Consider the following 118820-nt stretch of genomic DNA (forward strand, 5'->3'; position numbering starts at 1 on the left):
TGCTGGCACAGGTATCACCTTCTCACATTTAGACAGGAATCAAAGTCAACAAAACCTTTCCCTGACCTAGATAAAGCTACAGCAATGCTTTTCTCACGTGTAATCATGTCCTACACAAGATGATTATGTTGGCAAAGATGTAAAGTACTTTCAATCTTTATGAACTGGACTTTGATTCACATAAAAACCCTAACAAGTTGACTTGATGAGATATATATTTCATAAACACCTGCTTAGGCTTTATTAAACTTCTATTAAGTGAACTTATATATACAAATATTCAGTTAGTTCTCTGAGATCCACATTGTGTGTGTGAAACATCTCATTGGAGAAACTGGAAAATTTTTAATGTTCAAACCTATTCCTATCAGTGCTAATTGGGAAATATTCAACTAAGTGCCTATATGATTCAAAGTAGAACCACAGTGGTATCTGCTGTTTGACTGGTATTTGTTTAAGAACTGTGGAAAAGTATTTCATCATCCTGCAATCTGCCTGCAACATTTGTCTTTTTCCCCAAGCACAGAATGGAAATATTTAACTACATCAATGTTTTCTCCCTCTCCACTGTCAGCTTCAAAAAAATCACATAATCTCACAGCATTATTTTTAAGGTTCCTTCATTCTAATTGAAAAAAAATATGAATATTCACAGCCACATTTTTACTACACCTCACTGTATGGACCACATGTCCACTGTCCTTCTGTCATTGTATCCTTTTGCCCTCCTTGCAGCATTACAGGTCATTTATTTTTATATTTTTCTCCCACATTGGTTTTTATAAATATGCATAAACCCAACCATCCAGGCCTCAAGGAACACAAGTGGCCCTTCTGCAAGAACTGTGAATATCATAAAATCCCAGACCAACTGGAACTGATTCAGTTCTGAAATCCAGTTCCACCTGTTCCAAAGGCAAACACCATGGTTTGACTTGGACAAAAAATGCTCTTTGATTTCCTCATCGTGAAAGCTACAACCAAGCCTATGGACAGGGAATTGCCAGTACCTCAGACCTGCATTCACACAAACTTTACAGAATCACAGAAGGGTTGAGATTGGAAGGGACATTTAAACATCATCTGGTGCAACCCCCTGCCACAGGCAGGGACACCTTCCACTATTCCAGAGATGATCAGAGCTCCATCCCACCTGTCCTTGGACACATCCACAGGTGGGACATCCACAACTTCCCTGCACAACCTGCTCTGGTACCTTACCCTGCTCACAGCAAAGAGAATCCTCCTAAAACCTAATCTAAACCTACCCTCCCTTGGTTTGGAGCCATTCCTCCTTGTCCTGTCACTGCATGCTCTTGTAAAAAATCCATCTCCATCTTTTCTTGCAGGTGCTAGAAGGGTACAATTAAGTCACCAGAAAGCCTTCTCTTCTGCAGGCTGAGCAATCCAAATTCCCCATGTCTTTTCCTCACAGGAATGGTGCTCCACCTCTCTAATCATCTTGGTGGCCTCCTCTGGATTTGCTCCTACAGGTTCCTGTCCCTCCTGTGCTGAGGACCCCAGAGCTGGGTGCAGCATTGCAGGTGGGCTCTCACCAGTGCAGAGCTGGAAGGAACCTCTGGAAATCATCCAGCCCAGCCTCAGGTCCAACTCCAGGGTCACCTGGAGCAGGTGATGCAGGAACACATCCAGGTGGGTTGTGAGTGTCTCCACAGAGGGAGACTCCACGACATCCCTGAGCAGCCTGTCCCAGTGCTCTGCCACCCTCAATGAAAAGTTCTTCCTCATGTTGCAGCTGTGAAATACAAAGCTGTGTTTTGTGTCAGGTACACACAGGCAAAGTGTGCATTTGTGATTGTGATGTGTGTGGAGACCAACCATGGGACAGTTATAAAGACAAATTCTAATAATAACTGAGGAAAGTACAGCATGGAAGAAGGCCTTTGAACATATCCTTTGTTCACAATTAACCTTAGTTGATTTAGGAGCTTTTGAAATAAAGTGTTAAGGATGTTGCTCTTTGCTTGTAGTTAAGCCTTAAAGAGTTTTGCAATAATAACTTTTTGAAGTATAATTTTAGAATATTGCTTGTATCCTTGAAACTATAGCTTTAGAATATATATAAAGGAATCATGCTTATCTCATGCCTTAACAAAACAGAGAAAAGCAGCTTGAGAAAGGAAGATGAGCATCAACTCAAGGATTTATAGTTTTGACCAAGGGAAGCTGGACATCACTGTTATGAGATTTATAGTCCTTGCAATTAAAAGGGGAGCTGGACTTCACCAGATGGGATTTGTCTTTCTTCTTTCAGAAACTGGACCACCACCATCTGGGGATACACCTTTTGGGATACATCCTGAGAAAAACTAAATCACAGTAGTGTACAGAATTGTGACATAAAAATTGGGAATAGAAGCTGCTGAGTAAAAATTGGAATAGAAACTGCTGAGAAAGCTTATGAGTACCCCTATATATACCTGTAAGCCTCAACTCTAAGTGTGCAGTTGGAGGGAAAACTTCCCCCACTGCACCCAGTGCTGTATTGCTCATACTTTATCATATTAATTAATAAATTGATTGCTGCTTGAATATTGACCTAGTCAAGCTTCTTATTTATAACACGGTGGAACTTTTTGGGTTTTATTTTATGGCCATTGCTCCTAATCCTGTTGCTGGGCACTACTGCAAAGAGTCTGGCACCAACTTCTTGGCACCCACCTTTGAGACATTTATTGCATTCATGAAATCTCCTCCCAGTTTTCTCCAGGCTGGCCAGGCCCAGCTCCCGCAGTCTCTCCTCACAGGAGATGCTCCAGAGGCCGCCTCATCCCTGAGGCTCCGCTGGACCCTCTGCAGCGGCTCCTTGTCTCCCTTGTGCTGAGGCGCCCAGAACCGGGCACATCACTCCAGGCTGCCTCGCCGGAGCCCAGAACATCGTGTACCCCCTCGCTCCGTTCGGCACCGCGGGAGCCCCTGAGGGCCCCGCTGCGGGCGCCGCCCCCGGGGCTCGGGGCGGGTCCGGGGGCGGTGGTGGCGGCGCGGGGGCAGCGCGGCCATGGCCATGGCGGCCGCGGCGGGGGCTCGGGCCGTGCGCTGCGCGCTCTGCCGGGCCGGCCCCAGGCGCTGGTACCGCACCGAGCGCGGCGTCTACGGCTACAAACCGCGCAAGGCGGCGGGAGGGCGGGCGGAGGAGCAGCGCGGCGCCGGCACAGCAGGTCGGACGCGGCCGGGGCCGGGCGGGCAGAGGGAGCGCGGCGGGGGCTGCTCCGAGCGGGGCCCGGGCGCTCTGAGGGGCGGCGTGTGCTGTTCCCGGCGGGGCAGAGCGCGGGGCAGACCCGCTCCGAGAGCTCTCGGCTGTGCCTTCTGCGGGCCTGGGGTGCCTGGCCCCGCTCCAGGGGCTGAAGCGGCTGTGGGAGCCCCGACTGCTGAAGTTCGCTCAGCGATGGGCTCTCGGAGAGTTCGGCTGCTCGTAGAATACTTCTACAACGCGCCTGTCATTTTCCTTTTGTATCATGGGGCTTGAACTAGCCGAACTGAGGATGGTGAGACACTGAACAGGTTGTCCGGGGAGGTTGTGGATGCCCCAACCCTTACGGTGTTCAAATCCAGATGGGATTTGAGAAGCCTGGTGTAGTGGGAGATGTCCCACTACAGGGAGGTTGGGACAGGGTGGTCTATAAGGTCCCTTCCAACCCGTTAACTTTCTAGGATTCCATGATTAACTACAGGTAACTCTCTCCTCTAGCAATCCTGTGTTGCTTCTAGCTCAGTTTTACAGTGCAGAAAAGTGATTTCAAGCAGAAAACTGTTCTGGGTAGGAGTGTGGTCCTTGCATTAACTTTACTCTGGCGACTGGCAGGAATGAAACCCTTTGCCCAGGAGCAGCAGTGAAACCAGTTTGTAGCTCCTGGACAGCGAGGCCCGTCACAAAGTAGCTTCCTTGTTAATGATTAACATGTTTTTATGTAACATTTTACAAATTGTGTTTAAACGGCCTCCTTGCTGAGAGCATTGTGGGCACTGTTAGCCTTATATCTGGGTTCTGTCCCTCTGTTGTAGAACCCAGTAGAGAAAATGGGCTGACAAGTGTCAGAGAAATAACCTTGTGCTATGGTCTGAGAATTCCATTGTTTGGAAAACAAAACCCTTCAGACCTGACTACTGTCAGTGCTGAGTTTTTACCAGGATGAAAAACCCCTCCACACTTTATAAGCAGGTTCATGTCATTAATTTGTAGCAGGTTGTGCTTGCAGTGTGTTTGATTGTTTGCAGCCTGGTCTCTGGCTGTGCTCAGTGAGAGTAACGTGTGTGTGACCTCTCAGCTGGTCAAATTCTGCCCATGTTGATAATTTTTACCATACTTGGCTCAGCACATGCTCTTGGCTACTGCAGACAGACTTTGGTTTTTTTTTTTGAAGTCATGGGACCTGAATTATTGTTAAGACCCAATCCTCATGTCATTCCAGCAAGGAACAAGGAAGCATAAGTGATAGGATTGAGCTGGCTTAGGAAATAAGACTATACACTGGTAATGTGCTGATCTTGACTTGGACATACCTGTTTGTAGTGGTTTTGGTTCACTGCTGTTGTGGAGAGATTCAAAGCAAGATGAAGTAGCTTTGCATATGTTTACAGGAATCTAACCTATGAGGGGAACTGTGGAGGAAATCTAAATTGTACTTGCTTGAAATTTGCTTTGGGGAGCAGATTTAGCAGTTTGCTGTGGGAGCTGTTGTGGGGTGATAAGGTAGAAATAACTGCATAGAAAAGCTCTCTTTGCAACCAGAACCCTGATGGCTGCCAGCACACAAAACATTCCTGTGTTGATGCTGTAAGTGGATTTAATCTGAGCACATGTGTGATGCTGTTCTGCTTTCTGTTTTGTTTTAGTTGACCATGCTCTTGCTCGTTTGATAACTGCCTATGCTGAACATGGCCACAAAGCAGCCAAAATAAACCCACTGTTTGCTGGCCAAGCTGTTATGAACATGGTGCCTGAAATCCAAGAGCTGGCTGAAGTTCTTCAGGGTCCTCTTGTTACTACAGGTGAGTCCACAGCCTCATCACAGCAAATTCTGTTCATGGGTGATTTATTGAGGGCCTGTGGCCTCTGTGAAAGAGTCAGAAAATTGTCAACTTCAGCATCCATATGTCTTTTGCAGAAATCATAGTGCAGTGAGAGGCTGCCGTCTGGCATCTTTGGAAATCATGAAAATTTGTGCTTGCTCTTACAATTGCTGAGGTTAAACATTAATTTCTTGTGTTACTGTAGCATTCTATGATTTACCACAATACTTAACACTGTAGTGAAGGTTTGAAAATACAGGGGCAGAAGTCAAGAATTGTCTTTTCTTATCTCTCTTAGAGCCTTGCTGCAGCCTTAAACAAAGGAGGGGGGTCTCTCTTATTGCTTTATTTTCTCCAAAACAGGCCTCAGTGCTTCTCCTCCTCCCCCAAAGTGACTAATAACATTTATTTCCCACCAGGACTTATCAACATGGGAAAAGAGGAGGCTTCTGTAGAGGATGTGATGGCTTACCTGGACCATATATACTGCGGGCACATTTCCATAGAAACAAGCCAGCTTCCAACTCTGGAGGAGAGAGAATGGTTTGCTAAAAGGTTTGAAGAGCTAAAGCAAGAAGCATTTACACCTGAAGAGAAAAAGCACTTGTGCAAACTGATGCTGGAGTCCCAGGTACTCTGTTCTCTGTTACTGGACTGTAATAGTCATGGAGTCTGTCGTGGATCCTTCACTGTTCTGAACATTGTTCATGCAGAAAAAGAACAATCACTGTCCTGACAGGCTTTCACAGTGTGCAGGAAGAAGAAGTACAAGGCTTTGCCTGGAGCAGTGCAGTGCAGGAATCTCATTGGTTAATTCAGTTTATTGCTGTATTAACTTACCAGCCATTACTGAAATAATGATGCTGTAAACCCATGAATAACCAGTCTTCAAAAGTGAGATACCCTTAGATTAATGATCTCACAGCTCATATTAAATGTTACTGATGGGACCACAAGGTTGAGCAGAGCTCTGTGAAATCTCATGCTCTGGCTTAGCTGTTCTGTGTTTTCCTCTCACCCTCGTGCTGATCTGTTTTACTGTCTAAAGTATGCTGTCCCTCAAGGTTTTGGAACAAATCAGAGTTGGACTGAGGTTCTATCATATAGCACTGGCAGACATGGTGCTTTTCAGCAAGGAACCTTTGTTAATGCCTTCCATAAGGGAGTGAAATATTTATGCACTTTTAAAATGTATAGAGAAAATTTATTCCAATACTTCTGTACTGTGAAAAGTTTTAATTTTTTCCCCTTTTCTTCCCATGTTATCCAGAATGATTGAAAGGTAGAAGAGCAGGATCTGTGAAGGTTGGAAAGGTAGAAGAGCAGGATCTGTGAAAGTGTCCCTGTTTCCAGTTTTCCAAGTGGAAGGAGTGTTAAATGTAATATTTACCAATGACTGAATGGAAGTATATGGCCCACTTTGTATTTTTTGTAGCCTCTTTGGCAGTTAGAGGACTTTGATGGTGACACAGGAGGGTGATATTGGGACCCTGATGTGCTCTACTTTAATTTCAGTATGACCAGAGCTATACTAAGAGTATATAATTTAACTCTGGCAAAAAAAAAATGCTTTTATATGTGACCAGTTTTGTATATATTATTCCTTAGAACTGAATATTGCACAGCTAGCAGTTGGCTCAGATCTTTGTGTGTGGCTTAGTCTTCCCTTCTCAGTTACAGACTTCATTTAGTTTCTGTCTTCAGTTGCAAAAACTAAAGAAATTTCCAGTGCTTTCAAAACTTGGTCACTTATTTGAGCTTTCTAGGAGGTGAATGGAGTGAAGTGAGACGAAAGTGAAGTAAATACAGATTCATTTATTTTTCTTCTCCCAAGCATTCTACCTCCGTAATAAGGACTCTGCCTAATGTAAATCAGAATGAAACACTGCTTTGCTAGCACTTTGTGTCTCAAGATCATTATGGTTTATACTGTAAAAGGACACCATTCCTAAATTTCCACCTAAAACAGGTAAACTACCAAGGAATTTGTAAATTAATGTGGTGTTAGAATTCTTGAAGCACCTTCCATGTGAGACACAGAAAGTTTGATCCTCAATGCAACATTTTTCTGCTTAGAGCTGATTTTTTATAGTCATCATATCTTCTGGTCTCAGACTGTGTGGGTGGAGAGTGAGCTGAGACTTTCCAGGGGTATCTTTAGATTTGTACGCCTCAAGGGTATAAACATAACTTATATTCCAATACTATAAACACAAAGCTGCTGCTTAAAATAGCCTAATCCTGAAGCTGTCCTGTTTTTACCAGGAGTTTGATCACTTCTTGGCCACCAAGTTTGCCACGGTGAAGCGCTACGGTGGCGAAGGAGCAGAGAGCATGATGGGCTTCTTCCACGAGCTGTTCAAGGTGTGCGCGTACAGCGGGGTCACCGACATCATCGTCGGGATGCCTCACAGGGGCAGGCTCAACCTGCTAGCAGGCCTGCTGCAGCTTCCTCCTGAGGTGGGTGCCTTGGTTGAGAACACAGTGTCTGCTAAGGAAAGCAGGAGCCTCTCTTGAAATGGAAAATGTAAACCCTCTCCCTCTTGTTGGTTTCTCGGCTGTTTTAATGACCTGGAAAGGCCCGGGGTGGCCTTGGGCAGCCCGCACTCCAAAGGACGAGAAGAGGCTTCAGGTTTTTTCTCGGTCTTCAGTGTTTATTAGTTTTTTATCTAAAAGATTTTCTCTCGGCCCGACAGAGGTCTGCACAGCAGCCAGCCATGAGCACACTGAGAGCCCCTGGGGTGGTCACCTATCTTTATACTCAAAACTACGGATACAATATTTACCTATTTCCCCCAATACCTTTTACCCTTATTGACCAGTACACCTTTAGTAATAACCAATCCCAAAGTGCCAACATCACCACAGAAGATGGAGGCCAAGAAAAAGAAGAAGAAGGACAGGACACACCCCAATTCCTCCATCTTACTTCTCTAGACCCCCCTGTACAGAAATCTTAAACCCTGTGTTTCACTCTAATTAACTTATCCCTTCACCATTCACCCCAGTGAAATCCTCCCATCCTCATACAGGTGTCGTCTCCCGTGCAGGATCAAAGTCCAGCCCCCAGACACTTCTGGCAACATTCCAGGACCCCCGAGCCCCCCAGGGGTGGTCTCGGTCACTCTGCACATCAGACCTGAGGTGCTGAGATCCCACATCCTCTGAATTATTATAATTTTGAAATTAAGGGGCTCTCAGGCGAAGATGTGGGAATAGGAATAACAGTTCTTTTATTAGAAAAATTAAAAATAAAATGGAGTAATACAAAACAACTCTGACAGTCAGTGACACTGTTAGAGTCACTGACAGACCTGACCCCCTGTGGGTCAGGGTGGTGGCAGCAGTCCCATCCCATGGTGGCTCAGCCCTCCTGCAGTGCCAGCTGTGGCTCTGTTGGAGCAGGGATCCTGTACAAGGCTGGAGTTTTCCTCTGAAGGTTCAGTGGTGGTGTAGATGGGCCTGGTTTTCCTCTGGGAATCCAGTGGAAAAGAAAGCTGCTCCTCTGGGAATGCAGTGGAGAAGAAAGCTGCTCCTCTGGGAATCCAGTGGGAAAAGTCTGCTGTGGTGTTCCAAATCCCAGATTATATCCCGGTAGGAACTCTTGGCTCCTCCCCCTGGGCAGAGCATCTCCCAGTGGGATGGTGGAATTTTATCAGTCATTCAGTGACACTCAATGGCCCATAAACAGAAGAGATCTCCCTGAAGGATTGGTTGTGGAAGAGATAAAGAAAACTGTCCATTTAACAGAAGATAACTGCAATGGCAGTTAGATGGCAATAGAATAGACACCTCCAGCTACATCTTGAAACCTAAGACTGTAAGAGATTTATAATCTCACAGGCAGCTGCCTGGTTTATTTGCAGTAAAATAAACCCCCAAAAGTTTGCCAAAGTTGTAAATGCTGGAGCAATAAAATGTTACCTGTGTGAGAGTGGTCTCCCTTCCTATCAACACTTCAGTGAACTGTTTGCAGGAGACTGTTAAAAGAACTCTAATGAAGGGGTTTGTGTGCTGCTGCTTAGAAGCATCCTTGCAATTTCAGGAGTAGGAGAGAGTTTTCCTTTCAACCTGTCAGTGAATCAAAAAAGGATTTTAACCAGATCTATTTCCCTGCAGCTGATGTTCCGCAAGATGCGTGGTTTGAGCGAGTTCCCAGAGAATTCAGCAGCCATTGGGGACGTTCTCTCCCACCTGACATCCTCTGTAGATCTGGACTTTGGCTCCCACAGACCTGTGCATGTCACCTTGCTCCCCAACCCCTCACACTTGGAAGCCATCAACCCAGTGGCTGTGGGCAAGACACGAGCCAGGCAGCAGGCTCTGCTCGATGGTGATTACTCCCCAGACAGCTCTGCACAGCCTGGGGACAAAGTCATTTGCCTGCAGGTATTTTGCTCACATATTGTAATTTATATTTGTAAGGCTTGCTGGACTAGAATGTGAACAGGAGTGTACATAAAATATCAAACAAAACTGAGTTAATGTATGGTGTCAAGAGCTGGGATCTTCTTTATGGAGAAAGAGGAGTGCTAGGAAGATCTCCAGGTGGTGTTTGTGATGATGCTGGCATTTAAATAATTGCACTTCTAAGATTTCTGAATACTGATTCTGATACCTCCCTTTATTTTAGTAATATTCTGTATTGAGAGCCATGTGTGCCTTTCCTCACTTTGGCATTTAAACTGCCACTGGAAGCTTTCTTTCAAATTAATGGGTTTGGAGAAGAGCTGTCAACAATGCTGCAAAATGTTCAGGAGGATTTAAAATTTTGTAATTTTGTCATGGTACTGTTGAAGACTCTGCTGGAATCAGTTTTTACTCCTTGAACTGACTTGGAATTAGTTTTTACTCCTTGAACTGTATAGCTGTAGAAGCAATCCCAAATAGTTCCTTGATAAATTTTTTTCTCTTGCATTGACTTGAACTTGGAAAAACAAATGAATTGAACTCTTAACATTTTAAAGCCAGGGCTAAAAACAAGTTGGGCAGAAATGTTCTGTAAAGTATAACAAACATGAGAAAGCTACGTGTAGGGGTGAAAACGTATTTCAGTTAAAAAAATGTTTTGCTTTTTTCTGGAAGGGTGGGATATTGTGAAAAAGCAGACATGAGAATGCAAAATTATCTTGGCAAGTTTGGGTTCTTAGTTTTTAATAAAAAGAAAGTCTTTAGAGCTTGCAAGTGCAGCCAACTTTTGCTTCCCAATGTGTCTCCATCTTTCAGTGCAGTTATTTCTTAGTTTGAGAAGATAATATTGTTTCTTTCTCATAATGGTAGGTCTTCACCATGTAGTAATTCAAGTATTATAAATCTTTAAACAATGATTCTTCAGGATAAAAGGACCCTCCCTATCCAAGAAAAATTTCACTTAGGATTTGTAGGGGTAAGTGATAGGGAGGATTGCATAGCAGAGAAGAGATACATTTGATTCTGTGCTAAACACCTCTGTGTTAGTCACCTGATTCAAAGTATTCCTAAAAGGAAGAAAATGCATCATGATTACTTGTGATAGTGTCTTTAAGAGGTACCCAAGTGAGATTGAAAACAGGCAAATTTTTAGTTCCAACTTTTAACTGCTTTCATTCAGCTAATTGAGAAGAAAGAGATGAAAGCAGGCACCTTGTGTTTCAGAATCTTGGTTTGGGAGTTTGACTTTGAATTTTCTGGTTTTACAGGGCTTTCTCTTGAGAAATGTAAGTGTAGACACTCTGAACTCTGAATTGAGTTTTATACTGGCATTTTTTCTCTTGTTCTACAAGCCTCAGTACCACAGCTTGAGGGGAGAATGACTGAAGATCAGTTAAGGTGCCGTTGTCAGTGGTGAGCTTCATGTCCAGGGTCTGAAGGTCTTTTAGCTTTTTGCTAATGCAGCCCAGAGAAAAATGTGCCCTAGCAAAAACTGTTTCCATTTTTTTGGTAGAATGAGTAAATTCCTACCTGCATCAGAAAAACTGAATCCTCTGGGATTTGAGATGCATATGAACAGTCTTGTGTAGATGGATACTGTCCTTAGGCTTTAATGCTTTGGGATGTGCTAAAAGCCATGAAGTTTTCTCAGATGTTTTAGGGTCTTCACTCAAATGCTATCACTGAGATGTGTAGCCTTCTTAGGCAGCAGAAGAAACCAGGAGGGAAAGGTGAAAACCCAACACTTAGGAGCAAGTGTAGCATGGTAAGGGATAGAGTGGGGATCCTGGCTTGTCTCTCTTACAGTAGTTGCCTTTGTTTTGCTCTGATACCTCTTAAAAATCTGTATTGGAATGGTTTAAAAAACCCAGTGCTGCCAGATAACTGGTTGATTGCACCTTTGTTACCTTGGTGTACTTGCAGACCTCTCTTAAGGCTTGAAAGCACCATTCCATAGCTAGAAAGCAGAACTGTCATCTGGTTTCAATAAGGAAGTACATCAGTCTGCATAGTGACTTTAATCTGCACATGACTGAGTCTGCATTCTGAGGAAACTGTCATCATATTCATCAAAGGAGGACTGTCCCCAGTTTCAAAATATTGAAATGTTAGATGATAACTCCAGTTACCTCTAGCCTTTGTTGGAAACCTGGCTTGGCTATCACACTATTCTCCCTTCCCCTTCCAAACTATTTTTTTATTTACAGCATTTATTTGCTATTGCTATTTAGAAATGTAACTAAGAACTTAGGTTTTATTTCCTTTTGAAAGTTTTTGGTTTGGAGTGCTTCCATTTGTGCTATTTTCTGAGTCCCCCATCACGGGGAGGAAATGATGAATCTGACTCCATGTTCTTAGAAGGCTAATTTATTATTTTATAATCTCTATTATATTAAAGAATGCTATACTATGCTATACTAAAGAATACAGAAAGGATTCAGACAGAAGGCTAAAAGATAATAATGAAAAACTTGTGACTCCTTCCAGAGTCCTGACGCAGCCTGACCATGATTGGTCATTAAGTCAAAACAATTCACATGTTGGATAAACAATCTCCAGCCACATTCCAAAGCAGCAAAACACAGGAGAAGCAAATGAGATAATATTGTTTTCCTTTTTCTTTGAGGCTTTTCAGCTTCCCAGGAGAGAAATCCTGGTGAAGGGATTTTTCCAGAAAATATGATGGTGACATCCATTCAGTTCATTTTTCACTTGTTTTTCTGTTCTTGTCTGTTTGGTAAGGTGGAAATGGGCCCAAGTCCCATTTCACCAGCATTCAGCTTCAGCCAAGGTGTAGTGAATGCTGTGGTGAGTGGCTCCCTTTGTTCAGGGGTCAGTGGTTGCCTCTGACTGCTGCACCTTTGCCATGGCCAGGAAGCTTGCAGTCACCTGGACTCTGGTGGGTCAGTTTTAAGAGATTCTAGGTCAGTTCCAGGTAGGGATTACAGCAGGCATTCATGTACATATAGTGGCTGCTATGACTTGTGTTAGTGATAAGGCTGCATAAACTCTCAAATCATGGAAACAGTATTCTGAGAGGGATTAGAAGTGAGTCCAGCTGGAACTGTGTCTGTTCCATGTACCCAATTTAGGAGGTCTTACTTAATGAGTTATGGTTTTGATTTTGCTGCTCCTCCAGTGTTTCCTAATGAGACTTTTCCATCTTCTTCCCTGATGTAGGTTCATGGCGATGCTGCTTTCTCTGGGCAAGGGATTGTTCCTGAAACACTGACCCTCTCTAATCTGCCACATTTCAGAGTTGGTGGGAGCATCCATTTGATTGTTAACAACCAGCTGGGCTACACCACTCCTCCAGAGCGAGGAAGGTCATCTCTGTACTGCAGTGACATTGGTAGGTAGGGCTGAATCCCAAGGAAGATTGCTTGTTGTGTCAGAAGGGATTGTTAACTGCAGTGTAAGCTGTGCAATGGACTTTTTATAGCAACTGCCTGTCAGCTCTAGGGAGAGATTATTGTAACTCCAGTTTCACAGTAGAGTAGGAATTAAAATTATTATTATTATTATTATTATTATTATTCTCTCCTACTAGCAACAATTCAGATGCTAAAAATATGCCTTCCCCTCTCTGCTTTATGGAAAGACTAAATATCAAGGGAGAATCTTGTCCCTTTTTTACAGGATGTGATAAAATAATTGCAGGATTTCTGTGAAGTCTTTATAACTCAGTTTCTGTCATATTATTGACAGCTTTTGAAAAGGTATTACAATGGAGTATAAAACTGATCTACTTTAAGTATATGTTGTTAAATTTCATAAAAATCATCTGTGTGTTTTCTGAGCAAGATTTTTATGTCAGATACTCCTCCATTTTTTTTGTTTTGTTTGTTGTCATGTGAACCTGTTGAGCTTTCAATTTAAAGATGAAGCTCAAGACCTTTCTATGCCTGAACTAGAAGCTTTGTTTTGGACTGATCTTTCTTAGTGATAAACAGATGTATTACCAGTAAGATCAGAGACATAGTAGTTAGTTATCTTGTATATGTCTCCTATAAGTAAAAATATACTTTTGTATGCTTCTGACCTAACATCAAGTGTTTGTCTTAAGGTTTCATCAAGCTAGACAAGTAGATTCATTAGATTTGATAAGGTAGAGAGCATATATTATTACTGTTTTCTCTGGGCTGGTTTTTTGTTATGGATTGGTTTTGTTTGGGTTTGGTTTTTTTGCCTCCAGCCTTAGTTTTCCTTTCTTCTTACCTGTCAGTGAGGAGGGGCTGTTATGCAGCTGAGCTTTAGTATTTTGCTGTGGAGGAAAACTTGGCATGAGCCAGAATAGCTGAAGTATCTTAGTTTCCAGAATTTGGGCAGATAAAGTACAAAAGGAGCACTGTTGCTTGCAGCCAAATTGTCAGATAGGAGAGGGTGTTAAGATATTGAAATTTTACAGTGTTCTCTTTAATGAAGAGATTTTTCTGCCTGGAGGAGCAGTGGACAGAATGATACTCCCTACTAATAAGGGAGAAAGTTGCTTTTGGCTTGTATAAATTCATAATAGAGACAGCTTAGCATAAGAAGGAAATTAAACTCAATTTCTGTTTGAAAGAGAAGCAATCAAGTAGTTGTCTCCCAGTTTTTTTACACTACCAGATTAATATGATGCAGGAACTGTGTGTAAGAAGTCTTCTGGGAACATAGTGCTTGTAAAGAAGTTGTGCTCAAACTGACAAATACAACAGGTTGGGCTAATTGCATATTCTCTCAGGCAAGACTCCTCTCCTTACCCCAACTCTCATCACAAAGAACATCTTTTTTTGATTTGTTTTTAATATACTTACTTCCCGTGGGTTGTGTGTAGTTCCAGCCGAGCAGGTGTGTGTGTGCTGGGTGTGATTGCTGCTGTGTTTTGAATCCCTGGGCAGGTAAAATCGTTGGGTGTGCAGTTGTCCATGTGAATGGGGATGACCCTGAGGAAGTTGTCCGTGCCGCACGTCTGGCTGTGGAGTACCAGCGCCACTTCCGCAGGGACGTCATCGTGGACTTGCTGTGCTACAGGCAGTGGGGCCACAATGAGCTCGATGAGCCCTTCTTCACCAACCCCAGCATGTACAAAATCATCAGGTAAGGGCTGCACTGTTGTGGTGTGCTGTAATGTCCCATTTTAGACTTCCAGGTCACTTCCCCAGGTGTGCCTGTACCTCTCTCCCTTCCCCGTTGCCCCCATGCTGAGTGAGTCCTGTCAATCAGGCTGAACATTCCAGCAAGGCATCGTGTGGTTGGCCAAGTTCAAAGGATGCCCCTCAGGCCCAGGGGTCATTGGCCTGACTGGGTGTCATCTTCCCCTGAGACCCTGCCCCTCTCACCTGGTTGGTGCTCACCTGTACCTCCCCTCCCCCTGTCCCTGAGCTTAAAAGGTGATCAGAGCATGCGGTCTGGTTCTGTTGGAGCAGTTGCTCACGTTCAGACCTCTGGAACCATGGAATAAACCTCTGGACATTAAACCCTCCAGCAGAATCCTTCCTTTTTCTCTTCACCATCGCCTGAAGCCATTCCTCCTGAGGTAAACGGGGTTCCTAACAAGCCTGGACTTGTTCAGTGCCCAGCTGCAACCACCAGCAAGCCAAGGTATCTCTGGGGTGACACACCGCAGCTGCTGCCTTTGGCCCAGCAGTGAGGGTCAGACTGGCCCAGGCACAATCTAACTGGTAATATTGGGAGCCTTTTTTCCAATACTGCACCACCAAAATATCTCTGTGCCACCTCAAGTCTTGCTGCTGCAGCAGAAGTGTTTGTGTGAGATCCTTTGATGTATCCACAGGTGTTTATGTAAGGTGCAGCTGGGCTGCTAGCAGCCCTTGACTTCAGTGGAAGTCTGATAATAAGATATTAATGAGCAATCATTACTGATGGCTCTTGAATGTGTGGCTTGGTGCTTTTTGGTGAAAAATCTTGGACATACCTCTTGGATTTCAAATTTGTGACCACTGGTAATCAGAGGGCAAAGTTGCCTTCTGTGTTTCAAGGGGAAGCGTGCATGCTGTGAGAGAATGGACAGAAAGCCAGTGTGATGCTTGTCTTGTCTTTGCCTGGTCCTGCTGCTTCCAGTGAGGACTCATCTTTATCAGCATTTAAATGTTTACAGATTCCATTCCTTATCCCTGAAGAGAAACACACAAAAACTCACTTGCCAGTGAATTCTGGTATTTTAGGTGAAGAGTATTGCCTTGATTCTCTCCAATGCACAAATCCTACTGTGAATTTCTCTGAAGAAAATATGCATGATAGCACAGAGAGGGTTTTTGACATGTTTTTACCTGTAACTGCCAACTATAGCACTTTTACTTTTGTAATAAAGGACTATAAAACATATCTCTAAGAGAACTGTTATCTTTTTGAAAATGAAAGTGAACTTCAGGAAATAAGGAAAGTGAACTTCATGCAAATAAGCATAATGCACCAGGACACCATTTATAGGAGTTTTCCATGGTACCTGACTGTAGTAAGGTGGTATTGCCTTGTTCTCCTGTGACACTGCTTTTAGGCTTAATATGTGATTTGAAAAAAATAAATAAAACCAAATAAAACTTTGTGGTTGTAAGGTGGTATTTCCTTGTTCTCCTGTGACGCTGCTTTTAGGCTTAATATGTGATTTGAAAAAATAAATAAAACCAAATAAAACTTAGTGGTTTGATTCCCTCCCTGGCAGGTCCCGTAAGAGTATCCCGGACACGTACGCAGAGCAGCTCACGGCTGCTGGGCTCATGACTGAGGCTGAGGTGGCTGAGATAAAAACCTCCTGCTATTCCAAGCTGAATGATCACCTTGCCAACATGACTTCATACAGCCCACCCCCCACCAACCTGCAGGCTCACTGGAAGGGCTTTGTGGAGCCTTCTGCCTCAATCACCACCTGGGACACGGGCATGCCGGTGCCTCTGCTGCAGTTCATTGGGGCCAAGTCTGTGCAGGTGCCTGAGGAGCTCCAGATGCACAGCCATCTCCTGAAGACCTATGCTCAGGTGAGTAGAGCATCATGGCACTTCTCATCCCATGGCTCAAACCTGTTACAGGGCTGCCAGTTACAGAATACAGCATGGTATTCTCCAGGAAAAACAACCCACTCTGTTTCAAGGCTGAGATGATGCCATTTTTCCTCCAGTTTTGAAGAAAGATTTTTTCCCCCGTGTACTTTAGTTTGTTATTTCAACAATATTTTATTGCAATGAAGAAAAATGCTTATAGAAAACACAGTTTATTATTCTTACAAATAGAAACTATTATGATGAGTTACTAACATTTATATGGTTGGTAATTAGAATGAGTACTTGGTAAAGGAATTACTCAGGAACCTGGCAATAGTGTACACAGTTTTTAAAGCCAGTAGTGAGTGTTTTATTACTTATGTATATAAACACTACACAACCTGTGGCCTAGTTTGACAGTCTGGGCTGATAGCTCCTAAGTTGGTGTTTGGTTTGGATCAGTTTGGGGTTTGTGAATGTTTCCCTTTGATGGATGATGAGTGTGTGCAGGTGTCTGCTTGGCAGCCAGAGAGAGGCTGTGAGTTGAATATTTCAAAAGACTGATGGTTTTGTCTTCCCAGCCCAAGGCAAGAGCTCCACAGCTCAGTTTGATCATTTGTCTGCAGTTCTGCAGGCCAGAACAGGGAAGAGTTCTGGAGACTGGAATACTTACACCTGGTATCTTTCATCACTGCTAGCCAGACAGACCAGAAGTCTGTCAAGACTACACTCTGTGCTGTGCTAAGATTTAAATATTTTCTGACTAGGATTACTTAATCAGTGCACAGTTTGTTGACTGGGAGCTGAACACATGGATCACCTATGGTTCTGTGGTCCTCAGGCAACCTTCTTTAGGATGTGCTGAAATAAGACTCTGTATTCTAATGCAGCCTAAGCTGGCTGCAGGAATATTGCATTTCTCTCCATAGTGTGTTGCTTTTTTCCTAGCTTCTAATATTAGTCTGTGCCACCAAAAAAGCTACAGATGCAAAAGGACAAAACAGTAATTTTTTTCTTTTTCTTTATTTGCTTAGTCAAGAATTCAAAAAATGGAGGAAGGAAAAAAGCTGGACTGGGCAACAGCTGAAACTTTAGCATTTGGTTCTCTGCTGAGCCAAGGTAAGAGGCAACTGGACAGCAGACAGTAAAATATTTTTGCTTTAATGTCAATAAAGGATAACATTAGATTTCTTAGGTGTTTCTAAGTCAAAAGATTGCTATGGGGTATAAATTTGACAATTTGCATGGCCTAAGAGAAGGCAAATATGAATCCTATGTGTCACTAATATTTGTAGACTGAGTCTTAAATACCTTCAAAGAACTGTGGCTCCCTCTCACTCCCCAATAACATCTGTGCATAGAGCTGAGCACAAGCAGTGCTGCTGACATCAGTGTGGCTCCCAAGTACTTTGTGTGCTTTATGCTACTATTTCTTCTCCCTCCTCTCTAGCCTGAATTCAAATCTCCATTTACATATGATACAGAATGCACTTGTTTTTGCAGTTTGCTTCAGTAAATGGAACCAATTTACCCAAAATAATGTCAGAGCATCTGTATGCCTGACAGTTGGAACTGTTGCTGGTTAAGAATTGCATCTCAGATTTGATGTTGCTGATGAGGGGAAATCCAAAAAGAGCTACAACAAGAGATAGAATTATGTCCTGCATGTTTTCTTTTTACATAACTTGCTGGTCTGGTGTTGTTTATTGTTTGGCAAGGGTTTAATATCAGACTGAGTGGACAAGATGTTGGCAGAGGAACCTTCAGCCAACGACACGCGATGTTGGTTTGCCAGGAGACAGATGATACCTACATCCCTCTGAATCACATGTCCCCAGACCAGAAGGGTTTCCTAGAGGTAGGTTCTGTAGCCCACAAGACCACCTTCCTCAAATTGTGCTGAAACAAGGCATTTTCAAAAGCTGCTGAGACATATGTAAAAGCCTAGTGTATGTTCTGGCAATACCCAGATACAGGGACATAAAAACTGTCTGGGCATTCCTATTCTTTGTCTTTATAAATTGCAACTTTAACAAGGGGGCTTGCTTTTCCTTGAGAGATCAAATGTTACTCTTTTCCCCTCAGTGCCTTCATTCACAAGCAAAAAATCAGTGCCTATCAATTGCCTTTAGAAGTGTGTGTTGTCAGCACTGTTTGTCTGGTTCCAATGCTTCTTAACCCTTGGTTGTGTTCTTCCTCATCCACCCCTCCCAACAATTTCCATTTGTTAGGTGAGTAACAGTCCCTTGTCTGAAGAAGCTGTGCTTGGTTTTGAATATGGAATGAGTATTGAGAGCCCTAAGTTACTGCCAATTTGGGAAGCTCAATTTGGAGACTTCTTTAATGGAGCCCAGATAATATTTGACACTTTCATCTCTGGAGGTGAGTGTACAAGGAACTAATATATTTAAGAATTAATCACTTTTAGAAAATCCTTCCTCCTTCAAGTGAAAGGACAACATGTTGTGCAAAGAACTCTGTTTTCTCAAGAAGTCCTATGAGCTTGCCTGTGCGGTTGTGACTTCTAAAATGAAAGAGTCCTTGGCAGAGTACAGTCATGACAAAAGGACAATTAATTATACTAATAGCCTTTCTTCCCAACCACATGTATTTTAGTGTGTGTATATATGGTTGGTAGCTTTATAGGCTGTACTTTGTGAAGCATCTGAAAAATTCTTGAAGAAATAGAGAAGGAAAATAGTGATTTTTTGAAAGAAACAAACAAAAAAACCCACACCACCTTACTAAGTTTGACTCTAACATGTTTTCTGAGTGCTCAGATATAAAACCTCTGTAGTCATACATGGAAATTCAGAAATGGAAATTCAGATGGAAATCCCACCCAAATTCTGGATTTGATTGTAATCTCTTGTATAGTGCAGGAGGTTTGGCAGAGCTCAGAGGAACGAGCACTGCTGTGTTACCCAGGACTGGCTCACAGGATGCTGCTGGGATCACACCTGCAAAGATGAAATTTTAGAATTTCTCTGTGTCATGTGCTCCATGTAGAGACTTAAGTCTTCTGGAAGCCCAGAACTACCTGATGATTTCAGAAACTTCAGATCACCTTACATGTGTTCTTTCACTGTAAGGAACCTCAAGGCAAAATGCCAGCAGCATGTTTCAGGCTTGTATTTAATGACATGGAAATTGGTTATTCTTTTTCCTGAGCAGTTTGTGCATAGTAATGTGTTCTGTGGAAGTCATCCTTTCCTTCCTCCTCACTGTGTGTTTCTAGGTGAGGCTAAATGGCTTCTGCAGAGTGGGATTGTGATTCTCCTCACTGTGTGTTTCTAGGTGAGGCTAAATGGCTTCTGCAGAGTGGGATTGTGATTCTCCTCACTGTGTGTTTCTAGGTGAGGCTAAATGGCTTCTGCAGAGTGGGATTGTGATTCTCCTTCCCCATGGCTATGATGGTGCAGGCCCTGAGCACTCATCCTGCCGGATGGAGCGGTTCCTGCAGGTACCACCACAGCTCCCAGGTCACCCATCCCAGCACAGCACTGGCAGTCAGAGCTCTGGGAGCTGGGCTGCAGTGTGCTCCAAGGAGGCACAATGTTACCAGTTCAATGCTAAACCCATTTCTTCTCTTGAGTTGTTCCTCTCTTGAATTTGGATATTTGCTAATCTGTTCCCATACAGATCAGTGTGCCTCGTGTGCCTGGATTCTTTCTTGCATTTCAGTCTGACTGCTTGCATTTGACAAGGTATTGCTGTGTTCCCCCTGCACAGATGTGTGACAGCTCAGAAGAGGGTGTTGATGGTGACCAGGTCAACATGTCAGTTGTGCACCCCACCACCCCAGCACAGTATTTCCATTTACTCCGGAGGCAAATGGTCCGAAACTTCAGGAAACCTCTCATTGTTGCTTCTCCCAAAGTGTTACTCAGGCTTCCAGTAAGCTGAAAATTGTCCTTCCTCTTTACTTTTTTTTCTCTTTATCCTTTTTTGTGTTCTCTTCCCTTTTTTTTTTCCCTTTTTTTTTTTTTTCCTTCTGTGTTCTCTGATTGCTGTTTTGGGCTCAAATCAGTGAAATTTTGCCTGTTTGGGGCCAGACAGATTGAGGATTAAAGCTGGGTGGAGGTGAGCTAGAAGTAGGATTCATTCCTGGCCTGATGGTGTTCTTGGGAAGCTTATCATCCCACCTTTCACTGGGAAAAGGAATATGAGGGAGAGGGAAGGCTGTGTATTTTGTACTTACCAAACCCTGTCTCAGTATTCTTTCTGACTCTGGCCTGAGGGAAAAGCAGCAAGATTTGGTAACTTCCAACTCTTCCCCCATGTAGGCTGCTGTATCAAGTTTTGAAGAAATGGCCCCAGGGACAACATTCAAGCCTGTCATTGGTGACTCCTCAGTAAATCCTAAAAGGTAGCTTTGCTTTCTTAGAGGAGAAGTTCAAAAGAGATATCCTGTCCCTTTCTCCTACCCAACAGCTCAAATTTGAGGTGGTATGAAAGGGGTGACTTTGAGGGGGAAATGTTTTATGGTAGGTGACTGTGGTTAGTTTTACTTCCTCTCCTTTTCCTCTGGTAGCTGTTGGTCGTTACCACATCTGTCTGCAGAGCAGGGAAGTGTTTAGGCTGTCACCCCTTGGCTCACAGGGAGTTTGTGACTGTAGTTACCAACCTGATGGGGCCTATTCTGCACCATGTCCATTAGCTGGCAGTCACTGGAGCAGCTGTGACATGAACCATAGATTTGTTTAGGTTGGAAAAGAAAGACCCTTAAGATTATCAAGTCCATCCTTAGCCCAGCACTGCCAAGTCCACCACTAAACCATGTCCCAAGTGTCACATCTAGACATTTAAATACCTCCAAGATGGTGACTCCACCACTGCCCTGGGAGGCCTGTTTGAGTGCTTGACCCTTTCAGTGAAGAAGTTTTTCCTAACATCCAATCTAAACCTCCTCTGATGCAGCATGAAGATGATTCCTCTTGTCCTATTGTGTGTTACCTGAGAGAAGAGACAAACTCCTACTACTCCTACCTGGCTATGACCTGTCAGGGAGTTGTAGAGAATGAAAAGGCACCTCCTGAGCCTCCTTTTCTCCAGGCTGAGGGCCCCCAGCTCCCTCAGCTGCTTCTCACAGGATTTGTGCTCCAGCTCTGTTCCCTTCTCTGGATGGGCTCCAGCTCCTCAATGTGTTTCTTGTCATGAGGCCCAAAACTGAATCCAGAATTTTTGTTCAGGGGCTGGGACACCTGAGCTGAGGTGGGGCAATAACAAAGTGTGTGTACATCTCTCCACTTTCAGATGTTACAGTGAATCCTATTCACAACAACCAATTCAGCCTTAGTATTTTTCCCCTGATCTGCTGCTTGCCCCAGCAGTACCCAAGTCTGAGCCTCCTTCCTCTTCTCTTCCTGACCCCCAATCAGAAGGCTGGAAGTACCTTGGCATCTTGGGTTTTTTCAGTGGGATGGTGAGGTACAAAGGGTGTAGTTTATCTTGTTGCTATTTCCAGTAAGATTAGGCAGCCAGGACCTCTGTGATTGCAGGAGGGTGTGGTGGCTCCCAGCAGGCAGTCCTGCTTTGGCATGGCAGAGATTTGGCCTCTGCAGGGACTTCTCTCCCTCTGCTTTATTTTCTATAGATGACTAGCTTTGACTGGGTGTTTAATTTTTAATAGTCAGAGCTAAGAGAGATCAATCCCATTGTAAGGTAACTTTCCCAGAATTACTGAAGAAACAGGACCTCTGGCACGCTGTGCTCAAAGGTTAGTTTGCCAACTGTTGGAGGGAGTGGGAAGGAAAGGAAGGCAAGGAAGAGAAAAGATGTCTAGGGAAGCAATTTAGCTGTATGAAGTTGTCTTTGAAGTTTGACTGTTTTTTTTTGGTTGGAAGTGTTCTTCCAAGCTGTTCTGCATCAAGTTTCTGTAAAACACTAAACTTGGAAACATTCTTTTTTTTTTTTTTTTTTTAGTGTCACCCAAGTGGTGCTGTGTTCTGGAAAGCATTACTATGCTCTGGTGAAGCAGAGAGAAACACTGGGAGAGAAGCAGCACAGCACAGCTATTCTGAGACTTGAAGAGCTCTGTCCTTTCCCTCTGGAAGCTCTACAGCAAGAGCTGAGCAAGTACAGCCATGCAAAAGGTCAGCCAAGCTTCTACCTTTGTGTTTCTAGTCTCTTTGAAGTGCTGAACTAAATCTGTTGCCTTTTAAGATGAAGAGCTGTAGTGGCTTTTCCCTCTTTGTTCTCCCCCTCATACACCCAAGTGTTTCTGGAGTGGGATGTTTCAGAAATGTTTATCACTTGTGTTAAAAGAACTCTCTGCTATTGTTAGCTTCCAAGAAGCAGCACTGAAAATCAGAGCAAACCATTTGAGATATATTTTTGCATTGGTCTTTGCAGTCCAGTCCTTTTAGTAGCTTTTGAAAACGGCAGCAGAAAAGCAGAATATACACACAGTATACCCTAATGGTGGACATACTTTGGGTTTGAATTCAGTTCTGAGCTGCAAGGGAATTAAGTCTGGCATGCCTTCATTTCAAAGGTAGTGCCAAGACAAAAAAATTAGAGGTGCTACAAAAACAAAAAACTGTTTTTCTTTCTCTGCTGAAAATATCAATATGTATGTTTGTTATGTTACACCCTTATCCTTTCTTTAGTCTTCATCTGGAGTCAGGAAGAACCACAGAACATGGGTCCATGGTCCTTTGTGTCTCCACGGTTTGAAAAGCAGCTGGGGCTTAAGGTAAGGTGTCCCCAGGGTGTTTTAGTCTTTAAAATGAGATTTGAAGTTCTCCTTGAATGCAAAATTGTATGGTGCTTAACAAAAAACCTAATCTTGATGCCTAAACCAAATGTGTGTTCTAATTTCAGCTGCTTCTGCTCTTTATAGTACCATTGGTGAAGAGCAGGACTGGAGCTTTATTTTACATGGTGTTCAGTCCAAGTAGACAGGATAGTGAAAGATCCCAAGTAGGGGAGTAGGAAGAGAATGCAGAGGTGCCATTTGCTCTGCAGATCATGCACTATAAAGTCCTTGGAGCCATGGAGATGGGGGATAACTTCCTGCACTCCTTCCAGCTGGGACTGCCCAGTTACCTGACAGCAGATCTCACTGTGGCATCAGGAGCTGGAGATGTGATTGTGTCCTCCATTAATCATTTCCCCACAACTCAAATTTCAGCTCCGTCTTGTGAGCAGACCTCCTCTACCAGCCCCAGCAGTTGGCATTGGGACCCTGCACAACAAGCAGCAGGAAGATGTTCTGACCCACACATTTATCTAAGTGTTCAATGGATGCACTGCTCCTGATGTCAGTCATGTTCAGTGCCTCCTCCTGTGAAGAACAAAAGGCAGATCCTGAAGACTGTTAGTTCTCCAAAATGGAAAAAACAAAAAGGTGGAATAAGTTTGGTAATGATGAAGCAATATTTTCATGTTGGGGAATACCTAACAATGAGAAGTGCCTGTTACTCCTGATACTTCTTTTTCTCTTATACAATTTTCTACAAACTGTCTTTATAAAGTTAAAAATCCAGTCCAGAGGACAGTGGTGAGGTGACTGTGGAATACCTTAAATCATGCTGCTTATTTGCACTTGACAGTTTCCTGCGATGGTGCGTGTGTGGAAACAGGTTCTGTTTCTTCTCTTTCTACAGAAATGTTAGTACTGCTTGATCAAATAAATGCTTCCCCATGCCTGGGAATGAGCCATTTCTATAGCAGAATGTTGTGGATTATCTCTTTTTTTTTTCCTTGAGGACCAGGAATGCAATCTATTGTGGCTGTTGGTGCTCTTCTCAGTGTATGAGTTGTTAAAGCAGGATTTCCATTGGGGGGACCATGCAGGATGGCTCCTGAAGGCTTCAGGCACCACTGTTTTTCTCACCCAGAGGGTGAGAAATCCCAAGGAATGGTTTCAGCACAGCTGTCATCTGGAGAAAGAAAAGAAATCAGTCTTTATTGAGAAACAAAGGATAAAGGACCAAAACATTGGGGTTAAGTGGGAGACTAATGAAACCAAATGGAAGACAGGCATCCCAGGCTGACCCACAGAAACATTCCCACCACCACAGGATTTCTGCCAGCATTTTTCCTTTCCTGGTTTCAGGGTGAAGTTGCTCTTCTCAGTTACTTAAGGAAACAATGCTTAAGTAATCCAAGCTCACTGTGAGCCTGAGACATTTCTGAAAAGAAACAAGTGGGGTTTAACCAGACCCAGCACTTGCAGATGGAAAGTCATGGTAGGTGAGAAAAAGCAGATCACAGGCAGGGTGTGCATTCACTTGGGGAGACAGCTCCCAAAATCATCTCTGAAGCCTGCTTTAGTATTTCATCCTAGTTAATTGACATATTCATTCATTAACTCCATATGACCCAGAAGTTACCTCTGCTCTGTGATGTTTCACATCACTGCTTCAGCACATCCATCACATCACATCCTGCTTTGCTCTAGCAAACTGCACAACCTCCTGCACATCCTGAACAGCTTTATCTAATCAAGGCATATTCTGCTTTAAATTTCTGCTGATAACAAGAAAAAGGAGGCTGAAGAGTACCCTTGCTTTGGCTGCAGCTGTAGCCAAGGAAGTTGTGGAGCACAATCACCAGCCTTGACTGCACACTGATGATTACATAAACCCACAGTTTTAGTGCACACAAGGGAAGAACAGAGTTTTGTTTTTTTTTTCAGTTGTGAGTTTCACGTTGCCCTATCCTGACCTTGTTACACACTGTGCTCTCACAGGCTGTGCAGGTCTGGTTATCCTAAAGGATGCTCAAGTGTTGTGGCCCTGTTTGATCCTCTTGGTGGGACACCAAGCTATTTCTGTAGTGCTGCTTGGCTCCATGCCCCCAGCCCCATCAGTGTGCCATGGAGCTCCCCAGGGATCCTGGGGTAGGAAGGGAGAGCTTGAGCATTTCCTCAGTCAGCTGGCACACACTGCCTGCAGAACACTGCTCTTGTGTGGTGGATAGCAGCTCCCAGGAGCAAGGCAAAGTCTGTGCTGACTGAGGGGCTGACACTTTCTCCCAGCAACTGTGGATGCACACAAGGCTGTTTTCCATCTGTGTGCCTTGCTCTTCTCTGGGACATCCTGCACACTGCTGGATTGCTTCTGCTGTGGCGAAAAGAGAAGCAGAAATTAGATTAGAAGGGACCCACAAGGACTGAGTCCAGCTCCTGGCCCTGCACAGGACACCCCAAGAGTCACACCCTGTGCCTGAGCTGCTACACAGGCTGAGTGAGTGGTAACAGAGCAGGAAATTCTGTGGATCATTAACACAAGGAGAAGTGAGCCTTTCTCTGCTGTTAGATAGCAAGGAGCTAACTAGAGAGAGAGAGAGAGTTACAGCATTTGTTTATTGTGGTGTGTCAGGATTTTCAGAGAGAAGTGCAAGACTAGAAGGAAAAAAACAAAGATATGGAGGAATGAGCTTTTAGGTTGAGCAGTTCATTAAAGGCAGCAAAAGCTCTCAGAAAGAAAACACACCAGGAAAAGGCATTAAAACAAGTATTTTAGTACCAGTGATGTGAATTTAGATTTAAAAAATACAGTCTGAACTTTGAAGGTGAAAAGTTCTGAACACAGTGGTATTTTGAATAAGCAAAGAAAACAATACTGCATGTTTATTTTTTTGCTTCTGTCAGTGAAGAAGGTGAAATAGAAACATTTGTTCAGCACACCTGAAGTGGTGTATCTGTGTCAGTATGGACTGAAGAAACCTCCTGGACCTTTTATCAATCACCATAGTGTCCAGTGACTTAGAGACAGGAGCGTTTGCTAACAAAATCTGTAACTTAATAAACTTCTCAAGTAAGTATGGCTAAAAATCTGAACGAAGGGTGATCACAAGAAACTTCCTGAAGCTTTGCTACTAACCCAGCTATTATTTGGAGATTATGATCTACAAGTACACCACCAGGCATGTTAATCATGGACATTTGTCAGACTGTACAAGAACTCTAGGTGAAAGTAATTGCTATAGAGCTACTCATTAGTATTTGTTAAGTTATGAGTATATAAAACTGGGAGAAAAAACTTTTCTAAGTGATTTCAGATAAGGCAAGCTATTGAACAAAGTTGTTTAGGTATTGTAGCAAGGTCCTAGTTAAGAGGATTTCTTAGGGAATGCAGGGTGCAATCCAAAATATAGATTCAAGGTTTTGTAGGAGTTCTAATGCTTCACACACTTTGTGTTCTCTTTTGGTAACTTAGCCTAATACAGGAAGAATTCAAGCTTGTGCAATCAGATCAGGCATTCAGAAAGAATAAATACTGTTTTTAATGGTCATATCTAAATCTTGCAGTAAATTCTGATGATCCTAATTTTATATGCCACTGGCTGTTGTAACTGAGAGCTCTGTAGGTGCTATACCTGTTTTGGTGATTGTGGGATGGTATTGGAGTAGGTTTTCAGGTTTACTTCAGAGAATCACAGAATCACAAAATCAATTAGATTGGAAAAGACCTTCAAAACCATTGAGTCCAACCTATACTGATCACCAACTTGTCAAGTGTCACACCCAGGCTTTCCTTAAGCACCCACAAGGACAGTGACTCCACCAGCTCCCTGGGCAGCCCATTCTAATCTAATCTAGGGTCTAATCACCCCTTCTGTGAAGAAATTCCCACCAATGCCCAACCTAAACCTCCCCTGGTGCACCCTGAGGCTTTGTCCTCTCACCCTGTGGCAGGTCAGCCAGGAGCAGAGCCCAACCTGCACAAGGCTGCACCCTCCTGTCAGGGAGCTGTAGGGCCTGGGCCTCCTTTTCTCCAGGATGAACAATCCCAACTCCCTCAGCTGCTCCTCATGGGACTTGTGCTTCAGACCCTTTCCCAGCTCTGTTTCCTTTTGGACTTTCTCCAACATCCCAATGTCCTTTCACCCCGTGAAATTATCACATCCCTCTCTCAATACGGGTGGATTGGGCTGTTAACCAAACACTTTGGTACCAAACTGCTCAGCCTGTGCTTTCCACCTGTATGAAAAACGCCAATCACTTGGGTTTTTTTTAAATTTTAAAAGTTTAATAGTAATAAAATGGTTATAAAAATATGAATACAATTAGAGTAATAATAATTTGGACAATTTGAATTAGGACAATACAAGACAATAAAGACAAAGAGTTATGGATGGTCCAGGTACCTTTTTCTGGGCAGCATGAGCCCAAAAAAGGACACACGTTAACAAAGGATTAACCCTTAAAAACAACAGCCTGTTGCATATTCATACACTTCATACATGATGCATAAATTCCATTCAAACACAGGATTCTGTCTGGTAATCGTCAGCTTCTTCCTCTGAATCCTACCAGTGCCTTCGAGGCAGGAAGAAGTTTGTTTCTTCTGATAAGAGAGCAATAAATTCTTTTTCTCTGAAAGATTCAGGTGTCCTGTGGCTGCTATCTCAGTGCAAGTCCTCTCTTAAAAAAAGTATCCTACATAGCATAGTTTCTATTTTAACATTTAACATTTTGTTATAACCTAAAACTATATTTAACACGCTACTTAAGAGAATTAATACAGCATTACTTTCTAACACAACACATATAATATTCATTTAGTATTTGCTGTCGGGACACTAGCTTGTCAGAGTGACCTCCAGAAAAGTCAGAAAGTCTCTTTTCCCAGCCCGGAGCTTGAAGAAGGAGTCAGAGTTCTTAATTTCTTGGTCTCAAGGTTGTTTAGTTTATCTTATCTATAAAAAATTTTCTCCTGCCCTGCCAAGGTCTGTCCAGCAGGACAGTTGCAGGCACTCTGCCTGCCCCCGGGGTGGTGTTATGTCTTTATACTAAAAACTACGTATACAATGGTTACAATTACTTTCCAATACCTATCACCTATGTTGGACAGTGAGCTTCTACTCTAAACCAATCTCTAAGTGCCAGTATCACCCAGAAGATGGAGGCCAAGAAGAAGGAGAAAGGCTGGACATGCCCAGATTCCTCTGTCTTGTCCCCCTGAATCCCCATTCTAAAAACCCCAAATCTACTTTTTCACCTTGTGATAAATTCACTATCGTTCTACTTAATTTGTCATGGCTTGCAGATCTTCATCTAAGGCTCGTAACTTGCTCCACGGGTCACAATCAAAACCAGAGGGGCATCTTGGGCTCTGTGTCAGGGTCTCTGAGACCTATGGCAGGGGTCTTGGCTGCTCAGCACAGCCAGAGGGATGTCCTGGGTCTTGACATTTGCGAAAAGCCAAGCATAAAATACTCATTTTTCACAACCTGGTACCGCTGTACCAACACCACAGACACACCACAGCCCCTCACGCTGAGCGAGTGACGGCCGGGCGGCTTCCCGCGCCCGGCGGGGCCGAGCCGTGCCCGAGGGGCCGTGCCCGCCCCCCGCGCCGCGCGGAGCACTCCGGGAGCGCGGTCGGTCCTTCGCCGCCGCGGCTGCCCGGCCTCAGCCTGATCCCGCCACGGCGGCCCTCGCTCCGCGCCCGTCCCGCCGCTGCGGCTGCCCTCGCCTGGGGAAGGGCGCGGGGGGCGCTCCGTGAGGGCGGTACCGCCGTGTCCCCCCCGGGCGGGGAGGGAGGGACGGCCCGTCCGCAGCGCGCGTCACGTGACGGCGGCGACAGCGACGGTGACAGCGCTGGGACCGCGGCCGGGCCGCCACCGCCATGGGCAGTGAGTGCGGACGGAGCCGGGAGGGAGCGGGCCGGGACCCGGGGCGGGGAACAGCGGCCCCGGGCAGCGCGGGGAGGACGTGGCCGGTGATGCGGCCCCGTGCTCCGGGTGCCGCCGCAGGCAGGGCCGGCGGTGCCGAGCAGCCGCTCCCCGCTCAGGGTCGGTGCTGCCGGGCACGGCGTGAGGCCGGGCGCTGCTTCGTGCTGGGGTGACGTGTTCCACTCTAGCCCTACTATATATATATATATCTATATATGCACTATATACACGTATGGAGCATATATACCCTATGTACATATAAATATGTGTGTATAAGTGTCTAAAGGGCGGGTGTCAAAGGATGGATCAGGCTCTGCTCAGTGATGCCACCAGTAAGACAAGAAGCAAAGGGCACAAACTGATGCCCAGGAAGCTCCACCTGAACATGAGGAGGAATTTCTGTCCTGGGCAGTGACCGAGCACTGGAGCAGGTTGCCCAGAGAGGCTGTGGAGTCTCCCTCACCGGAGATGTTCCAGAAGGGTCTGGGCACATCCCTGTGCCCTGGGATGGCCCTGCCTGAGCAGGGAGGCTGGAGCAGCTGAGCCCTGTGCTTCCTTCCAGCCTGACCCATTCCATGATGCTCTGATGGAGCTGTGCCACCCTCTGTGGGCTGAGTGCGCGTTCCAACCAGCTGTGTGAGGGCTTGGGATACGTAGAGGAGACATGTGTCACATCAGAGTGTACATGTAAGCACGGCCCTACAGCCAAAATGTTACTTACAGTGTAATAAATGCCTTCTGCAGTGTAATAAATGCATCCTCTTTGAAAAGGATCCAGTGGTGGTTTTTTGTCTGCCCCAGTGTGTTGGGGCTGGAAATAATGTTCAAGTTTTGAAGGCAAATTCCCTACATACACTTTGATTTTTTTCTGCCCCTAAATTGACTACATTTTTTTGCCCAGTAAAAGAGCTCAAACTGTTGAGCTTTTCTGTGTTTCTAAAGGGGAAACTGTGAAGAGAGATGGATTAAAACTAAATAAAATCCCCTAAAGTTCCAATCAGAATAAGTGTTGCACTCATTAAATTACAATTTGTAAGCATTTTTTAATGATTAACTATTTTTTCAGCTAAATACTTGAATAAACCCACGATTCTTATCTCTGCATGGATACCTTTTGATGTCAGTCTCTTTCTGTGTTTAACTAGCACAGAGTGATACTAGGTCATTTATTTTTAGATGGAATACAATTCAGTTCACTTCTGGTGATACATACAGCACCAATTCTCTAAAATTATTCCAGCTGTGGAAAAAAGAATGGGCCAAATCTGGTTAGAACAAGAATTCTATTTCACAATTTTGCCCTGTTTTCAGCTGTTTTAAGAGGAGGGTATTGGTTTTCAGACAGTTTTGGAAGCTAAATAAAGTTCTGTGAAGTTAATAAGTGTTCATTAATATATTTTTCTGTCTTCTTTTGTGTGTGTGTGTTTGTTTTCCTGGAACAGTAAAATTTTTAGAAGTCATTAAGCCATTCTGTGCAGTGTTACCTGAAATCCAGAAACCGGAAAGAAAAGTGAGTGCCACATTATGTTCTTACTTTTATAGTTCACAGGGGAGGGAATATTGTGATATTCTAGTCCAGGCTCCAATATAAATACAGACAGAAGGCCCTAAAGTAGAACATATTCTTTGGAACAGGGGGGGACACATATTAAGGTAAAACATTACTGTGATGATGAATTTTGAGCACCCTTCTGGTAAGTTGTTCCCTGTGGTAATGATGCTAACTCATTAAAAAAAAAAAAAAATCTCAATTCTAGACTGAGTTTATTTAGTTTTAGCTCCATGTGATCTATTTTAACATATTAGGACACAATCTTCAAGCTTTGTTTTCCTGTTGGCTTTGAGCTGGCTTGTATATTACTTGGAAAAGGATTGTTCTGTAGATCAGGAAGCACAAATTTAATTGTCCCCTTCCAAAAAGTATTTCCTACAGCCACAGCTGTGATTGACCTTGCTGAGGTGGGAGAGTGATCTGTGGTACAGTTCAGGTAATTGCCTTGTTCACCTTCTGGATGTGACATTTCTCTTTGATCTGAAGTCAGTGAACTCAGTTCATTTACAGCTGATCTCTCTCATTCTCTAGCTCTTGAAACTCCTCCCATTTGAAACTGCTCCTCCTCCATTCTTGGCACATTTTCTAGATTAAAAATAGGTAATTTTTATAGATCAGAAAGAGACCTGCCCTGTCCAAAAAACCCTCCAACCAAACACCATTTTTGCTTTCAAAACTCAAGCAAGCACATATTGCCCACGTGACAATCTTAATTAAAATAACAAATTGACTTGTCATGGCTATTGTCATGACTTCCATGAAAATTCCTTAAGAGCTAAATGTTGGGTTTTACATTCTTAAAAGGGAAAGCTTAACTGGGAACATGGCACCATCTCAGAGAATCCTCTTTGGTTAATGAGAGGTTCCCCAAGGTTAGACCTGGATGTAGAGGTGTTTGTGCCAGTCACCATAGCTGAGCCTGCTCAGTTGAATGAAGAAAATACAGTAAAAAATTATGATTATGGCCCTCTGGAATAGATTGTTTCAAAAGACTGGGATTTACCCCCTGGCTCTTGCTCCATCTAGTTGCTTTCCAGCACTCTTCAGCGTTGGGACAGGTTTCTAAACAAATTATTTAGGCCAGACAAAGTTGTTTTCAGAGCAGGAGTCTCCAGAGCCAGGCTTGCATGTACCAGGTCTCGTTGGCAGGTGCCCATCTTTGTTTCTGCAGTGGAGAGCCATGGTGCAATCTTCTGGTGCTGATTTATGGCACATCTGTGATTAGCTGGTTACAGCCATCTCAGTTTTGTTTTCTGAGATGAGTGAGAAGAGAAAGCTGACACAAACCTCCAGGTACTGATGTTTCTGTAAGGCTCAGTGGCTGATGGTATTTGCCAGAGAGGATGAGGGGTTTGATGTGTCCTTGTTGCCCATCATCAGATGAAGGATGCCCAGAGAGGTGCCAAGATTCCTGTCCTGTCTATTTGGGTCACTTTGTCTTTACTGCTATTTTGGTCACTGTCCAGACAATGGCTGCCAGTTGCCAGCTTTGTACAAATTTAAAGTGAAAATGTAATTGGGAACATCTTTCCTAGGCTGAGGAGCCCTTTGACCACTTTCTGTCATGTTCCTTGATTCTGTGTAGTTTATCAACAGATTTAGGTCATTCCATGTAACTCTATTCTCTGTAATTTATTGGTTTCTAGCAAGCTGTCACAGGCAGACATGACCAGTAATGGTTTCAGTGGATTGGTTTAAGGCCAGGACAAGAAATTCAGATAAATAGAAAAATAAATTAATTTTCATTAAGCACATATTGATTGTTAAATGAAGATGATGTTTTGATTCAGTTGGGCTCTCACTGAATCATTTTGCTGTTCTTGTTGATGAGGAAAGTGATTTCTTCTGTCTCTAGGGAGTGTTGCTTTCGTGTTTTGGCCAACTTGATTAGCAAAAGTGGTTGCTGCTTTTGTAGTTAGTAGAATGGGCTCCTATTTCCCTCATGCACAGATTTGTTAAGTAGAACACACTGTTCAGAGCACCAAGATGATAATGCTCAAGCCCCTGCATTTTCACATGATTTAAGAAAAATGTCAGAGGAAGAAAATGTCCAATTGAATCAGATCAGATGGTGAAATTTACTGTCCCTGTGCTTGTTAGCATTTGTGGCTGGAATATTTTGGTATCACACTGTATTTTGCCATTCCTTACATATGGGTTTGGATGACTCCTTTTGCTTTTTTGTCATCTTGACTCATAGAGACTGTTTTCCTTGTGAATAACTGTGATTTGGGTGATGCAGAATTCCTCTAATGCTCATATTCACCACAGTTAGAGAGAACCAGAGCAGTTCTAGACCTTCACTGATGCCTCTGAAGCCAAGTTTAACTGTAAGGCTGTAGAGATAATTTGGCTGAGCATTTTTGGTTCTAGAAGTCTGTGCTTAAAGTCTGAATTGTGGAGTTCAGACCTGGTAAAATGGGTCAGCACTGCATAGTCTAACACAAGGTATTGTTTAGATTTATTTGCTGCTATCACTATTTTTCTTTTTATAACTCTGTGCTGTAAGTATTTTTAGCATCTGTCCTCTTTTAAGAGTGAGGCAGTAGCAGGAAATAAATTAAATTACCTGAATTATTTTGCTTCTAAGTGCGTGGTTTCACTCATAAAGATGTCGACTGCATTCTGGGTTTTCTTTGCTTGAGGACCTGTTCTGCTGCTGCACTGGTTTGTAGTTCCTCATTTGTGGGTGTTCTGTACCTATTAAACCAGGCACTAATCCTTTCTCTTGTGACTTCACAGGCAGATTCAGTGGTTGGAGGCAGAGAGCCCCAACCATTTCTGCTGGATCTCTCTTAGGTGTTGTTCATGTCGTTTTGTAGCTGCTCACACTTGTCTGCAGTGAGCACATTTAACCCTCAGGTTTGCAGTCCTGGAGGAGAGGTGGGAACCTGAACATAACCCTGCACCCCAGTCCTCTCTGCTCTCAAGAGCATTTCTGTCTGTCTCATGCTTTGAGTAATCCTCTGACTCAAACCTAAATCTTGTGATTCTTCTCTTCTTGCACCTGGCACTAATTACAGGCACCTCAAATGTTGTGACTCTGAGATTCTCCTCAATGAATTAATCACTAGTGATCATTGGCCTGGCATTCTTTTTAAAGTAATGTATAACCTACATCAATAAAATTGGAGGAAAACAAGGAATATTTAAAAATCATTTTGTGGTGTGTGTCCATGAACATAATGATGAATTTAAAGCTTCTTCTAACACCCTTTGAAGAACTTAATTCTAAATATTTTGAATTACTGTCAAAAGCTCATGGTTCTTCTGGTTTTAATCACATGTCTTCCCAACAGTTCAATCCCTCTAAAAACTCCATAGTGCTTTAGTTTAAGAATTTCCAGCCTTACAAAACTTCTGTTGGAGCCTAGAGCACTCAGTACTGAAGATAAGTTTTTTGCATTAATCTTTCATGTTTGCTCTGGTAAGTCCATGATTTCAGCCATGCTGTTGCTCTTCTCTAAATGTATTAGAATTCTGTAGATAAAATATATTCTAGTGACTGAATGTCTGCCAGTCCCACATAAGTTACCTTTGTCTCCCTCTCTAAAATCTGAAATCATATTAAAAATACATTCCAATGAGGAGTGATGCTTTCTGGTTTGATATCTTTCCATTGAATTCTGAGTGATAACAGCATTTAGTATTGTTGTGAGAGTGCAGTGGAAGTTCTGCCTACATGAACATGTTTGTGTCTCCACTCTGTCCTGTAGATCCAGTTCAGAGAGAAGGTACTATGGACAGCCATCACCCTCTTCATTTTCTTAGTGTGCTGCCAGGTAGGTATTGATATCATCTGTGGTCAGAAAATGTGTGTGCTGTTCATAAAAATACCCTGAAAGCATGAGATGTTCTTGTTTCATGTTGACCTACCAGTTTCAGCTTTTGTTTTCATGTTAAAGTATTTAAAGTTCAGTTCAAAAAACCTGGTTCTCTGAAATAGTCTGTAGTGTTGATCATAGATGTTTTTAGAAACTAAAGCTTTATATTTAGTCAGAAACACATGATGTTTTTTTCTTGTTACAAAGGTCCTATCAAATGATGGTAGTGGCTGCAGGGTAAACAGCCAAGGTAATTATTTATTGAGCAGCATAAACAAGCCAAGCAATTCAATGCATTGTTTACCCTCTGTTCATAGCTACATTTAAATTTTAGCATTCACAAGGGTGAAAACTAAATCAAAGTGACTCTTTGGCAAATTTCTCTTCAACAAGCTGATGGATTGTAAAGATTGCAGGAAAATGTTTTTGTGAAGGGTTTGAAGTTGACATGTAGAACTTGTTTTTTGTGAATATCTTGGTAAAGTTGAGCTAAAGCCCTTTCAAAGTGCCTGTCTTTGTAAACATTTATGTGATCTTTATTAGTTGTAGCCATTCCTAAAACCTGTGCTTGGCTTGTAAAGAGTGGAGGCTTTTTTTTTCTTTTAAAATGTTTTTTTTTTAAACCTGAACACTGAAGAAAATGAGAATCCATGCATTACTTGTTATACATTTTTAGGGACTTACAGATCTATGTCTTGGAAGAATCAAAACAAACTGTACATTTCAGAAATTTCAGAATCGGGTTTTTAGCTTATGTTTATTAATGCAGCCATTCCAGACTGCAGAGCAGCAGTTTAATAGTTTTTGTTTTCAGCTCTGAAGGACTGTTTAAAGGCTAAAACACAGCTCTTGTACCTATCTGTTTTTTGGAAGGAGGAAGTGGGAATGATACTAGAGCTAGAACATGTAGGTATTTGGGTTTACTGGCAGCTGGATGTATGCATAATTAGAATTTTCATCTGTGTGAGAGATCATAGTAGTTGAATAAGGAAAACAGATGGTTCAGACTAGAGTTTTCAGAAATTGATCCCTAAGATTGCCTGGATTGTTATTCTACTGTTTTGGTGATTAGAAAGAGTTTTAAAGAGGTCAAAATCCCTCAATATTGACATACAGAATATTGTAAGTTTTGTGTGAACATGTTTAGTATTGATAGTTCCATGTGGGATATTTCAAAACCTATTTAAACTTCTTTTTAAGGGTTTCTGCTGTTTCCTGTGGAAGGGTCTTAGTTTAGTCCTCTGAGTTGTGCCCCAGTTGGAGGACTAAAATAAATGGTGTCAATACTTCTGGTTTAATTAAAAAAAAATAAAAAATTAAACAATGTAACAGTTGAATGATTACATGTTAAGATTTTGTATGAATGCCTGCTAATTGTGTGTATCTCTTTCATGCTGTTGTGCACTTTGGCAGATCCCTTTGTTTGGAATCATGTCATCAGATTCTGCAGACCCCTTCTATTGGATGAGAGTCATTCTTGCATCAAACAGAGGTTGGTGCTCACTCCTTTCTCTGTTTTCTCTTGGGATAAACAGCCCAGGAGGAAAACACTTGGCTGGTAAATTCCACAGCACCCAGATGTCAGGTTGGAACACTTTGTCAAGTTCTTAACACAGATGGAATCAGAATTGGTACTTGAGCAGTACTTCATGTTGGGAATGGGATTTCTTTGAGATGCAGATGAGATTAATACTGATTCACAAGTTTTGGGATGATTCCACTCAGGATTTTAGAGCTGTCTCTCTCTAGCTAATATATGAGACAGGGAATCTTCTGACTTTCCAGTTAGGAACTGCACTAATGTGCAGTGGGAGGGTGTTGATTAGGAAATGCCTCACCTGTGCAAGTCAGTTACACTTCATAATGGTTTGGCAATGTTATGGGTGAGTAGTTTTCTAGGTAGGAAAGCTGAAGGCAGAGATGATTAGGCATAAACTTTAGCAAAATTAAACTAACACATCTAGGAAGAGTAAAGTGGAACACAACCAAATGTATAAGATTCAAACTAATGCTAGAAGTCTGAAACTTAAGATGGGTAACCAGTCATGCCTGACTCTAAATGAGGACACTGATCTCATCTGTAGCTTGGAAAATTGGCTGGAAGGAAGAAAATCACTGGAACCCCCTAATGTGAAGGTACTGCTTACTTAGGAATAGCAAATTTTGTTACCAGTGAGGATAGTAAAGTAAAGAAGTTCTCTACTTCAGGTTCTCCTGCAGAATTTGCAGAATTTGATGTGTCCCTAGCAGTGTATGATACTAAATATGCTGTCCACTACCCAAACAGAATGGTAACAGTGGCCAAGAAAAAGGCTAGAGAGATTGAAAGCAATGAAAAACAGGAGTGGGAAAGTTAGTTTTCACTTCAGTCAACTGACTAGAAGTCATTGGAGGATGTGAGGTGAATCCTAAAGATTTTGACATCCTAACTTTCTGGCTGCTGGAGGAGTAGAGATTTCCATGACAGGTGATGTAATATTTTACATGGAAACTCCAGGATACAAGTATGAAAGAACCAAATGATAATAATTAATTTAATGCTTTCCCTCTTTGAATTGGATACATTTGGGAGTTGATACCTCAGTGGCTCAGTGTCAGTGAGTTGGCAGAGTTAATAGCAGCTTAATGATGCTTTTTCTTTTGTTGAGAACTAACCCTAAACTCTCAACTGGAGCCAGTGATTCAAAGGGCAGTGTTCTTAGAAAATGTGGATCTGCAGCATATTTTTGAGGTCTGCAAAATTAAACTGTTGGAAAATGTGACATAGAAGCACTGACAGAGCAAACAACCAGGGACAAGATGCTGTCCAGGGAAAGGTTCCTTGAGGATGTGCCAACAAAGCTGAGCTTCAGCGTGCATTGGCCTTCAGTGTTAGCATAATTCCACAAAAATATTTGTAATTAAAAGCTACGTGGGTTTTCCATGCTGCCTTCAAAATTACAGGTTCTAACACAGCAGCCTTTGTGAGGCCATAACTGTGTTTGCTTTGTCATGCCTGTAGAGGAATATACATATTGGAAACATTATTAGAAATACTTTTTAGAGGTCAGGAACCTTTGAAGAGACATAATGCTTTAGGAGAGGTGCTGGAATGGCAGTTGTTTTCATTTTTCTTCTTTTCTAGGTACTTTGATGGAACTGGGTATCTCACCCATTGTGACATCAGGTTTGATCATGCAGCTGCTGGCAGGAGCAAAGATCATTGAAGTTGGTGATACTCCAAAAGACAGAGCCTTGTTCAATGGAGCTCAGAAATGTGAGCACTGTTCCAATTGAAATTACTGAGTGTATTTTTAATCTTGGGACAGCAGCCTGCCTAAGTGATAATAGATATGAGATTTCTTTGGTAGGTGACTTCAGATTGTTTTAAAGGATTTGCTTTCTCTCTTTTAGTATTTGGGATGATTATTACCATTGGGCAAGCCATTGTGTATGTTATGACTGGAATGTATGGAGATCCTGCTGAAATGGGTGCTGGAATTTGTCTTCTTATTATAATTCAGGTTTGTAAAGAGCTATTTTGTGTGTAACTGAGACTGGTTAGAGACAGTATAGCTGGAAGGAAAAATCTTTCTGTGTCTGGGTGACTTCAGTTTATTTATTTTTAATGCTGCAAAGCATCATTATTTGTGTCTGTTAGAGATATGAGAAAATAATATATGAGAAATTCTAAATATTCCATTAAGGAGGAGAATGCTGGGATAGTTAATATCAAAAGTATTTCAGGTAGGAGTGGTGCTTAATTGAAAATACAGGAATTGGTGGCTATAAAAAATACAGGAATTCCAGTAGCTGCTCTTCAGTGCTGTGGAGGAATTCTCACTAAATGGCAGAGCTGCAGCTTTGAGACATTCTCCTGTAGAACAGAACAGTAAATGCCCGAACTTTAACTATTTTTTTAGAAAAAAAGTTATTACTGAGTAATCTGTTTGCTGTTTCTGCCTTGAAAAAAGGCACAGAGGTCATTGCCAGGTGAGATGTGCAGGCATTGGTACATGAGGGGTCAGAAACACTGCATGAATGACATTTAGATGAAAGACTTAATAATCAGTTTCCAAGATTATGAAAATACTGAAGCAGGGAATTAATACACAACTCTTGACTTGATTTATTCTTGTTTCTGCTCAGTTTTGTTTCTTTTCTCACAGCTGTTTGTGGCTGGTTTGATTGTGTTGCTGCTAGATGAGTTGCTACAGAAGGGTTATGGATTGGGGTCTGGTATTTCCCTGTTTATTGCTACCAACATCTGTGAAACCATTGTCTGGAAAGCTTTCAGTCCCACCACCATCAACACTGGCAGAGGTATGTGTGCTGTTTCATGAAACAGTCATGTTTCAGTGGGTGTATACTACACATAAACCATCAGATTTTTATTGGATGACATTTTAAAAAAGTTCTAATGTGTGGTGATGGGCTTCTGAAGTCAGTTGTCCAATTAACATTGAAGATGAAAATGTCTAATTTACATGGAGATTAATACAAGTTTGCCTTTGCTGATTTGAAGTGCAGTAGTTGAGATGGGACTTCAGGCCCCTTGAAGGAAAATTTTTGGGTTTCCACACCGAAGTCATGTTGTTTTAGCATCACTTAGTCCATGGAAATAGAGAAGAGAGGAAGTGCTGTACACTCAGAGGAGTTGTTTGTGATCCAGCTGATGTTTGTGGCTGTAGGATGCTTTTGTAGTTGGTGCCTCTGAATTACTTTAAGCTGGTTTGATTCTTCAGAGGCTGCAGTCTCTTCATTCCACTGTCAATATCTGGTTGTTCTGAGACCCCTGAAATAGCACCTTAAGACACAGCATCAGGAAATTAACTCATTTACTGCATTCATTTGAAATCCTGAGCCATGTTTTTAGTAGTTCTGTTTTTGTAGTTCTAAAAGCTGTTTTTCACCTTGTTTATTATTTCTTCCTTCTGAACATCCTCCTACTCCCAGAAAAGAAGGGAGGAGAGTATTCTTCCAAGTGTGTGACTTTGATGATTTTGTTTCATTTTGTTTTGTTTTTCTAACCAAGAATAATGGTTTTTTAGATCATTCTACATTCCATAACCTAAAAGAGTCCTATGTTGTGACATATTTGTTATGACAGGATCCGTGTCCTATTGTATCACATTTTTTGTGTGTCATACTTAAAATTTCAAAAAGAAAGGTACTTAATTGTTTTAATTAAGTACATAAAGGTACTTCAATGTTTTTAATTTGGAGATTAACCTTTCTTTCCTTTCTTGCCTCATGCAGGAACAGAGTTTGAGGGTGCTGTGATTGCATTGTTCCATCTCCTGGCCACACGAACTGACAAGGTCCGGGCTCTGCGGGAGGCGTTTTACCGACAGAACCTGCCCAACCTCATGAACCTGATTGCTACAGTGTTTGTGTTTGCTGTAGTCATCTATTTCCAGGTAAAACTCCCCACAGCTGCTCTGCACAGGGGGAGCTGCACCCTGGACACTGCAGTCTTTGGGAAAAGATGGGAGGGTTTAAGCCAGAGTAACTGAAGTACCTTAGCTTTGAGTGATGAACTCTTTCTATTCCAGTGTTGTTATTTCAGTAACAATTACCTCTGTAACAGTAAAGCTGTAAAATTCTACAGCCAGCCCTAGTTGCACTCAGCGTGTAATTTCACATTCCATTGAATGCCATACACACTATGAGAATATTTTTAATAAAATGGATTCTGGTACTGCAGTGGTTGCACCACACCAATAATATTTTTAATATTCATCATTGACTGAAAAGAATACTTTTAAACAGAGCTGGAGAATTTTGCTTCTTTGGGGTGTGTAGTTTATTGGTTTTTGCCTAATTTTCTGGAAACGTTTAATTAGTGTTTCTTTTAAATCTAAGTATCTACTAAAATGGACACTAAAGGAGGATCCATGTGGAGATAATGGGGACGAGGGCAGCTAAAATGTAATTTTAAAGATTTTTTTTAAGTAGTTGAGTTTGAGTTTTGGGAGGGCAAAAAAACAACCAAAAAAAAAAAAACCCCAAAAAAAGGTTTTCAAGTTCATGTGGCTTTTCTTGGGTCTACTCAGAAAAGGTCCTGCCCCAGAAAACTACACAAGAGCCTGGCCTTACACACAAGAGCCTGGCCTTACACACAAGAGCCTGCTGGTAGCTGGCTAGTTCATGGTAGCTGGAAGCCATGACAGGCTTTATCAACCCCTAAACTATAAAATGTATTTTACAGGAGTACCAGTTAGCAGATGAGAAACCATGTTTATGTGACAAGAATGTAACACAACCAAGCAGTAACACTTTTAAATCCTTAAAATCTGTAATCCAGACTGTGGCAGAAAGCCTTTGGGCTTTACCATCTCAGGCCTTGTTGTCCTTGTTTATCTAGCAAGAGCTGCCTGGTCAGGAATAGCTTTGGGGCATTTGGGAGTTCCTTGTGTCTCAGAGGTGAACCCTGGTGCGTTTGTGTTCTTTGCACAGGGGTTCAGAGTGGATTTGCCCATCAAGTCTGCACGGTACCGTGGGCAGTACAGCAGCTACCCCATCAAGCTGTTCTACACCTCCAACATTCCCATCATCCTGCAGTCTGCCCTGGTGTCAAACCTCTATGTCATTTCCCAGATGTTGTCTGTTCGTTTCAGTGGCAACTTCTTGGTGAACTTACTGGGACAGTGGGCAGTGAGTATTTGATCACATTTTAGAATTATTGCATTTTTACTTTGATGTGACTCCTTGGTATTTAACCAGCTGGAATACTTACTTTGTAACATTTGTGTATAAAAGCTGTTTCAAACATCAAAGGGGAATTCCTCTATTAATGCAGCATACAAATGTGGAAAATCTGTGAAAAATAATTTCTTGCCTTTTTCTTCCCCTCTCAGGATGTCAGTGGAGGTGGCCCTGCTCGCTCTTACCCTGTTGGTGGCCTGTGCTACTACTTGTCTCCTCCAGAATCCATGGGTGCAATATTTGAGGATCCTGTCCATGTAATAGTTTATATAATATTTATGTTGGGATCCTGTGCATTCTTCTCCAAGACTTGGATCGAGGTGTCTGGCTCATCAGCAAAAGATGTAGGTGTTCTACCTTAATGCTTTTCAAACAGTGCTTTTGATTTAGAACTGACCCCAGCTACTGACTGATCAATTTATCCCAGAAAACATCAAGTGACTGTGAAACACTGCAGCAGTTTCATAAATAATGTTTTCTGCAGGTTGCCAAGCAACTCAAAGAACAGCAAATGGTGATGAGAGGCCACAGGGATACATCCATGGTTCATGAGCTTAACAGGTAAGGAAGTGCTGAGTTCCAGCTGGGTGGTGAGGAGTGCTGGGGAAGTGTCAGCTAGAGCAGGGATTGTTGGAAAAATCTGATACCTGTTTCCACTGCAGAAGAGAAGATTCCCAAAAGCTGTTGCCTTTCTTAGTTATGCAAAAGAAGTTACAGCAGCAGATTAGAGATTAACCTGTACTGTCTTTTTTTTTTTTTAAAGTGACATAATGAGGGATTTTGAGATGTTCATAAACATCTCTTCCATGTTTGTCAAAGAAAGATACCTTGGTTATTACTTTCTTCTTCCCTGTTTTTTCCTTTCTTACAGATACATCCCTACAGCAGCTGCATTTGGGGGTTTGTGCATCGGTGCCCTCTCAGTACTGGCTGACTTTCTAGGAGCCATTGGCTCTGGCACTGGCATTCTGCTTGCAGTCACTATTATTTATCAGTATTTTGAAATATTTGTAAAAGAACAGGCTGAAGTTGGAGGAGTAGGTGCATTATTTTTCTAGATGTCCAAATATTTCATGGTTTGTGTGAAAGGGAAGGTATTTTGACAACATGCATCATTTAGTCCAATAATGCTCTTTTCTTTTTACTTGTTTTCAAGTGCTACGTGTCCCATTACTGTAATGGGCATTGAGCAATGCCTGTGTGCAGCATTAGTACCAGCTGCCTTAAGAATAAAGTTTACATTATCTTGTTTAAGTATTATCTAGTGTTGCCTGTAATGCTGGAAACAATTCATCTACCTTGCTGTTCAGACACTGCAGTGAGATTGTGAAATGTATCAGTTTGAGAGCCGGTAAAAGTCTTTGCACAGAGCAGTAAAGTGTTAAATTAATTCCCCTGTCCCTAATAGAAAAAAACAAACCCCTGAGTTCAGATTGCCACGTGCCAGTATTCCTGACAAAATTTATTTGTATCTGTATTTTACATTAATTTTTTATACTTTTTTAAACTGCATTTCCCCACTACTGAACTCAGCGCTCCTTATTCCTTTGCTGTGCCTCCACCCAGGCACCTTGCTCTGAGCTCTGAGGGTGGCAAGCAAACATTTCCTGGCTGATACTGATCTCACCTGTGAGCTGGCTCTGCCTGGGGGATCTGCTGTGCCCAGGGCTCTGCCCAGCCCTGCCAGCAGTTCTGTTCAACCATGTACTTGTGAAAACTGTGCCACTGAAACTTCATGTCCACTACTTTGCTTTTGTGAGTCTAAAGAACGAGGCCTGGTTCCTGCAGCAGTTCAGAGGAGGGGAGAGGGGGAACGGGGAGTTCCTGCTGAAAATTTGTCGCACTTTACGGCGGCGATGTAACAAATGTAAGCGTTAGACAATAAACTTATTTAATTAAACTCTCTCCTGTGCCTTGGGTGTGCCAGATGTAATTCATGTGCAGTCTTTGGGGATTTCTATAATGCCTTGATAGGGAAGTGTGGGGGTCCCAGTTGTGGGTTCCTCTGGGTCTGGATTGAAGGCACTTGAGATGGGATTTCATGTTCAGACTCAGCTGTTTATTATTTCTTTCCAGTAAAACAGTCTCACTGCTGTGAGTTGGGCACCTTTTCATTAGAAGGCATAAAATGGCCAACAATCTCTTGTTACAAGGTCTTGTTAGACTAAACTATCCAATTAAGAACTGACACCTGGATTATTTTCCCTTTTAACCCAATAACTGATCCCAAAGAGCTGCAATGGGGACTTTCCTGCCCAATTACAAAATGCCACCCAAACCCATGGAGAAGGAGGAAGAAGAAGCACGAAGAAGAAACCCAGGATGACACCCTGTGCCCTCCATCTTGCTTCCATCCACTACATACTAAAAATCCCAAAACCTCAATTTCTCACCCAGTGATACACCTACACTGCTCTCTATCATCTATTGCACACTTTTGTGGATTCCAGTCTGTCTTGAAGTCTGGGAAACTTTCTCCATGAATGAGGGTCAAAGTCAGGGCTCCCCTGGTGATCAGGGCACTCCAGAGCAGACAGAGATATTCCCAGTGCTCTGGGTTTCCACAACGAGATAGGGAGCCTTCCAGATCTTTCTTCCTCTTTATTTTTTTTCTTTCTAGAATATAATTCTGATTAATTTTTAGCAGCCACAATTTAAAAAAAATCCCAAGATTCCTCCCCTTAAAGTCATTGTGCTTTTCTGCTCTGCTGTAATCACTTTTCCCCTTTGATGTCACATTTCTTCTGTCTTCTCTCACTCTTAATTTGAAAGTAACTTTGTGTTGTGAACGTAAGAAACTCTTGAGCAATTCTCTGTTTCAGAAAGTGTCCCTAATTATACACACTCATCTATTTTAGAGGCAGGACTAATTTTGATGTGTGTTTGTTAAACTCTGAGATCCTGACCTTTCAGCTGTGGTGGCTGTTTACATAATTAGCAGCAGGCCACTGTGTGCAGATGCACTGAAGGTTTATTTGGGATAAGATGTACCTAGAAGTGATCTGACTGATGAAGGTGCAGCCTGGGTACACACATGTCCTCAGGAGAGGGAAAACTGCAAGGCTGTGCCCCTCAGGGCACATAAGTGACCTCAGACCTTCAGCAGGATCCCCTGGCTGGGCCTGTACAGTTTGGTTTGCACTGGTAGATGGAGTAGATGATCATTATTTTAGATCAGACAAACCTGTTTTCTCTTTCTGCATGGTCTCTTCATGTCTAAATCACAATAGGAAGTTACTGAAATTGCCATTTCACTTACTTCAGCCAGAGCATGCACACAGTGTCCTGTGCTGCTCTCCCTGCTCCTGCCAGAGAGAACTCCTACTTAATTGGATATTCTACAATTCTATGACTTTTGAGTTTTGAAGGGACCTGCAAGACTCACTGAGTCCAACTCCTGGCCTTGTGCAGGACATATCCCAAGGATCTCACCCTGTGCCTGAGAGCATTGTCCAAACACATCTTGAACTGTCAGGCTCAGTGCTGTGCCCTGGGGAGGCTGTTCCAGTGCCCAACCACCCTCTGGGTGAAGAGCCCTTTCCTGATATCCAACTTAAACCACCCCTAACACAACTTCAGGCCATTCCCTTGGGTCCTGTCTCTGGTCACCAGAGAGAAGAAATCAGTGCCAGCCCCTCTGCTGCCTACCATGAGCTCTTCCCTCTCCAGATGTTAGCAGTGAGTGCTGTGAGAGAGAGACCTGCGCTCACTGTCCTGCCTCTGCCTCCTTTGGAACCATGGTGGTACACCAACCACGGTTACCTAAGCATCTTACTGAACTTGAAGTGCAGAGAGGAATAAGCCATTCTGAAAATTAAACAGTATTTTTATTATGGATATTCTGTCAAGGCTTGACAGAGCAGTTAGAAGAAATGCTTTTTGTCAGTTACATAATTCGAAATAAAAATACCAGAATCATTACTACAAACACTTCTTTTGCTCAACAAGTAAAGTAAATGACCTTGATTACAAGAAGAGTTATACTTCTAAGCCATCCAGCTTGGGCAGTTTTTAATTCAATTTCTCATTGTCCAGTTCTAGAACTTCATAAAGGGAACTTGGAGCGGTTTTTCTGCTGCGCGCTTCAGAGCCAGCGCGTACGTGTAAACCCTGGCATCTACTGCCAGCTGCTCCTCTGCTGCCAGCTCTGGAAATAAAACAAATAGGAGATGCTGTTAAAACCTCACCTTTACAGACATGTAAGTCCTTGCTAAAATGAAGATGTGTAGCATTCCAGATGCTGCAAACTCCTCCTGCTGTCACTAACTCGCATACCTGGCCAGGTCTCTAACAGCTTTTTGCTTAACATATTATACAACATAACGTATTCTAGGGTGAGAGATGACATGAGGAGCCCTGAGAAGGGATTCCTGAAGCTCATGTTAGTGCATTTAATGTGTCAGAAAGCTCTTACCATCAATCCTTTGCAGTAGGTCATTCTTTGGAAGTGTAACAACTTCCACAAATTCTAGGAGAGAAGAAAAAGGTTTACACACCCTTCAATTAGTGAACAGTAAAGAAATTTAACTCTGTCTTCTGTTTCTTGCAATTTAGAAGGGGAAAGAGACTGATTTAATGCTTGTCAGCATCCAAAAGTTGTGAGCTTTCATATATCAAAAAAGGGTCAATTAAATGGGGGAAGGCAGTGACTGGGCTCACTAAAAAACATGCTTGGCAGAAAAAAGCTGGAAAAACAGTTGGGAAAAAAGTGTAGCTGGTAGCTATGAAGGATAAGAATCCCCAAAAGAGAAACCTCCCCTTGAGAATGAAAAATGCACTGTTGAAGAAAACTTGTTTGGCTTCTCCTGGTACAGGAATGGGTTGGAGATGCATTTCAAGACCAAAGCATCTCAAAGGGTTTGTGAATGATGAATTGATGCTGGCTTACCCCTCCCTGTCTCTCTGAATTACTTGTCTTCAGGGCTTGACCTGCAGCTGTTGGGGGGGCAGCAATTTGTATTTCCTGAAATCCTGGTGCTATAGGTGCAGTACTGGGAAAGATAATTGACGTAATAATGCCCCACAGGAATTTGCATCTAGGCCAAAGTCAACCTCAGGCACATTTGATTAGGGTCAAGAGATTACCCAAGCACAAATAAAAACCAGTTTTAACTGACTTTTTCTAAGTAAAACTTGCCATATGAAGAATCATGACCTTCTTGTCAATGAGATCCCAGTCACATTACGTACCTCCATCATCTGCAAGTGAAAAGAGTAGGGAGTTAAGGGGTGGAAATACACCAGAGTTTATAATTAAAAAGCATTTGATGGCTAACTGACTGGGAGTGACACTGCAATTACTTCCAGAGTGAAGCTACAACTGAGAGCAGTCTCTAGGTTCATAAGTGCTTCTGGCTCTCACTGAAATTTGGCACTGAAATGTTTTATTCTGAGTGTGCCAAAGGCTGACACTCCACATCTGAGCTTCCCCAGTGGATTCAGCAGAGAAACACTCATCTAGACTGCAGGATGTGATTGGAAGGATGTGCAGTATCCAAACCACGTAGGACAGAAGAGATGAAGTGGTGGAGTTAATTGTTTTAAACCCATAGTTTTGTTATCATCTCAAAATTTTCAAATACATGACACAAACTCACCAAGGTTTTGCTTAGGTCTCGTGTTCTCAGCCTCATCTCCATTAATGATGACACTCACAATGTGTGTTGTGCTGTTTGACATTCCTGGGTCCAAGCACAGAGCTGCCAACAAGCACATGGACAGGTTCATTTCTCAGAGCAGGAGTCAGGCATCTTGACATTTTAACAAAAGCTTTCACAGAAATGTATCTGATACAACAGGAGAATATATATTTGGCAGACATTTGTGCTGTAAGAGTAGCAAAAACTTTGTCTTCACAAATTCTTAGAAGTAATGTTTCTGTAACTCTCAACTCACAGCCAAATTTACCTTCTATTCCATAGAGTAAAGATTTACTATGAACTATCCCTAACAGACTTCCTCAGTCTGTGGGAATTTAATTTTGCCATCACCTGTGTCCAACCTCTCCCAATCCCCAGCATGCAGTGGTACCCAATAACTGAGAGACAAGGCTCAACTGCAATGACACTTCCTCAAAATCCTAAGGTGCCTCACCTACCTTGTCAAGTTTGATTTATGATCCTCACTTTGCCTTCATTTTACCTTATGTAGGAAGCATAGGATTGGAACAATCATGTTCCAAAGGAACTCTGAATTAACTCCAATTACTCTCCTTCTTCTTTTCAGCTGGAGAACCCAAGTACTGTCACCTCCCCACAGCTGACACAAGGGTGACCTCTGCATCATGCAGCTTTCTTTTCTAAGTTCACAGATGCTGTTCACAGAAGTCCACCAGTTTAGACCTTTACACTAAAATGCCAAATCACAGCTTGAATAATTGGGTTTTGTGTAAAGGATCTTAATAGCAATTTCATCTCTACAGACATCAAACTTATTTCAGCCAGAAGTTCAGCAAGTTGACAACAAGGACCAAAGTTTCACTTTTACAGCCATGAGATGCTACCCTGCTAATCTGCATAGGCTTTCCCTTTGGTTTAGAGCTTTTCAGACATTTAGAGTAGCCATCAAGACAGAATTAGCTTTAGTGGGAAAAAATAAGAAAAAGCAAAGACCTGGAGTACATTCAATGACCTCCCCCTTGTAGCCAGTCTCTTCCTTCAGCTCTCGAAGCGCAGCACTTTCTGCTGACTCGTTTTCCTCAATCAGGCCTGGGAGATACATAACACACAAAAACAATTAAAGGCTTCCCACTTAACTGCAATATCCATCCTGAGATCTAATCAAGCTTTCTGGAAGAGGGGAAACATCCTCACTACTCTGTCTTTACACAGGGATAAGTGTTAGGAAGGATTCCAATCCCTGGATTCATTATGCTGCCGCCCACATCCTTAACCAATTATCTACAGAATCATGATGCCTTTCCCAAAAATGGCATTAATATTCTCATGAGGGAAAGAAGCCAAATGCTTTGACTCTTAGAGAAAGGAGAAGTGGAGGGAATTTTCTCCAATCTGCTAAAACATCTATTAACATCATAACAGCTTATTTTGTTTTTTCATTATCAAATATTCCTATTTTGGAATAGCACATGCAGCTCAGCATGGTTTTCCAGCCACAGCTTCATTAAGATCACAGAATCAACTAAGTTGGAAAATATCTTGGAGATCCTCAGGTCTAACCTATAAGATACATAAAGATTGACACTCCAAGCTCATCTAAACACACTGAACCATATGTGACTCATCCCAGTGCTTCAGCCACTTACCTGCAGGAAATTCCAAGCAGTAGCCATTGATTGGGGGTCTGAACTGTTTCACCAGCACAATGCAGTCGTAGTGCAGGGTTCTCTGCAGCACTGCTATCACTGCTACACCTACCACAGCCATGGGAGACACCAGGACATGCAATGTGAGCACAGCAGAAAGTCAGATTTTAGTGCCAGATCTGGAAAGGAACCCACACACTGCTACTCTGAGCATTAAATGTTTGGATGCTTGCTCTAGAACCCTGAATGATGAATTCAAGCTCTTTATATCATGCATGGTGAGAGATCTTCAAAGCTCCCCAGCAAGCCAGAGGCACACAAACCAAGCAAGACTGAGCCTCAGGGAAAGGCTCTCCTGCCTGCAAAAACTGCTTGAAAGCCTCTGTAGGGAACTCTCTACTCTCCATTTCTAAATCATGTCCCAGAGAGCCCCTTGGCCCCTAACAGCAAACCCAATCACCAGTTTGAGAGCTGCTCTGTGTCAGGGCACCCCAGATGTCTTAGGAAGCACTCCATGATTTAAAAGTGAACACAGTGACCTTGGGAAAGCTCTCCCACCAGTAAGGTTCAGATTCTTCAGCACCTCAGCTAGCCTTTCATTAGCTCAGGGTATAGCCAGCTCTGCCAAGCCACCTGTTCCACATCCTCACTCATTCAGAACAGATCAGCTCCAAATCTGCATTGTCAGCTTATCAGAAGGAATTTGACAGGAAAAAATGGAAAAAGAAAAAGCCACCAATTCTTACCATCAGCTGTAATTCCCTTTTTGTTGCCAGTACGCTTTACAGTTTCCCAAGTTCTGTTTAAACAGAGAAAGAACAAAAGAACACATAAATCATCTTCTACCCTTGCTGCTTTCACTTAAAGCAAGATGCACCACCATCCAGTGAGGTCCTGTAAGAAGCAGCAGCCATAGGCAGGCCCTGTCATACACTGCCACTACAAAATGTCTAAAGTATAATTTTCTTTTGCCTACCTAAGGGGGAGAGAGAAAATAGTTAATTTTAGTTACACAAAAGATCCAATCTTGCTGATTTTAAGAGGACGCTGCTGATGAGGTGGGAGGCACTAGAGAGAGAATCTAACACATTAAGGGGAGGGAACTAAAGCCATGTTGTAACACCTACATAAACACAGCAAAACTAAAGATAGAAAAGAATTGGACAGAAATTACACCATACAAGAGGACATTAATTTGTTAATAATATGGAGGATCCAGCACCACCAGCATGGAAAAGCAGCCTGTAATAAAGAACCAGAAAAGCCACAGGATGGACTCTGATTGTCACAGAGTGGTTGCACAGCTGGAATTTGCTTCTGTGAAGCATCATTCCAAAGAATTGGAAATGCAGCACAATCCAATGTGCCCAAGAGGATTTAGGAGCCAAGTTCCATCCCAATGCTTGCACATCTGCCAGAATAAGATTCTCTTAAGATTCTCCCCTCTGAAGAGCAGGAACTCTGAAGAAACCTCACAAAGCTCTCATCTTGTGTGGAGTGATGTGTTTGTAATGCTCATGCTCCCCAACCTGGGCCCAGTCTGTACTGGGAATCTGGAATAGCAGAGAGGGAATTACCTGGTTTTCCCAAAGGGATCAGTGTAAGTTGTTTCTGAAAGCTTCAACCATTGTCTTTCTACAATTACCTAAAATAAAGAATTCTTTGTTAAATACATTATAAAATTATTCCCAAAGAATTGGGAGAAAAACCACAATTTTTTTAGGTTATTTTGAAGACAAATTTCAGCATCACACCACATGCAGGAAGGTGCAACAGCATTCCTGTTGCTAATACAGAAAAAAAATTACTCTAAATTCTTGAATATGAATAAAAATATAACCCCAAGACAGTAGCTTTTCTTAACATGAATTTTATAACCAAGTTTTGATGAATTCAGTGGCATTTTATGCACTGCAAATCCTCATTTTTAGTAGGATTTTGCAAGGGTAATGTATCAGCTGCAGAAGGGTCTCTGTGCAGCCCAGAGACTTCAGCCACACTGGAGCTCCTTGGCAGAGAGCACAGCCCAAGAGCTGAGCAGGCAAGACTGAAAACCAAGCTGCCCTGACATTTTCTTGCCCTGATCCCAGACTGTGGCTTTGTGTACCTGCTGCATTCTGCAGCTGTGAGAGTGACACAAATCTGTCCCTTTAGGGTTCTGAGAGCTGCTGAGTGACTGCTTGGCATTAACACTGTGACCAAATTTCTCTTCTGGGCTGAGTTTATTTTCCCTATGATGTTTCCCCATTTTTTATGTAATTCATTTAAAACTGAAAAATCCCTAGCTAAAATCCCTAGAAAAATCCCTATTAGCCTAGCAGTTTGCTTCTCTCACTGTAACTTGTTTTAAAAGGAGTTATTTTTATTTCTTTGTCTATTACTTTGATGGGCAAGAAACATCTGCTTCTACCAGCCTGGATGTGCCTTCCCAGAAAAAGGAAAGGAAGAATGAAGTAAATTCAGCTCCCACTTTCATGGAAGATTGTCCAACATCAGGCCACACTGTTACTGCAAGTTACAGAACCACTTCTGATGTAACAGCCACTGGCAGAAGGAGGGTAAATACTTCTCTGTATTAAGCCCACAAAATGATTGAAAAAAGTAAATAGCTTAAAATATGTAAGATCTAACTCTAAATTTCCAGTCATATCAAAGAGCACATTGTTTAAAAGAGAGAATAACAAAGAAAAATTTAAAAAAAACCCCAAACAAACTAAACCAAAAAACCCCAAAAAAACTATAGAAAACCAAACCAAAAGAGGATAAAATGAAAATGCTGCCTGCAAAATACCCAGCTCTTAATAGAAAACCCCAAAAGATTACAAAAATTAAATCCTTTATGCTTGTGAAATATTCATATTAAAAAAATGCCTAAGAGAAAAGACATAATACAAACAAATCTCTTCTTTCCTTGTGCTGTGAAACTGGAAGAAATTCCAAGTGTGTTCACTCCATGAAGAACAAATAAAAGAAAGCACATTTGTGTTACAGCAAGAGCAGGACACTGCCAAACCTGCCTTAACACCAAAGATTAACTTTTAAGATTTCATTTTAAGGGAACAGAAACAAATATAGGCAGTTTAGGGTGAAAGTGCTTCTAATAAGAATGAAGTGCCTCCAGAATCCTTTCTTAGGACTGCTATTATTCTTACTTCTTCCTTACTGATGTCTTTGAAACAGCAATTATCCAAATTAAAATCCTTACAGCAAACATAAAACATGATACAATCCTAAATGTTAAAGCACCTTAAAGGAACAGAAAACTGTTTGAAAGAGAAAATTGCTGCTGAGTTTCATAACCCACCAATTTGTAAAGTCTCTCAGAGATATCAGCATTATTTCTGAACACTCAAAAACCTCCTGAAGAGACAATACAAGAAACAGATGAAAAATCTGAAAAAAAAAATAGAAGCAGCTTAAAATAATGCAACACTGTAGATTTCTGTAGATTTCTCTCTCCTTATTGATAATTTATATAATTATTTCAATGAAGAGGAATGTCACACCTTTTAAACTCTCTGACAATCAGGAAATTTTCTGTCTTTTTATGAACATCCAGCCTCTCTAGCATTTTGTACTCTGTACTCACAAACTCACAAATAATTGTTATTCAACAACAAGAAGTGCCCAACCCAAGCATGCTGTACCTCTTCCTTAAGGACAGATTGTTTGGCTGTTTTTGCAACTTCTGTGGATGTCTCAGCTGCCATTTTCAGCAATGCCAGGCTTTTCCCCTCCTGTGCAAAGTCCAGATATATATGAAACAAAATCAATATTTGCTTTCAGTGTAAAGTTAAAAGGTTCATTTCTGCACCGTAAATTAACAAATGTAGCTTGTGGGAGAAAGTCAGGGACGTGTGATGGCAAGTTCAATTCATGCTTTCAGCTCCACCCAGTGATTTCAGAGCCAAATAACTCAAAGGAGAAATGTAAATTTGGGTCAAATCCCTGATCTGTATAATTTTAACAGTCCTATCAGCTGTCAGGTAGCTATGGCAGCTGAAGACAGTGAAGTGTCTTTAAATGTCAGACACACATACAGACAATAATGCATTTCAAAAAGTTGCATTCTGATCTGGGTGAAATGCTCTGTCAACAGTGTCTGGACAACAGGACTGTGCACTCCACTCTGAAAGTGCAAAAAACCCTCATACCAAGAGAACCTCAGTGATAAAAACTGTCTGCTATTAAAAATAACAACTAGAACCTACCCCCAGCTTACACCACAAATAAACACGTCAATGACTCAATCCTTCCACCAAAAACAAGGTCAAAAAACGACACATTGCAAGTCTGTGCAGCACACGGGGCAGGTGTGATGGTGTGACCATGGCATGAGTCTCTTTCTGGGAATGATGTGTCCAACACCATGCAAAAGGCAGCATTTCCATTTTAAAAAGTGCCCAAAGTAAGGTTCTGCACCTGCAGCTCGTGTCTCAGCCTGCATCCCCAGGAAAGTGAAATTATTCACTTCCCCCATCCTGTTCCAGCCTAAAGACACAGCAAGCAGCAGGAAAAAAAATGTATTAGAGGCTGAGCCTGTGTCACTGTGGAACTGCAGGGCACTTTCAGCACAGAAACATACCAGGGAAAGCATCTCTGATATTAACTTAATACTGAAGTCCTAAAAATAATCATGAATCATAAGGAAAAGCCACTGAAAAGAAACAAATCAGTTTAAACACCAGGAGAGATGAGATGAGATGAGATGAGATGAGATGAGATGAGATGAGATGAGATGAGATGAGATGAGATGAGATGAGATGAGATGAGATGAGATGAGATGAGATGATCTTTAAGATCTCAATCATCCATAGCATTGATGGTCATAACCTTTCCAAAAAGTCAGAAAGAATCTTTCCATGACTTCAACTATGGTTTAATAAAGCTCTGTGTGGTCTCTAGCAAAAACCAGCAGCAAAGTGTGTGAAAAGCTTCTCTGTCACACCCAGCTTCAGCACTTTCATTTTTTACTTCATATTTTATCCTTTTGTGGTAACATCTGTTGTACACCAGTGAAACATGAAAGGGCAACAATCAGCTTTTCAACATACTGCATTGCCATGGGCTTGCAGTAAGTAGCTAAAAGGAACAGGTAGGACTAAATCTTTCTGTTTATCAGCAGGAGTAAAACTAAAGTACATTTCCTTGGTCTGTACACAGGGCAGGCTCTTTCTTAAGTATCAATAAAGTGGTTTTGGGTGAAGTTGGGGATGTAAGTCAAATGTGAAGACTGGTTTTATGTAACATAAGTCTTGAAAAGAAACCCTGACGTGTTAAAAAAAAATCTATAATATTCTTTTAAGGCAATGAAGCTCCTTTTCAAACCTACAGTTTTATTATCTGTCTTACCACTATTTGTAACACAAATTGCTCATTTGCTTGTGTTCCAGTCTCTATCCCACTTCAGTTCAGCCAGCTGTACCAGTGTTTGTAATTCCCTTCTCTTAGGATTGAGGAGTTTTACCTGGACAAGGGCCATGTCTCATGCTGTGACTCTCAAACACAAGATCAAGCTTTCCACCAAACACAGCCCAGGAGAAACAGACAAAGCAGGTTCTGTGTGATAGCTTTAAAAACACAAAAACCTTACATCCCCAGCCACAACAAATTCACCTCCTACATTTGGAAAGAATTATAGCCTTTTGCATTGTCAATATAAATATATCAAAGGAGTAGAGAGTGAACCATAGCCTTGTCAAAGTTGTCTTTGTATTGGGCTAAGTCTTCCCCTTTTACTTTCCCCTCACAGGAAAGTCTTCCTCTTTTACTTCCTCTTTACTCTCCCCTCACAGAAAATCCTGTTCCATTGATCACCCCAATCCTTCTGCACAAATATCAGTGTATCTTTCTCAAATGTGGATTACCACAGCTGTATCATGAAAAAAAAAAATAAATACTAGAGCCTCATCTCATGGCAGAATCTGTTTTCAAAACAGCTCCTTCTCTCCTGAGACATTCAGCAGTGCCTTGCTACTTAGTACAACAACAAAAATTCACAGTTTCAGTGGTTTGAATTATCAATAAAACCTAAATTGGGTGAACACCTCAAAGAGAGGGAAATGCTGATGTAGCCCAGCTTCTGTAGTTTGGGTCTCCTCCACAAGTGGGTGCAGTAACTCTATGCATAGTGACATTTTTACAAGTTTCATAAAACAGTATTTTTTGCCCAGATTCAGTTGGCAGTAGAGAAGTGAGAATTTCTGCTGTTAGAAAGCTGAAATACAGTTTGGTTAAATGAAGGCTGCAATTCTGGCATCTTGTGTTAGTCATGCTGGCAAGGATGGCAACGTCTCCTGTTCATAAACAAAATTAGCTGCAAGTGAAAATGAAATTTAACACTAAAATGTGAGGTTTCTAAAGGCCCATTTAGCTTTCAGAACATGCCTTGTCTTGCAGTTCTTCTACCTCATAAAATTCACTCTACATATCAATATGAGTTCATCTGAGTTAAAAATTCAATGCAGCTGATACAGCAGCCTTGAACCTGACTTGGGATTACACGAGCTCTAAGAATAGACATTTTTAATTGTTATAAATGCAATCTTGAGAATATGTCAAACTGCCCACATTTATCAGCTGCCTTAACATGAATCAACAGCACTCAAACTATCAATTATGGGGAAAAATAAATGTTTTCTACTTTGTCTGGTAGTTTTTGTGCCCAATGTTAGAGTGTACTGCTGGCAAATCATGCTACTTCTTCCATTTATTTCCAACTGAAGTAAATTCTATCCTGAAAAAGCCATGCCTTTACAAAGCATGTAACTTTGTTCCCATTGCTTATTTCTTTGTTGAGTGGCTTCCTTTCAAGGCAGCATCCAGCCATTCTACAGTTTCCAAATTATCCTTCCCAGCAGTTAAAATCTTAAGCCAGCCAAGGTCTGTGAATCAGTTGGAGAGAGAAGTCAAGATACCAGAATTAAACTTCAATATTTATAATTAGATAGATGGATTAGCTTTCCTAACTCACTTTTCAGAAGACATTCTCTGATCCAAACAAACATTCCAGCAGACAGCGACCAGATTTAATGGAAGCTCAGCAATGGGGGTCCCATGGCAAATTCAAGGTCAAACAAAATATTGATTTTCCTATGAAGAATGTGCAAAAGAGACACTGGCAACATTTTATGCATGATTTAACCAACAGCACTCTGAGATACCTAAGCTGAAGATAAACATAATTAAAAACTCCTAAAGCACTTCAAACTTGTTACTTGCACTTTAGTGCTATGATTCTAGAAACAAAATCACTTAAGTAGCAATTAAGTTGAAGGGAGGGAGAAAAGTAGGGGGAGAATGTTTCGTTTTTATCACGGTATCTAGAAGCATGGATGACCCACTGAGTGCCAAATTAAACATGGGCAAGTAACTGCAAAGCAAACAAGGATTATCTCCCAGAAGCAGAAGAGGGTGAGAGGCAGCCCCATGGTGTTATCAGCCTCCCCAACAGCTGAGGTGTCACACAGCTGGGGAGCCTGGCAGTGCTCACAGGGGTCCGAGGATGAGGGAAGAGATGAGGATCTGACTCCGTGTTTCAGAAGGCTTGATTTATTATTTTATGATATATATTATATTAAAACTATACTAAAAGAATAGAAGAAAGGATTTCATCAGAAGGCCAGCTAAGAATAGAAAAAGAAAGAATGATAACAAAGGCTTGGGGCTTGGACAGAGAGTCCAAGCCAGCTGGGCTGTGATTGGCCATTAATTAGAAACAACCCCATGAGCCAATCACAGATGCACCTGTTGCATTCCACAGCAGCAGATAATCAATGTTTACATTTTGTTCCAGAGGCCTCCCAGCTTCTCAGGAGGAAAAATCCTAAGGAAAGGATTTTTCAGAAAATACCATGGCTACAGGGGAGACATCCCCAGACTGCAGATGGGACAGCACAGGAGGAAACATGGCATGGAAACAAAGCCATGCAGGGGACACAACAGCTGAACCACGGGGCTTAAATATCCCCCATACTACTCTGGTAATGCCTGACTTGGGACTCAGCAAAATGACATAGTGGTTGATAAAAAACACGAGCTGACAGTGTGAGCTCACAGCCCAGGGCTGCATCCAAAGGTTCTGCCCCTGTCCCCTGCCCTTGTGAGAGCCCTGGGGGCTCTGTGCACAATTCTGTGTCCCAAACACTACTAAAGGACATGGAGCTGTCAGAGCAAGCCCAGAAGAGGCCACAAAGTTGATAAAAGGACTGGAACACCTCCTCTACACAGACAGGCTGAGAAAGCTGGAGAAGGTTGTGTGGAGACTTCAGAGCACCATCCAGCACCTGAAGAACTACAGCAAAATGAAATAGCAGTTAATAAAAATCTTAACCTGAGCTGACAGGGTGAGGTCACTGCCCAGGGCTGCACCCAAAGGTTCTGCCCCGTCCCCTGCCCTTGTAAGAGCCCTGGGGGCTCTGTGCACAGTTCTGTGTCCCCAGCACTACTAAAGGACATGGAGCTGTCAGAGCAAGCCCAGAGGAGGCCACAAAGTTGATAAAAGGACTGGAACACCTCCCCTACAAAGACAGGCTGAGAAAATTGGAGAAAGTTATGTGGAGACTTCAGAGCACTTTCCCGCACCTGAAGGAGCTACAGGGAAGCTGGACAGGGCCTATTCATCACAACTGCAGTGACAGAACAAGGGGTAATGGGTACCCCTTGAAAGAGGGGAAATTTAGGTGAGATATTAGGCAGAAATCCTTTACGGTGAGGGTGGTGAGACAGCAGAACAGATTGCCCAGGGAGCTGTGGATGCCAGGTCGGATAAAGCCTTGAGCAACCCAGTCTCACATGGGAGGCGTCCCCGCCCGCGGCAGGGGGTGACTGGAACTGGATGATCTTTAAGATCCCTTCCCATCTATGAAACAGCTCCATGCAGGGCACACGCGGGCACGGGAGGACAGCAGAACCTACAAGGATCGGGCGTTACTCAGCCATTCCTGGGCTCGGGCAGGGCAGAGCGAGGGCAGCGCCGCGGGACGCTCGGGGCGCCGCCGGCTCCGGGCAGCGCTGAGGCGGCGGGGCGGGGCCGGGCCCTGTGCGCCGGCGATGGCGCCGGGCGGCGCCCGGAGCTGCGCGGGAGGTTCCGGGCGGAGCGGGAGCTTCCGGGAGCGGCCGCGCTGAGGAGGAGGAAGAGGAGGATGAAGAAGGAGCAGGTGGCGCACTGCCAGTTCTCCGTGTGGTACCCGCTCTTCAAGGCAGTCACCATCCGCAGGTGCGGGCGGTGAGGGGCGGCGGGGGCTGCGGGAGGCGGTGCGGGTATTAAGGGAGCGTGTGGGGCGCGGGAGGGTGTCCTGCTCCTCCCCTCAGCCCTGCTGAGCTCACCTGGCGTGCTGTGTTCGCTTCTGCGCTCCTCAGAGCAGGAGGGACATGGAGATCCTGGAGCGGGTCTGGTGCAGGGCTCCGAGCGTGTTAAGGGACTGGAAAAGCTGAGGGTGCTGGGCCTGCTCAGCCTCGGGGAGCCCAGAGTGGTTTGGGTTAGGAGGGACCTTAAAGATCTTCTGGTTCCAATCCCCTGCCATGGGCAGGGACACCCTCCTCTAGACCAGGGTGCTCCAAGCTCCTTCCACCCTCCGGGGATGGGGCAGCCACAGCTTCTCTGGGCAGCCTGTGCCAGGGCCTCAGCACCCTCACAAGAAAGAATTTATAACACTAATATGTATCTAAACTGACTCTCTCACTTTGAACCCATTTCCCCACGTGCTGTCACTCCAAGCTCTTGTAAATAATCTTGCTCCATCTTTCCTGCAAGTTCCCTTAAAGTACTGAAAGGAAAAAGAGATGACTGAGAGGGGACTTCATTAATGGATATAAATATCCAAAGAGGGGGTGCCAAAGGATGGAGCAGGCTCTGCTTGGTGGTGCCCAGCAATAGAGGGCAAAGGGAAGAAATTGATGCCCAGCAGTTCCACCTGAACATGAGGAAGAATTTCTGTCCTGGGCAGTGACCGAGCACTGGAGCAGGTTGCCCAGAGAGGCTGTGGAGTCTCCCTCACTGGAGATGTTCCAGAAGGGTCTGGGCACATCCCTGTGCCCTGTGCCCTGGGATGGCCCTGCCTGAGCAGGGAGGCTGGAGCAGCTGAGCCCTGTGCTCCCTTCCAGCCTGACCCATTCTGGATTCTGTGGGGTTGGCTGACATAGAGGGGCCTGTGTGGGGCAGAGCTGGGCTGGAGGTCGTGAAGGATTGATTGAGCCATCAGCTGCAGCCCAGGGAGCTGGGGTCTTGTCTCCACATCCCAAGGGATGTTTTGGGAAGCCCTGGGGCAGGCCAGGCACCCCTGTGCTCCCTGCTCTCCTGGTGGGACTCCATGCTGAGCATCAGCAGATATCCACTCTGTTCTTATTATCCACATCCTGTATCCACATTGCTATTCCTGCTTAAACTGTGACTGAACAGATCCAACCCAAGTGGCCAGTTTGGTGTTCCTGTGTATTTCTGGAAGCCATAGGAAGTTCTGCAGTTTCTAAGGTGCTGCTGGAGGTCATGAGATGGTTACAAGAACTACCAGTAGCTCAGGGAAGAAAGTTGAGATAGCTGCCCTGCTGGATCAAAAAGTGCTGACATCATGCTTTTAGTAATCAAAGCATTTGATCTTTTATCTTTCTTAGTGTTTATTTTTGGTAAGTTTAGTGATAGTTCTGTGTTTTTGGAATGTTAGGATGGCACGGGCAAATTTTGATTTGGATTTCAGAAGGAAAACCTTTAGTTTGAGCAACGTGTTGTCTCCTCACAAGCTGCACACAATTTTACTTGGAATTTCTTAGAGCTTTGAAGGAGTGGGGCATTTTTGTGTATTTCATCTAAAATTTTTGTCCTGTGCTTCCATGGAGGGAAAATGGGCATTGCTTTTTTGGGTGAGGGATAAGATGGGTTGTTGGGGTATGTGCTATGAAAAAAACCAAATTACTTTATTCCACTAGGATTTTAGTATAACAAGTAATAACAAAGTACTAAAGAGATTTTCACATTTCTTCCAGTGTTATTCTTCCCCTACCAGAGAATGTGAAAGAGTATTTGCTGGATGATGGAACACTGGTGGTTTCTGGAAGGTAAAGTGTGTTTTCTCCCCAGCTTCCAAGTATTAATGCCATTTTTTATTCACAGCACTATTTTGTGTATTCATATTGTATTGAGTATAATGAGTTTTTCAATTTGAGCAGTGTGACTGCAGTAAACCTGACACTGTGAGCATGTGAATGGGCTGACTGTTGTTAGTACAGCTGGATTTGCTGGTGCCTGAAGCAGATCCTAAAATCCATGAACTACAGTTCCTTCTAGACCAAGTGGACAGTCCTTTCATTTTTTTCTCCACCATTCTTTGGGATGCTTAGCTGATGGTTTGTGTTTGCTTATTTGGATCTGGTTGGGTCCAATTCATAGGCTTGACCTGTCCCATGCCAGTCCAGGGGTGAAGTGACATTTCCTGAGCTTAATTCTCAATAAAATAAGCTCTAGACAGACTCAGTAATTAGTAACATTTGATATAATTATTTGCATATTGGTAATTCATGCTTATGACAAAGCTGAATGTCCTGTGTGAACACCCATGCCAGGATTTTGGGTGCAGAACAGTGAGTGGGGAGGATGCAGGAGCAGTTGGTAAGGACACAGGCCTTGCTCTTTGTTTCTGTGTGGGATCTCAGTGTGTGCTTCCCTTGTGGAATGGTTGCTGCCTGCATCTTGTCAATGATCAGACTCAGAAATCAGTCCTCACTCCAGGATTCCCTAACTGGGAGTTTGCCCCTTGCAGAGCAGCCAGTGAGGCTGTGTGTGTGAAAGGGAGCTTGGTTTGATTTATCAGCTATCAATTTATATAAAAATGGAAGCTGTTTAAATGCCTTGTAAACATTAAGGGGTTTAATTTTTAATTTCTAAATTATTTTTCTTATTAAAGGATATCCAGAAAATTAGAATTGTTTTTTAAACTATTCTGGGTCAGAAGTATCATTGTCACCTGCTTCTGCAGAATTGTGGGATCTATTTAGCAGCAGCTCTAGATTTTAATAAGCCTTCAGAAAAGCTGAAATTGAAGGTTTGGCTTAGCAGTGTTCTACAATTTTGCTGTCTTCAATGGAGTAATGGACAGCTGTATGATTGACTTAAATTACACTTTTAAGATGTTTGCAGTTAAATTTCATTTTAGAACCCATTTTTTTCTCTGAGTTGAATTTCCTTAGCTATAAGTGAATGTGATCTTGTTGCAGTCAAGGCCAAGATTGCCTCTAACCTTCAGTGCACCCCTATCTGTCCTCTAGATCTCAAAAACTGGGTTGATGGTTGAGTCCTTGTGGATCTGCAGAGACTCAGCTTGTCTGAGAATTGACTTTTGCCAGGGATGTACATTTGACCTTGCCCTGTTTGCTGCACTCTCCACTTTCCATGGGATCATCTTTGGTCTGTGTGCTGAGTGTCTGGACAATTTCTTTTCAGAGCTAGAAATTCACAAGTTGACATTTGAAACTCAAGGTTTATGAATTTTTACTTGGAAAGGGAGTATGGAAGCAAAAATTTTAATTGAACTTATTAAAAAAAATTAATTTGTGTTTGTGTCAGAGTACAGTAAAGTTGGAAAAGAATCATTAACAGGGTGTCAAAAAATCATTGACAGGGTGCTGAAAAGCTTCAATTATGGTGTTTTAGAGCAAAAAGTGATCTGCTAGTTTGAAAGAAACAAAATGTTCAGAGTGGGACCTAGGCCTAATGCCAGCTATTTGGTCTTTAGTTTTCAGTACTGGCATCTCTCATTTTTCTCTGCCAGGGTTCTGAGGTTTAATTTTCTTATGAAAACATTTTAACATTAAGAGCTGGAAATGCTGTGGAAATGTAATGGATGTGGTCAAGTCAAACTCCAGTGCTTAATTTTTTTTCCTGTTAATTTTTTGTTTCAGAGAAGATCCACCAAGTCATGCTCAGGAGGGGAGTGATGATGCAGAGGAGATACAGGTCAGCATAAAATCCAAATTAATGTCGAGCCTCTGGAGAAAAATATGAGTGTATAACTTTTTCTGCATAATTTATAGGTGTGGAGAGTCCTTCACAGAAATAATTATCATGTGGTATTTGCCATGAAAAACATAAATATGTGATCACTTATGCTGGAAAGTCAGGGAAGGTTTAAGATATTTCCATGCTCTTCCACACAAGATATTTTTTTTTTTATTTTTCATTTCTTGATAATTGCATTTGTAATCATGATTGAGGAATGTGGAAATTGAACTTAATGCTGTTTCATGCCCTGAAAAATTAGGAGTACATTTGGAGTAGTTACTTCAACAAACAGTGAAAGTTTCTGAGGCCATAATAACTCAGAAGGCCATTCTAGAGGGAAAACACTGAAAAATGTTGTAATTACAAGTGACAGAAGGTACAAAAAGGAGATGAAAAATAAATAAAAGTGAAGCTAATGGATTATGGGTCTAAGGATGGAAGTGCTGGAGCTGGAGACAAGCTGTAGATTGGGAAAACTGAGTTCTGAAATGTCCATCTTTCTGAAATAAATCAAATTTGAAACTCTCTTTTTATCAGTACTTTAGAGCAGTACTTCTGCTCTCCATAGCTTTTAACTGGAGCTACATAACTCCACACAGCTCTTACCCAAACACTGAATATTCAGTGTTTTCCTGTCTTACTTTACAGCCAAAATAATTGCAGGATGGTGATGTTATGCTGTCTGGGGCAATGATTTGAACAACTCCATGTTGTAAGAGGCTGCATGAATTCTGATATTCTCATAAATTACAAAGGATGGCTCAGGAAACTGAGCTTTGTTTTGTTCTTATTTTGATCAAGCCTTATCAAACCTTATCAAACCTTTGCTTTGTTCTTATTTTGAACAGTGGTCAGATGATGAGAACACTACAACACTTAAGGTAAGGTCCTGTAAAAGCCCAGTGGGGGTTTGGCAGCAGTTTCCTTTCTGCAGCCTTGTGATACAAACTTGGTTAGAGATATCTCTTGCTGTATTTAACATTTTTCAGACCATTTTAGATGGGTGGCAGTATAGATGTCTGTAACTTCCAAAAGGTTTTGCTGGCTTAATTTTATTTAACCAAAATAAAACACTTTTCTTCATCCCTGACAATCATACACTTGTTAGACCCTAGGAAATGAGCTGCAGTACAGCTCTAAATATAGCTCTTTCATTTTCACCACTTTGAGTATCTCCAAATTATTTAATCAGACTGGATGCAGAAGGAGCCAAGCCCCTGCAGCTTAATATTCACAACTTTTCTCTTGATGTGCCATTATTTCTTCTTAGTACATCTCTCTCTATCATGTTATTTTTTCTTTTCCTGTGTTTGTGGTTTCCTTGCACATGGGGTCAGGATCATAATGGATACAAACCAGGCTTTCTTGATGTTTTTCTTACATCTTTTTTTTTTTTTGAAATTTGCTGTTGCCCTGTCACTGTCAGAGTTAAAGTACTCAAGGCACTTGTCTGCCATCGATGCTGTGACTTTATCTCCCTAATGTTCATCAGGGTGTGGAATGGTTCATGTTGGATGAGGTGCCACATAATCACAGCCCTGCTTTGAGTGGTGCTTCTGCTAGCACAGAATTTATAGCCTAGAGTTTATTGCATTTCAAATTTGTGCACTCTGATTAAGCTTCAGTTCAAATGTTTAACCTTTGATAACCTAGTTTCCCTTAATTGTCAATTATTTAAAACAAAAGGGTTTAGGATCCAACATGGCTTGCAAAGCTCATGGTGATGATGCTAAATAAGTAAAACCAGAGTTTTTAATCAGGTTCTGTTATAATGTAGAACACAATAAGGAAATTCATAATTAAGAGGTATTTACCTGTCAGAAGAGCACAGGGCAAATCACTCTTGTATATCTAGGTAAGTCTGTAGCTTCCTCATGAGACCAGTGCAGGGGCACAAAATTCTGTTTTAGAATAACTGCATTAATGTTAATGGCTACAAAGCCAGGCATTCAGAATTCAGGAAATGATGGAGTCCAGCTTGTTTATGCAGTTGTAGAACTTTCCTCTTGTGTGTGCATTTATCCTCTTGTATTAATCAAATAACACATTGGTAACATTTTCCCAAGGAGGCTCAGCATGTGCTGGTATTACATATATAGCAGGACTCCTGATTCCTGTCAAAACAAGAGAAGCTTGGATCAGAATGCAGGGGATGAAGAGTTTTACTTCTTGCAGGAGCAGTTTCCAGAATCAACTGGAAGTCTAAAAATAAAATTAGAGAAGTGTTTTTTTTCAGTTTTCCGAGTGTAGTTTCCCATGGAGACAAGGTAACATGAAGGAAAGGTTCGGAATGCTTTAAGTTCAGTCCAGGTCACTGCACTAAAATGTGAGAAGGTTTTTTAAGGTGTTTGCATTTGGGGAAGCTGCAGTGAGGAGATGGCAGCATGTATGAGTTTTTTTATTCACTTGTATGGCTGTGAGGGTTTTGTTGTTTTAGAGGTATCAATTAGCTTTAGCCTAGGAGTTACTTTTGAATTGAGTTTCAAAATAGGTAAAAATCATGTTCCTATATACTTCTTGCTATAAATCCTATTATATGAAAAATCTTTGACATATGCTTCAAATCCTTTCATATTATTTTAAAGGTCAGCAACCTGTTTATTTTCTGTAGCACCACATTCAGGGTAGAGTTTGGAGCAGCCTGAAGAGTTGGGGGTTTTTTTACCTCAATTTCAGATCTTCAATGTAATCTTTACAAGGCAAGGTTTTCTACTCCAGCCTTTGCAGTCTGTCCTCTATTTTGAATCAACATATTGTTAAGCAGCTACTTTAAGACCTAATTGAAGAGCAGATTAGTTAAAGTATTACTAACATTTTATAAAACTAGAGCCTGAATGAGCAGCTGTCACTCAAATTGCCTAGGAATTGATAAAGATATGTTTAATTCTAAAATCACTCTTTAGAAGTTTAAATATTACTGGATCTTATTTGTATACAATAATTTACCACAGAATATAAACCAACAGGTAAGGATTTAAGGTTTGGTTATTTGACAGCTATTGCAGTTTTCATGGTGACTGTTATGATGTTTTGGGTTTTCTCCTGAAGTTCATGATACCTGCTAGTAATGAGATGAGAACTGGGAGCATTTTCAGTTTTCTCTGATTGAAAAAATGACAGATTTGATAAAGTGATTTATTTAAATAAGTTTATTGTACAGTATGTTTCTGAGGTTCATACTGATTTTGGACTTAATTCTAATGCAATAGGTATTTCTAATAGTATTTAGAAGATGGCTACACTTCTATTAAATGTATTGAAATTTTATTTTTTTTGCTGTTGTTCTTTGTTCAGGCACCAGAATTTCCTGAGTTCACAGCTAAAGTTCATGAAGCAATAAGTTCCTTGGGTGGCAGTGTTTTTCCTAAACTCAACTGGAGTGCTCCAAGGGTAAGAATGCTGGCTCCCAAAACTTATGACAGATGTTGTAATACAAAATGTTTTGTCTTTGTTTTCTCTCAGTGCTTTGGAAAGAAGAAGTGACTAGTGGTTCTGATGAAGGAAGAAGTGATACACAAGATATCAGTGAGGTGGTGAATTCTCTACTCTTAAGTGGAATCCACCACTTCACTGATACCTTGTCTGTCACTGGGTGGTGATGGTGCATTTTTAGGGAGGCTGATGCATGGCAGCACTGACTTTCCTATCTAAAACTAGTTCAGGATACTAGTTGAAACCTTTACCTGGTATAAAGATGAAAAGCAGCACAGTTTCAAAAAAAAGGCAATAAACTTTCCTCTAGTTAGTTTTAGGTACTCATATCTTCTCCATCATTAGATGGTGATTTTTAGGGAGGCTAATGCATGAAAAGCACTGACTTTACTATCTAAAACCTATATCCTGGTCACAGATGGTTGTGTGATGGGCAGGCTCTTGTTCAGGATACTAGTTGAAACCTTTACCTGGCAGAAAGAATAAAAGCACCACAATTTCAAAAAAAAAAAAAAAAGGCAATAAACTCTCCTCTAGTTAATTTTAGGTACTCATATCTTGTCCATCACTAGGTGGTGATGGTGCATTTTTAGGGAGGCTGATCCATGGCAGCACTGACTTTCCTATCTAAAACTTGTTCAGGATAGTAGTTGAAACCTTTACCTGGTATAAGGATGAAAAGCAGCACAGTTTCAAAAAAAAGGTAATAAACTCTCCTTTAGTTAATTTTAGGTACTCCTATCTCATCTATCACTATATATGACAAAACGGCAATAAACTTTCCCCTAGTTAATTTTAGGTACTCATATCTTCTCTATCATTAGATGGTGATTTTTAGGGAGGCTGATGCATGAAAAGCACTGACTTTACTATGTAAAACCTATATCCTGGTCACAGATGGTTGTGTGATGGGCAGGCTCTTGTTCAGGATACTAGTTGAAACCTTTACCTGGCAGAAAGAATAAAAGCACCACAATTTCAAAAAAAAAAAAAAGGCAATAAACTCTCCTCTAGTTAATTTTAGGTACTCATATCTTGTCCATCACTAGGTGGTGATGGTGCATTTTTAGGGAGGCTGATGAATGGCAGCACTGACTTTACTATCTAAAACCTATATCCTGGTCACAGATGTTGTGTGATGGGCAGGCTTTTCTTGGTCAGGATACAGTTGAAAACTTTACCTGGTGTAAAGATGAAAAGCACCACAGTTTCAAAAAAAAAAAGGCAATAAACTTTCCTCTAGTTAATTTTAGCTACTCATATCTTGTCTATCACTAGGTAGTGATGGTGCATTTTTAGGGAGGCTGATCCATGGCAGCACTGACTTTCCTATCTAAAACTAGTTCAGGATAGTAGTTGAAACCTTTACCTGGTATAAGGATGAAAAGCAGCACAGTTTCAAAAAAAAGGTAATAAATTCTCCTTTAGTTAATTTTAGGTACTCCTATTTCGTCTATCACTATGTATGACAAAAAAAGGCAATAAACTTTCCCCTAGTTAATTTTAAGTACTCATATCTTCTCTATCATTAGATGGTGATTTTTAGGGAGGCTGATGCATGAAAAGCACTGACTTTACTATCTAAAACCCATATCCTGGTCACAGATGTTGTGTGATGGGCAGGCTTTTCTTGGTCAGGATACAGTTGAAAACTTTACCTGGTGTAAAGATGAAAAGCACCACAGTTTCAAAAAAAAAAAAAGGCAATAAACTTTCCTCTAGTTAATTTTAGCTACTCATATCTTGTCTATCACTAGGTGGTGATGGTGCATTTTTAGGGAGGCTGATCCATGGCAGCACTGACTTTCCTATCTAAAACTAGTTCAGGATACTAGTTGAAACCTTTACCTGGTATAAAGATGAAAAGCAGCACAGTTTCAAAAAAAAAAGGTAATAAACTCTCCTTTAGTTAATTTTAGGTACTCCTATCTCATCTATCACTATATATGACAAAAAAAGGCAATAAACTTTCCCCTAGTTAATTTTAGGTACTGATATCTTCTCTATCATTAGATGGTGATTTTTAGGGAGGCTGATGCATGAAAAGCACTGACTTTACTATCTAAAACCTATGTCCTGGTCACAGATGGTTGTGTGATGGACAGGCTGTTGTTCAGGATACTAGTTGAAACCTTTACCTGGCAGAAAGAATAAAAGCACCACAATTTCAAAAAATAAAAAAGGCAATAAACTCTCCTCTAGTTAATTTTAGGTACTCATATCTTGTCCATCACTAGGTGGTGATGGTGCATTTTTAGGGAGGCTGATGAATGGCAGCACTGACTTTACTATCTAAAACCTTTATCCTGGTCACAGATGTTGTGTGATGGGCAGGCTTTTCTTGGTCAGGATACAGTTGAAAACTTTACCTGGTGTAAAGATGAAAAGCACCATAGTTTCAAAAAAAAAAAAGGCAATAAACTTTCCTCTAGTTAATTTTAGCTACTCATATCTTGTCCATCACTAGGTGGTGATGGTGCATTTTTAGGGAGGCTGATCCATGGCAGCACTGACTTTCCTATCTAAAACTAGTTCAGGATAGTAGTTGAAACCTTTACCTGGTATAAGGATGAAAAGCAGCACAGTTTCAAAAAAGAGGTAATAAATTCTCCTTTAGTTAATTTTAGGTACTCCTATTTCGTCTATCACTATGTATGACAAAAAAAGGCAATAAACTTTCCCCTAGTTAATTTTAAGTACTCATATCTTCTCTATCATTAGATGGTGATTTTTAGGGAGGCTGATGCATGAAAAGCACTGGCTTTACTATCTAAAACCTATATCCTGGTCCCAGATGGTTGTGTGATGGGCAGGCTCTTGTTCAGGATACTAGTTGAAACCTTTACCTGATGTAAAGATGAAAAGCACCACAGTACCAAAAAAACCAACTTTCCTCTAGTTAATTTTAGATACTCATATCTTATCTGTCACTATATATGACAAAAAAAGGCAATAAACTCTCCTCTAGTTAATTTTAGGTACTCGTATTTTGTCCATCACTAGGTGGTGATGGTGCATTTTTAGGGAGGCTGATGCATGGCAGCACTTTCCTATCTAAAACCTATGTCCTGGTCACAGATGGTTTTGTGATGGGCAGGCTCAAATTCAGGATACTAGTTGAAAAATTTACCTGGTATAAAGATTAAAACACCACAGTTTCAAAAAAAAAAAAAAAAAAAGACAATAAACTTCCCTCTAGTTAATTTTAAGTACTCCTAACTATACCATAAGGATGAGTGCACCCAAATATTGTTGTTTTGTGTTCTCAAGAGACATTGTGTTCAATCAAGCATTCCAAGAAAGTTCCTGGAAGCAGTAAGGCAAAAACCTAATTTTGCAAATGAATTTGTACTGCTTTCATCAGAGTATTCATAAGAAAAGCAATAATTATCTTGTCTCTTTTAACCACTAATGAAGTTTTCCTCAAAATAAAAAGAAATACTTTTCTGCATGTATTTCAAACGTTGCATAATATTTAGATAGACTTGAAGTTTGCAGTCTCTCCTGCTAATAAAGGTGTGTTTCAGGTAATCTCTGTTTCTTTAGGATGCCTACTGGATAGCAATGAACAGCTCTCTGAAATGTAAAGCTCTCAGTGACATCTTCCTCCTCTTCAAGAGTTCAGATTTCATCACCCGTGACCTCACCCAGCCGTAAGTTCATTTCCAGCAGACAAATTACTTACACACAGCCAGGAACAGCCAAAAGCAAACCAGAAACACATGAAAGTAGCACAGGCAACCAGTGTGCCTTGACAGTATGGGCAAAGATTATATTTTTTTACCACCTTTCCAGAGCAAGTCATGTTGTATTCTTGAGATTTTTTGCCTTCCCACCCCTCTTGGTGTTTACTTGTTGTTACCCTCCTTATTGGTGCCACTTACAGTGTGACTTTACCATGTCCTCTTATTTTAAAGCTGTTGAGGTTTAGTGTGACTGCCTGGAAGATGCTTGAGACTTCTGCTAATATATTTCACCTGTTTCTAGAGCTTGTTCTGAACCCAAGTTCTTGTAGCTCTAGAAACAAATTCATTGCAGGTGACTAAGGATAGCAATTACAGATGAAATTAAAAATATGATGTGCTTGGGGTTGATTTTTATCTGCTCACTTGAAGGGAGTATTTAATTGTATAGGAATGGTTTCCTCTTGTAGTACCTGTGTCTCCTTGATTTATGTCACTCATTTCTAAAATACAGCATTTTTCTCAAAGAAAATGAGATTACTGGAGTTGATATTTCTGTTACTATGGTTACTTTTTGTATTTCCTAGACACACAGATTTTCAAAGATAAGTGGCAATCCATGGCTGAGAAATTCTTTTCCAGTAATTATTCAGTGCTTATTTACTGTACAGGATCTTTCTGGAGACTCAGTCAAATGCAGAGCCATTGTTCTAGGTGCCTTATAAGGGGTTAACAGGTGTAAGTTTCATGTCAAGTGGCTTATGTCTTGACAAAAATTTTATTTTTAGAGTGTATAAGTAAAGCCTTTTAACATTAATGCTGTGCAACTGCCTTCTTTTTTAATCCTCCAACTTTAATGAGACTCTCTTCCCCTTCTTGGTACATGGAAAAAAAAAAAGAGTTTTTGACAGCAAGGCTGTAAGTCCAGTTCTCATGTTGGGTTTTACATCATACCTAACCTGCAATGAGAGGAGGTGCTGGGGAAGAGACTAAGGAGGAGGGGAGAAGATATTTGAGTGATAAAACAGTTTAAAAAGTATGTTTGGCTTGGGAAACAATTGTGAAGAATGAGAATTCTTGATTATAGGGTCCCAGAGAATGAGAGGAATGGGGGAGATGAGAAATCTGTAGTTTACATGTCAGAGGTGAGTGAATTCTCAGAAGCCTTTGGTGCCTGCCCAAGGAGCTGCTTTTTGTGGTTTCCCCTAATGAAAGGTGGGGTGTCTGGAGGATGGCTTGCTCACAGAGTTGAATAGTAAGATTTTTGTTGCAATGGCTTTCAGGAGTGATTCTTGCAGGTTTGAAAAGACCTTTGCATCATCCCTTTGTGAATGTTAAACTGTATAGAGTTTGTATTTACTGTCTTCATGCATAAAGAGGTCCAGCAAAAAGTACCCAGAGCTCTTTGCAGAATTCCTGTTTGATTGTTTTCTAGTGAGTCTCAGAGACAAGCAAGTGTTCAGCAAGTGCCACTTGATTTAGATGTGGCAGCTCTTTGTGTGGTAGAATGAATTGGTTCAACCACCTTCTCTGATACTGAAATCAGTGCATTTTCTGTCTGGATTAATCTTGTGTCAGTTCCAATCAGTGCCTCAGCTCTTCCCCCCTGCAGTCAGCACTGGCTTGCTGGGAGGGGCAGTGAGGACATTCTGGGGCTGTGGTGTGAGGTTTCTCAGCATGGCTGATGCCTTGGAGCGTCAGTGATTTAACCTGAAGTTCACACAAGAACAGTGGTGGCATAGCAGGCACATTCCCTCCTCCTGATCCTGCTGTGGGAGAAAGGCAGCACCTCAAACTCCTCTGCTCCAGTCCTTTAGGCTCCTTTTCCAATGTGATAAGAACACCATATAGCACAGCTAAGGTGGTAAAAAAATAAAGCTTATGGCATGATTGTGGGAAATCACCTTGGTCTCTGTGTATATCTTGTAATTTGTGACTATGTCATACTTGATTAAAGCATATATTATTGTCCAGTCTCTGCTTGGTATTTCTAAATGACAAAGTTATTTGTACAGAATGTCCCCAAACAGTGCAATGATTATTGCTAAATCAGAACAGTGGTCGTCCTTAATTATCCTATTGATTAGCTGCCAGTTCTCTAGGCCTTAGCAAGCAGAAATTAAAAATGTAGCTGGCATAAGAACCTGAAGTGCTGAACAAATGAAAATTACATACATAATGCATCCAAATCCCTTGGAAGGACTACTTGGAGAGAGGAGAAATGCACTATATTTCTACTTTGTCAGTAATGCTCAGTAAGGTCTAAAGGTTTCTTGCCTTACATAAGTAACAGCTGAAATCCTGAATACTCTTTTTTTGGTGTTGTTGTTTTGTTTCCTGTGCAATTTTATAAACTTAAATATCCACTTCATGGGTCATAATATGGTAAATGTGCTGCAATGGAAATTTGTAGATCTGGGTTTTGACCTAGAAATTTAAGCCAATGATTCAGGACTTCAGGCAAATCACTTTCTGTGCTTTTTCTTCCTCTCCCATTTCCTGTCTGCCTCTAAACATTGCTCAGCTCAGGGAATGCCCTTATAATTCTAAACTGTCTCAAGTTCTGAGAAAATTTCAATCATGTAATGCTCCAATACAAACTATTAAAAAATATGGACTCATTGCAAATATACTGAGCATGATTAGATTGCTTTCACTGTTTTAAATGTTTGGATTCTCTCATGATGCTGACACCTTGGTTGAAGAGTTCAGACTAATAAATTACCTTTTCCAGCATGTTAATTTTAAACAAATTATCAAAGACTTCAGAGCAATGTACTCATTAATGCAGTTGATGTTGTTTCTGCTTCAAAGTCAGCATTGTAATTTACTTAGCTGAGTTCACAAAAAATCTTGTGGGTGGTGTGATCTTAATTTTTCAGGAATTAATGTAGGCTTTCAGAAATTTAGTGTTGAGTATATGTGATAAAAAAAAAATTCCTTTTCTAACTGGGATTTCTGTTAAGTGATTAAAACTCTTTTGAGCAGAAAGCTCTGTATAGCCCTGGTGGATGTATTGGTGTAAAATACAGTTTTCTTCCTTATTGTTAGAATAGGTGGACTGTGTTTTGTTAAAATATGATTGATTGCTCACCTTGAGGCTGGTAGAAATATTAGCAGTACTTTTAATGATGTCATTCTGACAACATTTCTGATGCCAAACTTATTGCTTTTAATATTGAATTCCAAATTGCAGGGAAATTTCAATGTTTTTTGAGATGTGGAAGAATAACAGCCTGTGTTCTCCTAACAGAACATAGGAGGCAGTGTTGGACCATGAAGAATGTGCCTTAGCACTCCAGTATCTTTTTGCAGGAGCTGATAGTTTGGGTTTAATATAAACTGTTTCAAGGTAGGCAGTTGCACACGAGAGGATGTGGAAAATGAGGCCTTTGATAGCGATTTTTTTTTTTTTTTTTGAGGTTTTACTCTTTCCCATTTTTCCTAGCAATTTACAGTGTGGTACAAGATTCTCTTTTCAGTGGTGTATGAATTTCCAATTTCTTTTAGGCCTCAGAGTTCCAGCAAGAGGAATAAAGATACAGTTCAAAGGCTCTTAAAAACTTCTCCTTGTTCTTTTTTAAATAAGATTTTTAAATTTGCCATGAGATAATAACAGGGAAGTATCAGGTACAGAATAAATTCTACAATTCTTATCATGTTCATAGTAGTTCCTAATTCTCTCAGTGATTTGCAGGTGAGTTCATGACTTTCTTAGCAGGGTGGGTACTGGAGAAACTTGCCAACCTTTTGCTTTTCTCAATGTTGAAAACTGACCTACATAATCACTTTCTCTAGCATGTCCTGGTGGTCAAGTATTTGCATTTGGAGTTTGACACAGAGCTGCCACATATGAGATCTTGATCCTTCTGGTCTGCTAAGTGTAACTCTGTAAAAAAGCTGCTGACCAGAACACAACAGAAGAGCTTGATCCTTTCACCTATAGCATTCAAAATGCCAGTTTTCAGAGGCTTCAGAAAACACAGCCCAGGCATGTCTCAGTTTGGGGTTCCTGACAACTCTGTGATTGTTCTTTCAAGTATGCCCAAACCTGAATAGGATGTGGGTTGAAGACACCCCACTTAGCATTGTGCCTCTAGAGATCAAAAGCTCATCTGTAGTACACAAGTTGAGATAGGTTTCATCAATAAATGCTACAATGAGCTGGTAAAAAATATAAAATTGTAACCTCAAGTCACCCAAAATTTACTCCCTGAACAAAGGTGGCCTTTTGTCAATGAAAACTCATGATAATATTAAGAAGGAAAGTTAGATTACAGAAATATGAGTTTATTTTGTCTTGTGCTGTGTACAGAACAAAGGTGGCCTTTTGTCAATGAAAACTCATGATAATATTAAGAAGGAAAATTAAATTACAGAAATATGAGTTTATTTTGTCTTGTGCTGTGTACACCCATTTTTTCCTTATTTGTACTTAGTCCTGTGTCATTAAGAGTAAAAAAAAAATTAATATTCTTACTGTGTCTTGCAGTATTTTTGCCAGTGTGGTTGATTTGGCAGAGATACCTGCACATCTGTGGGGCTTGGGGTGGCACCCAAGGATTTGTGATTTACAAAGGAACAGGAACCATCCTTCCTCACATAGCTCTTACCCAAAATATTTTAGGGTTGAGTTAAGGAATAATTTTGATTATAAGGCTGGGGTTTTTTGGCTGCTGGAAAAGGCTGTAATTGGAATGAAGTGGATTTCAGGAACCCCAGTCTCAGATACGGAGGCTGTGAGGGGCAATACCAGCCCTCACGTGCAGGCACTGTAAAACTCCACATGCTGGACTTCAGCTGCCTTTGTAGATAAGTTTATTATTGGCTTTGTGTGTGTGTGAGGGGGATATTTTCTTCAGCATGATAGGCATATACTCCAGTAAGGGAGAAATCCTGACTCCAGCAAAACTGTGAGCTCTCATGGGTTTGTTTCTGTTGCTTTGACAGATCTTGAATTGAGGGGAATCTAGACTGTAGCTGAAGGATGTTATCTGTTTACACAGGCTTACAGATATATATATGATGTGTTTGATCACTGTGCTTTTGGAAAGCCTGCCTGTATTGCCCTACTTTTCTGTGTGTTGTGGATATTAAAGTCTAAACTAAAATGTGTGAAATTTATTTCTGCTGGCAGCATACAGAATGAACTCTTACAATAGCTCTTCACTTCAAACCAAAGGCTGGGAAGCCATGTCTTACAAATGCAATGTTTATGTGAGACTTTTGGGTTGCTGAATGAAGTTCACTGCCAAAAGGAGATCCTCTAAATATTGTATTTAGGACTATTGCTCAGCAGTGACCCTTCACACAGTTCTGTGCTTCCAAGTAGTTTGTTGCCAATAAGGTCAGGGAGTAGAAATGGAAGAAAAACACATGTTCTTCTGTGAATACCTTTTGAAAGTTACAAGGTTTACTGTAAAATGACAAAAAGGTACATGGAAGCTGACTTGCCTTATAACTGCTCCATTCTTGCCAGCTCCTGAAGGGAGACCAGCAGAGTCAGCTCCTCACAAGGGACAAAACCTTGACATCTGCTTGCAGTTGTAGAAATAGTTTTGTTTATCCCACTCTCAAGGGATTTGTAAGAGTATTTCTTAAGGCTCTTAATTTAGAAAATACCATGCTATGGAATCAGGAGTGCAGAGCTGCAGTGCTGTTTTGCATCCTTTGTTCATGGAAATGAACTGCTGTAAGGCATGATGATGTGTCTCTGTTGTGTGGTTTGGGAAGTTAAACATTAAAAGTACTTGGCAAAACATGCTGCAGTGAAACTGGATTGCATTGCTCAAGTTTACTGGGTTTTTTGAGAATTCAGTTATGCCAACATAACAATACAAGGGGAAAAGAGCAGCACTGTTGATTCAAACAGAAATAAATCAACAGTGAATAAACACTGACATTTGGGACACATCCCTGTCCGGATTTAAGTGCTTCCAAATTGCACTAGAATAAAAGAGGTGACTATTCTGGTTTTCTCCTATGATAATTGTCAAAAGGAGAGTTATGTATTGCATTTATTTCCTTTGTACATATTGGAAATAATTTAACAGTAGTTCTTATGTTTCACATGAGAACTGTTTCAGTTTGGGGTTATTTGGGGTTATTTTTATTGAGGTTTCAATTATGTTTCAGTTTGGGGTTATTTTTCTCACTATGGCTAAAATCTTACATGTAAAACAGATTTTGAAGCCTGTGCCTTACTTTTCCAGATTTATTCACTGTACAGATGATTCCCCTGATCCTTCCTTGAACTATGAGGTAGGACTCCTTGCATGATTTCTGAGTAATTTAAAAGAATTGCTCACAGGCTGGGTGACGTTTGTGACTGGGTTTCTGTCCATTAAATGTGTAATGTTTGTTTTATTCACGTTGCTTTCAATATGAAGGGAAGTCTGGTTCAGCCCTGCAGGTCATAAGAAGTTCATTTAATTGCAGATCAGGTGGGCTGAAGTGCAGACTTGAGAAGCTTCCTTGCAGTGTCCTCTCATGTCTGTCAGGTTGTGACAGGAAGGACAAGTTCAGTGGCTCAAATAAATGTATTCTTGATGGTGAGCTGCTTGTGAACATCACACTGAGGTTACCAAGGGGGAGGCTTGCTGCAGTGGCTGGGGACATCCTGAACTGCTCTGTCACATCTTGTTTCCTATGTTTGTTACCAGATCAAAATGTTCAGCTAGAGATGCTTCAAACTGTTAATGTGGAGCTACTGCTCTTGTGGTAACATCTAGTCATCTCTCTAATAATAGTTTTTATGTAAATATAACATTTGTCATCATGCAGTGGGCTTAAAGGGCTTTTCAAAAGTGAATGAACCTTGTTTTATTTTAAAGCACTATCAAGTGTGCTTTAAAGATACAGGACATGTAAAAGTTGGAACAAAGAGTTTAATGTTAGCACCATAGTTAGCAATGTCATCTCTGGTTACTGAAGCTTTCTGGTGCAGTTTAAAGGGTTTGGGAGTTTCCAGCATCCACTAGCAGTAACTGGGGCCTTAAAAACATCAATCCTTCAGAATATTTCAGCTTAGGAAATAGAGAAACTTGAGAAAGTGCCAGAAAGATGCTTTAATTCCCAGGCAGTCTGTCCTATTGACTATAATAGTTTGCTTCCTATTTCTGTCCTGTGTCCTTATTTTAACTGGTTTAAAGGCGTCACAGAATTCTGCTTGGGTGTGTACCAGAATAGAGGTTGATTTGGATAAATTTAATTCTGCTCATCAGCTCCTTTGACTAGGGAGCAACTTTCTGCCAATTCCATGACAGATTTGTTGTGGTGTGCAGCAGGGTTTTTATTTTCCATGCTTTATCATTAATGTAACTTGGAAGTAGTTTCATAAATGAGTTCACAGTTATAAATACTGTCCAAAGTGGAAGAGCATGAGATAATTAGGGTGGGTAGGGACCTCAGGAGGTGCCTAGTCCATCCCCATGCTCAAAGATGGCTAAGGAATGAGATCATATTGTCTCATTTGGCATTTTATAAAATCTGTCTTGAAAATCTCAGTGGGTAGAGGCTGCCTAGCCTCTCTGAGAGATCTCTTCCAATGCTTGACAGCCCTCATGGTTTCTTATGTCCAATCTGAACCTTTCTGCTTTCAGCTATTTTAGATTATATGGTATTTAGACATGCCATCCCACTGAAAGCGTTCTGTGATTCTCTGAAATGAATAGTAAATCTAATTGTTTTGAAATATTTTCAAAGATGATTATGTGAACTGCAGATTAAAGATTGTTTTGTTCTCTAGTATCACTGGTCATTACAGTAAATCTGTAGCTCTAAAAGGCAGAGCTGTTGACAAAAGGATGCTGTTACTTTTCTGAAACAAGGCTTTGTCATTTGTTTTTCCTGCACAGCTTGTTCTTCGCAAATGGTGTGAACTAATCCCTGGTGCAGAATTCAGATGCTTTGTCAAGGAAAACAAGCTTTTAGGTAAGGAATTTCTTGAAAAGAAAATTTTGAAGTGAAGTTTTGATGAAGTTTTGAGGAGTTTCTCTCATTCCTTGAATGAGAGCTAAGGCTGAAGAAAGCTCTTTCTTTCCACACCTCATTTCTGAAATTAATGGTTTATTCTTTCTGTATTTTAAAATGTGGTTTACCACATCTCACTTTCCACTGTATTTGAAAGCTTGACAGCTCAGCATGCTTACCATTACAGTGGGAATATTCTTAATTTAATTGTTAATTCAGAAACTTCACCCAAAGGCAGAGTCTTTTATATTCAGGAGCAAATTGCATCAGCTCCAACTTGCAGAATGAATACAGAGGCAGTTGTGTGTTGTGCTGTAAATACATGACCCCATGAGGATGTTATCTGCAGAAGGTTGGGGAGGTCAGAACACCTCCACAGGTGTAGGAGGTGTCTTGAGTTCATATTAAATTCAGTGTACTTAGTTAGAGCCTGTTGTTCTGTTACTCAAGTGCAGAATCCTAAATGTAAAATGTTTCAAGTGGCACTGGAGAGCCAGGATACCCATCCACAGCATGCACAGAGCAAGTGGGTGCATTGGGAGACCTCTGGCAGCTGGAGAACAGGCAGATTGTGCTAGAGCATGTGTTGTAGGCAGCTGAGTAGGGTAATTTTAGGGTAATTTAGGTAAATTTAGCTCAGTTTTACTCCTCTGGTTGTGTTGACTGTTCTCTGCTGACTATAGCAGGAAATGAGATACCCAGTGCACATACAGGTGCTTGAATTGAGGGGTTTAATTTCAGGCTAATTACCACTCTGAAGTTTGATTTTGGTGTGGTCTACCATGAAATCTTTAGAGATGAACAGAAACTCAAATAGCACAGGATTAGTGCACATTTGTTCTGAACAAGGTTGAATCATTCTGCCTAAACTCTTCTAACAAGGAAGTGTTATAGCAGTGATGGAGCAAATACAGACTCTAAAGGAAGGAAGGTGATTTTTAATTTTTTTTTTTTTTTTTTTGCTTTAAGATAAAGCTAGGTTTGCTCACTTTGCCTGTCTCATGCCTACATATTCACAAGCACCAAGCTCCATATCCACAAGTGGTTCCTTGTGAGGATATGGAAGGCCAGGGACATTGGCTTTGTAGTTCTCACTGTTCCTCCTGTCCTAGCATGGTGAGTGTGGCTTGTTTTGGCTGTGCCTTTTTGTACCTGTTGGGAGTTGTCAGCAGTTTGTTGCTCCATCCAGTCCCACCTCTGTGAGCATTTAGGAGCTCACTCCCTGTTCTTCATTTCCTGATTTGGGTTTCCTATGGACTTGCACACAGGTATTTGAGCTGTGCTAATCCACACACACCATTCTCCTAAGCCCTTTTATTTGGCTGTTCTGTCTGGTGTTCCTGTGCTCATCTTCCCATTTTCTCTCCATTTATGCCAGTTGCAAGTGTATTACAGCTCTCTGTAACAGAGTTTATCTTCCTAATAGCAGAGATTTCCCATTAAGTCTGCATTGCTTAATGGCTCCTGACAGAGCTTTCTGAAGGGAGGAGAGCTGAATCCTGTCCTGCCTTGTGATGCTGGAACACCATAACTGCCAGAGATACAAAGCATTTGGGCACTGGCTAATTAAGCACTCTGTACATTTCATGGCCAGCTTTTGAAACCTAGTGTATCTGCCAGTAAGGGATTTTTTTTAGCTAGCACTCCAGCTGCATTTCTGAAGATAGTTCCAAGATTTTTCACAATATGTTCCCATACCCTTAAAATTAATAAGCTTGTCAGTCAAACTAAGGAATGATACTTGCAGTAGTGAATGATTTTCCAGTTACACATCTGCATCCCCTTAGATGCCATAATCTTTTGGGTTTTATTTTTTAGACTCAAGTTAAGCTTTGCAGTGGTATTAAAAATTCAAAGTTCCACTGACATCACAAAATTTTTATATGAACTTCTTAAAAAAGAGCAGATCTTTGGCAGTAGTCAGCACTGTCTTACAGTAAAACAGTGTTTTGTATATGGTTAAACAGCAAAGTGAGGTCACTGATACATCTTCCTTGGGGAATTCTGTCTCTTTTTGTCTGTAAATAGCCTGAATTACTCATTCTGCAGTGATGGAGCAGGTCTTGGATTTGACATTTGTCAAGCAGCCTATTGCAATGTTTTATGTTGACACATATCCTGTATGAGAACTCTTGTCACTCAAGATGCATGCAAGTGTATAATCCTGTAGATGTCATTTTAAACCAGTGTCTTGTAGACAAATGTATGAAATGAAGAACCTTGTAGGAGGGATGGTTTGTCCACGTAGGCAAGAAAACCCTTGAGAGGGAGCAAATGGGAGCACTAAGGTCTGGCCTGCATGCCATCCCACTGATTTGGGGATTTAGGGATTCACCTCTAGTGCCTTATCAAGCAGGCACATGTTATTCCACACTTTAAAAATCAGTTAAATGAGAATCTGGGGTACCCAAGGATCATCTTTGCTGATGTGCAAGCTTAGCCTCCACCCCTGGCATTTCATGTTCCAAATTGTGATCCCCATTGTGATGTGCAGAACAAAGTTTTGGACCAGAGTAACCAAAAGGAATAAAACTGAAAAAGACAAGATGGGAGCTGGAAACTTAAACACAGGCAAAGTTTCCTCCTGAAATTCACTTTAAAATATTCCAAGTGTGTACATATAAAATGAGGTTCACAAAATTATGGACAGAGCTGTTCAAGGAAGAGATTCCTAATGGAAATACTTTAAGTACAGCAGAATAAAGCCAAACAGTAAGTCACTCATAAAGATAGAAACTTGGGAAAATCCCATCTTCTGTGTCTGATAACTGCTTTTTTTTTTTTTTTCTGATTGGGTTTTTTGCATGCCTAGAGCTCTTGATAATTATAATTACCTGAAATTATTGACAGGTATATCACAGAGAGACTACACCCAGTACTACGATCACATCTCTAAGCAGCATGAGGAGATCTGTAGGTCCATCCAGGAGTTTTTCAAGAAACACATACAATACAAATTCTTGGATGAAGACTGTAAGTATCTTGAGGGTATCTGTGGGTGTGCATCTCTCTCTTCATTGCTCTTGCTTTCACAGGGCTTGGTTCTCTTTAGCTTGGGAGGGTCTGAAAGCTCCTGTGGCTGCAGCATGTTGAGCAGCACAAGTTTGGAATTACATTAGCAACAAAAAAACCCTGAAGGAAAAGGCTGAAGCTCTCCAAGAAAACACAAGAAATAAGTGAAAGATCCCTACAAAAGACACAATAACTTTTTTAAAAGGCTTTCCCCCCTTATACTTGAAAATAATTTTTATGCCAGAAAAGCGAGGTAGGAAATCCTTGACAAAAGGCATTCAGTAGTGAGAAGAATACTTGTTTATAAAGGTGTTGTCAGATGTTTGCTGCTAAATTATTGATGCATTCCTTGAATAAAGGATTTTAAAGTTTCTTTTCAAGAAGTTTTGATTATTTCTTCTAGAATATCAATGCACACCAGCTTAGGTGCCAAAACCTTTGAATAAAGGCCACCTAATCAGTCCAAGTAAATTGTGTTGTTCTCTAAATGTGAAATCCTTTACAAATTTGATTTGAAATAGTTTTTTAACATGGTGTAGTGATAATAGAATGGTGTTGCATCGTGATGGGTGATCAATAGTGGTGAAAAACATGATGAAGAAATTTAAATTAGGTCTGGCATGGACGAAACCTCAGCTTAGCAGAAAATCATAAACATAAAAATTTTCTGGCAGTTTTACTGTCATGTCTAATGCTTTGAAAAGTCAACCTTTAGGTGGGTTTTTAAACATTACTAATTGTTGTACTGATACACCACAGCAGTCAAATAGATTTGTCCTCTCTAACTGTCTGAAAAAGGTACCTTCAAGTGCCAGTCTCTGTTATATGGAAATTCTTAATAATTTGACTCTGCAAAGCTGCTCTGTTTCAGCCCAGAGAAGTTCTCATGGACTGCTGCTTGGAGAAGACCAGTAGAATAGTACATTAATTTAATAAGTCCATTACATTTTAAAGTAAGATCAGTAATACAGATCTGGCATTCTGATTACTGCCTTTTCATTTTCCTCTGTGTTTCAGTGTAATTTTAGCTGGTATGTAATCAACTGATAGATAAGAATTCAGGGCACTATTTTTGGAAATTGATGCCTAGATTTAGGCTCTGAAATGGCTGGCTGGTGAACTGAAAGGTCTGAAATGTCATCTTATGTAAAGGGTGCCATCTGAGTTGCCTTGAGGGAAAAGGAGGTTTCAGGGCAACCTTCTGGCATGAAGGTTTGTTAACCTTTTATTCTTAGGCACTAAATGCTGGTCCATCTGCAGAGAAATGCCATGCAGAAAATGTTTTTGTGTTTTTGTGGGTGTTTCTTTTTTAACCACATTACATTTATTCCCCCATCATCTCTCTTGATCCACTGCCTGGTAGCATATGTGTTGTTAACAATAAAAATCTGGGTTTGCTTGTTTGTTTGCTTTTAAAAGGAAAGGTATTGCAACTTTTTTCCTGACTTCTTGTTTCACTGGGGATTTTGATGCTGTTTGCTCTGCTTTTTCCAGTTGGTCTGGTAGCATCTCCAGATGGAAGAGTTGAGTCAGAGCAGCTGAAGCATTGCAGAGTCAGAGCAGTAGGATAACAGATGGGTGAATGCTTTATAAATACTTCTAAATTATGTTAGAAGCATCTAAATACCTTTGGTTAGAGTCCAGTAAGAGCAGTGCTCTGGAGGTGTTGATGGTGCAGAGCTGGGCTTTGGTTTTCCCTCTGTTTAGAGCAGGTTCTGGTGAAGTTTCACTACAGTCTCACTGGCACAGGACACTCCTGCTCTGAGAGTGGGAATAATTCAGCTTTACTTCTTGTTCAGTGTTTGTGCCTGTCCTGAACCAGTCACCAGAGTGCAATCAGTCTGAATTCCAGCTGTGTAAATCCTAATAAACACCACTGACCTCAGTGATTGCCATGGGCTTGCTTTAGGCTGACAGGCCCCACTATAGAAAGCCTCAGACGCAGGGGATCTCTTTTGGCTGTGACTGAGGAGAGGATGTGGTGCAGGCACTGAATTCAGCTGAACAGCTGGGGAAGAAATCCTGGGGTTCCTGCACCCCTCTTTGCACTGATGACTGGCTTAGCCACCGAGGGCTTCTCTTGCTGGGAGAGCAGAGCACTTAATCCTGGAGTGCCTTTGGCACTGACACAGCCCAGCTTGTGCAGAAGCTGGGAGGATTTTTGGGCTGCATGGTAAGAACCAGCTACGTGACTGGCTTTGGCTCTGTGCAGTTGTGGTTTGCCCTTAGCCCAGCCAGCTTCACATGAAATGTCAGATGAAGCTTTACATGCAGGGATGGGATCAGTCAACGTCCCTGTTCCTGACAGGCAGCTTCCTGACACTCAAGTGTTCTGCAGTCACATCCTGGGTTTAGTTTATCCACATGTATTGGGAAATCTCTTAGCTGAATATTATTAGTGAAGGAAGCAACAATATAGCTCTTGTCTGAGGCTTTTCTAAATCTTTTCTTTTTCCTTTCTTCCTGCTAAACTGGTACAACTTTTGCATGTAGCCATGTCTGAGTGCTTCCCTGTTGATTTCCCTAGCTCAATAGAAAGACAGCTCAAAGGTTTGTTTAACCATACAGAATAGGAAAAGCTGCATATCCAGAGTCATGTTTAATTAATGTTTAATGTTCCTTCCAGGGGGAGGAACAACAGTGAAGCCAGGCAAGACAGCTTTGAGTGGCAAGGAGGCTGTTTGAAGGATTTGTTGGTATTAATTAGGTGTGCTGTGTCTGCTCTGGGTGACATCAAACATGGCCATTTCACTGCCACCGACCCCTTTGTTCCTACAACTTGTTTGTCTTGTTAGCTGCTGAAATTCTAGTGTCTGGAGCAGGAACCTTCTCTTATTAAATGTTTGTGCAATGTCCAACACAATGAAGTCTTGATCCTTCCCTGAAATGTCTCTGTTCTGCTGAAAACAAAACAGCAGTAATGTCAAGGATAAGCTCTCTGGGCTAAGAGTTTATCAAATATTCTTCATGGGAGAAAAATCAACAGAAGAAAGCAGCATTAAATGGAAAAACCCAGCAGCTGATTTCCCAGTGCATTAACAATAGTTCTTGAAATGTTTCAGCTCCCTCTTAGAAGTATAGCCAATTCTGGCTTGCAGTTCATTAAACATATTGACTTTGCAGATTGTGCTGTGTACACAAAGTATCTATTCAGATTTAGGCATCTTCTGTGAAATTATATATCTTTTGCAATTAACATTTTTTTCTCCTTTTCAGTTGTTTTTGATGTGTACAGAGACAGCAGGGTAAGTGAACAATAGGTTGTCTATAATTGTTTCTTCTGTGAAAACTTGAAATTCTACAAAGATCAAGCAAGTAATAGCTTTGTCTTCCTAGAAATGGTCCTGGAAAGAAACAACCAAACAAACAAAAAAATACCACTAAAGCAAAAACCCTGACCAAACAAAAACACCACACAAAACCTACTTGATGTTAATTTGTTCCACAGGTCTTTTTCTGTGATAAATGCTGTCTACAGTAGGAGAATAATAGGATTAGGGGTGTAAATATGTCTGTGCCAGTGATGTAATTTATTTACTTAGTATTTTCCAGAGAGGTTGTCTGTTCTAAAGCACAGAACTTAGGCTTTGAATGCAGTTTTCTCAGTTCTGTGAATCTACAAGAGGCAACTTAGTTTTTGTTATGACATGAGAGTCCTTGCTGCTGTAATTTAGAGTGGAATAGACTATTTTAGTTGGAAGGTACCTGCAATGCTCATCAAGTCCTAATGCTTGACCAATTCAGGGCTGACTGAAAATTAAAATCATGTGGTTGTGATTGGTGTTCCCAGGCCCATGGTGGGATTTGTGGGGCTGTCCTGTGCAGGGTGAGGAGCTGGACTCAGTGGCCTTGTGGGTCCCTTCCAACTCAGGATATTCTGTGACTCTTTCAATAAGGGCATGGTCCAAATAGCTTTCAAACACACAAATGGGTTTGGGGCATTTTCTTTTAAGACAGATATTTCCTTGGGTTTTATTTCTTTTTTCCCTGTGTTTGTTTTTTCACTACAGCATTTGAACCCATCAAATTATCCTTAATATTTTTTCAGATTATCCTTGTGAGATTGGAAAATGGTTCATATCTGGAAGTTCAGGATAGGAAGGGGTGTGAATGTGGTGTGCCCAGTTTGTGACAAATGGAAGCCAGTTTTTTCTTTTCAAGCTTCTCCAGCTGTGGTTCTGAGAGTTGGGCAGATCAGAACCCTCAACATCCAGACAGTGATGGAGTTGGGGAGAAGCATCCCACCTCAACTATTTGAAAAACATAGATAGGTGTAATGTTTAGGGGTGTGGTTTAGGGGTGAACACAGAGGTGCTTGGTAAGGATTGGATTATCTTAAAGGACTTTTCCAACCTAAATAGTTCTATGCAGGTGCCAGTATCAGAGATAGTAATCTTGACTTCTCGTAGTGTGAATGGGGGGAAATATTTGGTCAGATGAGTTGTGCTTGAAAGTCTTGATTGGAGAAAGTCTTTATTAGAGTTGAGTGTATTGGGAGTAAGTCCTGATTCTCATTTTGAATGTTGCTGAACTGTTTTGTAATTGTGTAACAGTAAATCATGCCATAGTTTACAAAACAGGAATGTGTCTTACATGGAAAACAATGACTGTACCATTTCTCAATTTCTCAGCCCAGCTTTTAATGTAGGTACCTAAAACAAGACTGTGGGCTAGAGCAGCTCTGCTGTAATTGAAATTACCTGCCCAGGCTCAGATTGACAGACATGAGGATGCTGTCAGGGAAAATGAGGAGCAGCACTTGGGCATTGAACCAGTTTCTGCCGTTGGGTGCTCTGCCTCATAGCTGAGGCATGAAGAGAAATTACTTAAGTAAAAGGTTTCAGCCTGTGGTATCTCAAATGAGCAGTGTTTCTTCATCTGTCAAGATAAAATATATCTGTTTGTAGATTTCTCTGGGTGGATTCTACCCTCAGGTCTTGTAAACTGCCAGCTAGCCCTTTGTGTGTTAGATGCTTCTCCTTTCACACGTACCATTGTGGTTTGCAACTGTGTTATTCATCGCTCCCTCGGCGTGAGAGCTACAGGCAGCGAAAGAATATTGTGAGCATGATTAATTTCCAGAGCCCGTGCTCCTCATCAGGCTGGTTGCACAGCAACCTCACCTACAGAAGGAGAGAAATGTTCACTGACTGCTTGTTTTAAATCCTTTCAACTCTAAATATTCGGCTTGGAGAAGCAAGTTGTTGTTGCTGTTGTAAATGACAGCAGTCTCCTCCCTGTGCTCACTTCAGTTGCTTTAGAGCTGTCTGCAGTTGGCTCCACAGGTCCTGCTCACTGAATTGGAGAGGGAATTCACAAAAGCCTGAGAGTTGGCTCTGCTGTTGCTCTTTGCTGTCCCCCAGGTGGGAACAGCAAACCAAGTTCAAGACAAGTCACTGTGCTAAGACAGAGCAATGCAAGGAGTGGCCCAGACCACTGCTGGCTCTCAGCTCTTGTTAAGGAGCACACCAGTGCTTGTGTCTGTGCCTTGTGAGTGTTGTCACTGTGCAGGAAGGTGCAGCTGGAGTTAGGGAGGTGTAGCAGTTCAGTTTGCATTTTATCTGTCTCTAACTTCCTTTAACCAACAGGCTTTGTCATGGGCACTTCCTCTCAGTGCCCTGCTGCTTAATGCCTTAGCAAAAAAAAAACCCCATGAAGCTGACAGGGTGTGGTAAATCTATTGATTCTTTCTTTTAGGATGAGAAGAAAACACCATGTAGTACAAGTAGGGGAATTTTTTTCCCCTCCACTTATGCACAACTTTTTTTCCTGGCTGGTGCATTTCTCTGACAAAGATTACTAATAGCAGGCAAAAGACAGCAGATACATAGCCTTACTACTGCTTTTTAGATACACAGTGCAAATTATCTGAAACTGTATTTAAATCATAGCATTGCATGTAAGACTTGAGAGAGAATTTAATCTTAAGAAAAAGCAGTTTGGTTATGACCCAGGGTTACATACACTCCTTTTAATGAGCTGAAAAGAGATATTGAGTTTGTTCTGCCACTTGTCATCAATTTGCAGCTAGCAAAGCTCAGTGCAGATTTAAAACCCTCTCAAGGAAACAACTGTTGCACTGCTGTCTGCAGGGGTGGAGGAACACTGCTGGGTGCTCACAAAAAACCATTTTGCTTTCAGTAGTCTCAAAATCAATTTTCAGTTTTTTCCAGGGTACATTTATTCTCTAGAAAAATGATCTTAATGTTCCTGAGAAAAAGCTGAGCTGGATGTATTAGGGGTGAAGAGGAATTTCTGTGAAAGCCTTTCATAGGGAAGTATTAGGTAGAAATGTTTCTGATGCAAGGAAAGATTCTCTGAACTGCTGAATGAACTTTGCCAGCCATTGCTTCTGTGTGTGATTAAATTGGTTCATTAGCTTGTTTTTCTAGAGTGATAGAATGAATCTAAACCCACAGATAGAACCTAAACCCACAGATTCCTCCTCGTGCTGCCTTGGAGCTGACAAGACACCCCCATTAGCAAAAGTAAAAGACTGTTTATCATGAGAATTTGTGACAGCCTTTTGAGGAGGCCCAGGGATGGGAAATGACAGCAGAGCTTCCCCACTGCTCCCTGCTCTGGTGGTGCCAGTATTGGTGCAGAGGTGTTGCAGCTCAGCCATGCAGATCTGGGCTCGCTCACCCTACCAGCACAAATGAGAAACCACTCAGGTCTGTGCCCCCCAGTTTGTAGTTTCTTTTGTAGCTGTCTGGTTTCAGCACTGTTGTTTCTGTGCTTTGGCTTCTTAAAATGTGCTCTGGGAGAGCTGAGACCTGCCCTGAGACAGACACCTGTGAAAGGCTGTGTGCAACCACAGCTGGCCCAGCTCCAGCCTGCAAGCCATAAGCACTGCTCTCCTCCCTGCTGGGACTGCCCCCACCTGCAGCAGGAGCTGCCTGGGGATGCTCACAGAGGCACCAGCACCTTTCTGCTCCCAGGCTGGCATCACTTGCAGTCCCACAGAGTGTCAGTGCCCGTGGGACAGCTCAGGGGTGTGGGTGGGGCAGGCAGGCTCCGTGTTACTCGCTTCAAAAGCATCTCGGTGTGTTACAAACCAGGTGGCTGTAGTGTAAATAATTGAATGTATTTGCTGCTTGAATCAAGATAGGCAAGATCTTTCAAAGCAAGAAGATCCTTCAGAAAAGAGGAGAGAGCAAAATGAATGTTTAGTAGCTACACAGTCTTCAGGTTTCTTTTCCCATTCCAGTTGAACTTTAGAATAAACACAATAAAACTCTCCAGCCCTGCTTATGTTACTGCAACTTTTCCCTTCCCTGTTTGATAGAACTGATTTCATCCAGATGTAATACTGGTTTTGCACATTTTTACTAGCAGCTGTAGTAATATTTCCTTATAATTCATTAGTGTTTTATTTTATTAGAGTAGTTGATAGTTCCTTGGGCAAGAGAAGATGGCCCAGTGCTGGGGGTTGTCTCTTGAAGTGCCTCAAGGAACAGAGACTATTCTATTTCTTCCTCCCCCACACGTCTGTTACTTGTAATACATCTTGTTAGTCTCTGCTTTCATTTTTCAGTTGTAAAGCAGTTGTGTTGTTGTGCACCCCACCACAACTGTTTGGAACACAGATGTGTTGAAGTTGAGGTAGAAATTAGTGTGGACTGCTGGTAATGGCTATATTAAAAATGCCTTTAAGTTATTCTTTATTTTATCTATGTCTGTACAGCATCTTTGATGTTTCATGAGCTCCACCAGCATTTTGCAGACCCTGCTCTTTGTTTTTAGGGTCCCTTGTAAGACCAAGAACAGCAATTTTTGTAGACTGCTGGATGGAAAGTTTTTCATGGAAAGCAAAATTCCTGTGTGGGCAGTTCGGGTTTTTTTGTTTGTTTGGTCATGTTTTGAGTTTGGAGTTTTTTTGTGGTTTTTGATTAGTGCTCTCCCCTATTCCTTGTTCATTCTCTCTGGGGATCTTGGTGGATCATGGGGATTAGCCAGAACTTTGGTGGGCTCATCTAAAAACATTCTGCTATAGAACTAAATTTGTTTTATTTGAGCCCAGTCTGATTTTCTGTTAAAAAAAAATAAATTAATACATGATAGCTTGCTGTGATATAAAACTCTATGAGTTAAGAATGTTAGAATATTTTAAATGTTTAAACCCGGGTAGTTTCAATTTTGACATGTTTTTATCTAAAGACTAAGCATGCTACAATAATCTGAGTATATGTGTATTTTGATTTTTTTTTCCTCTTTTTTTGCTTTGTTTTAATTCATCTGTGGTTCCTTTGCAGGGTAAGATTTGGTTAATAGATTTTAACCCATTTGGTGAAGTAACAGATTCCCTGCTCTTTACATGGGAGGAACTCAGCTCTGGAAAAAACTTGAAAGGAGATCAAAGTGAAGGGGAAGCAACAGAACAGGTGAGGGAGGCTGAATAACATCCAGCAGGATTTATGGCCTTATTTTTGGTTTCTTTTGCTGTTACAATCAAATTGTGATGCAAAGTCCATTGAAGTGAAGGAAGCTCCTGTGAAATGTAAACTCTTTGTAAGTAGAATCTACCTTATAGTTCATCTCAACAAGTATCACCTGCTAGTTTTAGTTGCCTGCAAGGGAATTTTTAGTTCAAACAGTACAAGTCCATGTTGCAGCTTTGACCCCATTGCAAAGAAGATGCCCTGAAACTTCCTTTTACACAGTTTTGATGCATTCCTTTCAGTTTTTCTTAAATTCTATTACTTTTCTATATAGTCACTTAAATTTCTACTTGGTTCTTGATATCTGTCATGCAGTTTCTCACGTCTCCAGTTTTATGCTTGGGGGAAGACAAGCAGAAGTTTAACTTCTGTCACCTCCTCCTCTGGAATACCCTTAGCAAAGCCTTGTCCTCTGGTTGAACTCCCAGGACTTGCAGAACAAGGCTTTCTATCCCTCTTCCAAGCCACATTTCCTCTGTAAAAACAACTTCCCATTAGTACAGAAAGGGAGGAATAGTGTTTATTTTTTGTATTCCAGCTTTTTTTTCTCACTGCATCTTGAGACAGAGTCCTCACATCCTAAAAGCCCTTGTGCAGCTGGGTAGGAGATAGGAAGTGGTGTGTTAATGGACCTTGGGAAACACTTTGTTCCTTCCTGAGGAGAGGTGGCTGGCCAGTGTGGGCTTTTCTTTATTTCCTGGCTGTTGAACTGCATTAGAGGTCCCTGAAATGACAAACTTCATTGAGCTGATTTGAACATCTGGGAGTTTCTTCAGTCCTGTGGCCCTTTCCATAACACATTGACAGGGACACCCCTCTCCAGGCTGTCCTTCAGGCCATTGCCTCTGTCTCACCCTGGGGCTGTTGCAGTATGAAACCCATTCCATGAACCCTCCTGTTAAGATCTGTGTCTCCTTTGTGAGAACACACTCCCAGTTCAGAGCTGTCTGTGGGACATGGGAATTTTCATTTTGGGATTTCTTTTTCTCGTTGCCAGATGCTTTGCGCAGTTTTCTGTAGTTCAGTCCTGGATGAAAAGTAGAATAACTTGTCTTCATGTTTCATCTGACATCCAGTCACATAATCTGGTGTAAAGTTGCTGATTTTTCTTAAAATGAAGCTGTTTATTGCAGTACAGCTGGCAGTTGCATGGCATGTCAATGTGTTGAACTGAAAATGATATCATTCTCCAAAACCTGTTGCTACAATTCAGCATTTAGAGATCTTTTTGGCCCTTTATAGAGGTTTTTTTTTTTTTCCTTCAGTAAGTAAATTGGTTGGAAAGCTTAAATTATAAATTCAGTAAGATTATAGTTGCAAATGTGTTTAAACTGTGAAGACAAATCTAGGGATTCTATTAAAAAGATTTTTCTCTATCCAGATATGTATCTAGATACCATTGCCCAAAGTTCCTTATAGCTCCATTATTACAGCACTGTCACAAGCATGAATTTATTAAATACATTAATAACTGATACACTGTAGAAACTTTAAAGTGAGGTAATGAAAGCCATTATTTGACTGTTTAACATGTTTGACATTTCAAATTGCTCCTAAGTGGGCAGAGGTTTTATAAGAAACCTACAATTTTTAGAAAGCGCAAGTTTAGTTGAGTGAGTGCCAAATAAACTCATTGGCAGTGTGACTCAGTCTCAGGAGGAGTCCCAGGAACGTTTCACATTCATGTCCACTGTTTGTTCTTGTCTCCTTCTCCAAAGGATGACCCCGTGTTCCGCTGTACCAACAGCAAAGTCACCGTCCAGCCCAGCCCCTACCTGAGCTACCGGCTGCCCAAGGACTTTGTGGACCTTTCCACAGGAGAGGATGTTCACAAATTGATTGACTTTCTAAAACTGGTAAGAAGTAGCAGGAAAAGATCTCTGACCTTCCACCTTTGTGAAATGGAAACACCAAAGTCCCTGGGTCTCTGCTTTTGTTACTAACAAAGTGTACTAAATTACAGAAAAAGCAGTGTATGAAACCATCACACAATGTTGGGTTGATTGTTTCTGAAGTGATGAAGTGCAAGCTCTTACTGCTCTCACTTCACTTAATTTTATTTTTTATGGAAAGCAATGAATGTAGTTTGACAAATCTTACTGAAGGACTGAGCTGTTTCCTTTCTTACTGAAATGTAAATATGAATGTAGTATGAATGGTAATGTGCTTTTTAAATGCCTGGAGATAATGCTTTTAACTTTTAATGTTTTAAACTTTTTTCTTTAAAAGTTACAAGACAAATGTATCAGGAAAAACCGTGATAGAGTTGTTCCTTTTTCAGTCTGCTTTCTTTGTTCTTTTAAAGCACAGTGACATGAAGACATGAGTAAGTTAGGGAAGGGAGGGCAGGTTACCTGCACCTGCCTCACTGACTCTTGCCACCACCATGATATTTTCTGGGTTTTGTATATTCCATGAGTTAATGGACTAGGCAAATCTTGTTCTTTACTGGAAATAAAATCCTATAGTTTGGGATGAGAGAGAGGGTTGATATTTTTCTCTTCCATTTGCTGAAAAATTATCTCTTACTGTTCCAAAATAATTACTTAGAAATGCAGTCACTGTCTAATCCATTGTATCTGGAACACTTGATGTGATTTATTAGTGCTCTTACTTCAGATAACTGTGTCCTAACATTCTGAACTCTCCTGTTCTGTTGACAGAAAAGAAATCAGCAAGAGGATGACTGAGGTACCCAGAAGCATTACACTGAATTACAAGCAAGAAATGTGGCAAAATCTGTATTTAGCATAACTATTAAACTATTGATTTAAAGGAAACCTGCTTTTTATAGTCTATGAAAGACCTGAAGAGCTGTTCATCCCCAGTGTCTGTTGGTTTTTAGAAAAGTGTAGGGAAGCTTTTTCAGGGAAACATGAAAGGCCAGGGTGAGTTCTCACTGGATTCCAGGTGCAAAGAAGCAACAGCCTGAGTGCAGCTGAACAAGTTCTTTCCATTTCTCATAATGTGAGGATTGATGCACAGAGCTATGCCTTTGGACTCCCCAGTGTAAATGTGGCCACACACAATGCTTGTGCAGTAACAACATGGAGCATTCTCTGCATTTAGGCACTGTCTTGCTTAATATGTAGTCACAAAGTAAAAGGAATGTACATTTTTATCTGTAGGAACCTTTTAAAATTGTGAATTTATTTTGTTTTGGGAGCACTTCTCATCCTTTATGTAGGAAAAAAAATAAAAAATGGAGAAGGGATTTTTTTTCTTAGTTACAAGGGGTGATATTTCATTTCAAATGACAGCTATAGCTGTAGTAAACTACTTAAAGTTTGAAAATTTTACATACTGGGAATTTGAAATTCTGAATGCATTTAAAGTAAAGTAATATTTTCATAGTTGCTAAAGTGAAACAAAATTCATTTAACTTCACCAAATTTTATTTCATTTTCATAGTAAAGCTTTCTTGAAACCTGTTTTTTTAACATGATTACATACTAGACATAATCTGTGACTTTAATCTACATAATTAACATCAACCTATAATTTTATATACACTCAGTCTTGTTTCTTTTGTGTCACATCTCTGAGTTTCTTAGGAAAGCAATTATTCTTTCAGCTCTAAAAATTCTGTATTTGTTTGGTACTTCATGTTTTTTGTGTAAAGGGAAGCTTGGCTAAATCTGGGGAAACAGAAGCTCTTGTTACCAATTGCTGTTGTTTGGGAGGTGGGGGAGGACAGTTTTAGGTGAATCACCAGCTGACTTTTGGATATAGGTGTTTGTATGGCATCAGTAATTTATTAACATTGTGCAGAGTCCCCATTGAAACAAAAGGACATTTGAAGAAGCTCATAACCCCTGGGAACTGGTTCCTATTTCAGACCAGTTATGTGATACTGTGTGTGTGTGTATAAAGCTGTTTGTGTTTCTTTGCCTTGCTTTTGCTGTCAGATTGGAATGGTGCTTGGTTACAATCTGTTCTTGGATGTTAAATCTGAGCTAAGTTGTTAAATTATTACCTAATGTCTTTATTTAGCTTCTGGTTTGAATGAAAACTTACTCGAGTTAAAGATTTTGCAGATTAAGAATCCACACATTGATGGAACATCACAGATGAAAGCTCCTGGAGTCAGAACAGTCTGCCCTGAGTTGAAGCATTGTTTGAAGCATTGGAACCTGCTTCTCAATAGCTTCTTGTATTCAAATTAGATTATAATAACTCAGGGCTGGGCTAGACCTCATCCTCCCATACTGCAGGAGTTTGGATTAGTATTTCTCACACTCACCAGAGGGATAATTTGAGTATAAATATCTCTAAATGGGGTAGGAACCTCAAAGTGTAAAAAGTTAACAAAGCTTTCCTCTTTGTTTTAAAGTTTCTAGCCATAAACTGTTGTGATGATCTAACCACACTTCCTTCCTTTACACAGATGATGCCCTGGAACTGCCAAAAAAATCCATAAATGCTTCTAAACCACAGATTATTGTCTTTAAAAACAAAGTCTTAGTTTAAAGCTGGAAGACAGCTTCCCACCTCTTCCACATGGACTCCACAAATTAATTTACCACTTCCTCAGCTGTCTTTGCTGAATGTTCACCAGAACATATTTGGTGATGGGACCAGTTTGCTGGGAGCCTGTGCACTCTGGAGTGTCCCTTTAGGTGGGTAGGCTGGAGTTTTTCTCCTCTGTGAAATGCTGACAGATGTCCAGCCTGAATTCATGGGCTGCTCAGCCAAGCTGAACTGCAGTTTAAAGTTGCAGAAACTTGTTCTGCTTCCTTTGGGCTAACTCCTAGTGAAGAACCTTAAAAGGCAGCAGAGCAAAAATACTGGTCCTATGTTCAGAACTGGTACAGAAACAATCCCCAATATAAAAATATGATCTGCAGGATCAGGTCTCCCAAAAATACTGGCCCCATGTTCAGAACTGGTACAGAAACAATCCCCAGTATAAAAATATAATCTACAGGATCAGGTCCCCCAAATTACCATTATCCTTACAGTCTGAATACATAATTTAGATGTACTTTGCTTTTTTCCCCAACTTCAGGTAATCAAACAGTGAATTTTATTTGGCTGTTAAATTAAAGATTCCTCTTCTAAGAGAATTTTTACTCTCTGTGTCCTTCTGATCTCCTAGGGTAATTAACAAACATTTTCCCTTTGGGGAGCTAAGGGAGCTAATGTTGGTAGATTAAAAATGCTTCAGATCAATTTTACACTGAATAGTACATGACACTTTTCTATTCCATCATAAAAGCAGTTTCTGCCTCTAGCCATCATATACAGAAATTAGAAAATACAAATTTCCAGTTGTTCAGGTCCTTGTTCATGGGATTTAATTATATCATCACCATTTGCTGAGTAAGGGCCAATTGTATACTATATATTCTTAATTATATGCTTAAAACACAGTGTGAAGATGCTTGCAGTCTCATCTAGATGACAAACAGAAGTTTTAGAGGGAGGTAACAAGCAGTCATTTTATAGAGATCCTGTGCCTGCCAAACCCTGCAGCAGTCTGGCTGTGTCTGATGGCTCCAGCAGTGAGATTCAGTTCTTGGGCTGCAGCTCTGCCAGGAGTGCCAAGGAAAAGTCCTCAGTGTTTCACAGCCAGTGCTTGTGATGTTGAATCTCCCTGAGGGGTAGTGGGGATCAGGATTGCTGTAACCCCATAAGCAGCAGTTGTGAACTTGTCCTGGTTTAGTTGAGGATTTGGAGTAATGCTTCTGTCCCTCTGGGCTTCAGACTGTCCATGCTGTTTGTTCTCTTTTGGCTCTTTCTCCAGTGTTGTCCATGTCTTTCCTCATCCCTCAGCCTCTTATTTTGATAAATATTAAGATCAGAATTGGTAAGCAGCAGCAGCAGCATGGATAATACTGAGCTGAATTTTAAAACCTCTCTCCATCCACTTTTCCCTCCCTCATACAAAGGCACTTTTTTGAGTGGTGCTCTAAAAAAATCCTTAAACTCTAAAAGTAGGGGAGAAATATCCAGGTCCAAGTCTCAATAAAATCTGCAGCACTTGTTGGATGCTGATCAGAGATTATAAAAATCCACATAACTGCATCTGACACCCTTGGCTAGCAATCTCACCTGTCTCATTGTTACATACTCACCTGGTGCTCATGTCCAGGGTGCAGAGGAGAGGTGCCCTGTGAGATGCAGTGCAGGCGCTCATTTGAGCAACAGAGACCCTTAGACACTCCTGGTTTCAGGCTTTCAGGTGAAAGGACCCCAAAACCCCTCAGGGACACTGTGGAGATGGGTAATGCATGGCACAAACCTATGTAAAAATCCTTCTGTACCTTTGTGCATGGCTGAGTTCAGCTTTCACAGACTGCTCCAAATGTGAAGTGTGGAAACAGCCAGAGAGGAGCACAGGGTGTTTGTCAGTGAGGATAAATGGCAAATCAGCTTGGCAGCTGGTCACTGATTTCACCTTAGAGGCCAGAAGTATCAATTCTGGTTGTATTTGGACACGTGTTACATTTTGTACATTAGTTCAAGAAATAATACTGAACTAAAATACATATTTTTGGCCAAGAGAAGATGGACCTGAAGTGTAACACAGAAACAGACCATGGTGCTTTTGATTCATGAAGGACACTTGCTAACACTGATACTTAATAAATCCACCTTAGCAAAAGCTTGTCTGGATGTTGAATTAACAGTGTCTTCTATTTGAATTTGATGACTTCTGTAAAGAGACAATCTCCAACTTGTGGTCATCCTGTCATTATACAGAGCTAAAATAAGACTTGTTGCCATAACTGCTATATTTTGTGTAATCTTGAAGCTTTCTCACAGACCACTTAAGCAGTTTTGTGTGATTACAGGATTTTGTAATAATAATGACATTGGTACTGCAGTAAGTCTGGTTTGGGGTTTTTGGTTCTTTCTTTTGGGGAGGGCAAACATCCTGTTACATTTCATCCTGTTACATTTCTTCATGTGAGCTCTTGGAGCTCTGGGTATCCTACCTGGCTATGAACAGTGTTTTCTGATTTCTCTAAGTCCCTCTGAGCACCTGGCCAGGCTTCTGCCAAGGATGTTTTGGCAGCTTGTAGGGAAAAGTTGCTTGGCTGGTTGGTCATAAACACTGATTGCTCAGGGCCTTTCTTCAGGGAAGGTTCCAAATTACAGCTTAACTTCCAGGAGAGATTTGTGGCTCCTAAGCAGCATTACTGTCCAAAAGAGGAAAAAAAAATCAATTCTTATTTCTAGTCTTTAGGGCTCAAATCCAGCTGGTGGAGGGGCTTGAAATTTTGGGTTCTGTCTTGGCTTCTGCTATGAAACTGTGTCCTGACAGACTGTAGCACTTCATTGATGTAAATGAATTATTCATGGCAGCTGGGACTGTAATATCCAGGAGAGAGAAGGAACATGAGAAGCTGAAACGTCTGTAAGCAGTGTGAGGAATGCACAGGAGGAGCTCAGCTCACAGGATGTGTCAGGAGTGATTGATGTGCATTTCAGTGCTTTGGAGATGAATGGCAGCACTGCATCACAGCCCTGTCTGTTGCTCAGGAAAGGCTGGGGGCACTGTGCTGAGCACCAGCTGCATTTCCAAAGCTTGGGAATCACAGAATGGTTTGGGTTGGAAAGGAATGTTGAATGCCCTCTAGTCCTCAAATGCTACCAGGAATGGGGTGCCCACAACTTCTCTGGGCACCTGTTCCTGTGTCTCACCAACTTCATAATGAAAAATTTCTTCCTTAATGTCAGTCTGAACTGATCCTCTTTCAGTTTAAAGCATGTGCCCTTTGTCCTGTCACTCCAGCCCCTGGTAAAAGTCTGTGTTTACTTTAAGCCCCTTTTAAGGACTGAAAGGCTGCAATATGGTCTACCCAGAGCTTTCCCCACCTCCCTCAGCCTCTTCTCAAAGCACAGGTGTTCCAGCCATGGCATCATTTTTGTGGCCTTCCTCTGGGTTTGCTCCAGCAGGTCCCAGATCTGGATGCAGCCCTGCAGGAGGGGTCTGAGCTGAGGGACAGAACCCCTGCCTTGATCTGCTGCCCACGGTGCTGGGGATGCAGCCCAGGACAGGTTTGGCTCTCTGGGCTGGAAGTGCACATGGCTGGCACTCGTGCTCAGTTTTTCATCCACCAGTATTTCCAAACAACACTTGAGAATCTGTTGGGAAAGTGTCTAACATGGGAAGACAGAGAGTTGAAAAGACAGAGAGTTAATAGAATTTTTTCCAGAGGACTGTTTGTATTTCAGGAGGTACAAGGTGTTGTTGTTCTGGTGTTAACTGTTCTGGGTTGCAGTCAGGCTTATTTGAAGTTTAAAACTTTAAAAGTCAGAAGTAATTCAGGTGGAAGTGGCCGTGGAGTTGGCATTTGGTGCTCTGGAGACAGCAGGGAGATGAGAGAAGCAGAATAAGGAGCTCAAAAGGCAGTTTTGGTAAGTGTGGGTGTGGATGCCTGGATCCATTTGGGAGAGGTGGGTGGGATAACTGGAGAGAGGTGCTTTTATAATGGCCCATCAGCAGTGTCCTAATGTGAAGGGAAAATGGCACAGCAAGGGCTTGTAAGGATCAATCAAAATGAAAACTGCGGAAATCTGAAGGAAAGACACATGATTAAGTGAGAAAAGATGAGAGGATGGGGAAAAAATGACAGATGATTCAGAGAAAACTGATGCTGTTAAATGTTTTCTTTACCTCACTATACTCTTTTTCCTTTTTTCAAGGAAAAGAAGAAATGAAGCAAATTAACACAATTTAGCAGAAAATTTGCTATTGGTATAAAGTCAGAGAGGGCATTGTGAGACCCCTATACATTTTATTTCAGGGTCTGTATTTTTCCATATCTTTGTTAATGGCTGGAGCAGTGAAATAAATAGCCTGTATAAAAATCCATGGCTGGCAGTGACTTGAGAATACACTCGGGCACTTTAGAGGTTTGTATCAGAATTTGAAATGGCCATAATACACAGGAAAAATGGCCTGAAATAACGAGGAGAAATTTGATAAAGGCGAGTGCAAAGAGCTGTAGTTAGGAGGAGAAATCAGACATTCGAGTATAAATGGGTGAGAGCTGGCAGAGCAGCAGTGCAGTGGGAGTGGATAAGTTACAGTAGAGACCATTAAATGCAAGGTGATAATAAGCTGTTGGGGGAGGATAAAGGCAGGTGTCATTCTGGGCTAGCAGGAGAGAGGGATGGAAAAAATGAGAGATTATTTTGTTTGATGAGAGGATGGTGCAGTGAGATGTGTCGCTTTAGGCACAGCGTTGTAAGAAATACCTGGGTCACTGGAGAGTGGCCAAGAGTGAATAAAGAATCACAGAATAATTCAAGTCAGAAGGGATTCATAAGGATCATTGAGTCTGGCTCCCTGCTCCTCACAGGACTCCCTAAAGTTAACTGTGTGACTGAGAGCATCATGCAGACCCTCCTTGAATGCTGTCAGGCTTGGTGCTGTGAGCATTTCCCCAGCGAGCCTCTTCCAGTGCCCAGCCACCTGCTCAGTGGAGAAACTTCTCCCAGAGTTCAGGCTGGGAGAGAAGGGAGATGTGGCTGGGAAATTGGGATTAAAATTTTTGCATCCTCCAAAAATTGGAGAGATCCCAGGGGAATGTCCCATGGCCTCTCTCTTTATTCTAATAAAGTAAAAGGACTCCTCTGTCTCCTTTTTGGACATAAACCTCTGGTGTTTGTGGATTCATTTTCCTAACACCCTTGAGACCTTTCCCCATCCTGGCCACCCTTCTCTGGACACACTTGAATAGTCTGGTGTCCTTCTCACATTGTCGTGCCCAGGACTTGCAGTGAGGCTGCCCCGGTTCAGGGCAGAGCAGGACCATCCCCTCCCTTACCTGCCTGGTGATGCTGTGCCTGGTGTATCCCAGGACATCCTGGCCCTCCTGGCTGCCAGAACTCATTGTTGACTCAGATTTCACTTTCCACAGTTGTGTAGATTCAGAAGATTCTCCTGAGCCTTCTCTTCTGTACATGGATCCCTCCCAGCTCTCCCTGCCTTTCCTCACAGGAGATGCTGCAGTGTCAGACATTTCTCCAAGGAGCACCCTAGAAATGATGGACGACTTTGAACTCAAATTGCTTAGAAAAAATTCCTGTAATCATGAAACATGTTTTTGTAACTGCACTGGATGTCAGGCCCTAATCCCAGAAGGAACAACTTGGCCTGTGATCCCATCTTTGGAGGCCTGTGCAGGGTAGAAAGGGGCAAACTTGCTTTCTCTGCTGTGTTCTCCAAGTTGTTGCCTGCTGTTTCTGTGACAGCAAGATGTCCCTTGTGTCCTGGTTTTGGGGTCAGGAATGTACTAAGAGCTGCCTCCAGTGCCTGCTGTTCCACAAATTCATGTTTCTTCCCATCCAGGACTGCTTAGGCACTCAAATGAGTGTTTTGGCTGATTATTGCCTGCTGCTCTTTCAGCACACTCCTGCCACTTGTGCCCTGGGCCCAGGGTCAGGAAGGACTCTGTTCTCTGGGAGTTTTTTTGCTCATGGGATAGTTCATTGTTTTCACAAGAAAATGGGATTTATTAGAAAAGGCAAAATCAGGCTTCTTAAATGTGGGAAAAGGGGCTGAGCTCTGTGCTGTTCCTAAAAGAAATCAGCTAATAAATAGAAAAGATGAGCAGGGAGAGCCCTCAGAGGAGAAAATAATCCCAGCCCTAAGGCAAGCTACAAAGAGAGTCTGGGGAATTTGCAGGACTAATGCTGATTGTGCTCAGTCTGACTTGAGACCCTTCCTCATCCTATTCCCTCCCTTCCCATGTGGTGTGAAAATGTTGGCTTTATCCAGTGAGATAACCCTCCCCAAACTTCAGATCTCACCTGGGGATGCCACATGCCCTTTCAAAGTGAAATCCATGCCGGATTTCACTGATTCAGGTGAAACCCTCAGTGCTTTCCTATCTCTTTTGGGGATGTGAATGTTCAGCCTTCTCAGCACACAGGGCTGAAGAGGAAAGGAAATTCAGCTCCAGCCCTGGGCTTGGATCTGGGTTTTCTCCCTTTTCCAGGAGGCAATGATCCACAGCAAGAAGTCAGAGTCCAGGAATAGCAGTTTGTCTCTCATAGAAACCATTTGATTGGCATCACTGAGCTGCAAAAAGCCCCGGTGGGCTTGGTGACAGATTCTGCTCGCCTGGAGACAGGCTTTTCTCTCTCTGCTCACAGCGAGGGGAAGAAAGCTCATCTGGTACCCTTTGTACTCCCATACACCTGGGAAAGGGGTAGCAGATCTTTTGGAAAGGAGATGCAGAATGGGATCATGCACGTAGAGGGAGGGAAGTGTCTGAAAGGGCTCTGTCTCAAAGGGTTTTTGCCCTTTGTGGTTTGGTGCTTTTGGAGTGTGACCGTGTTCACAGGGGTCTTAGGATGAGGGAAGAGATGAGGATCTGACTCCATGTTTCAGAAGGCTGATTTATTATTTTATTATATATATTACATTAAAACTATACTAAAAGAATAGAAGAAAGGATTTTATCAGAAGGCTAGCCAAGAATAGAATAGAATAAGAAAGAATGATAACAAGGACAGCTGTCTTGGACTCTCTGTCTGAGCCAGCTGGGCTGTGATTGGCCATTAATTACAAACAACCAACATGGACCAATCCCAGATGCACCCGTTGCATTCCACAGCAACAGATAACCATTGTTTACATTTTGTTCCTGAGGCCTCTCAGATTCTCAGGAGGAAAAATCCTAAGGAAAGGATTTTTCATAAAAGATGTCTACAACACTGGAGTGCGAATACCTCCAGAAAGGAACAACAACAACAAAAAAGTATGATGGAATCACTCATCATGGATCTTCGTTTTTAACCTAATTCGATCAAGAGCTTTCTTAAACATTTTCAGTATTTTCAAACAGGCAGCTCGATGGGGAGAGATGCCCTCAAAGCCCCTTCCCAAAGGAAAAGCTGCAGCAGTGGTTTCTGCAGCAGTGGGTAATGAATCCATGAGAAATGTGTATTGCAAATGCCCTGAGGGCAGGAACACCCTCAGCACAAATTTCTTTTATGAGTCACTACAGAAATAAACCCCCAAATTCGAGTCTGCACAAGCCCTGCCCACATTCTGCTACCTTGCAGGTAAACAAAATGAGTTTGAGACAGAAACATTAAACTGTCAAAGAACTTCGACACTGTACACTTTTAATTTGCTTTGGATGACCCTTTTTTCATGGAGAAGACTTGGAAATAAGTGCTAATGAGTGCTAATTGCTGCTTTTCCACCAGTCAGGCCCGTATAGCCCTAAGCAGTGATTGATGGCGGCTCCTTCCAGTGCCTGTGATTTATTTACAGGCTAAGCCATTAGAGAAGCACCATGGATTTCTAAATAAAATTTTCGACATCTTAAATACCTTGGCAATCAGTAACAGAACCAGTTTTTTACATCTGGCTCCTCAGATCATGCTCAGCATTTCTCCTGGTATTTTAGGAAAAAGGGTTTTTCAAAGGGTTTTTCATTCTATTTTTCCCTAAAATAGAATTTTTTCATAAATCCATGAGCATCTGAGACCCTCCCTGCACACAGCCTCTGCCATGTGCATTCGAGGAGGAAATTGGAGCACTGACCAAGGATGGAGTTTGCTCCACACTGGGGTCTCAAGGTGGAGAACAGAAACTGGTATGTAATATTTGGGCACCTGGTTCCCATTTTTCTTATTCTGCCTGAGATTCTTCCAGGTATGGAATCAGTTACTGCAGTTGCTGTTAATTTCTTAAGCAAAAGATTATCTGCTTCTCTTTAATATGGACCCACAATCTTTAATTATGCTGTTTTAATACATATAGCAAAGATAATTCTCCTTAATTATTACCTTGAGCACATGGCTGCAAATGCTGCTCACATATATTTTTATTTTTTTTTAGTAGGAAATCTGCATTAGTCCTAAATATTGAAGTGTTTTTCATTATTGAGGGTGCTAATAAGTTACTCAACCTACAGCTTTCATGTGTCAGGAGATCAGGGCTGTATTGACTTCATGGTTGCAAAGCCTTCCTTAAATTTAATATGGGGAGAAAACAGGACTCAACCCTGAAATTAATTAACCTGAGTTGTTGCAGACACCTGCAACTGCCACGTGTGAACATCAGTCTGGTGTCTGACATTTGTGGCTAGAGAAGAGGTTTCTGTTGGGAATGGCATTTGCCAGCTGCTGGGAACATCTGGAGCTGGGAGCAGCATCCTGGGCTGCTGCTGGAGCATCTTCAGCCAGGACTTCTGACTTTCCATGTGTCAGGAGCTCCTCCCTGGGCTCTGTGCCCACTGCAGGGCTCTGCTGTCACTATAGGACATGAAATAACACAACATGGACACACTGTTGTTCTTAAAGTGGAAAAGGGAAGTTTATTTTTTTACTCCAACGTTTATAGATATTTGAAACTGCCACTGGATTGGAGGGTGAAAGTGTCACCTCTCCAATGACACTGGACAAACAGTTTATTACATTTCTCTTTTTCTATTGAAAAATGCAAAACAGTAAGTTATTTGTTTGAAATATATAAGTTGTGTATTTCTCACACACAGAAAGCGTGTGAGAAAGTTCGTTACAAGAATGTAAACATCAGAAATTTTAAATAAATCTTAAAAAATTAGGGTGACAATGTCCTTCAGCAGCAGGAGCCTCCTCACCACCCTTCTCCAGGCTGGAAGGAGCGTGAAGAAAAGGCGGAGGCTCAGTGGCAGGATGAGTGTGTTACACAGAGATTCAGGCTGGAAAAGGATGCTGTAAAACATGGGGAAATAGTGGCTTCCAGCCTTTCTCAATCACAGAAGCCTTTCCAGCAGAAGTGCAGTAGCTCAGATGAGAAATTGGTGCTGCTTGCCTTGGTCACCCCTTACAGGCACCTGAGATTGCATCCATGGCCTCCAGGACTCTGGGGTGATGGGCTGAAAACCACAGCTAAAACCAGGAAAAAGGAGGTCTTTCCTAATGGGATATCCCTTTGTAGCTTGCTTTTATCTGCTGGGGTATCCTTTATGGGAGTCAGGACTTGCAGCACCCAAAGAACCCCAAACTGGGCAGGGAGAGCATCTTCATGGGCAAGAACTGCAGGACTGAGTGTCCCTGTAGCAAAGGGACCAGAAGGAGCCAAAGCAGAGGATAAAACAAAGAAACCCAGTAAATTGTTCTGCAAATAGTAGGAAAACAAATTCTGGTTTCCAAACCTCCTCAGTAGCTGCACAGAGTGCCTTGCATTGAGCTCATCCTCAGACTTCTCTGTGTCCCTCATCCATGGGCAAGGCTCAGCCTCCTGTGGATAATCTGGAGCTGTGCCTGGGCTCTCCAGGGCTCTCTGGTCAGCTGGAAGGACAAGCAGAACCTGCTGCCCTTACACTGCTGCTCATTAGGGGAGGCACTGGTTCCACACTCTCCTTGTGCTCTCCCCAACCACTGTTTGTCACAAAACCTGCATCTGTTTGATGTATTTGATTTTTAGCTGTCAAAATTGATAGGAATGGGCCACTTGTGGGCACAGATGGAGACAGAGAAATCACAAAAGCCCTTGAGGTTAAAATGTGGGGTTTGTTTTGCATCTCAACACCTGGACACACCTTTCTCCCTTCCCTATCTCCCACTGGAGTTGCATCCATCATTCTGCCCCAGTCCTGTGTGCACAGAGCTGGTGCTCAGCCCATAACATTTTACAGCGTTTCCATGAGCCTCCATGTTGAAGATTGCAATGCAAGATGTTTTCCATTACCATCTGTATGGCAGATTACCTTTGTCAGGTGGGCAGTTTGCCTTTGAGTGACCACATTCACACCTCCCTCGGGAGGGGACCTCTGCTGATAACAGCTATTGAATGTCCCTGCATGACTGATAAGAACTATAACATCCCATTGTGAGATGTGAGCCCAGAGGGAGGAGCCAAGCATTGCTACCCAGATATAATCCAGAGGTTTTGAGACACCAGCACAGCTTCTCCACTGGATTTCCCAGAGGAACAGCAGCTGCCTCTTCTCCCACTGGATCTTCAGAGGAAGAATACATCCTTCTCTACAGATCCCCCTTGCTCCAACAGAACCACCCCTGACACTGCAGGAGGACTGCAGCCACAATTCCAATGGGACTGCCACCAACACCCTGACCCACAGGGTGTCAGGTTGGGTTCTGACTCTGTCAGTGTTGTTCTAGTATTGTTGTACTGCATTGTTTATTTTATCCTTTTATTTTTTTCCTTTTCCCTATTGAAGAACTGTTATTTCCTGCTCCCATATTTTTGCCTGAGAGCCCCTTAAATTAAAATTTATAGCAATTCGGAGGGGTGGGGAGGGTTTACATTCTCCATTTCAGGGGAGGCTCCTGCCTTCCTTAGCTGACTCCTGTCTTTCCAAACCAAGACACTCCAACAGCTTGTTAAATAGGATAATCCTGGCTGCATGCTTCCTACAAATGCTTCCATTCATAGATCCAGCACTTGCTTCTCCTAATTAAAGGCAATTCTCCCAGTTTGGATACATTTTGCCATCAATAAAGTGAAAGACATCTTTAAGTAAGAAACCCAAAATACTATAAGAGGAGATAAGGAGATAATATCATACCTGCTATCTTCAGAATGTTGGGTTTCCACACTAATTAAAGTACAATCTATGACATTTAGATCCTAGCCTATACAATTTTCTTCTGATTTGATGATTTTTCTTACAACAGCATTCAGGTCTATTAATTTTTTTTTTTTTGGTACTGTAAGACCATCTTTTGGCAAAAATAAACATAATGGATTTGGGGAAAATTCAGACAATTATTTAGTGCTTCAGTAACTACAGGCTGAATTTTGTGAAATGTCACATTCCTGTAATTTGATATTCTGATGATGTTCATTAGGTTTAAGAGGGATTGTAGAGGAGAAATGAAAGTAAGGGACAGAGAGTTACTAGAATGGAATATAAGGGTAAAAATGAAGACTGAAACTAGAGATGGTTAATTCAATCCAAGCAATGTTTATGTATAGTTTGACCTTGCTTAGGATTTTTATTGAACTGGATCTTGTTGTAGACAATGACACAGTACATTTTGCAGTGATGAATTTCTAATTACTGAGCTGAGCTTTTCCAACAGCCACATTTCCTGCAAGTTGCATATAAACCTAATTATTCCAGGTTCGGTACTCTGACATGAAAAAATTAAAAAGCAAGCATAAAATATGTGTTATTGCCAATATCCTTGCAGTTATGCACCCCTAGGGCAGTGTGAGGTGGCTCTTTGTTGCAGCCTGTGTGTTTTAGCTGTGCCTGGGCTGTGTGGGAGGAGATGGTTTACGAATGTGTGCAGGGCTTCGTGCACAGTTATGCAAGAGCCTGGTTCCGAAACAGAGGAATCCCAGGAAACACAGAGGGAACACAGCACACCCACCCTGGAGAGCCAAAACCCCCTGCAGGAACCTCACACCTTCTCCAGGATTCATTCCCAAGGGGGAATGAGGAGTGTTGTGTTTGTGGGGTGTTCTGTGGTAGGAAGGGAGGAATGATGAATCTGTCTCTATGTTCTCAGAAGGCTAATTTACTATTTTATGATACTATATCATATTAAAGAATACTGTACTATACTATAAAGAATACAGAAAAGATACTTACAGAAAGCTAAAAAGATAATAATGAAAACTCCTGACTCTCTCCTGAGTCCTGACACAGCTTGGCCCTGACTGGCCAATAAGTCAAAATAGTTTACAGCAGAAACCACTGAGACAATCACCAGCTGGATAAACAGTCTCCAAACACATTTTACATGCGAGCAAAACACAGGAGAAGCAAATGAGATAAGATTTTGTTTTCCTTTTTCTCTGAGGCTTCTCAGCTTCCCAAGAGAAAATCCTAAGCAAAAGGATTTTTCAGGAAATATGAATGTAACAGAGGAGAAGGGAGCAGATTTACATGGTACTGTGCTATGTGATGTAAATGAATGCTGCAATAATCCAATTTATTTGCACAGCTGGAGGTCCAAAGACCAAAGACTCTGGGAACTGACCTGTCCTCAAGGTTGAGAGTGAACATGCTACAAAGGTGATTCCTGGTGCAGTGGTATATAAGGAAAAAAAAAAAAGGGCAGGAAAAGCAAGCAAGCAAAACATATTTTCAGTCTTAAGTGATTGATTTGGTCCTCTGTGCTTGATCAGGCAAGTTAGGTGTGGCTGGAGCCAACTTCTGCTCTGGAGAGGGATAGAGAGCAAACAGAGGGAGCCAGAAGTCCCCATGCCCAGAAATCCCCATGCCCAGGTAATGAAGGCCAGCTAAGCAATGGCCACATCCCAGAAGTTGGTGCTGTGCTGGAAGAGGCTGCCAAAGCAAATTTGCTAAGGGAATGTGTTTTGTGTTCTCTTTTTGCAGCCCTCAACAGCAGTTTCAGAGCTTCTGGCTTAGACTGGCCAGGGGCTGGCCTCAGGTACAGGTTTTTGGCAGCACATCAGTGTCTGGGTGTGAGCTTGCTCCATGTTGTGGCATCTGGGACATCTCACAGAGGTTTGTCACTCCCACAGGGGCAGGGGTGGGCTGAACCCCTCACTTCGGTGTAAGGGGATACAGGATGGGTAAATGAAGGCGGTGTAGAATGTAATCTTATCCCCCAAAGAGTTGCAGCTGGAGCAATTACTAAAGATTAGGAGCAGGCCTGATGCTAACAGGCCAAAGCTGTAGCCAATAAGAAGAGTGTTATGGAAGAGTGGATTGGTGGGAACTGGAGTCAGGTGGCTGCTGTGAGGACAAGGAAGAGTCAGTGCCTGGAGGAGATGCCTGCAAGAAAATATCAAGGAGGTACAAAACTCTGGCAATATGGAACCCTCGTAATGTACTGACAATAGAACTCTTGCACTCTAATGACAACAAATGGACCTTTATTTACCCACACTGTGTCCCCCTGCACTTTGGGGTGTTGCAGTGGCTGCTCCTCAGAGCAAGGCCAGCTACACCACTCTGGAGCAAAGGCTCACCCTTGGCACTGCTGCTTCTCTGTGGCTTCTCCTGCAGCACCAAACCTGTGTGCAAAGGTCTCGGGTGTGTCAGAGCAGCTTTTTACCTCTACCATCCCTGTCACAGCTCCTGAAGCCTGTTTGGGAGCTAATAAGAGCAGTTTAATATCAGCCAATAACCTAACAATTGCCAAAAGCTAACTGGGAGAAGCAGATATTCTCTTCTGGCTATGTCTGAAACCTCTGCAAATCTTACAATTTCATCTTTGTCTTTTTCATGCTCAGAGGCTGTGGGCTGTGCACCTCTGTGCCTTCCTTCCCCTTTCCCACACTTCCCTCATTGCCTTCCACAGAACCACTTCTGCCCTGCAAACTGAGCTTCACTGAATTGCATCCACAGCTCATTAGGGGCTGCCAATCCATCCAAGGGAGCACAAACCCAATATTTCTTGTGAAAAACCATTAAAGCCAGAATGGTGAAGAAGAAGGACACCCACAGACCTGCTCACAAGGCTTGTGCTGGGCTGAATCTAAAAGACCCCTTGATTTAGCACAGCTTTGAGCAGCCAATGTGTAGGGCTGGCAGCAGATCCCCACCCTGGGGAGAGATCTCAGCTCTCACAGCAGAAAGGCCCCATGAAGAGGCTGTGAAAATGGAGATTTCAGGCTTAGTTCACAAACCTGATCTCAGATTTTATGGGAGTATGAAAAGCTTTCACATGGGCGTGTTTTTTTCCGTCTTTCATAAATATAATGATGTTGCACCAGCTGTACTGTTTTTCTCTCTGAAGAAGTACTAAATCATTAAAGCAGCCACAGGTTTTAGATACTCACAATCCAATGATTTTTTAATAAATGCTCTTGGTTGTGTAATTTCTAATAGAACAGTTATTCTGCATCAGCCCTGTGGGAGTCTGCATCAGGTACAGCCCTTGAGGTACTAAAGCATCACCATCCTTAGAAATGTTCTAAAACATTGGGAAAACTGGATGGGGTCTATAAAGAAATACTGATCCTTGCTGAGCCAAACTCCAGCACAGTTTCCTGGGGCTGTAGGCACAATAATTCCAGAGCTCTGGAATTATATATGGCAGCAGCAGCAGCAGGACTTTTCCTGTAGTGTGTAATGAGTGCATGGGCAGCACTTGCAGCCCTGCCTCCCTTGGGGAGCAGATCAGGGGGATGCCATTTCACTGTCCCTGCTGTGAGAGCTGGGCACTCAGGATAAAGCCAAAAAACCCCCAACTTTTGGACTTTTCAGTCAAGAGTGTAGGAAACGAGTCATTCACATTTTCAGTTGTGCGGAGAAAGAGGAAATAAAAAAAATATTTTCTCATGGTTAGAAAAAGAAATTGTAATTTTATGCATTAGGAGAGAGCTGCCAACAGGGTTTAGACTTTCTCCATAAACAAAAAAAGTTGCCTTTCAGATACATGCTAAGGAGCACATTTGTTTCCACTGCTGTATCTTCTCTCATTGATAACCCCCTGAAGAACCATGTTCTCTGCTGATAGAAATCAGCACAGCTCCAGAGCTAAACCCTCTGAGATGCTGCCCAGAGCCTTGCAGGCAGAAGAGATTCAAAGAGCAGCACTGTGGCTCTGTGAGCACCAGCTGAAGGTGGTGGGGAGGAGGGAAGGTGCAGGAAATGGTTTTGGGAAGCAGCTCATGTTTATCTCGGTGCCACCTGGGGCAGCTCTCCATGCAAACCAGGATGTTTGCATAAAAAACAAACCTCAGGCCCTCATGCTGATCTACCAAGCACCCAAACTGTGCTGCACTGAAACAATCTGCTCAGGATGCATCCTTCCCCTTCTCCCCATGACAGAGCTCTGCCCCAAGACCTGGCTGGCTCTGGCATCATCCTCTCCAATGCTGGTGCCAGGGCATGGTCAGGAGGGTGCTGGGGCCACAGCTGGTGGCTCATGCTTTCAATTTATCCATGCAAAGTTTGAAAAAACAACAACAACAACAACAACAAAAAAAAAAAAAAAAAAAAAAATCCTTTTTTTACTTTTTCTGTGCAATGCCACACACTGTGTATAAAAAAGCCTTTGCTCCCTGACTTTGCTCCTCCTATTATGTGATGATCAAAAAGGTGATGTTTTTACCCCAAGGCGTTTCCAGGGGACAAGAGGAGCCAGCTCATATAAAGCAATCCTGGTTGGAGAGGCCTGCTTCATCCCAGCTGCAGAATTAGGATGATGTTTGCTGTAGCTCTTGCAGCAAAGGAGGCCTGGAGGCAGAATTTTGAGGGAACTGGTGAATGAGGAATGTTTTTGGGAGTGTGACTCCCTCAGGGTGAAGCAAAGCAAGTCCTTGATTTCTCAGTTCAGCACAGGGCACATCAAGGCACAAACAGGCTGTGTGAGAGCCTTTTGCTGTGGCTAATGTTGGTTTAGCATCAATAAGTAACAGGGTGGCAGAGCGTCCCTAGCAAGGCCCCACTGCCAGGACATTGAGCAGAAAAGATGCTTCCTTGGATGTAAATTCATTTTACCAAGACTGAAAATAGCCCAGCCAAAGAAGCTCATAATGGTGAGTGAGTGCATTGCTAGAAAAGGGGGAGAATGGGTAGAAAAGTGTTTATCTTAAAAATTACAGAGCAAGAAAGCAGAGTCCTTTCTGCCATGCTGAAGAGCAGGACTGGGAAGGTGTGAGAGCCCTTTGGGTGCCCACACAGCCAGACTTTACCAGGACTGGGCAGCCAAGGATGGAAGAAATGCTGAATTCTGTCCCAAGAAATGTTTTCTTACTAAATTTTAATTAACCTTCCCAAAATGTCTCTTGTTCCTGTACAGTATGTAAAAGGCAATGGCCATTACAAATATCTCTATATTTCTCTTTATTTAGGTCCTTGCACTTCTGCAGTTTCCACCACTCCAGACTGGGTACAGCTGTATTTTGAATTCTCCACTGGAATTTTACCACTATCTTGCTGCATTGGCTTCAAACTGACATTGGAGAAGGGTTGATGATGGTGATGGGCCACCTTCAGACCTGCTGGTCATTGCTTGGCACTTGGAATGATGAAGTTGGGAACCATCTGGATAAAATCAGGATGTGAATTTGCCTGGTATTAAACTGCCTCAGCCACAGTTTCTACCATATATCCTATATATCCCATATATCCCATGAGGAGAAGCAGTCCCAAACTGACACCCACAAGATCTGCATCCACTGCCCCCACACCACAGCCACCCCTTGGGGTTTTTTTAATAAAAATTGCCACTTAACAGGAAAATATTACCCCTGCTCATACCCATGCATGCCCACGTGGGTATGAGCTTGGTTTTTCCAAATTAATCCACACTTCTCTTAAGGGACAAGGCAAGGAGAACTTGTTGTTTTTCTTATGACAGCATAGAGGCAGATGAGGGAGGAATATTAAGAGGAGTAACAAAAAGATAGGAAAGAAGCAAAACCAGCCCTTTTTCCCTTCACATAGTATAGACTCTGAAGGCAACCATTCTGTACCAAAAAGGAACCCTTTTTTTTCCTGACTGGGAGGTGCTTTTTAAGGAGAGCAAGGCACTGTGAGTGTGAGTGCAGAGGGTCCTCCTGGAAGAAGAAGTGGCACAGAGCTGGGGGATGTGAAGCAGTGGCAGGGCAGATGGGGCTGTTGTGCTGGGAGACAACAGGAACAATAAACGAGCCTGTGTTGGTTCAAAAACATCACAGATGTGGCTGTTCCAGGCCTGCTGGTGCAGTGGGTTCCTGGAACTGTTTGTCTGAACATCCACCCTGTGTGCTCAGCCCCTGACAAACACAGAGCAGCCCAGGGTACAAGGAGACCCATGTCACAGTGCTATGAGACATCAAGCTGCATCCCTCTCCAGGAGAATGGCAGGCATTTCTGGAACAGCCCTTTTCATTAACTAAAGGAGCTCTCGCTGAAAAATAACCCCACCTGCTCTAAACTTAATTTTCCCATTTGGTGCATAAATTAAGAGTCAAATAAACTGGGTCAAACAGACTCTGATATTCAAGGGTTTTAAGGAAGAAGCAACAGCAGGTCTAGCACAGAGTCTAGCTTAGATGCATTTTGTTTTTCCCAGGCCTTCATCCACAGCTTGATTTCCCAATTGTTCCACTCTGGCAGGGAACAATGGTTTCATCTGCACAGCAGATATACCCAAAACCAAGGCTGAACATGAACAGTGCGTGCACAATCTCCCAGAAGTCTGAAATCTGAATCTTTCCAAACAGACCCTGCATGTTTGGTGGTGTTTGTTTTCCCAAGTCAGCAGAAAGCTGGAAGCAAGTGTACAAGGGTAGGATGAGCTCACTCTAATTCCAAGGCTCTTCTCCCACTGGTGAAGCCATCTGCCCATAGATCTGTGATTATCTGGGTTCAGGTGTCTCTGTCAGGTACAGACCCTCCTGTCAGCTCCTCATCATTTGACCCTGGCCTAGCACTCCTAGTTAAGGCTGATTAAGGTGAAAACCAGTTGTATGACATTCCTGTGGTGCACACAATCCAGCTGGATGAGGCAGGATAATGTTTCCAAGGGTCTGCAGTCTGGGCCATCATCAGTCTTGAAGTGACCAGGCTTTGAGCATGACAGCTTACATGGGAGATCCGCTGGTGGACATAATCACTTCTCTCTGTGATTTTTTTAAAGCATAGAAGTAGCTGACAACATTAGCTGACAACTGGATTGCTGACATCCAAAACTCAACCTGCTCATTGGCTTCTGAGGGTGGAAATGATTCAAGTCAAACCACGACTGCAAATGACACTGAAGTGTCCTGGATTGCCAAGCAAGTTGTATTCTATTTGCTATCTGTATGGCAGCTGTCTTCTGTTCAGGGGGCAGTTTTCCTTATCTCTTCCACACCCACTCCTCCCTCCAGGGAGACATCTGCTGATAACAGGCCATTGAATGTCACTGCATGACTGATAAGAACTACAGCATCCCATTGGGAGATGTGAGCCCAGAGGGAGGAGCCAAGCATTGCTACCCAGATATAATCTGGAGATTCTGGAACACTGGCATGGCTTCTCCACTGGATTTCCCAGAGGAACAGCTGCCTGTTCTCCAGATTCCACAGGATCTTCAGAGGAAGAATACACCTTTCTACAGGATCCCTGCTCCAACAGAACCACACCTGGCACTTCAGGAGGGCTGCAGCCACAATTCCAAATGGACTGCTGCCAACATCCTGACCATCAGGGTGTCAGGTTGAGTTCTGACTCTGTCAGTGTTGTTTGGTTTTACTGCATTGTTAATTTTATCTTTTTACTTTCTTCCCTAGTAAAGAACTGTTATTCCTGCTCCCCCTTTTTTTTTTTTTTTTTTTTTTTTTTTTGCCTGAGAGCCCCTTAATTAAAATTTTATAGCAATTCAGAGGTAAGGGGTTTACATTTTCCATTTCGGGAGAGGGTCCTGCCTTCCTTAGCAGACACCTGCTTCTCCAAACCAAGACATGAAGCTAACAGGCCCTGATACTTTAGGAAGTTGGGCAGCTGAGGTTCATGCCTCAGTTCTCCTACAGAATGTCCACCAAGGTCCATGTTGTAAGGGAAACTTTTGCTCAAGTATTTGAAGTCTTACCATGAAGATGGAACCAGGGCAGAACTTGCTCTCCAGCAGGCCAGCTCTAAAGTGTGGTTAAACAGGGACAAAACAAAGGTCACATAGGACAGAAAGCTTTGGGTTTTAGATCTTATCTGACTACACAGGCACTGGAAACACACAGACAAGATAAAACACAGCTCAGTCCCACTGAAAATGCAACCCATGGGAGCAAAGAGTGGCTGGATTCCTGTCTGGTGGGAGGGTGATCAGCTGGGAGATGCAGTGTGTGGAGAAAGACAAAAAGCACAACTCCATTTAGGATGTGGGAGAGGAAGGAAGATAAGGGGAGAGGAAGGAATGAGGATGCAGTCAGGTGGTGTCCTCATGAGCACAGAGAGGTGGTGGGAATGCAGATTTACAAAGGGCACCACAGTTTAATTAATGTCAAATAGAGTGAGATGGAAGAACAGCTGGTGAAGAGATGTAACATTCACTCCAGGCTTTTGGTCAAAATGACACAGGGACTGAAGCTCAGGTGTCCATGGAAGGGTGTGTCAAGGCCCATGAGCTTCAGTGAAACTAAACCAGATTAAAACATGCCAGTGACTGGGATGATGGGGCCACCAGCTTCTCTGCACCTCAGTTTCCCCCTCAGTAATGAGGATGATGATGATGCTTATCAAAGAGCTTGCAGTGAGGATAAATCAAGGCAAGAACCTTGATGGCAAATAGGACAGAGACCATCATATTCCAGCAGAAATTACCCCAAAATTGAGGTGAGGAGCCTCTTTGTGACAGCTGCTGGGGTTTTTATGTGCCTGTAGAGCAGAGTGCTCACAGCAGCCACTGCTCATAGCCCTGTGCATGTGTGGGAGATGAGGGAAGGCAGGCAAAAAATAACCTGTGAGGGCTTTGTTCAGCCCATAGTTGACTTGAGGGACAGTTTGGCAGCTTGATGATATGGGGGAAAAGTGGGTATTGCTAAATGAAAGGAGCAAAGTTGGATAAAGCATTCTGGCTTTCCTCACTTTTTATGCCCATGCAAAGTTAATTAAGGGAGAGTGCCTAAAATATGCCATTCAATTAAATGAGATTTCAAAGACCACAAAGTGAACTCCAGTTCCATCAGAGAGAGACATCTGCATTGTGGCACAAGGCTTGGAGACCCAGGTTTGATTAAACACCTTGTAACAACCTTTGTGGGGCTGCAGCTTTTACAACAATTAGGTGAAAGCACATTTTTTCAGCTGAATTATAGAGCTCTGAAAAATGAGGTTCACCTTTCTACTGAGAACCTGTCCCTCACCATCAAACTCTGCCTAACTCGCCCTCTGGAGATGCTTTCACAGTCTGCTCACATCCCAGCAGGCATGGATTGGCACAGTTGGAAGAATCTCACCACCTGACTCTGGCCATGGCATCCTGAAAGTCAGGAAGTCCAGTAAAACTTTCCAAAAACTGTTTGATTTTGCTAAACACAGGCAACTTCTCTTTTCAGTTCTGGCACTGAATGAGGCTTTTGGCTACAATTGCAAAATTGGATCTCTTCTTTGCTTGGCAGCTCATCTGGTCAATTATGTTGTGCAAATGGAGAATGGCTTGCAAAAAGTGGAGGGCACAGCTTTAGCCCCTGAGCAGCTTCAGCTGAGCTCCATCACTTGTTTGCTATGGGGATGTTTGCTCTGTGCAGAGCAAGGCAGTGATTAAGCCTGGATCCAAAAGTTCATCCCAGGTTTGCAGTTGCTCCATGGGTAATGCCTGGTCCTGTGAACAGGATTAGTCCCTGTGTTAGTTGTGCCCTGTCAGTGCAGGTCTGAGCTCTGATATTGACCCTCCATGGAGGAAGAGCTGAGCTCCAGGCACAGCCCAGGGCAGTCCTGATGTCCCTGCTCTGGAGAAAAGAAGCTCCCATGCTTTCCATGCTTTTTCTGAAGCAGCCACTGAATTTGGGGTCTGTCTGCCAGGGAGCACTCTGACATGGCCCAAACTCATTGCAAAATCATGTTTTATGTACAGAAAAGAAATTCAGATTTGAATAAGCTCATGCTTGTGGTGTTTGTGAGGATCCCCAGGATGAGGTGAGAGATGAGAATCTGACTTCAAGTTCTCAGAAGGCTGATTTAATATTTTATGATATTACATTATATTAAAGAATGTTATACTAAAACTATACTAAAGAAAGAGGATACATCAGAAGGCTTAGCAAGAATGATCATGAAATCTCGTGACTGACTCCTCAGTCTGACACAGCTGATGGTGATTGGTCATTAATTAAAAACAACTCACATGAAACCAATCAAACATTCACCTGTTGGTAAACAATGTCCAAGCCACATTCCAAAGCAGCAAAACACAGGAGCAGCAATCAGATAATTATTGTTTTCATTCCTCTCTGAGGCTTCTCAGCTTCCCAGGAGAAAATCCTGGGCAATGAGGATTTTTCAGAAGACATCATGGTGACACATGCTTATGTAAAACTCTACTTTCCCCTTCCGAGCCAGTGGTTCCCCTTTCTCACATAGCTCCTCTTTACCCATTAGTGTTTTTTCCCCAACCTCTTCATGAACTTTTAATTGGTCCCACCCTGGATTTGAGGGTCTCCAGCTTCCCGTGGCCTGCCAAGGTCCAACGAGCTTTTTCAGGCTGGAAGAGGACAGGATACACCCAGGAACATTTCTGTCCCATTTCCATTGTCACCCCTGCAATGTAACCCCGCTGCAGCCCTAAATAAAATATTGGGATGGGGAATCTGCCCATTAATAAAAACTGAACCACCTCTTTTGGGTTGATTTGGGCAACAGGACTCTGTTTTGGCTCTTGTCCCATGTGCCCTTCACTGGCTGTTGGCACCGTGCTGCTCCTTGCATGGGAGTGTCAGCCTGGACTTAATGTGGTGACTGAAGTTAATTAGCAAAGCTCCTTCTCCCATCGTTATTCAGCAACATTAATGTCTGTGGCAGGAAAGAACAAAATGAGCCAAGTTCATTTCTCTCCTGTGAAAACTCCGGAAAAATAGCCATGTTCACCAAATGGGAAAAAGAGAAAATGAGGAGATAAAAAAAATTTAATTTCCAGCTTCTAAGAGGACCTTACCAATAACAATATAAAAGATAGCTGAGTGTTCTGCTTAAATGAAAAAAATTATTACTTCACGGGCAAGTGAGTGGTTTTCCATATCTCCTTCCCCTGCTTCTGACATTTAATTTTTTTTCCTCCACTTTTATTATTTGAGTCCAATGGTGTGGTGAGATGGTGCTGGAGGCTATTGACATTTCTCCTCTGTGCAAGGGGAGGTGACATCCAGAATAAGTCACCTCCTTTGGAGGGGATGAGTCTGGCCTGTGACCCCTGGGAGTGAGTTGTGTTGATGCAACATTCACATGGCTCAGATAAACACATCAGGCTCAGGAAGATGAGAATTCATAGTGCAATTTCAGCCTTAGCAGTGAAATCACACAGAGCTAAGGAGGTGTGGTGCATCCTCAGGGCAAATGTGGGACAGGCTGGAGAGGGAAGAGAGGCTCTTCCATGGTTCCAGTCAGTGTAACTGTGACTCCTGAGTGCTTCACAGGCAGGACTATCTGGCCCCTAAGTACTATTTGGAGGATCACAAGCCACATTCCTTGATGGATAACCCATTGGACAGAAGAACAGTGCAGTAGGCAGCTAAACCAGCCCCACATCCTACACTGTTGAGCCCTCTTGTGCACTTGCAGCCTCTCCAGGCTCCCTGATGTCCAAACAAGGCAACATATCTTTCCAGGGAGGAATAACTGGATCTCTTCTTTCTACTCTGACTTCTCATTTTCAGTGGACTCCTTTTTGGGCTGGTCTGTGATGGAAATGGGTACAAAAGTCAAAATTTGTTGGGGGTGGAGAGGACCAACAGGCACAAAGATGGTGCAGAGGGAGGCGTGATCAGACAATCCTCCCTTGCTGAGGGCACGGGCTGTTAACCGCACTTGTAGAAGACAGCCAGCTTGTAAAGCCAACTCCCAGGAGCCAGGAAACCCCAGAATTAACAGCCTGCACAGCCACAACGTGGGCCTTTCTGCACATCAGAGGTGAGGCACCCTTTAATTATCTGATCACCTCTCATTTGGGGTTATTTTAATCCGGCAAGTTGCTCTGGGCCACGTTAACGCGCTCAGCGTTCATTTCCTCGGCAGCGCCGGCGCCCGATCAATATTAATGCCTTTATCTGCACAGCACTCCTGCTCTATCTCCAGCTGGGGAGCTGAGCCACACAGAGATTAAGGCCAAAATGATCAAACACACTTGCTAATTTTGGGTGCTCCATTCGCAGCAGCGGGGATCTAAACTTGCCATGCGTTTCACGGTGTGCCTGAAGCTCCTGTCCCCCAGGGTAGATCCATCCTGACTGCCCTGCCTGGGACAGCAGGAATAGGAAGAAGGAGAAATTTTTGGGCAGCAGGAATAGGAAGAAGGAGATTTTTTTGGTAGCAGGAATAGGAAGAAGGAGAAATTTTTGGGCAGCTCTTTTCTTGTGCAGATTAATTTCCCGTGCTGAACTGTTCAGAGCGAGGGAGAAATCCTGTGGAAAAAACAAACAAACAAAACCCAAGCAAACCTGTATTGGCCATGAGTGTGGGCTCAGGTGGCCAAGAAGGCCAAGGGTATCCTGGCCTGTATCAGCAATAGTGGGGTCAGCAGGACCAAGGCAGGGATTGTCTCCCTGTACTCAGCACTGGTGAGGCCACACTTCAAATCCTGGGGTCAGTTCTGGGCTCTTTATGACAAGAAAGATATTGAGGGGCTGGAGCATGTCCAGAGAAAGGCACCGGAGCTGGGAAAGGGTCTGGAGCACAAATCTGATGAGGAGCAGCTGAGGGGGTCTTTATCCTGGGGAAAAGGAGGCTCAGGGATGATCTTGTGACTCTCTACAACTCCCTGACGGGAGATTGTAGCCAAGTGGGGAACTTCGTGTCTTCCCCCAAGGAACAAGGGACAGGATAAGAGGAAATGGCCTCAGCCTGTGCCAGAGGAGGTTTAGATTGAAAATTAGAAAAAAAACATTACTAGAAGGGTTGTCAAGCACTGGCACAGGCTGCCCAGGGAAGTGGCTGAGTCACCAGCCCTGGAGGTATTTAAAAGACACGTAGGTGTGGCGTTTGGGGACATTAGCAGTGGCCTTGGGAGTGCTGATCTTAAAGATCTTTTCCAATTTAAATGATTTTACAGTGTCAAATTGGAAGTCTTTGTGGACCTTGTTTTTTTCATATTTTTGCAGCTTTTCCGTCCTTCTACATCACCCAAAATTCTTTCAATATAAATTTTGGAGATGCAAAGTCCCCCAAGTATTCCCCCCAAAACCCAAGTGTGCAAAGCCAATTCTGCCAAATTAACTAGACAAAGATCCAGTTCTCATTTTCACCAGTACTTATCTCATTACATACCATTGATCTCAGCAGGTGCAGCCCATTGGATCCTGAGCCAAACCTCCGAGTTCACAGCCAAGGGACAGAGAGGAGGTGTGGAGCAGGGTTTGTGCTGGCCATGCAGCTCTCTAAGGTTCTGAAATATCCAGTGACTTCACACTGGGTGCTGGCACCAGGGAAACAGCAAGATTTGGGACCCCAGAGCTCAACATCAGGAACTGAGTGGGGTGTGTGGTTTTGCCCTTTGTCCCTGTGAACATTTCCTGTCCCTCCTTCCCCATCCTCCTGTGTTCACTGCAACATTTTTTGAAAAATCCCTTCGCTAGGATTTCTTCTCCTGGGAAGTTGAGAAGCCTCAGAGAAAAATGTAAATAATAATTATCTGATTGCTTCTTCTTGTGTTTTGCTGCTTTGGAATGTGGTAGGTGATTCTTTCATTGATTCCATGTGAATTGTGTTTTCTTAATGACCAATCACAGCAAGCTGTGTTGGACTCATGGGTTTTTATTAATTCTTTTCTAGCTTTCTGATGTATCCTCTCTCTTTCTATAATACAGTTTTAGTATATAATTTTTTAATATAATATAATAAAATAATAAATCAGCCTTCTGAGAACTTGGAGTCAAATTCTCATCTCTCACCTCATCCTGGGGACCCTCACACCACCACCACACTCCTGTCCTGCCCATCTCTCATCCATTCCCTGCTGTCTGTGTCCTGCCAGCTCTCCCATTGCCCACATCCATCTACACCCCCTTGTTTCTCCTTTCTTTTCTGCTTTGGCAGTGATAGGGTTTTATTTTTCCTCCCACTACACTTTTATATGACCATGATTTACGACCCCGGGTTTAAAGATTTATTGCAATGCACACATGGCACAGCAGCCTCTAAGTGATGTATTTAGCCTGGTTATTATTCTCTTATACAGCAATTTTTCCAAAGTGAAACAAGCAGCCTCATGTTGTCAAAACCATCGTCCTCTAACTTCTGAGGTTTATTCTGAAGAGAATAAAACCAGGGAAGAGAAGCAACTTAAGGAGGTTGGCTGGCACCCGTAAACCTCACGAGTAATAAAAGCACATGGGAGCTTAACCAGGCACCAGATGGTCTTCAGGCAATTAATTGCAGGTTGGGGATCCACATCTACATCAGCTCTTGTTCATTCCTCTTTACAGAAATGGTTAAAAACCTGACAGAAATTTAAACTCCCTCTGAGAAAAGCAGCAACGGCAACATCCATCTATCACCTCCTCTCCCTTGCTTGTGCGTGTTTTAGGGCAGTGTTTTACCTAGGATGAGCAAGGGCCTTAGGTCATCTTAGACAGCTTAAACTGATCTGAGGCTTTAATGTGCTTAAAGGTGGTGGAAGGACATTGATTGTATTTAACCCTTAAACCACTCAGACAACTGTGTACCTAAGGCAGGCAGAAGTCTCTTGTTTGGCTTGGATTTGTGTTCCTTTCTTCACATGAATCCTCTCGGTGGACAGACCAAGTCAAAGTCCCCTAAAATCACTCAGAAGTCTTAAATTAGCTCAAAGGAGCACTGCTGGTGGCATCAGCAGCAGCAGGTTCAGCCTTCGTTTGTGGACATTCTTAGAGCCAAGTTTATAATTTTCTGTGCTGAACTTGTGGTGTCAAAACTGGTCTGGCAAACATTAAAACCCAACCACATCCAATAGTTTCACCAATAGTGGTGAAAATCCAAAACCTGTGGTTCTCCATCAAAATGCATCTTTCCAGCTGCAGTTTTTAAAATTACCATCCAATTAAAGAAATAGTAGTGATTTTTTTAAAATAAGAAATATTCTCATTTAAATAAACATTTGAAATTGACATTTAAGAGAATTTTGTCTCTCCTTTTCATGCAAGCAAAGATGGTCATAATTTTATTTTTTCATGACTAAGCATACTACCCAAGAGGATTTCCTCCGAATTTCCAAACGGGGCACAGGCTGGAGCTGCAGCATCCCCACCATTGGAAATGCCAAGGAATGCTGTGAGTTTGCATGGAATTATTACTGTGCTAGGCAGACCTGGCATGTCAAAATATTAAGACCTGTGGTGCCAAATTTGAAGATGCCTTGCCCCAGGATTTTACCTCATCTCAGGCTTGTCTCAGAGGCTGTGAAGCATCCAAGATG

At 42.1% G+C, this 118820-nt stretch overlaps 4 protein-coding genes and 1 long non-coding RNA gene across 5 annotated transcripts; 4 read left to right on the forward strand and 1 right to left on the reverse strand.

The window, feature by feature from the left end:
* Positions 1 to 3019: 3019 nt before the first annotated feature.
* DHTKD1 (dehydrogenase E1 and transketolase domain containing 1) lies at positions 3020 to 24100 on the forward strand. The gene is made up of 17 exons (XM_063153725.1): positions 3020 to 3179; positions 4855 to 5010; positions 5451 to 5662; positions 7297 to 7491; positions 9151 to 9420; positions 12622 to 12793; positions 14322 to 14520; positions 16106 to 16418; positions 17456 to 17540; positions 18140 to 18279; positions 18653 to 18803; positions 19778 to 19884; positions 20154 to 20318; positions 20708 to 20790; positions 22347 to 22516; positions 23033 to 23118; positions 23557 to 24100. Exons 1-17 carry the CDS (start codon positions 3020 to 3022, stop codon positions 23656 to 23658), a joined length of 2766 nt encoding a protein of 921 aa, XP_063009795.1. The 3' UTR covers positions 23659 to 24100.
* Positions 24101 to 28920: 4820 nt separating this feature from the next.
* On the forward strand, positions 28921 to 43014 carry SEC61A2 (SEC61 translocon subunit alpha 2). The gene is made up of 12 exons (XM_063153726.1): positions 28921 to 29012; positions 30494 to 30561; positions 34320 to 34385; positions 35841 to 35919; positions 37552 to 37683; positions 37821 to 37930; positions 38576 to 38729; positions 39666 to 39826; positions 40866 to 41063; positions 41267 to 41458; positions 41599 to 41675; positions 41986 to 43014. Exons 1-12 carry the CDS (start codon positions 29006 to 29008, stop codon positions 42170 to 42172), a joined length of 1431 nt encoding a protein of 476 aa, XP_063009796.1. The 5' UTR covers positions 28921 to 29005; the 3' UTR covers positions 42173 to 43014.
* Positions 43015 to 44919: 1905 nt separating this feature from the next.
* On the reverse strand, positions 44920 to 57395 carry NUDT5 (nudix hydrolase 5). Its single transcript, XM_063153728.1, has 10 exons — positions 57295 to 57395; positions 52026 to 52115; positions 49956 to 50023; positions 49125 to 49177; positions 48379 to 48486; positions 47726 to 47821; positions 46708 to 46813; positions 45868 to 45872; positions 45529 to 45582; positions 44920 to 45261 (listed from the first exon to the last, which is right to left on the reverse strand). Exons 2-10 carry the CDS (start codon positions 52086 to 52088, stop codon positions 45152 to 45154), a joined length of 663 nt encoding a protein of 220 aa, XP_063009798.1. The 5' UTR covers positions 52089 to 52115; positions 57295 to 57395; the 3' UTR covers positions 44920 to 45151.
* A 40-nt stretch (positions 57396 to 57435) lies between these two features.
* Positions 57436 to 90688, forward strand: CDC123 (cell division cycle 123). Its single transcript, XM_063153727.1, has 13 exons — positions 57436 to 57595; positions 59359 to 59430; positions 61270 to 61324; positions 62218 to 62250; positions 64664 to 64759; positions 68348 to 68454; positions 74697 to 74745; positions 76341 to 76416; positions 79306 to 79428; positions 82684 to 82712; positions 87723 to 87851; positions 89627 to 89764; positions 90572 to 90688. The coding sequence occupies exons 1-13, from the start codon at positions 57522 to 57524 to the stop codon at positions 90596 to 90598; spliced, it is 1008 nt and encodes a 335-aa protein (XP_063009797.1). The 5' UTR covers positions 57436 to 57521; the 3' UTR covers positions 90599 to 90688.
* Positions 90689 to 105216: 14528 nt separating this feature from the next.
* Positions 105217 to 111031, forward strand: LOC134417951 (uncharacterized). The gene is made up of 3 exons (XR_010027645.1): positions 105217 to 105310; positions 108610 to 108832; positions 110382 to 111031. It is a non-coding gene; the product is annotated as an uncharacterized LOC134417951 (long non-coding RNA).
* Positions 111032 to 118820: the final 7789 nt, after the last annotated feature.

This window comes from Melospiza melodia, chromosome 4 (assembly GCF_035770615.1).
Source record: "Melospiza melodia melodia isolate bMelMel2 chromosome 4, bMelMel2.pri, whole genome shotgun sequence".
NCBI classification, from domain to species: Eukaryota; Metazoa; Chordata; class Aves; order Passeriformes; family Passerellidae; genus Melospiza; species Melospiza melodia.

Excerpts from the sequence above, each read along its gene's own strand:
- NUDT5 (XM_063153728.1), bottom strand. The coding sequence starts at position 52,088 with ATGGCAGCTGAGACATCCACAGAAGTTGCAAAAACAGCCAAACAATCT. Across the intron at positions 47,822-48,378 it reads CTGCTTGGAATTTCCTGCAG|GCCTGATTGAGGAAAACGAG; the intron begins GTAAGTGGCTGA and ends TGTATCTCCCAG. Across the intron at positions 45,262-45,528 it reads CCTACTGCAAAGGATTGATG|AGCTGGCAGCAGAGGAGCAG; the intron begins GTAAGAGCTTTC and ends TTTTATTTCCAG.
- DHTKD1 (XM_063153725.1), top strand. The coding sequence starts at position 3,020 with ATGGCCATGGCGGCCGCGGCGGGGGCTCGGGCCGTGCGCTGCGCGCTC. Across the intron at positions 5,663-7,296 it reads AACTGATGCTGGAGTCCCAG|GAGTTTGATCACTTCTTGGC; the intron begins GTACTCTGTTCT and ends TGTTTTTACCAG. Across the intron at positions 9,421-12,621 it reads ACAAAGTCATTTGCCTGCAG|GTTCATGGCGATGCTGCTTT; the intron begins GTATTTTGCTCA and ends TCCCTGATGTAG.
- CDC123 (XM_063153727.1), top strand. The coding sequence starts at position 57,522 with ATGAAGAAGGAGCAGGTGGCGCACTGCCAGTTCTCCGTGTGGTACCCG. Across the intron at positions 59,431-61,269 it reads ACACTGGTGGTTTCTGGAAG|AGAAGATCCACCAAGTCATG; the intron begins GTAAAGTGTGTT and ends TTTTTGTTTCAG. Across the intron at positions 61,325-62,217 it reads ATGATGCAGAGGAGATACAG|TGGTCAGATGATGAGAACAC; the intron begins GTCAGCATAAAA and ends TATTTTGAACAG.
- SEC61A2 (XM_063153726.1), top strand. Across the intron at positions 37,931-38,575 it reads GTCTTCTTATTATAATTCAG|CTGTTTGTGGCTGGTTTGAT; the intron begins GTTTGTAAAGAG and ends CTTTTCTCACAG. Across the intron at positions 39,827-40,865 it reads CTGTAGTCATCTATTTCCAG|GGGTTCAGAGTGGATTTGCC; the intron begins GTAAAACTCCCC and ends TTCTTTGCACAG.